The sequence below is a fragment of the Bubalus kerabau genome, chromosome 6, assembly GCF_029407905.1.
Source record: "Bubalus kerabau isolate K-KA32 ecotype Philippines breed swamp buffalo chromosome 6, PCC_UOA_SB_1v2, whole genome shotgun sequence".
In the NCBI taxonomy this organism is placed as follows: Eukaryota; Metazoa; Chordata; class Mammalia; order Artiodactyla; family Bovidae; genus Bubalus; species Bubalus kerabau.
The window spans coordinates 26,198,531-26,342,709 of record NC_073629.1 but is presented as its reverse complement, the minus strand read 5'-3'; the positions used below and the strand labels follow the sequence as shown (position 1 = coordinate 26,342,709).

Sequence of the window (144,179 nt, the reverse complement as noted above, 5' to 3'; positions counted from 1 at the left end):
TGTTCCCCTGTCCATAGCAATGCTTCAACCCAGATTCAGTCAATCCAAAGGAGCTTCACCCTTCACTATCAGCTCCCTGTTTTGTATTTTATTCACATCACTCCTAGGTATTATAAGGGATTGGCTCACATGATTATGGAGGCTGGTCAGTCCAAAATCTACAGTTGTGGGCCAGCAGACTGGAGACCCAGAAGAGCCGCTGGTGTGGATAAAGTCTTAAGGCAATCTGCTGGAGGAGTCCCTCTTGGTGGGGGAGGCTGATCTCCTTGTTCTAGTCTGGCCTTCAACTGATTGGATGAGACCCACCCGGATTATGGTGGGCAATCTGCTTCCTCAAAGTTCACCGTTTGAAAAGGTAATTTCATCCCCAAACATTCTCCAAGGTGACACAGTAAATTAAGCATCACAGTGAGTATTTTATAGGTGTTTGTTAATTGAATGATCTAATCTGGCACTTGGAAATTCTGTGGTGTAGGGATTACTAGCCCCACTTCATAGGTGTCCCTGGAGCAAGGAGCTTAAAGGATTCATTGAAGAACATAGAGTTGGAAAGTGGCAAAGGCAAGTCAAGTCCCCTCTTCCACCACTGAATCTAGAGCTTGAACAATTTAACAATGTTCAGTGCACTCTCTATGCCTACTGTCTCATGTGTATTCCTGTTAGGAGTGCATCCAAAGAGGTAAGAATCCTCTCAACTCTTCTCTCTGGAAGTTGCTCTGTAAACAGTTACAAAAATCATCCTGCTAGGAAAGCAGGCAAGAAGAGAAGAATCTGAAGAACAAGTGTGGTGCTTTTCCCTAGGATTCAACACACTTTGGTTTCTTGGGCCCTTTGCCCGTGAATCATTTTGCTTTAAGTCAATCACTAATGCTTCCAAGGGAAAAACTGATCCACATTTCTACTCTAGCCCTGTACTAGCTAAAGTAGCTACCATTTATCAGATGCTTACTATATGACAGGAAGCCTTAAAGAGTAGATATTATTTAACTTTCATTTTTCAGTTGAGAACATGAAGGTTTGGAGGATAAGTAACTTGCCAAGGTCACAGCTTGTAAATAGCAAGACAGATTCAAATCTTGTCTGATTCCAAAATTAGTCTTCTCACTATACCATGGGACCTCTTAAAAGTATTCAGATCTGTGACTCATTCCCCCTGAAGCCCCTCCTCACTCCCTTCTCTTCCTCTGCCAAACTGAAGCGGTCTGGTATAGTGGACTGTTCATAGGTCCTGGAGAGAGAAGCATTGGGCCCTTTCAGGCTGTCTGAACAAGTTGTTTGGTGTCTCAATCATTCTACAGTTTACTCATGTATAAAGTGAAAGATAAAAGTCCCACTGTTCAGTTGAAAAGAGATGCTGTCTGTGATGCTGAGTATTAGAAACTGCTGTGTATATTAATTAGGATTGTTGTCATCTAAATATGTCACTTTCTTTCTAGATCTGAAGGAAAAACTTAACTTGCAGGAGTCTTTTTCCACTTGACACAAACCCATTTAATCATTTGCTTGATTTATACACCTTGAGCATTAACAAGTAATTATGAGCTCATTTTCAAATAAATTGGGTGTTTGCTTTGTCTCTTCAAAGGGACTATTAACCAAGGCAGGGATTGAATTTTCTATTTCTGTTTTATCTTCTTATCTTGCCCAATGCAGGGATCTTCATTTACCAGGAGCTCAATAAATTCAGGATGAAGAACTGAGTCAAGAATAAGAATCTGTGGGAAAAGTCAAGATGTCATTATGCTTATGGAGAGTAACACATTTGATGAAGACAAGTCTGGGGAATCCAGAAAGTGCAAGTTAAGTTGGGGAGATATGTCCCTAAATGGATTAGTGAGAAGTAATGGGGTCATGCTGCTGCTACTGCTGCTAAGTCGCTTCAGTCATGTCTGACTCTGTGCGACCCCATAGATGGCAGCCCACCAGGCCCCGCCGTCCCTGGGATTCTCCAGGCAAGAACACTGGAGTGGGTTGCCATTTCTTCCTCCAATGCATGAAAGTGAAAAGTGAAAGTGAAGTCGCTCAGTTGTGTCATAGAGAAGGGCAAAGTCCCTAAATCCCAATCTCACATTCTGTGAGGATGGACATTGGCTATTTCTGGCTTAGGATGGTATGGTGAAGTGTAAAAATGACTAAACTAGGACTCAACATCCCTGGCTGAAGATCTGATTTAACATCTTTAAATCAGTTCAAAAATCTGTAGCATGATGAAAGTGAAAGTGGAAGTTGCTCAGTCGAGTTCAAATCTTTTGACCCCATGGACTGCAGCCCACCAGGGTCCTCTGTCCATTGGATTCTCCAGGCAAGAATACTGGAGTGGGGTAGCCATTCCCTTCTCCAGGGGATCTTCCCAGCCCTGGGATTGAACTTGGGTCTCCTGCATTGCAAGCAGATTCTTTACCATCTGAGCCACCAGGGAAGCCCTTGTAATACCATAGGCTGAACTAGATTTACTGTCAGATTATTACTTCTGCTTCAAAAATGTTACAGAATCACAAACAAGAGACTGACTTCTAAGTCTTAACGTATAAAAACCTTCTACAAATCAAATTTAAAAACCCAGTAACCCAACAGAGAGGGTGAAAGATGTAAGTAGAGAGTTCACAGAAAAGAAATCACAGCAACTTTTAAACCAAAAGAGCAATGCAAGTTAAAACTACAAAGAAATTCAATGTTTTCAACTATCAGGAAATAATGAGTTCCACAACACGCTGTGTTCACTGTGCTGCTGAGCGCGAGGAAGCCAGCACTCTCAAAAAGTAGTGGAGGTGTACATTGGAATATCCTCTAGGGAGGACAGTTTGGTCATGACCAAATTACTTATTAAAATTAAGGGCTTCCCAGGTGGCACAGAGGTAAAGAATCTGCCTGCAATTCAGGAGATGCAAGAGACACAGATTTGATCCCTGGGTTGGGAAGATCCCTTGGAGTAGGGAATGGAAACCAGCTCCAGTTTTCTTGCCTAGAAAATTCCAGGGACAAAGAAGCCTGGCAGGCTACAATCCATGGGGTTGCAAAGAGTCAGATGCGACTGAGCACACCCGCGCGCACGCACACACACACACACATTAAAAGTTCATATACCCTTTGATGTGCCTATTTTACTCCTACGTGTTTATCCTATAGATATACTCACACATTTGAGAAACAACGCATGTAAAAGGACATTCACTGCAGCATTTTTGTACTACCAGTGGATTTAAAACAAACTAAATGTCCACCTATGGACTGCTATTTAAATAAACTATGATATACTGTGTTTCCATACAATGCAATCATGACAACTTTTAAAAAGAATGAGGCATCTCTAAATGTACTAGCATAAAAAAATCTTCAAGCTATATGTTTAATAAAAAAAGATAGGAACAAGATAGTGTGTATAGTATAGTACCATTTGAGTTATTAAACAGAAAACATTTATTATATAATATGCATATTCCTTTTTACTTAGAAATACTTTAAAACTTACAAAGTTGTAAAAATAAAGATATAATCTTTATTTTTTATTTTTATGGGAAAATAAAGATAAATGACATTCACATACCCTTTACCCATTCACTTACTATCAACATTTTATCCCATTTGTTTTATCATATGAATATATATAGTTTTAATGTCTCTGGAAGCTGTCATAAGAAAGTTGTAACAATGGCTGCTTTGAAGGATGGAACTGAATGACTAGAAGACTTACTTTTTACTCTATGCCCTCTGGGACCTTTTGAATTTTGTATGACATTTTAAAAATTAAATTTAAATTTATATGAGCATCTCTGCCAAAATTCTGAGGTCTGTAACTTCAGAGTAAAGATCACTATTCCACTGAAGGAAGACAGATATCTGAAAATGAAAGTCAAAAGGTAGCTAAGACTGACTACACAGTGATGAGGGGTAGTTTCTCTTTATAGAAGTCTTCCAGCTGATAAAGAAAGAAGCATGATTATTTTATCAGCATTTGTAACCCCTGTTGTGTCAGTGGGTCAATAGCTGTTAACATCAAAAGGACATTTATTAATACATTTGGGTGTCCCCTGAGGGAAGTACACATGACTGCCTGTGAAGGATTCATACCCAAACAACTGATCTTGAATTAGATCAGCTTCCACTGCATGTGCTCAGTCGCATCTGACTCTTTGCGGTCCCATGGACTGTAGCTCATCAGTATCCTCTGTCCATGGCATTTTCCAGACAAGAACACTGGAGTGGGTTACCATTTCCTTCTCCAAGGGATTTTCCCAACCCAGGGATCAAAACTGAGTCTCTTGTTTTCCTGCATTGGCAGGTGTTTTGTTTGTTTGTTTGTTTGTTTTTTTAACTGCTGTTACCACCTGGGACTATAAAGAAAGCTGAGCGCCGAACAATTGATGTTTTTGAACTTTGGTGTTGGAGAAGACTCTTGAGAGTCCCTTGGACTGCAAGGAGATCCAACCAGTCCATCCTAAAGGAGATCAGTCCTGGGTGTTCATTGGAAGGACTGATGTTGAAGCTGAAACTCCAATACTTTGGCCACCTGATGCGAAGAGCTGACTCATTTGAAAAGACCCTAATGGTGGGAAAGATTGAGGGCAGGAGGAGGAGGGGACAACAGAGGATGAGATGGTTGGATGGCATCACCAACTCGATAGATGTGGGTTTGGGTGGACTCCAGGAGTTGGTGATGGACAGGGAGGCCTGGCGTGCTGTGATTCATGGGGTCACAAAGAGTTGGACACGACTGAGTGACTGAACTGAACTGAACCACCTGGGAAGCCCTCAACTTCTGGACTTTATGCATCAGTTATAGGATACAAAGGGATCAGAAGAATGCATCATCCTTGGTAGGTGCATTCCTGCGGGCTGTGCTCACCAGCTCCTGTGTTGGCAGGCTTCTGGTATATTCAGGCCATGGGAGGTTCTGGGCGGTACATAGGAGGCTGAAGTTGGAGAGAAGCCAGGGTCTTGTCTATCCTGTTGTGCCCTTGATGGAGGCCCCCCACACTGGATACTTCTTTTCTGTAGCTCAAGCTCCCGTTAGTTACACCAACATGATTCCTATCTCTACCTCCTGACTTTGTCCCTTAGACTCCAGTAAAACCTTCTCTTCCCTTTGTTCCTTATGGGTTAGGAGTAACAGTTGTTTCCTCCTATTGTAACTTCACTTGTTTGGCTTTTTGGCTCCTCCCATCACCTGTGTAATTAATTCACCTCTTTTTAAATACTCTGAGTGGCTTCTGTTTTCCTGATTGGACACTAACTGATATACTAACTGATATACATGGCTTTAATGATTATTTCAAACATATGTGCCTTGGAACAAATAATTTCCAAAGTAAGTATTTTTCAGGGCATAGAAAAGAGATCCTCTGGTCTCTATTTTATGAGATTAGCACAATCTTGAGACAAAACCTGTAAAGATGACAGAATAAAACTATAAGCAAGTCATAAGAACTGGTTTTCATATGGCTTCCTGATTTGTGACAAAGATGCCATTACACTGCAGTGCAGGAAAGTCTTTTCAAAAACGATGTTGGGTCAATTAGAACTCATTAAAATAAAAAAGAAACATCGATCCTCTAATTCACACCATACCCCACCAAAAAAGATTGTGATGACCTATTGGCCACCTCACGCGAAGAGTTGACTCACTGGAAAAGACTGATGCTGGGAGGGATTGGGGGCAGGAGGAGAAGGGGACGACAGAGGATGAGACGGCTGGATGGCATCACTGACTCGATGGACGTGAGTCTGAGTGAACTCTGGGAGTTGGTGATGGACAGGGAGGCCTGGTGTGCTGCGATTCATGGGGTCGCAGAGAGTTGGACACGACTGAGTGAATGAACTGAACCAAACTGATAGACCTATACAGGCTTCCCTGGTAGTGCAGTAGTAAAGAATCTGCCTGCAATATAGGAGACGGGGGTTCAATCCATGGGTCCAAAAGATCCTCTGGAGTAGGAAATGAAAACGTGTTCCAGTATTTTTGCCTGGGAAATCCAATGGACAGAGGAGCCTGCTGGGCTACAGTTCATGGGATGTCAAAGATTCAGGAACAACTAAACATGCACACATAGACCTATACATAAACCCTAAGGCTATAAGTTCCTAAAAAAGCCATGGGGGAATATCTATGATTTAAGGTAGACAAAAAATTTAAAAATAGTACTTAAAAATCACTAAACAAGAGAAAAGCTTAATATGTTGGTTCATTAAAATTAAGAACTGTTCATCAAAAGACAACATTACGAGACTGAAAAGGCAAGTGATAGACTGGGAAAAGAAACCCTCTCTCTGTGTGCCTCTTTTTCTCTGCCTCCCTACCCATGCCCACTCTGCCCTCCCCTCCATGATAAGGGACTTATCTAGAACATGTAAAGAAGCACAAGTCAAAGGAAAAAGACTTCCGATCAAATGGAAAAATGGGAAAACCTGAAATAGGCACTTAACAAAAAAACACATTCATGTGACCAATAAGTATATGAAAAGGTGCTCAAAGTCATCTGATCAGAAAAACATAAGTTAAAACCATAATGTGATATCACCACAATACTGCTAAAATTAAAAGGACTGGATAAAACCAAATGTTGGCAAAGATGTGGTAGACAACTAGAATTCTTATACATTGCTGATGGAATATAAGATAGTTTAACCACATTGGAAAATTATTCGGTAGGCTTTTAGTCTTTAATTGCTCTGAGTTATAATTCATGTATAATAAATTATACATTTTTAGTGCATATAAAATGCAGTACTTGGATGCAATCGCAAAAAAGACAAAATGACCTCTGTTTGTTTCCAAGGCAAACTATTCAATATCAGAGTAATCCAAGTCTATGCCCCAACCAGTAACGCTGAAGAAGCTGAAGTTGAACAGTTCTATGAAGACCTACAAGACCTTTTAGAACTAACACCCAAAAGAGATGTCCTTTTCATTATAGGGGACTGGAATGCAAAAGTAGGAAGTCAAGAAACACCTGGAATAACAGGCAAATTTGGCCTTGGAATATGGAATGAAGAGGGCAAAGGCTAATAGAGTTTTTTTTTTTTTTTAGTGTTTTTTAATTTTTTTATTTATTTATTTTTATTTTTTATTTTTTTAATTTTATTTTATTTAACTTTACAATATTGTATTGGCTTTGCCATATTATCAAAATGAATCTGCCACAGGTATACATATGTTCCCCATCCTGAACCCTCCTCCCTCCTCCCTCCCCAGCTAATAGAGTTTTGCCAAGAGAACGCACTGGTCACAGAAAACACCCTCTTCCAACAACACAAGAGAAGACTCTACACATGGATATCACCAGATGGTCAACACCGAAATCAGATTGACTATATTCTTTGCAGCCAAAGATGGAGAAGCTCTATACAGTCAGCAAAAACAAGACCAGGAGCTGACTGTGGCTCAGATCATGAGCTCCTTATTGCTAGATTCAGATTTAAATTGAAGACAGTAGGGAAAACCACTAGACCATTCAGGTATGACCTAAATCAAATCCCTTATGATTATACAGTGGAAGTGAGAAATAGATTTAAGGGACTAGATCTGATAGAGTGCCTGATGAACTATGGACTGAGGTTCGTGACATTGTACAGGAGACAGGGATCAAGACCATTCCCATGGAAAAAAAATGAAAAAAGCACAATGGCTGTCTGGGGAGGTCTTACAAATAACTGTGCAAAGAAGAGAAGTAAAAAGAAAAGGAGAAAAGGAAAGATATAAGCATCTGAATGCAGAGTTCCAAAGAATAGCAAGAAGAGATAAGAAAGCTTTCCTCAGAGATCAATGCAAAGAAATAGAGGAAAACAATAGAATGGGAAAGACTAGAGATCTCTTCAAGAAAATTAGGGATACCAAGGGAACATTTCATGCAAAGATGGGCTCGATAAAGGACAGAAATGGTATGGACCTAACAGAAGCAGAAGATATTAAGAAGGGGTGGCAAGAATACACAGAAGAACTATACAAAAAAGATCTTCATGACCAAGATAATCACGATTGTGTGATCACTGACCTAGAGCCAGACATCCTGGAATGTGAAGTCAAGTGGGCTTTAGAAAGCATCATTATGAACGAAGCTAGTGGAGGTGATGGAATTCCAGTGGAGTTATTTCAAATCCTTAAAGATGATGCTGTGAAAGTGCTGCACTCAATATGCCAGCAAATTTGGAATACTCAGCAGTGGCCTCAAGACTGGAAAAGGTCAGTTTTCATTCCAATCCCAAAGAAAGGCAATGCCAAAGAATGCTCAAACTACCGCACAATTGCACTCATCTCACACGCTAGTCAAGTAATGCTCAAAATTCTCCAAGCCAGGCTTCAGCAATATGTAAACCATGAACTTCCGGACGTTCAAGCTGGTTTTAGAAAAGGCAGAGGAACCAGAGATCAAATTGCCAAGATCCGCTGGATCATCAAAAAAGCAAGAGAGTTCCAGAAAAACATCTATTTCTGCTTTATTGACTATGCCAAAGCCTTTGACTGTGTGGATCACAATAAACTGTGGAAAATTCTGAAAGAGATGGGAATACCAGACCACCTGACCTGCCTCTTGAGAAACCTATATGCAGGTCAGGAAGCAACAGTTAGAACTGGACATGGAACAACAGACCGGTTCCAAATAGGAAAAGGAGTACATCAAGGCTGTTTATTGTCACCCTGCTTATTTAACTTCTATGCAGAGTACATCATGAGAAACGCTGGGCTGGAAGAAGCACAAGCTGGCATCAAGATTGCTGGGAGAAATATCAATAACCTCAGATATGCAGATGACACCACCCTTATGGCAGAAAGTGAAGAGGAACTCAAAAGCCTCTTGATGAAAGTGAAAGTGGACAGTGAAAAAGTTGGCTTAAAGCTCAACGTTCAGAAAACTAAGATCATGGCATCTGGTCCCATCACTTCATGGGAAATAGATGGGGAAACAGTGGAAACAGTGTCAGACTTTAATTTTTGGGTTCCAAAATCACTGCAGATGGTGACTGCAGCCATGAAATTAAAAGACACTTACTACCTTGGAAGGAAAGTTATGATCAACCTAGATAGCATATTCAAAAGCAGAGACATTACTTTGTCAACAAAGGTCTGTCTAGTCAAGGCTATGGTTTTTCCAGTGGTCATGTATGGATGTGAGAGTTGGACTGTGAAGAAAGTTGAGCGCTGAAGAATTGATGCTTATGAACTGTGGTGTTAGAGAAGACTTCTGAGAGTCCCTTGGACTGCAAGGAGATCCAACTAGTCTATTCTGAAGGAGATCAGCCCTGGGTGTTCTTTGGAGGGAATGATACTAAAGCTGAAACTCCAGTACTTTGGCCACCTCATGCGAAGAGTTGACTCATTGGAAAAGACTCTGATGCGGGGAGGGATTGGGGGCAAGAAGAAAAGGGGACGACAGAGGATGAGATGGCTGGATGGCATCACCGACTTGATGGACGTGAGTTTGAGTGAACTCCGGGATTTGGTGATGGACAGGGAGGCCTAGCGTGCTGCGATTCATGGGGTCGCAAAGATTGGACACAACTGAGTGACTGAACTGAACTGAATGCATATAATTTGATGGCTGAGTTTTGACCTATGTGTGCAATCATGAAATGACTACCACAGTCAAGAAAATGATCGTGTTCATCATCCCCAGAAGTTTCCTCATGCCTTGTGGCATCTATCCCTTCCTCTCTACGCCCCTAAGCCCATCCCTAGGCAATTACTGATCTATTTTCTATCACTAGGAATTAGTTTGCCTTTTCTAGAATTTTATATACATGGAATCATATAGTATTTTGTATCTAGCTTCTTTCACTCAGTTATTTTGAGATTTATCTATGTTGCTGTGTCTTTCAATAATACATTTTTTATTGCTGAGTAGTATTCCATTATATGGCTATACCTCAATTTGTTGATGTGGTCATCTGCTGGTGAATGTTTGGGTTGTTTCTGGTGTTTTGCTGTTACAAATAAAGCTATGAACATTAATGTACAAGTCTTTGTGTGGATAGATGCCTATTTCTCTTGGGTAAATACTTGGAACAGAATGGCTGAGTCATAGGTCAATGTATGTGCAACTTTTAAAGAAATGAGCAGAAGTTTTTAATTGAACTAAATATTCAATGGATATTGAATGGATCACATATTGAATGGATAACATATTCTCTGTGATCCATCAAATCCACCTTGGATATATTCCTAAAAGAAATGAATACATATGTCTGCCCAAAAATACATATAAGAGTATTCATTGTACTTTATTCACAATAGCCAGAAATCAATCAGATGTCCAAATGTGTACAAACAGTGGCCAAGGATCCTCCACCACTATGGTGTTATACAATTTCCCTGGGCCAACAAGCATACTTTGTTGTTCAGTAAATCTGACTGTCATGACCAGTCCATGACATACACTCTCAGTTCCCCTGTCTCTCTCTTCCATCAGTGTTCTTATCTGTCAAACGTAACACTTATCAACCCAGATTTCTGCCTGTTTCCTGCCAGTACCCGAGTTGCTGAAGAAAAGCATACCCTAATCTTGTGACTGGTCCCCAGTGTTTCTCAATTGGGAATGGATTCGCTCCCTAGAGGGTACTTGGAAATTTTGTGGGGAACATTTTTGATCATCACAATCAATGATATAGGTATTACTTAGGGCCAGGGATGCCAGATGCTGAAAAGCATGCATTCCCAAAAGGCTAATTGCATCTCCACTGAAAAACACTGCTTGATCACAAATCTCAAGTGTTCAGTTAAGTTCAGTCGCTCAGTCTTGTCTGACTCTTTGCAACCCCATGGACTGCAGCATGCAAGGCCTTCGTGTCCATCACCAACATCTCACCTTCTTCTCCCTTCTCCCCATGTCCATAAGTCTATTCTTTATGTCTGTTTCTCCATTGCTGCCCTGTAAATAAATTCTTCAGTACCATTTTTCTAGATTCCATACATGTACATTAGAATAGGATATTTATCTTTCTCTTATGACTCACTTCACTCTGTATAATAGGTTCTAGGTTCATCCACCTCATCAGAACTGACTCAAATGTGTTCCTTTTTATGACTGAGCAATATGCCATTGTGTATATGTACCACAACTTCTTTATCCATTCATCTGTTGATGGACATCTAGGTTGCTTCCATGTTCTAGCTATTGTAAATAGTGCTGCAATGAACAATGTGATACATGTATCTTTTTCAATTTTGGTTTCCTCAGAGTATATGCCTAGAAATGGGATTGCTGGGTCATCTGGTAGTTTTATTGCTAGTTTTTTAAGGAATCCCCATCCTGTCTTCCATAGTGGCTGTATCAGTTTACATTCCCACCAACAGTGCTAGAGCATTCCCTTTTCTCCACACCCTCTCCAGCATTTATTGTTTGTAGACTTTTTAATGATGGCCATTCTGACTGGTGTGAGGTGATATTTCATTGTGGTTTTGATTTGCATTTCTCTAATAATGAGTGATGTTGAGCATCTTTTCATGTGTTTGTTAGCTATCTGTATGTCTTCTTTGGAAAAATGTCTGTTTAAGTCTTTTTCTCACTTTTTGATTGGGTTATTTGTTTTTCTGGCATAGAGTTGTATGAGCTGCTTGTATATTTTGGAAATTAATCCTTTGTCAGTTGCTTCATTTGCTATTATTTTTATCCCATTCTAAGGGTTGTCTTTTCACCTTGCTTATAGTTTCCTTTGCTGTGCAAAACTTTTAAGTTTAATCAGGTCCCACTTGTTTATTTTTGTTTTTATTTCTGTTACTCTAAAAGGTTGGTCATAGAGGATCTTGCTTTGATTTATGTCACTTGAGTGTTCTGCCTATGTTTTCCTCTGAGAGTTTTATAGTTTCTGGTCTTACATTTAGGTCTTGAATCCATTTTGAGTTTATCTTTGTGTATGGTGTTAGGAAGTGTTCTAATTTCATTCTTTTACATGTAGCTGTCCAGTTTTCCCAACACCATTTAGTGAAGAGGCTGTCTTTGCCCCATTGTATATTCTTGCCTCCTTTGTCAAAAATAGGGTACCCATAGGTGCATGGGTTTATTTCTGGGCTTTCTATCTTGTTCCATTGGTCTATATTTCTGTGTTTGTGCCAGTACCATCCTGTCTTGATGACTAGCTTTGTAGTATAATCTGAAGTCAGGAAGGTTGACTCCTCAGCTCCATTCTTCTTTCTCAAGATTGCTTTGGCTATTCGGGGTCTTTTTTGTTTCCATATGAATTGTGAAAATTTTTGTCCTAGTTCTGTGAAAAATGCTATTGTTAATTTGATAAGGAGCACATTGAGTCTGTCCATTGTGTTTGGTAGTATAGACATTTTCACAATACTAATTCTTCCTACCCATAAACATCTGTTTATGTCATCTTTGATTGCTTTCATTAGTGTCTTATAATTTTCTGTGTACAGTTCTTTTGTCTCCTTAGGTAAATTTATCCTTAGATATTTAATTCCTTTTTGTTGCAATGGTGAATGGGATTGATTCCTTAATTTCTCTTTCTGATTTTTCATTTTTATTATATAGAAATGCAAGTGATTTCTGTGTATTGATTTTGTATCCTGCAACTTTGCTAAATTCACTGATTCAGTTCAGTTCAGTTCAGTGGCTCAGTCGTGTCCGACTCTTTGTGACCCCATGAATCGCAGCACACCAGGCCTCCCTGTCCATCACCAACTCCCAAAGTTCACTCAAACTCATGTCCATCGAGTTGGTGATGCCATCCAGCCATCTCATCCTCTGTCGTCCCCTTTTCCTCCTGCCCCCAATCCCTCCCAGCATCAGAGTCTTTTCCAATGAGTCAACTCTTCGCATGAGGTGGCCAAAGTACTGGAGCTTCAGCTTTAGCATCATTCCCTCCAAAGAACACCCAGGGCTGATCTCCTTCAGAATGGACTGGTTGGATCTCCTTGCAGTCCAAGGGACTCTCAGGAGTCTTCTCCAACACCACAGTTCAAAAGCATCAATTCTTCAGCACTCAGCTTTGGAAAAACCATAATCCACTGATTAGCTGTAGTAATTTTCTGATACTATCTTTAGCGTTTTCTATGTACAGTATCATGTCATTTGCAAACATTGAGAGCTTTACTTCTTTTCTGATCTGGATTCCTTTTATTTCTTTTTCTTCTCTGATTGCTCTAGCTAGGACTTCCAGAACTATGTTGAATAATAGTGGTGAAAGTGGACACACTTGTCTTGTTCCTGATCTTAGGGGGAATGCTTTCAGTTTTTCACCATTGAGAATAATGTTTGCTGTAGGCTTATCATATATGGCCTCTACTATGTTGAAGTAGATTCCTTCTATGCCCATTTTTTGAAGAGTTTTAATCATAAATGGGTGCTGAATTTTGTCAAAGGCTTTTTCTGCATCTATTGAGATTATCATATGTTTTTAATCTTTCAATTTTTTAATATGGTATATCACATTGATTTGTGTATATTGAAGAATCCTTGCATTCCTGGAATAAACCCAACTTGATCATGGTGTATGAGCTTTTTGATGTGTTGCTGAATTCTGTTTGCTAAAATTTTGTTGAGGATTTTGGATCTATGTTCATCAGTGATATTGGCCTGTAGTTTTCTTTTTCTTTGTTGTCTTTGTCTGGTTTTGGTATCAGGGTGATGGTGGCCTCATAGAATGAGTTTGGAAGTGTTCCTTCCTCTGCAATTTTTTGAAAGAGTTTTAGAAGGATAGGCATTAGCTTTTCTCTAAATGTTTGATAGAATTCTCCTGTGAAGCCATCTGGTCCTGGGCTTTTGTTTTTTGGGAAATTTTTTATCACAGCTTCAATTTCAGTACTTGTAATTGAGTTGTTCATAATTTCTATTTCTTTCTGGTTCAGTCTTGAAAGATTGAACTTTTCTAAAGATCTGTCCATTTCTTCCAGGTTATCCATTTTATTGTCATATAGTTGTTCGTAATAGTCTCTTCTAATCCTTTGTATTTCTGCATTGTCTGATATAACCTCTCCTTTTTCATTTCTAATTTTGTTGATTTGATTCTTTTTTTTCTTGATGAGTCTGGCTAAAGTTTTGTCAATTTTGTTTATTTTCTCAAAGAACCAATGTTTAGTTTTATTAATCTTTACTACTGTTTCTTTCATTTCTTTTTCATTTATTTCTGCTTAGATCTTTATGATTTCTTTCCTTCTACTAATTTTGGTTTTTTTTTTTTGTTGTTATTCTTTTTCCAGTTGTTTTAGGTGAAAAGTTAGGTTTTCTATTTGATGTTTTTCTTGTTTCTTGATGTAGGATTGTATTACTATAAGCTTCCCTCTTAGGACTGCTTTTGCTGCACTCCATAGGTTTTGAGTTGTCATGTTTTCATTGTCATTTGTTTCCAGAAATTTTTTTTTTATTTCCCTTTGGATTTCTTCAGTAACCTGTTGGTTATTTAGAAACATGTTGTTTAATATCCATGTGTTTGTGTTTCTTACACTTTTTTTCTTGTAATTGAAATCTAGTCTCATAGTGTTGTGGTCAGAGAAGATGCTTGATATGATTTCAATTCTCTTAAATTTACTGAGGTTTGATTTGTGACCCAAGATGTGATCTTTCCTGGAGAATATTCCATGTGCACTTGAGAAGAAGGTGTATTCTTCTGCATTTGGATGGAATGTCCTGAAGACATCAATGAGATCCATCTCATCTAATGTATCATTTAAGACTTGTTTCCTTCTTAATTTTCTGTTTTGATGATCTGTCCATTGGTGTGAGTGTGGTGTTAAAGTCTCCTACTAATATTGTGTTACTGTCAATTTTTCCTTTTATGTCTGTTAGTGATTGTCTTATGTATTGAGGTGCTCCTTTGTTGGGTGCATAGATATTTACAATTGTTATATCTTCCTCCTGGATTGATCCCTTGATCATTATGTAGTGTCCTTCCTTATCTCTTGTAATCTTCTTTATTTTAAGGTCTATTTGGTCTGATATGAGGATTGCTATTCCAGCTTTCTTTTGCCTCCCATTTGCATGGAATATATTTTTCCATCCTCTCACTTTAGTCTGTATGTTAGGTCTGAAGTGGGTTTCTTGTAGACAGCATATATATGAGTCTTGTTTTTGTATCCATTCAGCCAGTCTGTGTCTTTAGGTTGGAACATTTAATCCATTTATATTTAAAGTAATTATTGATATATATGTTCCTATTGAATTTTCTTAATATTTTGGGGTTGATTTTGTAGATCTTTTTTCTTTTCTTGTATTTCTTGACTATATAAGTCCCTTTAAGATTTGTTGTAAAGCTGGTTTGGTGGTACTGAATTCTCTTAACTTTTGCTTGTCTGAGAAGATTTTTATTTCTCCATTAATTTTGAATGAGATTCTTGCCAGGCACAGTAATCTTGGTTGTAGATTTTTTCCATTCAGTACTTTAAATATATCCTGCCATTCCCTTCTGGCCTGCAGAGTTTCTGTTGAAAGATCAGCCGTTAAGTGTATGGGGTTTCCCTTGTATGTTACTTGTTGTTTCTCCCTTGCTGCTTTTAATATTCTTTCTTTGTGTTTAGTCTTTGTTCATTTGATTAGTATGTGTCTTGGTGTGTTTCTCCTTGGGCTTATCCTGTATGGGACTCTTTGTGCCTCTTGGACTTCATTGACTATTTCCCTTTCCATGTTGGGGAAATTTTCAACTATAATCTCTTCAAAAATTTTCTCATACCCTTTCTTTTTCTCTTCTTCTGGGATCCCCATAATTTGAATGTTGGTGCATCTGATATTGTCCCAGATGTTTCTGAGGCTATCCTTAGTTCTTTTCATTCTTTTCACTTTATTCTGCTCTTCAGAAGTTATTCCTACCATTTTATCTTCCAGCTCACTGATTCATTCTTCTGCTTCAGATATTCTGCTATTGATTCCTTCTAGAGTATTTTTGATTTCAGTAATTGTGTTGTCTCTGCATGTTTATTCATTAATTCTTCTAGGTCTTTGTTAATTCATTTCTGCATTTTCTCTATTTTGTTTTCAAGGTTTTTTATCATCTTTACTATCATTATTCGGAATTCTTTTTCAGGTAGTTTACCTATTTTCTCATTTATTTGGACTTCTGTGTTTCTAGTCTGTTCCTTCATTTGTGTAGTATTTCTCTGCCTTTTCATTACTTTTTTTTTTAACTTACCGTGTTTGAGGTCTCCTTTTCCCAGGCTTCAGGGTTGAATTCTTTCTTCCTTTTGGTTTCTGCTCTCCTAAGTTTGGTCCAGTGGTTTGTGTAAGCTTGATATAGGGTGAGATTTGTGCTGAGTTTTTTGTTTGCTTGTTTGTTTTTCCTCTTATGGGCAAGGCTGAGTGAGGTGGTAATCCTGTCTGCTGGTGATTGGGTTTGTATTTTTGTTTTGTTTGTTGTTTAGATGAGGCATCCTGCACAGGGTGCTACTGGTGGTTGGGTGATGCTGGGTCTTATATTCAAGTGGTTTCCTTTGTGTGAGCTCTCACTATTTGATACCCCCTAGGGTTAGTTCTCTGGTAGTCTAGGGTCTTGGAGTCAGTGCTCCTACTCCAAAGGCTCAGGGCTTGATCTCTGGTCAGGAATGAAGATTCCATAAGGGGTTTGTTATGGCATTAAGTGAAATTAAAACAAATATCCAAAAATGAGAAACCAAAGATGAACCCCAGACAAATGGCAGTTACAAAATCAGGCAAATAATAATTAAAGTAATTGAATATACACATATACATAAAAACCCATGAGCAAAGTCAAAACAGTCCAACAAAAATAAAGTGCAATAGATTGACCTGGTGAACAAAGGAAATAAAAAATTATATTTACCAGTTAAGAACAAAACTAACTAAAGCACAAAATGGAAAACAAAACTAAAGCAAGGTGTCAAGTGGGAAATAAATCAATGAAAACAAACTAACAAATATGTTGAGAGGAAAGGAAAGAAAGCAAAGAAAGAAAGGATAGATATACAAAGTTAAATAGAGTTAGATGAAGAAGATTTATACACATTAAAGATTAATTGCAAAGGGAAAAGAGCAGTAGGAAAGACAAAGGAATAAATCTAGAAAAAATATAATAGGTTTAAAAAATTAAAAGTTAAAATTATAAAAAGAGAAAAGAAAAAAAAAAAAACAGAAGAAATAAAAAAGATAAACTCCACAGAACTGCAAAAGCCCAACCTAGATGCAGAGATTTATAACATCAATAAAAAGTGTGACTGAATATACACATATACATATATACCCATAAGCAAAATCATAACAGTTTAACAAAAATAAAGTACAATAGATTGACCCAGCAAACAAAGGAAACCAAAAACTATATCTACCAGAACAAAACTAACTAAAGCACAAACTGGAAAACAAAACTCAAGTAAGGTGCCAACTGGGGAATAAAGCAATGAAGATAAAACTAACAAATATATTGAGAGGAAAAAAAAAGGAAAGAAAGAATAGACATACAAAGTTAAATAGAGGTAGATGAAGAAGATTTATATACATTAAAGATTAACTGCAAAGGGAAAGGAACAGTAGGAAAGGCAAAAAAGGAATAAATGTAGAAAAAATATAATAGGTTTAAAAAATTAAAAATTAAAATTATAAAAAAAAAGAAAAGAAAAAAATGGAAAAAAAAAGAAAATAGGAAAACTCTACAGAATTGCAAAGGCCCAATGTAGAGGCAGAGGTTTGACTGACTATACACATATACATATACACCCATAAGCAAAATCAAAACAGTCCAACAAAAATAAAGTACCCTAGATTGACCCGACAAACAAAGGGAACCAAAAATCATGTCTACCAGAACAAAACTCACTAAAGCACAAACTGGAAAACGAACTAAATAAACTAACTTTATTCCCAATTGGGGAATAAAGCAATGAAAAGAAAACTAACAAATATGTTGAGAGGAAAGCAAAGAAAGAAAAGAAAGGATAGATACACGAATAGAGGTAGATGAAGATTTATATATATTAAAGATTAACTGCAAGAGGAAAAGAACAGTAGGAAAAGCAAATAAAGGAATAAATGTAGAAAAGAAAATAATAGGTTTAAAAAATTCAAATTAAAAAAAGAGAGAGAGAAAAAAAGGAAAACTCCCCAGACCTGCAAAAGGCCAATGTAGAGGCAGAGATTTATAACAATAAAAAGTATGACTGAGGGGGAGGGGAGCTCAAAAGCTTAGATTTCACAGTGCCAATAAAATCAACAACTACAACAAAGGGAGGATAAAAAGGAAAAAAAATCCAAAAAAATCTACAGAACAAGTCAAAACATAAGAATAATAAATGTTTTTCTTGAGTCACTGCTGTCAGAGTTTTTTCCCTCTCTGGGAGTCACGGTCCCCCTCACCTCCCTAGGATGCCCTCTAACACTGTGCTATCTCTGGACCTGCTGTATGGGGGCAGCTCAGATTCTAATCTGCTCCTACTCCTCTGTGTTCTTGCCTCCAATGTCCACAGCTATCAGAATTAGTGCATTTTCTTTTGTGGGAGCTCTCAATGACCTTTTATATATTCCATAAACACAGAGTCTGCCTAGATGATCATGTGGATTTAATGTGCAGCTTGTACAGCTGGTGGGAGGGTTTTGGGTCTTCTTCCTTAGTCACACTGCCCCTGGATTTCAATTGTGGCTTTATTTCCACCTCTGCATGTGGGTCGTTCACTGGGGTTTAGCTCCTGAGGCTGCCCTGGAGGACTTGGGTCTGCCCCTGTGAGGGCCAGGTGTGGAGGTGGTGCAGCTGCTTGGGTCGCAGAGGTTCTGGCAGCACCATGTACGCAGGGGAGTTGGCAGCTAGGGCAGCAGGAAATATAGTGCTCTATAAGGGTATGGCAACAGTATTGGCCAATCCGCTCTAGTACTCTTGCCTGGAGAAGCCCCCTCCCTGACGGAGAAGCCTGGCAGGCCACAGTCTGAGAGTCGCAGAGTCGGACACTGCTGAAGTGACCCTGCTGCAGAGGCACAAGACTTTTTTTGCCTGTGGCAGCTCTGCTCCAGTGAGAGTTGAGCCTGACGGTGGCACAGCTGCTTGGCTTGTGGGGACCCTGGTGGTGCCAAGTGTGCCGGGACACGGACTGTCTCCACAGCAGGAGTTACGGCCCTATCAGTCTTTTTTTCTAGCCTCTTGTAGCTAGTGATCAGAAGGCCTCTTTGGCCGGTCTTTCTCCGTAGCTCCACCTGTTCAGGCACTTAGAGGGCTTCCTTGCCTGGGGTCCTTCTCTGTGGTTCAGCGCAACAGGCACATAGAGGGGGCCCCCCGACTGGGGTCCTACTCTGTAGATAGGCATGTCAGGCACTTAAAGAAGCACCATGGGGTGCATCAGGCATTTGATGGTCCAGCCTCTCTGTTGTTCAGCTGCCAATGCTGGCGTGCTGAGGGGGAGAGAGGCTATGGTGATGGGTCCACCCGCTTCGTGTGACAGCAGTATCTCCTTGTTTCCATGGCTGCCCAGCTTTCCTCCACAGTCATTTCCCACCACAATCTGCTCCCTCACAGCCCCTTGATCCGTCTTTCCGCAGTCAACAGCAGCCCTCACCCAGGGATTGCTCCACAATCCCTACACTCTAGCTCCCAGCAGCTGCATGGTCTGGGGTGTGTATGGCTGCGGGGAAGGACTGTCTGATTCTCATTCTATTTAGGCTGCCACAGATCAGCTTCACTCTCAGCCTTAGATGTTTCTTCTCTGACTCAAACAATTGCATTGATATGGGGATTGGACCCCTGCTTCAGTTCCCCCACCCGCCAAGGGCAGGTCCACTGAACTAACACTCTTGTTTTTCTCCTTAGTTCCTTTGCCCTACCGAGTTTTGTGTGGGTCTATATATTCTTTTCTGCTGGTCAGGTACTCCTGTCCTCTCTCAGCTGGTGTTCTGCATGCAGTTCTGTGTCTGAAGGTGTATTCCTGTTGTATCCGTGAAGAGATGCACTCCACGTCCACCTACTCCTCCACCATCTCGTCCTAAACCTCCCATATTTCTTATTCAATAGAAAAAAAACAGAAGAGTTCAGGAAAAAACTTCCACATGCTCTTGATATCTGCCGATATATCTACATGTACACCCACACATTCAATGTCCCCTATTATCACTATGGGTAAACTGTTCAGGCCGTTTTCTAAGTCCTTTATTCAAATACTGGATTCCATCCCCCCTCACTCAACAACTTCCCTCCTGCAATCATTATATCATCGATTTTCCTCTCTCCGCTCTACTTAGTTCCATCAGGACACAAATAATCCATATAATTTCATAACCATCAAATATTCTCCCCTGACACCATGTTCCCCTCTACATTTTAGAAGGTAGTAAATTGCAGGGAGTCAGGGGACCTGGCTCTGTCACCATCTCATCTTGGGTGGTTGAACTCTGGCACACCTTTGTTTTCCCATCTATACAATGAAAGGGTGATACTAGTTCATCTCCAAGGTCCCTTCCCTGGTTAACATTTGACATCTACGACATGTCACCTTACAATGTATATATGCGGCAAGGCACCGAGGAAAGTCAAGTTGTTTAAGAAAGCTGTTGGGTTCAAGAAGCACCACAAGAAGGGCAGGGTTGGGTAAGAAACACACTTTTCCACCTGAGAAAATGTTGGGGGACCGAGAACACAATGATCCTGATTCCATCACACAAGAGATGGAGAAGGTCCGGGTGAGATTCAGCTTGAACATTTGAAGATAAAGGAAATACTGGTAAGAAGATGAGGCTGCAAAAATAGGCTGGAGTCACATTGTTGGGATCTTGAGGTTTGGATGAAAAGCTTGTATCCTTTCGGAGAAGGCAATGGCAACCCACTCTGGTACTCTTGCCTGGAAAATCCCATGGATGGAGGAACCTGGTAGGCTGCAGTCCATGGGGTCACCAAGTCGGACACGACTGAGCAACTTCACTTTCACTTTTCACTTTCATGCATTGGAGAAGGAAATGGCAACCCGCTCCAGTGTTCTTGCCTGGAGAATCCCAGAGACAGGGGAGCCTGGTGGGCTGCCATCTATGGGGTCACACAGAGTCGGACACGACTGAAGTGACTTAGCAATTTGGTCAAAAGACATTTGGAAATTATAAACAGAGAATAAATAAGTAGCCCCCAAATATTATTAAAGAATTTTTCTTTCTGATTACTACTATACACTGAAATCTGGCATCCAGTCTCTCCAAATCAAAAACATTCAAGTCACCATAGGAGAACACCCATTTCTTGTTTCATACTGGGACGTGCTGTTATTTGTGGGGTGGCCAAGACAAGTTTTGTTATAGGAAGGGCAGTTGTTTAATGATATGACATACTCAGTTCTAAGGTCAAATATACATTCCCATTCAATTGCTAACATATTCTTCTTTGTTTTGTATAAAGCTCAACATTAAACACTTCAATGCCTAAGAACCTTTAACACTGATACCAGTTGCAAGGTTCATAAAGCTGTCTGAGGAGCCTGAGAGCCTGAATTCCCATCGACCCCACCATCATTCACAGGGTGTCCTTAGGGAAGGACCTGACTCTCACTATTAGTTGGAAAATTGGAATCCTGGGGACTTCAGTACTAGGTTCAAATCCTGGCCCTCCTACTGATGTGACTCAGAGCCCTAACTCTCATTGTGCCTCAATGTCCTCATCTGTAGAGTGGGGATAACAACTAGCTTCACAGGATTCTTGGGAGAATTAAATGTGTTCATAGATAGAATAACCCCTGGCACATAAGGGATTATACACAGACTGTTATAGTCCTCATTCACCATGATATTTCAGCCTCTCTGAGGATATCACTGCTTACTGAAGATTTTCAATACAAAAGGCAAGAACATAGTTTCAGTAAACTCAAATGACTGAGAAACAGAATTCAGGAGGCTCAGAAATGTGACTTTATACTTCCACTTCTTCTAGACTCACTGGTGTGTATCCTATGATCAGAGACCTCTGGGAAGAAAGAAAGAAGTTCTGTGAGAATTTTTCCTTTGAGGTGGTCACAGTCATCCCCCAAAATAGCATGTTCTTCAGGAAAACTCTTCCCCTCACCCACCATGTAACCCATTTCCATCTGCCTTTTTCAATGTCTTGTTAGTTCCTTTCCCTTTTTTTTCCTTTGATTGGTTTGCTGATGCCAGTTTCTCTTTCCTTCCTTTCACAGCCCATTTTTTTATGTGTTTATGCACATATGGCGGGGAGAGGGGGGGAGCTTTCCCAATGGCTCAGTGGTAAAGAGTCTGCCTGCAATTGCAGGTGACACAGGAGATGTGGGTTCAATCCCTGGGAACCTGGAAATGGCAACCCATTCCAATATACTTGCCTGAAAAATCCCATGGACAAAGGAGCCTGGTAGGCTACAGTCCAAAGTGTTGCAAAGAATAGAACAACAGAGCAAATGTGCCAGAGGTCCAAGCCTGATAACTTGGGTCAGAATATCTGTGTCTCTCATAAGAGGGTGATAAGAGAGTGTAGAGCTTCTTGGTTTACACAATGAAAGAGTTTTGGGAACCATGTAGAAGACTTTCAACAGCAAAAATTTCCTCTGGAAAATATAGAGAGCATGCATTTTTTATTCCTGTGTGCTTTCCTCACACTTGGAGGAAAAAAAGTTAAAATTTCAACTCATGAGTGCCCGTGCGGATGCTCTTAAGACAAGGTAAAAATGCAGTTGAGTTCAACATACTCTCAGACCTGATCCTCTGGAAAATCTCTGCACGGTCACAGCTCATCAGTACCGTGACAAAACAAGGACACCCTATATAGTGTGATTACTATGGAGTACTTCCGGAACAGCCTCGAATGCAAATAAAGTTCTAGTCTCCAAAAATGCTCACTTGCAACTGTCATATCCTATAGTCCCAAATATTTATAAGAAGGAACTAAAACTTTAAGACATGCAAGTACAATATACTATTCTTGTCCATAGGTGAACCCTTGTTCACCCAGAGCAAAGGTCAGGACTGACAGTTCTCTGCTGGAATGTGTTTATTTTCAAGTCTTCACAGCAAAGTGGGATTCTTTAAGATAGCAATAATTTGATGAGGAGATGGCCAGTTCTCTTGGCCTTTATCACTGAATGCAACATCCTTGTCTGCCCCCACTCATTCCATGACATATCTGCTTGAGGAATCTTGACATTTTCATCACTTCTTTTGTCTGTCTTCAGGTTTGTTGCCAGCCCTTGCTAACACAGCAGCAGGATGTAATCATCAATCAAAACTTAGAGAACTTTGTGAACTGCTTCTGTTGCACTGTGTTCTTTTCAGGAATTTGCTTTGGCAAAGTCCTTGCATTTATTATGTTAGACTTAAGTGGCCAGAGGTCATTGCTGAAAAATATAATTCTAGTAGATCCTTACAGTATCCAGAGTTGAAGGGTTGGTACTGAATTTATAAAGGATGTGATGAGGATTCTTTACTAGTTGGATATTGTGCTTCCCAGTTCACAGTTCATCTTCAGCTACATTTTGAGGTGAAGAAGTATAATTATAAGAAGACAATAAGCTTAGAGACAAAGGCCAGATAGATTAAAAAAAAAACAAAACTGAGAGGTTGGGGTTCAAACTCAGGTCTTCTAATTTCGGAGCCCATGTTCTTTCTGCAACATTCTACAAAGTGCTATAAACAAGGAAGACAAGAAGAAAAGGAATCTTCAGCTCTTAAAACAGAGGATACTATTAAGCCTTTATAAATAGGGGCAGGCTCTGTTTCACCAAAGAATGTACTGTTGGTGAAAATATATCCAGCCTCTATGTCTTTACAAATAACTCATGCAAGACCAAAAGTCATTTAGATATTTAAGCAGAGCAAGACATTGATTTTCCTGCCTCCTCTTCTTCCTACCTTCTCCACCCCCCAGTTAAAATGCATGGCTTTGTAGATACATGCCTAATTGTTTTTCACGATAATATTACAGTATAAAGCAAAAACACACACACACACACACACACACATAAAAATGGGTGTGAAACTGTTAAATACTGCCCATATCCCTGGCAAGAAGTAGGATATTTTAAAAATGTGTTGTATGGGGCTTCCTGGCCAGTTCCGTGGTTAAGACTCTATGTTTCCACTTAAGGGGGAATGGCTTCAATCCCTGGTTGAGGAACTAAGATCTCATATACAAAGGAGCCAAATAAATAAATAGGACATGAGTTGGAGCAAACTCTGGGAGATGGTGAAGGACAGGGAAGCCTGGCATGCTAGAGTTCATGGGGTCACAAAGAGTCGGACATGACTTAGTGACTGAACAAAAGAAACTCTCTGTATTAAAAAAATAAAATGTGGTGTAGTCAAGGAGTGCATATTTATATTGTCATAGCCAGAAGTAACTATAAAGGGCAGGGCTTCTGATTAATGTGAGAATCCAAAGGGGCACTTAGCTCAGTGTCAGTGAAAAAAAATACTTCGTGCAGGTGTTGCGCTCAGCGCTGTAGATACTGGGGTTTTTAAAACAGGTCCTGCATGGTTTCCCCTGCTGGAGGGTATAGTCTAGGTGGGACGCTGTTGTCTTTTGTCAAAACCTACATGGAAGGTTAACACAGTTCCTTTCGTTACTGCAGCAATAGGAAGAACATATTTCGTGGCAGGCAGCATCCAGAGGTCCATTTGCAGAATTGATGAAGCTTGGCAAATCTGAATGCCACAAAGGTTTCCCAAGTTGCCAATAGGTAGAGAGATGACTGCAGTGACAGAAATACAGCTGCTAAAGATCTTACCTTTACAGCTTGAACCTAGAGAAACCACTCAGAGTGACAAGTAACTCTCTGAAATTTGTTGCTATGTGAAAGGAAGGTCACCAGTCTCTAACAGACCCCCTGGATACCACAAGCATATGCATGATGCAGACCAGCAGAATCTAAATAAAGACAGGACTCTCATGAATCAGGTATTGGCCTCCTAATGGTGACACTCTGCTGGAAGAAGAAAGTGTTATCAGGGACTGAGTCATCATAAATGGGGAGTTGGTGGTTCCCCTTCTGAGGATGGGCATGTGGTCCCCAAACACATTCAAAGGATAGATGCTAATATTTAAAGAAAGATGGGGGGCGGGGGGCTTGTGGTCCAGTGGTTGAGAATCCACCTTGTGGTACAGGAGATACCAGTTCATGGAGCAACTAAGCCTGTGTGCCACAACTACTGAGCCCTCGCTCTAGAGCCTGTGAACTGCAACTACTGAGCCCACGAGCCACAACTCCTGAAGCCTGTGCTGTGCAACAAGAGAAGCCACTGAAATAAGTCAGTGCCCCGTGACTAGAGAAAACCCACATGCAGCGACAAAGACACAGTGCAGCCAAATGTAAAGAAAGATCTCAGAGTGTGACACGGGAAGTTCTAGACAGGGACAATTCTCAGAAGGATGTATAAGCAGTGAAATGCACAGCGAGAAAGGCTAGAATGATGGTCTGGCCCTGATTAAGTAGAAAGCATATATATCACCTTGCAGTAAGTGGGTCAATGAGTCTATGTGCTTCCAGACATTCAAATACCAGATACATGGCAGTCATGGAAAACTGGGCAACTACATGGTACACCAACTATTACTATTAGATTTCAGCATTTTCTCCTGCTCAGCCCGGGAGGACAGCATGGTCATTCTTACCACAGTGACGCAAGTAACTAATCAGAGTTAGTATCCAAAACATAAGCTTTTTGTAACACTTGGATTAAGGTTTTTCCAGACCTCTCTTCTGAGTGGGGAGGGACATACTAACTTGTTGCGTATCAAGATTCTCATTGGATGCAGGACTGTGAAGGGGAGCTTTCAGGTAGCTGATCACATTTTAATGCAGAAAGGAGAAGGACTCAGAATATACACTTCTTTAGTCCCTCTGGCTAAGGATTTTGTCCATCCCCTGTTGTAAGAAAACTGGTCATTAATACCAGATTCACATTTGTCCTGCATGTTTACAAAAAAATTTTAAAATTTAACATCTCTACCAGGCTATGAGATGCATGAAGTTTAGAACTATGACCCTCTTGTACAAGATTATATTCCAGGAGCTCAGGGCATAGCTGCTGTTTGACCATTATATTTATGAGTACGTAGTAAACTTGTAACTCCAGTAGGACACAGTAGCTTGGGTTCAGTTGCTCACAACTACAGCTGATTCTATTATTTGTGATCCTTATGTTCTATAAAGTTGCTGCAAACACTAAACACTGCTTCTAAGAGAAATACAAAGATGAAGTTCCTTTGAGCCTCTGGCTACATTTTCATCAACCAATCAATCCATCACTTTGTTTTATGTGTGTTTCTGTTTAAAGATTCTTTGTATGATAGAGGCTGTTGATTCATTAACATTGAATTCATGGCCAACAGTACCATAACTGATTCCTGAATGAAGCTTATTCAACACTTCATGGAGTTATTTTCTTCATAAAGCACACCATAGCCTTCTTGCATTTAGCAATATGAGACGGCACTTCAGCACTCTTCTGGGAGCCACTTTAAACAGAGAAATCAATAGGAGCAAAATTGCCAAATAGATGGCACCAAATAAACACAGAAAGGAAATGTGCTTATAGTATGAGACCTGAAATGCGTAGGCAGCAGCAGCACCTTGTTCCGCATCAATTATTTTGCTGTCCTGAGGGGGAAAACACAGAACCTCTTTGGTATGATTAAGAAGAGTCATGGACCCAGACGGCAGTCTGTGGTTATCACTGGGTGCCCTGCAGTTCCCCAAGAACATGGGGCCTGATCAAGAGCTATTTCCATCTGGGGATGGTGACACAAGACAAGAGACATTAGGAAGATGAATGTGGCACAATTTGATTTACAATTTAAACCAAACTGTAAAAAGCTTTGTTTAGCTGGTATTTCTCAAACCTTAAAAAAGGCATTTTTAGAAAATAAAATAGAAGATTCTATATCACAAAGTAAAAATAGAAAGTAAGAGTACAGGCAAAGAATCTGCTTGCAATGTGGGAGACCCATGTTCAATCTCTGGGTCCAGAAGATCCCCTGGAGAAGGAAATGGCAACCCACTCCAGTATTATTCTTGCCTGGGAAACCCCATGGACAGAGGAGCCTGGTGGGCTACCGTCCATGGGGTCACAGAGTGGGAAACAACTGAGCCACTAACACGTATGGTAATACACTAGTGTGATGTTTAAATGGGCGTGGCATTGGAACTGACCAGTCAGAAGAGACACTAGTCATAGTCTTGGAGTGGGGTTCTAGAAGGGCAAGTGGCATTAACCCTTTAGTTGCTGGATTATAAAGAGAGAGGAAACTGGGGGAGGAACGGGGTAGCAAAGGATACTTGGAGGGCTCAGGAGAGCAGCTATATACCAATGCACACAGAATATTCCAGTATTTTTCCCAGTTGATGTGGCTGGATATGAATCCTGGTAATAAGCGCAATGGGGAGAAACTAAATGTTATGACACGACCAAAGTATGAATAGAGAGACTTGTCCCAAAAACGCTGAAAGGAAACACTCATATTTCAGAATGGGACTTCTTTGGGAGAATGCAATGAAAGAAAGTAGAAAGGGAGTAGTACGTGATTGTAGTTCCTTAATGTTTTTAAGTTCCCATAATCAACAGATTTTATTTTTATAACATTCTGTGAAAACAATTTATTCTTAATCTTACTATTTTCCTGGAGTGAGTCATGATCATAACGTCCTGATGTAAATGATAAGTGTATATAAAGAATAGCTGTCTTATAGAAGAAAACAAAATTCAGTTAACATCTGAATTTAATAATGTTGGAGTGTCAATAACCCCTTCTCACTGACTTCACAGAAGGCCGTGGGGTAGAGTAAAGCTGTAAGTAACTGACAAGAAGCAACAGCAGAAGGCCTCTTCTGAGTGACTTACTGGATTCAGATCCGGTTGGCTGTGGGCAGTGAGGAACAGAAACTGCTCTCACGGCTGTATTTTTGAAGGCAAAAAATTGCATGTTCATCTTAATAGGGCTTGGTTTCTCCCTTTTCATGTTGAAGCAACTTGGACTGAATAAAAGTCACTTTTAAGTAACATTTTGAAAATGTGATTTTTAAGAGAATCCAGAGTTTTAAAAAGTATGCCTGGGAGCTATGAGCAACTGTAGAGAAGAAAATGTTTTAGGCCTTAACACTTTTAATATCATGATTTAAAGTTATCTTGACAAGAAGAAACAAGACACCTCCAAATCCTGTTTCCATACTTAGGGTAAGAATTATAATCAGTATTATTCAGAGTATGTGAACAGTATCTTCTTTCAGCAGCTAGCCAAATATTTAAGGCAAGGTTTCTCAGTCTGAAATTTATCTGAAGAGATGGTTCAGAACTTTAAATTATTTCCCAAATGTATCCCTGATCTTAAAAAAGATTAAGGACCACTGGCATAATGGATGAATTCCTTCATTCATGAATTCAGTTAAGTATTTGTGCAATGTTTATTATATGCCAGGTACTAGTCTAGGCACTGGGGGATTTAGCACAGAGTGAGTCCAATGAGGTGCCTGCTGTCATAGAGTGTTTTCTATAGAGAAGCTTAGAGGGTTGATAGGAGTCAGACACCTGGGCTTAGACACTGGTACTGTAATCTGGTGGAGAAGGCGATGGCACCCCACTCCAGTACTCTTGCCTGGAAAATCCCACGGACGGAGGAGCCTGGTAGGCTGCAGTCCATGAGGTCGCGAAGAGTCAGACACGACAAAGCGACTTCCTTTTCACTTTTCACTTTCATGCATTGGAGAAGGAAATGGCAACCTACTCCAGTGTTCTTGCCTGGAGAATCCCAGGGACGGGGGAGCCTGGTGGGCTGCCATCTATGGGGTCACACAGAGTCGGACATGACTGAAGTGACTTAGCAATAGCAACAACTGTAATCTGGAGCAGATTATTTGCCTCCGAGTCTCCATTTGTTCATCTGTAAATGAAGATAAGATTCATCCATCTTTAAATGTGGATAATAAGATTGGAACTAAAATGATTCAAGTATAAGCACAAAAGCATAAATTCAATAAATGAATAAATGATAAATATTATTAAACTCCCTTCCCCAGGAAGGAGTAGGTGTGGGTCAGAGTTATTACTTCATTTTTATAGATTAAGCTCTTTTAAAGGTTAAGCTCAAAGTGGTTGCATGACTGTGTTAGAGCAGGGAGTGATTAATATAGTTATGACCTGGGCTAGCTAGTTGATAGATCCACTAGATCTTAATGTTCTTCCTTTGCATTGCTTTTCCCTAGTGAGAACTTTGCTGGATTCATTAACTTTAAAGAATTATTGAATTATTTAAAAAGAGGTTGGCAAAACTAAGGCCCACTGCCTGTCTTTATAGGGCCTTCAAGTTAAGTGTGACTTTGACATGTTTAAACTGCTGAAAATAAAGAGAATTTTAATATACTTGAAAATTTAAATTCCAGCCCCTGTAAATAAAGTCTTACTGGCACACAGGCACACTCACCTGCTTGAGCATGGTCATGGCTGCTCCCACATTACAGCAGCACAGATGAATAGTCGTGACAAGACAACATATGGCCTGAAAAGCCTAAACTATCTACTATCTAGTCCTTTCCCCAAAATGTTTGCCAACCCCTGATTTAAAATGTCACTTCCTCTGGAAGGAGATACATACCAAATATAGCATACACCTTCTGAACTGGTAATATGACACAACTTAAAATTAAGGGGTCAAAGGCATCAGTGTGCAAAGGTGAGACATTTTGATCATAGCACTTAGAATATTTAAATAAGACAACAGCTATTATATTTGAGAATTTTAGAGCTATTAAGTCATTGGATACTCACAACTCTAAGAGGTAAGTACTTTTTACATATGAAAGAACTGAAATTCAAAGAGATAGGGACATGAGTCCAAGGTCATAGAGCTAGTGAATGGTTGAGATACAGATTTGAATAGAAGCCTCTCAAAGAGTGGGACACGACTGAGCACACCTGTACACACACACTGTGCTTCTATATACCAGACCGATGTCACTAATGGACAGCCCAAGAGTTTAAGAAAGATGCTTTGTATTGGTAGCTACCCAATCTTCTCTGCCCTTCCAAAACCTATTTCCTATGGCCAGTTTCTTCACCTTAAGAATCCCACTCCCCGCCCTCCCCTCACAAAATGGGGGAAATACCTGCTTGCAAGCTTTATCCTAAAGATGAGAGAGAATATATTTACAATGCTTGGCATTTTGTAGTTGACAATGACTAGGATTTCATTACTGTTGTGTAGAAAAGGCTTTTGCAACATGCATGCACAGCAAATCTGCTGAGGTAACTCCGGGGGCAGAGGGGAGGTGGCAGCTCTAAGAGAGAAAAAGTTAAATATGGGCCATAGTCCCTGAAAAGCCTATCTATCAGCCTGAGGTTGCCAATTGCCCAAATTAGGCAGCTTATCCTCCTAGAGAGGGTTTCTGCACCCCTGGTGATGGAAAGGAGCAATAAATATTGCTGAAGTTGGGGTGAGGGTATGGTAATCCACCTTGGAAGGTCAGTCTGTCTTTACAGCTGACGGACAGTGCTTGATTCTGTGCTCAGTATGGGCCCTCCGTGAGACTCAGCATCAGCAGCAGTGGAGAGGAATAGCCGGCAATGCAGAAATGGGAGAGGCCGCAGTTGTGAGGTGAGGAAAGTAATCATAAGTTGCATTCCAGAATTCCCTCTTCTTTGAGGAAAGAAACTGGGGGACTGAGGTCAGGAAAGTGCACTGCCACTACTTTGAAGCCCTAGGGTTTGACTTTCATTAGGCTTCAGAGCAATCTGGTGGCGGGTATTTCCCCTGGTCATCACCCTAGGGGTTTCTCTTTCCTGGATGAACAAATTCATAATTGCCTTCATAGTGTGGGTCGGGTTCTATGTCCAGTGCTTAACTGTATTTTCTCCAGTGATTCTCACAACCATCTACATGTCATGGATGTAAAAACTGCAGGTGAGAAGGGCTTGTTATTCACTCACTTGGTCGTGTCCAACTCTTTGTGACCCAATGGACTGCAGCATGCCAGGTTTCCCTGTCCTTTACTATCTATCGCCTGGAGTTTGCTCAAATTCAAGTCCATTGAGTCGATGATGCCATCCAACCATCTTATCCTGTCGTCCCTTCCTCCTCCTGCCCTCAATCTTTCTCAGGTTCATGGTCTTTTCCGATGAGTTGGTTCTTCACATCAGGTGGCCAAAGTATTGGAGCTTCAACTTCAGCATCAGTCCTTCCAATGAATAATCACATTTAATTTCCTTTAGGATTGACTGGTTTGATCTTCTTGTTGTCCAAGGGACTCACAACAGTCTTCACCACACAGAAAAGGGCAAGTGGCTCTAAACCCAGAACAGCACTGCCAGTGAGTATCAGTCAGGATTTAAATCCAATCTTTTGACATGGATTCCACTGCCCTTTCGATTACTCCTAAGTTGCCACCCCCTAGCTGGTGGCTTTGTAGGTCTTAACTTATTCAACGAATATTTATTGAGACTTTCTTCCAATGAGCACAACACAAAGTATCTTAGAGGCAGGATGCACGGCAGTAAGATCCAGATGCAGGAGGGAGGCTGAAGAAGAGTGGGAATTGGGAATGACAGTACATGGGTACGGGGTTTCCCTTCAGGACGCTGATGACACTGTGTGTGTGCTAAGTCGCTTCAGTCGTGACTGACTCTTTACGACCTTATGACTATAGCCCGCCAGGCTCAATGTAGACAGTGGTGATGCCTGTGCAACTTTGAATTTCCTAAAAGCCACTGAACTGTACACTTTAAATGACTGAATTTTATGAGACGTGAACTATATCTTATTAGTGGCTCAGACGGTAAAGAATCTGCCTGCAGTGCAGGAGACCCAGGTTTGATCCCTAGATCTGGAAGATCCCCTGGAGAAGGGAATGGCTACCCACTCCATTATTCTTGCCTGGGAAGTCCCATGGACAGAGGCCTGGAGGGCTACACTACAGTCCATGGGGTCCCAGTCAGTCAGTCATGACTGAGCATCTAACACTTTCACTTTCAAAGCTGCTTAAAAAAGGAAAGAGAAAATAAACATACCAAAAAAGGATATACTCCATAAGATTAGAATAGAAATAGAAGTCTTTATATTCAAAAAGAATATAACAGAATTATAATTTGATTTTGGTACATGTTACAATAAATTATAAACATAAAGATAAAACAAACAAAAGAAAACACTAGATGCAGAGTGGCTTTACACTGTGCCATTTCACTATTGTGACTAAAACATGGGATTTTTGCCTTTTTTCCACTTCTTGTGTAAGTCCTGTGGGGGTTAGATGAGGTTCAAAACTGAATTTGTTTGTACAACATACCAACAAGATGGATTCAACAGGAAAGTGTTAGTGCCTCTTAGTTCTGGTCTTGCACTAAGTGTTGTATAAAGGAAACAACCTGTAACATTTTGGACCTCACTTGTCAGATGGGAAGGATGATTCCTCTATGACTTGGGAGGCCAGGTCTAAATGCATAGGGGCATATACAAACTTAGACTGAGATGCTCCCATCTGAACTAAAATGCCAGTGGTTCCTGTCTTGTTCCTTTCCTTGAGTGAAAGCCATAATAGTTAGTCTTTCCATTTATTTCCTAGTTTTAAATAATCTGATGAACTACAGTAAGCCACCCATAACATCAATAAATGTAATTTAATTAAACTGAAATTTTAAAATTGTAACTTAGGAGCAAGAGGAAAAAAATCAAATAAGCTGATATTAGGATCTGACTTTAAAGATGCTTTTAAGTCTCAGATTGTATTCTTAAAGCAGTACCTATTCAGCCTTAACTCTGATAAATTTCTAACCACATAACCACTAAACACATAGGATTAAGAGAAACAGTTTTAAAAAGATAAACCCAAGGTGCTGAAAGATCTAGATATGCTTTTTAAATCATTACATAAAGCAAAAATTAACTTTAATATGCATATATTACACTTACTAAATGAGGCACAAAGATTATACAAAAAAAACACATTTCCAAAGGCTGAAAACCAAGTTATTTTCTGGTTGAAGCAAATTAGTTAATTTATAAATAAATGGTTTTTCCTGTTTCAATTAATCTAAGGTTACTATATATAACTAAAGTTCCTTAAGAATTTACTGTCTCTCAAGGTTTGGTATGTAAGTAGATCATGTCCGTGTATACTTTAAAGTTTACCAAATTCATTGATTGAGATCATGGCTGCTGTCTATATTAGGGCTTACTATGACAGCTGCCGTCTTTGGGGTTGCACAGAGTCAGACACGACTGAAGCGACTTAGCTTTTTTTTTAATATTTTTTCTAGCATGTAGCAGACTGCTTGGATTATTGCCAAAAGCTGGGCACCAAGTTCTTACGCCTCTCTTGCTGGGCCCATAGTTAGTCTATATTCCCCACCTCCTGACCTTGCTGTTAGGTGTAGCCAATGATTAAGTTCTAAATAGTGGAATATGAATGGAAGTGCTTTGTGTCACCTCCAGGTTCTTTCTCTTCTGCCAGCTTGAAATGGAAAAGTGTGTATCCTTTGAAAGCCATGGGGCTTCCCTGATGGCTCAGAAGGTAAAGAATCTGGCTGCAATGCAGCAGACAGGGGTTTGATCCCTGAGTCAAGAAGATCTCCTGGAGAAGGGAATGGCTACTCAATCCCTATTCTTGCCTGGAAAACTCCATGGATGGAGGAGCCTGGCTGGATGTATAGTCCATGGAATCACAAAGAGTCAGACATGACTGAGCAACTAACAATTTGAAAGCCACATGTTGAAGATGATGGAGCCACAAAATGGAAGGAGTTTAGGTCTCTGAATGAGGACTAGGAGTGCTTGCTCACCAGTAATATCTATTCAGGCTTTATGTGAGAAATACATTTTCTAATGTGTGTAAGCCATTAAGCACGTTCATTGTTATTTGTTACAGCAGCCAGCATTATTTTAATGTATAGATCCTTAGGAACTATTTACTGAACGAGTGGAAGAAGTATAGCGTTTCTCTGCACTGTGACCTTGCTCACTGACTCAGGAAGAAGTAGAGAATTTCTATGCTATAAAACTGCATGACAGAAAAATGGGCTCATAGATAAGAGTTTAGTTTCTCCTGCAAGAGCCTCCACAATGTTAATGCAGAGCCTATTTTGGTGTGCTTTGGCACTTGATAGGGTAGCACTGCCAAAGTCTGTGCAGTTCTCTAGGTGGTAGAAGTTTATCATTTTCAGATTGGCATTTTCTCAGTGTCTCCAAAATAAAATGCGTTAAAAGCTGCTTTCTTGTTCAGTTTTGTCGGAAGGAGGAATTTTTACTTAAGAGGTGGGCAGTGAATGCGAGTGAACAGATAGTTGGGTAAAAAACTAAAATCTCACATCTATAACTTCAAGTGAACAATTATCTCCCATCCCCAAATATTTTTACAGTCCCTGAATGACTGATAACCTCTGCCATTAATTCCCGAACTTGGTCCTTCCCTGGAACATGGCTAAGTCAAGTGCAATATAAATAAAAAATGATAAAAATAAAATCTGCTTTGGAGGACATAAGAAGGAATGTGAAAATCAAGCAGCTGGGCAAACACAGTTAAACCAAAGAGCTCCAGCTATAGATGTCAAGGTCACCTTCAAACAATCTGAAATCCGCACAATCTGGTGAGGAGTCCAGGCTGCCTTAACCTGCCTGGGCCTCTACTTCTTCATCAGTAAGATGGGAGAGTTCAGTGGTTCTCTACTATTTGAGAACCACTACCCACTTTCACATAAAATTTTAAAAACCTACTTTTAGTACAAGAAATAAAATTCACAGAAAACATAACCCATCTATGTTTAAAAAGTCAATGATGTTATAATTCATAAGTAGTATTTCAGAGTGAAAATGCCAGACACATCTGAACTAGAAGACATAATGAAACAGCCAAATGCTTCATGTATCTACTTACAGAGAATAAATCTGGATTTTAAAGAGGCAAAAAACCAGAAGGCATTATATTCAAATAATAAGAGAAAAGGTAGAATGAACCAGTCTTAAAATTAATACAAGAAAGAGGAGAATAACATAAACTGAGGAAGGACTCATATCCCAAATCAATTAACAGACTGCTAAGATAGAGAAAATCAGGTAGAGCTCGGCCGTATCTGTAACATGAAGCCACAGAAAGATTTGTATGCTGTGATATGGGGTGAGGCAGTGAAGTAACACAGAGAACACATCTTTTATCTTGATAACTCACACAGACAGAGAGGCTCACATTCATTGAGCTTAGAGATCTTGCTGATGGGGTGGGGCAAAGAGGCCGGACTGGAAAAAGAATTAGTAATTTCCACAACAGAGATTATCCTGCTTCTATGTATGATGGCATAAAGGGAAGTATTTTTACAATAGATTTTTAATAAAATTCAATGACAGCCTCACATTTCATGTGTCTCCAACTAATTCTAATCATTTATGCAAATGTTTACTATCTTTGTTAATAAATAAGTTCCTCTTACAACTCCCTCCTAGTATATTCTCCCAATACCTAATTAGAGAAAAAAAGCAAAACAAAACAAAAAAAGAAATAAACATCTGGCCAACAGATGTTTGTTTTTTAAAACTCTAGTTTTTTTTTTTTTTTTTTAACAGAAAACTAGGAAATGATAGATGTACCAGTAGTAACTATTTTAAAGAACAGTTAGGACAATTTTTAAAAATGTGTTGCACAGGTGAAAATTAAGATGTTTGTGTATTATTTCTCAGACTATCAAGGAATACCAGGATAGTACCATGGGAAGGGGAAATTATTTTCTGCAAAAAAAGCTACATTGAGAGATTCAGTAAGAATCTCATGTTATATAATACCATTAGTTACAGGTCTTAAATATGCAAGAGGACAATAATGCACAAGTGAAGCCTACTGGACCTAGTATCTTCACTGGACCACAACCTAGCAAGAGAGCCTTTAAAAGAAAATTAAATTTATTATGCATCAATTTGATTAGCACATCATACAATCATTAAAAGGAACCTCAGCCATTTCCCCTTCAGGGAAACATCATTAATTTTATAACAAAAATTTTGAGAAAATACAATTTAACATTAAATAACTTTTAAATAAGCAACTTAGTGTTGATGTTCTATATTAATTATTTTTTATAAGAGCATGAGCTTTGCAGTCAGACTTGGATTTGAACCCCAATCCTACAACTGAAGCCCCAATACTTTGGCCACCTGATGCAAAGAGCTGATTCATCTGGAAAAGACCCTGATGCTGAGAAAGACTGAAGGCAAAAGGAGAAGAAAGCAGCAGAGGATGAGACAGTCAGACAGCATCACTGACTCAATGGACATGAATTTGAGCAAACTCTGGGAGACAGTGAAGGACAGGGGAGCCTGGTGTGCTGGAGTATGTGGACACAAAGAGTAGAACACAACTTAGTGACTGAATAACAACAATCTACAACTCAGTATGTAAGATAACATATGCAAAGAGTTTAGCAACATTAGAGGCACAAAATAAATCACCAAATGTTACTTATTATTACTTCTAATCAAAGCTATGGTAGCTACCACTTATAAACACTTACTATGCATGTTTTATGAATATGATTACATTTATTTCTCTTAATTATTGAATCAGTATTATTATCCCTGTTTAATACATGAAAACAGTGAAACTCAGAAAATGCTGAGAAACATGCCTAGTTCTAAATCCAGGTATGTCAGAAGCCAAAGGACCAATGCTGTTAACCACCATGAAAAATTCTTGTTGGGAGAGAGGGGAAAGGGGAATTAAGAGTCTCTGTGTATGTTTGTGGGATGAGAGACTCAGGAGTTTACTATGAGAATTAGACAGTTTTCATGTTGATGGAACTTCTAAAAAATAATCAGTATTCATGTTCTGAATTATCTGGATAACTGCCTTAAAGCCAAATATGTTTCACAGCCCTGGTTTGCATCATTTATCTTGGTGTGTTAAAGCCAGGCTCTGCTTTAGTTGTGGAAGCTTATGGAGAACAGAGACTAACTTAATAGGGGAATGATGTACTGAAGCTACATAAAGACCAAACACCACCGCTATGTGTTATACAAAGAAACGTTACAGTTTGAACAAAGAGCAGGAGCACTGAGTCACCACACACGTGGTAGCAGGGGCATGCTGAATACGTAACCTGCGGCACAGGACTCAGTACCATAATCATTCCACAGCTTCACCTTGGCAAAACACCATCATCCTCCACACCCAGTCAACGCTATTTTAAATTGCATCAGTTTCATAGTTTGTGTCTGATCTGTAAACTTTCGCTTTTATATTTGTGCAAGCGCTATAAGCATAAGGCATTTATATGTAACTTTAAATATACATAGATAACACTATAATAAATAACGTAAAAAACTGAGGAGCTAAGAGAATTTTTCTGTATTAAAAGGGGATGTGTGTTATTCAGGTTTGAGAAACAGGGCTCTATACTGCACTGCTTGCGTGTTTGGGCTTTAGCAGCACTTAACCTCTATCACCACATACTTCAGAGGATTTGTTAAGAGGATTAAATGAGATAAGGAATGTGGGAATGCCTGGCCTGCAGAAGGTATTATTACAATGATAAGTTCTATCCCTTTTACCAGAAACAGGGACAATATGGAAGCTAAATATAGTCTAGGCTCTTGAAGTGTGGTCTTTCAACCAGGAGCATTGATATCACCTAAGAGCTTGTTAGAAATTGAGAATTGGGAACTTCTTCAGTGGCCCAGTGATTAAGATTCTGGGCTTCCAAGGCAGGAGGCATACGTTCAATCCTTGGTCAGGGAACTAAGATTCCACATGCCATGTGGCATGGCCAAAAAAACAAACAAACAAACTGAAAATCCCAGGCTCCACCCTGACCTACTATATCAGAATCTGCATTTTAATGTATTCCTGGCTGATTTAATATATGCACATTAAAATTTGAGAAGCACCAGCCTAGGTCTCCATAGAGAAGGTTGACAATAAAATTTACTGCATTTTATACTGCTCTGTAGGCTAATTTAGGTGATTAGAAAAATGCCAGGTATAGTGGCCATAAAAGACAGTCCTAACCCTGGGGTTCGATATAAACATTACCATTTTACTAACCAGCTCTTAACGGCTGTATTTGTATAGAGGGGGACTCTCTTTAAAAGGGATCTAACTTCTAATTCAAAAAGAACAAAATATATTTTTAAATGAAAAATATTCAAAACTTTTGAGTTTTGAATAAACAAATCTCCAGATCACATCAATCAAAACTTTGTTAGGTCTCCTTTGCCCAAAAGCAATTAAAATCATTTACATATGTTCAGCTCGTGTTTAAATGTTTCGGTCCACACATCTGGTTTGACAAAGTCTTGGCTCAGTTTATGATGACTGGGATCACACTAACAAAACACACCATCAGAAAAAAAAAAAAGATATGATTGTATATGCAACATGTGTTGGTTTTAACTTTTCAACAAAAATATTAGCTTACATTCAGCAGTTATGATTTTGTCAGTGTAATTTACCTAGAGAATATTTATACTTTTAATCTTGAACTCAGACTTTGTTCATGTTAGTTGCTCAGTCATGTCGGACTCTTGACATCCCATGGACTGTAGCCTGCTAGGCTCCTTTGTCCATGGAATTCTCAAGAATACCGGAGTGGGTAGCCATTCCTTTTTCCAGGGGATCTTCTCAACCCAGGGACTGAACCTGGGTTTCCTGCACAGCAGGTAGCTTCTCTATCATCTAAGCCACGAAGGAAGACCTGAACTCAGAGGCCCTATACATTTAAATCACGTTTTACTTAAGATTCAGAGATGCTGTTCTTAGAAACACAGAAAACAAAGTTAGTAACTAATATCCAAGGGAGTCACTAATATTTAAAAAGACCTCAATACCATCTTTTCAAGGGCTATTTTGGTAAAATCAAAGCTTAAACTAGGCTATTTATTGCTTTATGTTCTCTACATATGGGCCATTTAAACCACATTCAAAGAATGCAAAACAAACCAGATTACTGTGTGTAAATATAAATATGTATGTAGATATATAGATATACATGTATAAATGGTTAGACCCTCTAGGCAATCCTTATAATCTATGTTTATGATGCGACCTTCAGTTCAGTTTAGTCTCTGTCATGTCCGACTCTTTGGGACCCCATGAATCGCAGCACGCCAGGCCTCCTTGTCCATCACCAACTCCCGGAGTTCACTCAGACTCATGTCCATCGAGTCAGTGATGCCATCCAGCCATCTCATCCTCCGTTATACCCTTCTCCTCCTGCCCCCAATCCCTCCCAGCATCAGAGTCTTTTCCAATGAGTCAACTCTTCGCATGAGGTGGCCAAAGTACTGGAGTTTCAGCTTTAGCATCATTCCTTCCAAAGAAATCCCAGGGCTGATCTCCTTCAGAATGGACTGGTTGGATCTCCTTGCAGTCCAAGGAACTCTCAGGAGTCTTCTCCAACACCACAGTTCAAAAGCATTAAAACTCTCCTTTATCCTTCTCCTTCTTTGGCAACTGCAAACCAAGAGTCCATCCCATACTGTGAGGTATACTAGCACCTACCCAGGTGAAACACTCTAGTGCTTGTTGATTATGATGACTATAACCTAAGAGAACCACAATCTGAAAGTCACTGGCTAACTCTAATCTTAAGAGGCTTACATGCTATCTTGTAGTAACTTTTGGTCCTTAATACAATCAACCCGTTACTAGAACCATAAAAATTTTCTCTTTCCAGGGCAAATTCCAATAATTTCTGTTCATATATTAAGCAATTTAAACTATATACATACATACATAGACAATGTACCAGGGGAAACACCAGGAGTGATTTTTTAGCTCCTACTGAACCTACATTTTCTGGCTTTCCTATTAACTGCAGCAAAGGAAAGACTAAATCATTATCTATAGTTTGAATTCATTAAATAATATCCGAGCAAAGACAGGTAGAAACAGGCAAGCCATGTTTTGCTACTACAGTGATTATACCCACCTCTCTCTAGAAATGAGATTAAATCATTTTGAATTTCAGATATTTGATAAAAAAATCTATATCCATTTACCCTAAAAAGTAATCTAAAAATCCTCTATTAATCTCAACTATTATAGAGGGTTTACTTTAGAAAAAATAAATATAATGGAGCATCAGCCAATGAAATAAGATATATATTAAATAAAGAAAAAAAATCTTTAAGATATGAACCACCTGGTCTCTTAAACCTTGAGTCTAATAAATACTGAGCTTTTCTCAGAAGGTCTTTTTGCCATCAAGAAATAGCAAAATAGATGAGTTAAGAATGAATACAGATGAGTTAGGAACCCAAATATATACTGAAGCAAGAAACATACTTATTTAAAAATCATATTATGTCTTCCATGAACTAATTTAAATTAACTTAACAGTCTATAAGTAGTTTCTACTTCAATTCAACTAACATTTGTCATGACAGAAATTTAATTAAATTAAGGACTTGATGCTTTGAATTAATATCAGATGCTAGGGGTCATCTCCACCCATTTATTCTCTAATGTGTATATCCTTGAAAGTGGTATGTGTCACCTAGGCAGATGTACCCTGAACGTTACTCTATCATTTCAACATCAAGATCACTATGTTCCCCTCTTAGGATTTAGTACGTTCAAAGAACTTCATTACATAACATTTCAGACAGCTATATAAAAGCATGAATCTGGTCCAATACCAAATTCAGTTTCACCGAGAAGAGCAACCTTATCTTTAGGCATCATTAAATTATTAAATGCAGTTGATATGTATATAGCCCCATACCACCTTTACACTCTAGGACATCATTTGAACATTCTGGCTTCTTATTAATCATTAATATATTGCTGTGAATATTGCAAAGGGATATCTTTTATAAATTATTGCCTATAAGAAATTGTAAAATTTGGTTCCAAACAGCAAAGTAGCTTGAACCCTCTAAGGAAACGATTCAGGCCAGATGCCAACGTGAGGTAGCCAAGTCCAGCTATAACAGAGAAAAGTTGGCGTATTTTTACAACTGGTCCTAGTGAAACGCCACCTCAAATACAATCTAAGAATTGACCGGAGAAGATTAAGCTAATTTTTCAGAGTTTTAAAAGTCAAGGCTCAAAGGATTGAAGTAATACTGTTTGAGATGAAGGTTAATACCAGACATCTGACTGGCTGTCTAGACCCGATGACCTAGGGAACATAACAGGAAGTCCTTAACAAATAAGCATATGCGAGGAACAAGTGGTTTTGATTACTGGCAGAAAGCAGATGTGTCCATTACATGCAGAAGATAAGACTGGTTTTCTGAGAAATGTAAAGGCCCTTCTTGTTTATGCAAGAAAATAGAGGATGGGGTTAACACAACTACAGGGGCATTTCTCTATCATAAATGAAAAACAATGTTTCTTTTATCTCCACTGAAGAACTAATTTGGACCTAAGGGAGTGGGACCCTTGGAAGCATCAATTCTGAGCACATTAGAAGAATTCTAATTTGTCTTCTCCGAACTGCCAGTGTACATGATGGGGTGAGGGAGATTGGGGGGTAGGGGTGGGGCGGGGAATGCAGGAATTAAAAGGAGTATGAAGAAACCCAGATGGAAATGATGTCAGTGTGACCTTCATTCAAGAAGTAACATTTAAAATGGCTACACATGCCTCTGGCTAAAGTGTAGCGCTGGAGAAGGAGTAGGCCAGAAGACAACTGGACAAAATAGGAGGGGATCCTAAGGGTTGGGATTCTGCACTAACAATTCTTGTTCCAAGAAAAGGGAAGTCACTCAACATGTGCCAAGGACAAGTGGAGTGTCCTGTAGCACTCCCTCGAGGATATTTATTCTCATTGAAAAACTAACTGAAGACACCCCAACGCACAGCATTTTTCATCCAAAGCTATCAAAAGCCCTTTCTGAATGCTATCCTCATGATACCTCTGTGAGGTAGCTAGCATAATTCTAATTTTTAGTCAAGCTAAGGCACAAATAGAGCCTGAGTTGCAAAAGTGGTCTGGCGTTTTGTTCATGTCAACACACTTCCTTCATATTGACGTAGGCAACTCAAAGACACACTGCTAGGAAATGTCCGCAGAGGAAGTAGACCTAAGAGCCAAATAGAATCATTCACTCTCTGGGAAGGCAGCACTCTCTGTAAAGTTCCCTGATGGCATCTCAGGAGATACCCTCTACTAATATGTGCTGTCCTGTTGAATATGGAGACCAAACCACCTCTGATGGTAGGAAAAGGCTGAAGGAACAGTCTTCTTGTTTTTCCTCCACTGTTGAGACCATAACAGGGACAATCTTAAATCATACAAGCTCAGGAACTTCAGTCCTTAAGTCTTTGTCTTAACTGGTGCAGTAAAATTCTAAGACCTGTATCTTGCTAATGATTTCTGACATTTTTGATCAGATACTTTTTTTTCTACATCCTTGATCCCAGATGATTCTCTTTTATCCTCACCAAATTATCTTTAATAAAACATAATGCCAGGATTTGAAGCAAACAATGCATCCGGTCAGCATACATTGGTTCTATATATTTTGAGAAACACTTGCATATACACAGAAGGCGTGCAACGTGAGAGGGATGATGTGAATGATATTGCGGCTTGTCTAATGGAGAATCCAGTGTCCTTCCAGGAAACTGAAGATACTCAGAAGTTGCTCCCCAATTGCTACTAACAACCCTCAAAAAGTGAACATTTTCATTTTGATACAAATATACAAATTTAAAATAAGTGTACAGTTCAGAACGGCCTATCATTTTTAGATTGCCTATGTGCCCGAAAATATACAGTCAATAAAAAAATACCAGAGAGGTGGGGGACAAAAGGCTCTCTGGAGCTGTACAGCAAAAATGAGCATCGCTTCAACAGGTAGTGGATCTGCGGAGAAAGTGGAGTCTTTAGAAACCAGGATCGCTGAATGACAGCAGGTCACAAATCTGGTGATGGAAGATAAGATGTATAGTAAGGCCCATTTTCCTGCAGAAAGGAAAAATGACAAGAACATTAAATACTAAGACCAATGTAACTGGGAATATAAAAGAGAAGGATTTAGAGTCAATGATATTATGTATGTGAAATGTCCAGCACATGCCTGGCCCTGAGCAGGCTTCAGCCAACACTGCAATTTCACTGGGGTCAGTCAGAATTGCTATAATGTAGGCAGAAGTAATCAGGATAATGATACTTAAAAACATTACCATTTATTAACATTCAATATGCCAGACACTTAATCAGCACTTTTCTTTCATTATCCTTTTATATCCTCACATAATGCCATGAGGCACGTAACACCCTCATTTTACAGAACAGAAAACTGAGGGTCACACAAATTAAATCACCGAGCTGGCAACCAAAACAGCCTGAATTTAAATACATGTCTATTCAAATCTAAAGCCCAGATTCTTTCGTATTAGACTGTGTTGTCCTGCTGTGTGCTGAATCTTTGAGATAAACAAAAATTCTCCTTGAGGAATTTAATAACCAGATCGGCAGAAATGTGCTTCTTCATGACATGCCCGAGTGGCAAGGCTTTTAACAAGGATGGTTTTTAGGGCACTCAGGATCAAGATGGAGAATCAAATGCCAGAATTTTACTGTCAAATGCAGAAAGCAACAAATCAGCGTAAGGGGAAAGTTTTTGACTTTATCTTGGCTAACTTTATCTTAAAAATCAAGACAGTTTTAGTTGGACTCTAAATTAGATTTATGAGACTTAAGATTCATTTCCTGTTATTAAAGTATTTCTTTGATGAGTAACTTTTTTAGTAAGCTATAAACAAAAAATGCTCAAAGTAAGATAACAATTAGATATGAAGAATGAAGTAGGGTGAAAAACAGCATTGCTTGAGGGTATATTTCCATTATAGTTCTGGAGCATTGAATCTATTCAGTCTTAAACACAGTAGGAAGGTAAATATTATTTGAGAGACTAAGTCGATCAAAAGCTCTGTATTCTTCAGAGCAGACGCTTTGGAGCAGAAATTGATCTGGGACCTAAACCAGGAAAACAAAGAGAATATCTAGGAAAACTTTCTTTTTTTAAAACTTTCTGATTATAAACCTGAGAAGATAGCAAAAAGATTAAAAAAAATTTTTTTGGTAGAACCAAATCTGAAGACTGGCTACATTTTGGGATACTTGGGGAAAAAAAAAATAATGGAATTTTTTTTCTTTTTGTATTTTAGAATTTCCTACCAAGATCTGTTATACTAACCCCACCAGTATCCTCAATATGCACAGATGCTATGCTTAAGATACATGCCTGAAGAGAGAAATCCTGAAATTCAACTAAAAAGAAACGGTTTACTATCCATCTTTAAGATTTCTCCATTTTATTCCACTATGGTATTTTTCTAAGCTTCCTATATTAACATTAAATTGTGATAAAGTAAGAACGGAAAATCTAATTCTTAATGCCATGAAACAGATCTTTTATATTAGTCTCATACTGTGGAAGAGCCTGCTGAGAAATCAAATATTTTCTCTATTTCTGGAAACAACTGTAAAACTCTGAAGAATTGTGACCAGGTAAATCTCTACACTCTCTTCTCTGACTATATGAATGCTGACCATCTCCCTTTCTGAAACGGTCTCAGTACCATTTTGATCTAGATAGATAAAAATTACCTTCTAATTAACATCAAAAGTGCCTCTTAATCCTATAAAATTTCTGTTGCTATTCTAAGTCACATAAGATCCAGAAAAATAGAAGCTGACTGCCAATAATGAACACTATATCATATATTCACCAAATAAATAATCTACTATGGGCAAAGCATTCTTGAACATGATAATCAAATTGACCAACAATACACTCATTTCCTTTTCTCTAAGAATATTTTTAATTCTTTCTAGGAAAGGAAAAACTTTTCTTTACAAGGAAATACCTATCCAATTTCTAGACCTTCACTTCAGTGTCTCATTTGTTGTTCAGTCACTCAGTTTGTAACCCCGTAGACTGCAGCATGCCAGGCTTCCCCATCCTTCACTACCTCCCAGAGCGTGCTCAAACTCATGTCCATTGATTGAGCTGATGATGCCATCTGATCATCTCATCCTGTGTTGCCCCCTTCTCCTCCCATGCAGCACCTCCAACCTAATGTGTCACAAACTTAAGAGACCACCTGTCTCCTCTGAGCTTCCCAGTGCTATTTCTCCAAACTGCTTCTCTGGTATGGTGGCAATAACATTCTCCAAGTCTTCCAAAGCAGAAATGTTGGCAGTTACCTCAGGCTTCTTTCCTCCTTTATTCCTCCCAGTGGCTGGCTGCTTGGTCACCATAATGCTGGGGATTTTATTCCCTAAAATATCTAATTTTAACTACCCCTTAAGATCTTCAAACCTTACCATTATCACTACCACTGCCTAGCTCTAGTCTCAAGTCTCCCCTGACTTTCTCGAATAGCCTCTTACTTGTCTCCTTGCCTAGGGTCTTACTCTGTCTAATCCTTCTCTACATGGTTTCTTTAGCCATCTTTCTAAACAGGAACACAAAAGTTCTCCATGTACAACACTCTCCACTGACCACAAAGGCACCAAAGGACCACAGTATAATGTGAAGAGCTCCAGGATCTAGGGATGTGCTCTCTACCTGCTCTGTCCACATCATCTCCTGACACCTTCTGCTGTTTCTTCTCTCTTCTTATTCCTCTCCTTGGCTTTAGGTATAGAGCATCTATATTTCAGTTTTAGAAAGCTCTAGTAGGCAATGGCACCTCACTCCAGTACTCTTTCCTGGAAAATCCCAAGGACGGAGGAGCCTGGTAGGCTTCAGTCCATGGGGTTGCGAAGAGTCGGACACAACTGAGGGACTTCACTTTCACTTTTCACTTTCATGCATTGGAGAAGGAAATGGCAACCCACTCCAGTGTTCTTGCCTGGAGAATCCCAGGGATGGTGGAGCCTGGTGGGCTGCCGTCTATGGGGTTGCACAGAGTCAGACAGGACTGAAACGACTTAGCAGCAGCAGCAGTACAGATACAGAGAGATAATCCAGAGATGATGTTATATTGCAGTTTATTTAATTTTGATTAATAAAATTATTAATTAGGCCTGTATTTGATAGATTAAATCTTAAAAAAAAAAACCAAAAAAACCTAAAAGCACATACATATAAGACAGAAAAACAAAACCAAGCTTGAGGATGGTGTTGATATTTAATGAAAGCCTTCTTTGTAGGCCCTTAAGAATATAGAAAGGGCTCCCCTAGTGGTTCGGTGGTAAAGTATCTGCCTGCCAGCGCAGGAGATGTGGATTCGATCCCTGTGTCAGGAAGAACCCACTCCAGTATTCTTGCCTGGAAAATCCGATGGACAGAGAAGCCTGACGGCCTACAGTCCATAAGGTCACAACAGTCAGACATGATTGAACACACCACCTATCACATAATGGGAAACAGAAATCGCAACTGAAGATGGAGAAATTTTAGAGAAAAAAATGTCTTGTAGAAAATTTACTTTACTATATATATGTTGTACAATAGTTAAGGAAGAATAATTCACTTTAAGCTTAAGAAAACCTACAAATATATGCTCTGCTTCATCCCCCAAAATATGCAATCAGTATTAATTAAATAAGGCAACTGATAATTGCCTTACCATCCCTTGCCTTATTTGGCAAGCATGTTACACTTTTTTGTTTTTAACTACTCGAGTGATAGTGCCAATAACCACAAAGGACTAGAGCTCAGATGAAATTCTAGAGTAGCCATTTCTTAGTGTTTAATAGATTGATGTAAGTAACAATGTTAATATTATTGGTTGACACTCTTACAAACATTATACAAATGGAACTTTTAGTAGGGTAAAGACTAAAATAGGCTACTTGGCTTACAGTGAATGCTGAAAAATGCTGGATATCAACAGATTCTTTTGGTTCTATTTATGTAGATGAAAAGTCATTTAGTCTTAATAAAATTAGGCAGAGGTATGTCTCAGAGGTGGTGGAAAACTGACAATACAAGCAAGGACTGGATTTATACTTACAGTGAAAATGTTTATCATTGAAAAGAGGGGGAAGGCCCTGGGGGGGAAGGCCTCTCTTAGAATCAAACATTTTCCTAAAAGTCACCTTAGGAGAAGAATGTCAAATGATATATCCAGTTTACTAAAACACATTAATTGTATTAACAGCATCTTATAATGAAAAGATTATGTGCTTGACGCACTGCATTATAAAACAGTTACAATAATACCCTAGGTGAGGAAGAATTCCTGGTACTTCTTACCCTGGCATCATATTCAAGGACGAAAGGAGGAAAGTCAATCTGTTCTGGAGAGATGGCAGAAAACAGCTGGTGGAGGCTGTCCACATGGTGGATTTTGTCCTTCAGTCCTGAGACAGAAAAGGTGGTAAAAAACCATGTTGATACCTGATTAATAGAAGAAAAAAAAAATGATTTAAGCCAGTGACAAGAATCAGAAATACACACATGATCTTGAAAATTTATGTTAGATAAAAACGATTTCAGAATTGAAATTGGTTTCAAAAAAGTCTTGTAATGAGCAGTGTTTTTTGAAATGCAGGTCGCGGTACATCACTGAATTATGCAATCAGTTTAGTGGCCTGTGAACAGTATTAAGAACAACAAAAAGAAACATGCTAGAGCAACAGTTCCTAAGGACTGTAGTAAGAATGAGCTTTGTCTCCTGAGGCTCAGCTTCTGTCATGTGCCTCTGTGCTCCTGTGCCTGTCGTGTCCTGTGATGTGATGCAGTGTGCTTTTTGTTGTGGGTAGTGGTCAAAACCACTGCACTTTGATGGAATACTGCCTCACTGGTACTGTGAAAACGTTTAACACCTCCAAATCTCAGAAACACTTTTCACTTTTTTTAAAATGAGATTGAAACTTTTTGCCAATTTTTGAGACATTTATTTTTCAGTGGACACTTGGCATGCGATCTATCAAAGTGCATTTTCTGTGGATGAGCCATTCTTGGTCATTTTACTTCACAACATGCAATTTTTCTATAAAGATAACCTGTAAAATTTGCTCAATGCAAAAAACAAACAAACAAACAAACAGAATTCTTGACAGCAAACAATAATGGCATGAACTAGGTAACAGCTAGAACTTACAAATTATTATTCATCTATTCAAACTGACCAACAAAAATAGTCTTGTTTACCACAGGCTTGTACAACAGTTCTGTGAGGTAGGTATCCCCATTTATAGAAGAAAGTAATCTATGTATATGAATTCTCAGTGTACTGGCACAGCACATTCCAAGACATAACTAGGTACATTATAAATATACTACATGACACTTTGGGCAATTGCCAATCATTTTGTTAGTTTCTCTTTGACACCCTATCATGTTTTTCAGGGCTTGTTCCAAACTTTTCACATATTCCCAGTCCCTAATGCAAAATATGTTCTTCATGCTTACTTATGAGAAAAAGCACGGACTAACAGAGCCAACACTGAACTTATCTTTATCAGAATCTTGCCCAAACTTCCAGACTTGGCAGAGACCCGTCTCCATTTTTCCCTGACAGCTCCAGATTATCCCATCTATTGAATTCTCACAACCTTATGTTTAAATCTCATGTACAGCACTCATTTCTATTTCACAGGAATATAAACAGTTTCTTATAATTTCCCTAGCACTTGGCAAGCAATCATAGAATGGTCTAAAGTTTTAAAAGCTACAGACAGAACCATGCATTCATTGAAAAAGAATGAATGAATGATGATAAGATCTATTTCATAATGAGTTTTATGACCTGGGTCACTATTCTATTTTGGCTGTACTATGAATGACTGGTATAAGGCCTCAATATTAACTTTACCCTCCGCACCCTCTCACCTTAACAAGTTTATTTGGAGGGTGGTGGAGGGGAGGGGGACACACTCAGCCTTTCTAGAACAAAGTGAGTTAATATAAATCAAATTAGGCAGTCATTTAATTACACACCAATCCCCAGTTTTTTTTACATCATTTTTTTTTTTTAAATACAGGCTGTTATATACCTAACTGACACAAACTTCTGCAAACTAGATGAGTGAAAATTCTAGACTAGGATACAACCAGCCAAGAGTTAGCTGATCAATTAGTAAGAGCTTCAGAGAGGCCATGGAGATTTTAGAGATCCTAGGAAGAGTTCAAGAGAATAAGACTGCAGAGTCAGAACAGAGAAGTATCTCAAGGATGTATTACGAGATGCATTTGCACAAGGAGTTACATATTTCCTGGGATCTACTAGGTTCTAAGCATTGTGCACACCTGTCAGTAATACAGGCTAATAGTGACATGGCCATTCCTCTAATGAGGAATTAGATTTTAGTAAAGGAGCCAGCTCATAAGCAGAATAACAATCTTCTAAGGCAAAAAAAAAAAAAAAAAAAAGCTAAATACAATGAATGGTTCAAGGACATACACAACTACCTGTCCTAGGCAAGGCACCATGCTACTTGGATAAAAGTATAAAATTATGGAGCCAGAAGAAACTACACAGGGAATTTGTGTTCCACGGTCTCTTATCTCAGGACATTTTTACATGCTGTTTTGTTTACTCCTAACCCCCTTTTCTTCAATTCTTTGCCTGGTGAAAAATTGTCCTTCAGAGCTCAGATCAGAATTCACCTCCGTGAGAAAGCTTTCACTGACCACCCTCCACCCATAGTGCGAGACGCAGCTTTCCTCTAAGAGTTCCAACAATACCGTGTTACTCATATTACTGTGTAACTGACATTCTCTGTGGTAGTAGCTGATTCTTTCAACCAATTCCCCCTGTGGGGATTGTCTCCTTCAACACTATATTTGTAGGGTCTAACCAAAGCCCAACATGAAAAGTAAGGAATTCAATATATGATGAAAGAATTAACAAATAGTTTCTGGACTTACTACTTTACTATGTAGGGATGGTCTAATATTCTTCCATTCTACAATAAAAACAAATGTACTCCAATCTGGGCCCAGTCTCTTCATCTACAAAGTGAGGAAGTTATACCTGAATGATTTTTAAAGTCCCTCTTAGTTATACAGTTCTGTGAAAGGACTCGACTACGCTGCACATTCTGACATGGTGAGGGGTGGTGGTAAATTCAAAGAGAAGGCTGGGTTTAGGAAGAATGGGCAGTGATCATATACACTCAGGATCTGAAGGACAAACACATTTCTCCATTGCATTTTTTCCCCATTACCTCCCTTACATTCTTCCGGCATTAACAAGAGAATGTTACTCAAAGCAGAAGGAAGTTGAAACTTAGTTAAAAGTTTTCTGTCAGGGAGACCCAAGAGCATTGTCTTCAGTTTTTGTTTTGTTTTATTTTTATAAAGCTCAGCTTTTAATTTTTAATTCATTTCAGTTTAGTAGCTCAGTCGTGTCCAACTCTTTGCGACTCCATGGACTGCAGCATGCAAGGCCTCCCTGTCCATCCCAACTCCCAGAGCTTACTCAAACTCATGTCCATTGAGTCAGTGATGCCATCCAACCATCTCATCCTCTGTCGTCCCCTTCTCCTCCCGCCTTCAATCTTTCCCAGTATCAAGGTCTTTTCAAATGAGTCAGTTCTTTGCATCAGGTGGCCAAAGTATTGGAGTTTCAGCTTCAGCATCAGTCCTTCCAATGAATATTCAGGACTGATTTCCTTTAGGAGGACTGGTTGGATCTCTGTGCTGTCCAAGGGACTCTCAAGAAGCAGAGGCGTGGGTTGGCGGTGGCCTGCTGCAGGGTCAGGGGCACCGAGTATAGCAGTGCTGCATGGCACCTTCTGAAGGAGGTCACCATTATCTTCATTACCTCCACCATAGTTTGGCCTCAGGTCAATTAACAGGGAGGGAACACAGCCCTGCCCTTCAACAGAAAATTGGATTAAAGATTTACAAGCATGGGCCCATCAGAACAAGACCCAGTTTCCCTCTCAGTCAGTCTCTCCCATCAGGAAGCTTCCATTAGCCTCTTATCCTTCTCCATAAGAGGTCAAATAGACTGAAAACCACAATCACAGAAAACTAACCAATCTGATCACAAGAACCACAGCCTTGTCTCACTCAGTGAAACTATAAGCCATGCCATGTAGGGTCACCCAAGACAGACGGGTCATGGTGGAGAGCTCTGACAAAACGTGGTCCACTGGAGAAGGGAATGGCAAACCATTTCAGTATTCTTGCCTTGAGAACCCCATGAACAGTAATTTTCAATTACTTACAACATAAGCCATACATATACATTTATTTAGGTAAACTTGCATTACTCAGTATCTACTATTTTAAAAAACTGAAGAAAACTTTCCAGGTAAGGATACTGGAGCGGGTAGCCATTCCCTTCTCAAAGGGTTCTTCCCGACCCAGGGATTGAACCCAGGTCTTCCAAACATGGAGGCAGATTCTTTACCATCTGAGCCACCTGGGAAGCCCGAAGAAAACTAAACATTTGGAAAAAAGACTGCTAGAATATTCTGTGAATTCCAGAAATTCTTTCACCCAATTATTCAAAAGTGCAGAGCCAAGAACATGGGATCACAAAACAACATAAACTAGGAAAAGATTGTTCACATAGTGATCTAATAGAGCCAGAGTCAACAGTGGGTTTAAAAATTATTAGCTTGTGTTCTATTAGGAAATATCAAAAAAAGAAAGAAAGTAGTGATTTATATGAGCAGTCAATTTATTATCACTTTGGGTGGAGTGCACTGGAAAAGATCTGAGAAGTATGGAAATCAGAAGAGTGTGATTCAATTGTTTTATTATCCCTTGATTTCTTTTCATCTCATTCTTTGATAATTACAACCACTCCATTTACAGTTTTTGACTTAGTATAAAATAATGGCGGATTTCTTTACATATGAGCTTTATTCTCAGTCCTCCAATGGTTTCTCCATGCCAAAATGCTATGGAAAGGTAATGTAATGATTCTCGCTTCATGCATTTCCCCTTCAACCTCTGCCCAACCTATCATTCGCACGGACTCCTACATGAAGCAGTTCTAGTGACAGCCAAAGCGAGTGGCTCTAACACTGAAACTTCTGGTAACGTTTATCCACTGATGTCACAGTGAGGGAAGGAAAGCTGGTCACTGACTCTCTCTTGTGTGGGGGAGGAGAGGTTAAGTCAGATCTTAGCACACAGTGGCTATATATTTTCATAAGTCTGGTAAATTCACAAAGGAATACTCTTTAGATAAGTTTGAATTTGTGATAAGTAAAAAACAGTTTTGACCATTAAAAAAATTATGAAAGTGTTCCAACATTTACCAAAGTTGAAAGAATTTTACAAGGAACATAGGTACAGAAACCACTCAGACAATCATTAACATTTTCCTTAAGTTTTCTTTTTTTAAATTGTTTTGTTTTTTATTAGTTCTGTCATTCATAATAAATGAATAGGATTCAACTTTTTCTAGCTTTATGAATAGATACTGAGGACCACAAAAACATCTTTTAAATTTTAGCCATTCTAGTAGGAATGTAATATCTCACGTTGCTTTCATTTGTAGTTTTCTAATAACTAATTGTGCTTGATATCTTTTCATCTGCTTACTTGCCATCTGTGTATCTTCTGGTTAAGCCAGATTTTTGTACAAATCTTTCGTCTATTTCTAAACTGTTTCCTTATTACTTAGAGATTTCTTTATATATTCAAAAGACAAGACCTTTATTAGATAAATGTTTAATTTACCAAGATTTTCTCTTAGGCTGCAGTTGATCTTTTCATTCTCTTCAGTTCAGTCCAGTCACTCAGTTGTGTCCGACTCTTTGCGACCCCATGAATTGCAGCACGCCAGGCCTCCCTGTCCATCATCAACTCCCGGAGTCTACCCAAACCCATGTCCATCGAGTTGGTGATGCTATCAAGCCATGTCATCCTCTGTCATCCCCTTCTCCTCCTGCCCCCAATCCTTCTCAGCATTAGGGTCTTTTCCAATGAGTCAACTCTTCGCATCAGGTGGCCAAAGTATTGGAATTTCAGCTTCAGCATCAGTCCTTCCAATGAACACCCAGGACTGATCTCCTTTGGGATGGACTGGCTGGATCTCCTTGCAGTCCAAGGGACTCTCAAGAGTCTTCTCCAACACCACAGTTCAAAAGCATCAATTCTTCAGTGCTCAGCTTTCTTTATAGTCCAACTCTCACATCCATACATAACTACTGGAAAAACTACAGGTTTGATTAGATGGACCTTTGTTGGCAAAGTAATGTCTCTGCTTTTTAATATGCTCTCTAGGTTGGTCATAACTTTCCTTCCAAGGAGTAAGCATCTTTTAATTTCATGGCTGCAATCACCATCTGCGGTGATTTTGGAGCCCCCCAAAAATAAAGTCTGACACTGTATCCATTGTTTCCGCATCTATTTCCCATAAAGTGATGGGACCAGATGCCATGATCTTAGTTTTCTGAATGCTGAGCTTTAAGCCAACCTTTTCACTCTCCTCCTTCACTTTCATCAAGAGGCTTTTTCGTTCCTCTTCACTTTCTTCTCTTAACTATCTTCAAAAGAGCAGAAGTTTTTAATTTTAATAAAGTTTAATTTCTTTTATAGATTATGCTTTTGGTGTTAATTTAAGAAATAACTTGCTTTACTCAAGGTCACACAGAACTTTTTCTCGTCTAGTTTCTTCTAGAAGTTTAAAAAGTTTTATGTTTTACGTTTAGGTCCTTGATTCATTCTCAGTTAAATTTGTACATGATGCAAGTCACAGATCAAAGTTCATTTTTTTTACATATTGATATCCAATTGTTCCAATATCATTTGTTGAATAGACTATCCTTTTTCCACTGACCCAACTTTGCACTTTTGAAAAAGATCAGTTATCCATATATATGTGGATCTATTTCTGGATTCTTAATTCTGCTCTGTTGATCAATTTGTCTACCTTCATGCGCATACCTCACTGTCTTGAGTACTGCAGCTTTAGAGTTAGCCCTGAAAGCAGATAGTGCTGGTCCTCCAACTGTGTTCTCTTCCTGAGTTGTTTTGTCTATTTTAGATTCTTTGCATTTTAATTGGTCAATTTCTACCAAAAAAAAAAAAGCTTGTTGAAATTTTGGTTAGGACTGAACTGAATCTATAGCTTCAGCAAGAAATGACAATTTAATAAAATTAAACTTTCTAATCCATACATACAGGATATGTCTTCATTTATTTAGGTCTGTTTTGATGCATGTCATCAATGTTTTACAGCATACAGTGGGCTACGGTCCATGGGGTCACAAAGAGGCAGACACCACCAAGCAACTACTACTACTACTACTATTATTATTACTAACTTGTACAATGTATACGTCTTTCACATTTTTTTGTCATAATTATCATTAAGTACTTAATATTTTTGATGCTAGTGTAAATTATAATGCTTTTTAAATTTCAAATTATTTCTTTCTAATATGGACAATAGATTTTTGAATATTGATCTTAAACCCTGAAATTTTGCTAAAAAGTTACTCATTAATTCTAGTATTAATAGCTCTTCTGAGGATACTACAAGGTTTTCTACATAGATAATCATGTCATCTGTCAATCAAAACAGTTTTATTTACTCCTTTCTAAATTTAGATGCTTTTTGTTCCTTTTTCTTGCCATATTACACTGGCTAGAACCTCTAGTACAATTCTGAGTACAAGTGGGAAATAGCAGGCATTCTTGCAAAGACATACTAAAAATCAAGCCAATCCTTCTGTGTGTCTACATTTAAGAAAAAATTTCAGTAGCTACTGGATGAATAAAAAAGAAAATGGATGATGAAATTTTGGGAAATAGTCAAGCATTACTTCTGTAAGTGCTATAGAAAAAAAAAAAATTAGCCACCTGCTGAGCATAACAAAATTAACTTTCCCAAGAGTGGGAAAGTTAATAGTATACTATCTGGTAAGACTATGTAGTCAGAAGTCAATTGAAAGAAGAGCAGGAAAGACAATTATAAGTGATTTAATTGACTGCTCACATATTTTATGTTTTTAAAACAGTCTGACCAAGCAGTGTTCCCATAAGCATAGCACTTAATACTGTGATGTTGTAACACTGAGGGACCAAAAGGAAATTTGCAGCTTTTAAAAGGATTATTTAAAAGACTTCATGCAAAATTTAAAGATGGTATTTCAATGAGAAACAATTTTGTAAACAGTGACCAATTTCCCAAAGTGGAAAACATTCTCACCGAAGTCTTCACTCATCTTAGTTATGAAATATAATGAGGACTTTTCACTACTTATCTTACTTCTCTACAGCACTTTAAAATAATAACTATTTCTACCATCTCTGATGCTTTGCCCATCCACTGGCTTCCACAGCATTAGTCAACCTTGGTTTTCCTGCTGCCTTTTTGATTACTTCTTGGTTTCCTTCCCTGATCCCAGTGCTCTGTCTTCAGCTGTTGTCTTTGGTCTAAATCTGTGATTTTATTCATTAACACTTTTAAAGAGTTAAAGCTGTATTTACTTCACGATGACTCAAAATTTATATCTCAATCCATGACTGCTATATCTGAAAACTTGTAGGAGTACCTACTAGTGGCAGGATTGGTCAGAGAGGTTTCTTTTTTCCTTTTTACATAAAGTAATTGTTGAGCTGAGATCTGAAGGGTAAAATAGGAATTAGCTAGGAACAGGGGCAGGAAAAAAGCCCAGATTAACTAAGAGCCGTGCTTAGTCGCTCAGTCATGTCCGACCTCTCTGCGACCCCATGGACTGTAGCCCACTAGGTTCCTCTGTCCATGGGGATTCTCCAGGCAAAAATACTAAACTGGGCTGTCATGTCATCCCTCAGGGGATCCTTCCAACCCAGGAATCGAACCCGGGTCTCGCGCACTGTAGGCAAATTCTTTATCATCTGAGCCATCGGGTAAGCCCAAACAAAGAGCACAGAGAGGCAAGGACAGAGGGGCTAATGGCTTGTAAAGGTCACTGACAGAGATATCCGAGTTACATGGGACCAAAACATTAGGACCACAACTCGAGATCACTTAAAAATGAAGGGTAAACAAGGAAATTAGCAGTCACAACGGTAACAGCCAGAATTAGGATGATGAAATATTTCTTAATATGCAGGTATATAGCGCACTTAACATCAAGATTTAGCAGAAAGAAAAATACCTACCTTTGAACGAAATGTTGGATGAACAAAATAAACAGCTTTCAAATTCCTCTTGTACCTGATTCAAAACAAACAAACAAAAAAGGGTCAGTATAAGCCATGCCTAAAACCAATCAACATTATGAACAATTAACTCTTTCTCCAGGAGTTTAGAAGCAGGAAAAAGTTTACATATGAATTTACTCTGATACAAAATAAACTGGAATTAAGGGGAGGCTCCTATTATTAAAATACCCAATCTATATATTATAAAAATCTGTTATATGAACTGTCCTTTCACAGAATATACCACAATGATTGCTACTGCTTAATACTAGGAAAGGAAAAAGCTATTGTCCCCCTTCAAAATTTGAGAAACTAACTTGACATCAACGACATCATAGAGTTTCTTCAGGAAGTCTGAGTCCAGGTGATTGTATTCGCTGGTCAGTGTGTGAAAATACACTAATACATATTCCTTCACAGCAATGTGGTCCATTACATGGATAAAATATAAGAGAGCCTAGAAGAAAAAGGAATAAAAGTAATGATCATTTTGTATAGTAGTCTATTTCACAGTGTGTGTGTGTGTGTGTGTGTGTGTGTGTATGTGCGCGCGCATGCGCGCTCAGTTGTGTCTAACTCTCTGTGACCCCATGGACTATAACCTGCCAGGCTCCTCTGTCCATGGGATTTTCTAGGCAAGAATATTGGAGTGGGTTGCCATTTCTTACTCCAGGGGATCTGCCTGACCCAGGGATCGAACCTACATCTCTTGTATCTCCTCCATTGGCAGGTGGATTCTTTACCAATGTGCCACCTGAGGCCAAGAGAGAGAAAAAACCCAGGAGCTTAATCTAATCTATGCTCCAGACACTGCAGACATCAGGAACAAGTATCTCTTCAAAAAGATCTTCCCATATAGTTCCCATAATGCTATGGTACATTCCCTTTCTGTTCTAAGTGATGGAGGAGAATATGTCCATCCTCCCAAATGAGCTCTTTGTATATACAAAAGAGCTCTTCAGTCAACAACCAGGTCTTTTCTCTCTGGGATAATGATTTCAAAACCGTTAGAGAATTTCTAGATTTTTAATCATTCTTGAAGGTTCTACTTGAGCTCAGTGACAAATCTTTGCAGTCTCCACTGAGATACGGACTCATGCCTCACATGGCTCACTTTGAGGGCTAATCTGTTCAGCATCTTTAACATTGAACTGAATGAGGAAAATGAGAACAGGTTTAGTGAGCAGAAGGCAGTGGGCTGGGCAGCACTTCTGCTCTGACTCAAACTTAATGTGACCTGGATCAGTTAGGAAAGTATGCCATTACAAGAAGGATGAAATTTAAGAGAAACATTAAGTACAAAGCAGAGATACAACATGGGCAGGGCCAGCATGACCCACTGGTGTAGCTATAAACAATGACACACATGATGCTGCGAGGCAGCCCCTGAAGGATTACTATCAAACAGGCTATTTCCCCATTTTTGCCTCAGGGGAGTCCTTGGCATTCACATGAATGGACTACTGAGGATTAGTTACCATGGGTCCAACTGCTACCAGAGCAGACAGAGGAGGCTCTAAGGAAACACATTTTATTTCCAGTCGTTAGCTGGTTTGGGCCTCACGATATAAATGAAATGATACATCACAAACATTCAGAACACCATGCAAATACACATCAGAATCAAAGGGGTTTACGCTTTTATTGGTATGAATCACATTATTAATGCTGTGAATAAATGTTATACTAATTATTGTAAATAGTTGAGCGTTTAAGGGTGTGTGTGTGTGTGTGTGTGTGTGTGTGTGTTTATTTCTGCTCTTACCAGGCTGCTTCTGGTCCTCTTTCTGTCCACTTACCACCTCCTGCCCAGGGCAATTAAGGTACTCATTTTCAGCTTCAAATTCACTTAAATTTTTTCATTTATAAAGAAGTATAGCCACATGACAGAAAAATATAGAAAACAAATTCTCCCTAAAACTATGAAATCCAGTTTAAGATACTGACTTCTAGTTTTTACCTTTATGTTTAAACTCCTGTCCTGCTTCCCTTGCCCCAAAAAAGGGCAATGTATACATACTATGTATCACTTTTTCTTCTATTGATACCATATCATAAACACTTCTCTATAGTACTTAACTTCATAACCATAATTTTTTCAGGGTCACAGAACATTCCATTTATGGATGCAAAATAATTAACTTAACAGAATTTGTTATTTTGTATCACAAATGAGCCTTTGAGTAACATGCCAGATCCAAGGCTTTCCCAATTTTTTCTTTTATCTAAACACCAGGGACTAGGACTCAAAGGGCTTAGCCAGGTGTAATCATCTGCTTTTGCACAATGGTGTTTTATCTTAAAATTGTATGCATCTTTTACACTTTTGAGAACTTTTTTTTTTTACTATAGTTAAAAATTATTTATTAAAGTGAGTCTCTTCCTTTGCAGTCAGTTTCTATTACGACTGATGTTCTAGGATGATCTATGTATTTATCCTTTGGATTCGACTGTCCCTTGCCCAAGTATTCCACAATTTGGGCAGTTTCTTGGCCAATAGCTATTTTCATTCCTAGGATTACTTCCTTAGTAGTTAGTACAAATTCTCAGAAATTACTAGGTCACTTTGATAGTTTTAATTAATTTTTGATGACAATGATTATTATTTAAAAGTAATGGCTAAAAAATAAAAATAAAAAATAAAAGTAATGGCTAATTTTGAAGGTGAAAAAAGATACCTCATTTTAATTCACTTTTTTTTTTTCACTACTAATCAGGTTGAACATTTTCTTATTTACTAGTAATACCGTTTCTTCTGCTATGAATCATCTGTTTCTGTCCTTTAACTTCAAAAGAAGGGATTAGGAAATGATGACATCTTGGGTTAACTACATCTCTGGTTTCTTCTCTTCAGATAGATTCTCAAAAGTTTATGTTACTTTTTTCAAGAAAGGCAAATACAGAATGAGTCCGACCAAAAACTTGCCATTTATGTCATGTCCAAAACACAGTACGTGAGTTTTTGGAAATCACCTTGTGGCATTTCAGTATTCTGTTTCTCCTCGAACACAAGGCCGGACCCCTAACTGATAGAAATGGTGTGTGCCAACTTGTAGAACCAGGGCTGCTACTCAGTTACGGACATGCAATTCTGTCTCATCTCATATTCTAAGCCCTGATTCCAAATTCATACCCTACTTATTTTTTTAAAATCAATGTTATTTACAAAACAAAGCCTTTTTATGGCTTACCTTGTCCATATCTATTAATGTTACAGGAATGTTTCTTCCCACTACCACCATCACCGTGCGACCACAGTTATCCACACCTACAAACAGGAAACGTAATCAGCACCCAGAAACTTTATTCCAGGAGTATTATTTGTCCTGGGCTCTGACCTTATTAAAACATTCTAAACAAATGTAAAAGACGAAAAACTAGGAACATAAGCTTTTCAAATTTCATCTTCGGATTTCTGTCACTATGTGGAAAACTACTTTTTCATTTTTTTTCAGCTTCATGAAGTTTTGATGACTGCCCTTGTTTTAAGGTAAGCCCTCTTATAGGTTTTAAATCTGGGCAAACCAAAGGTAAGATCACAGGGTAAAGATCATTTTATAAATAGCTTTCTATTTAAGTTGATTAATAAATAACATTAGTGATCTAAGAAAAACTAAATGGAACTCAAATCTGAAAATTAACAAGTACTGTCTGAAAAAGAAATATAAAGGGGGAATCTGATAACTTTCACTGTCTCTGTTATATATTTATATAATGTTTGATTCTGTATAAAGAGATTATAGTACTTTAAAACTAGGAAAAAATTTATAAGACACAAAAAAGGAAGAAAAAGGACTTCATTTCTGAGAAGAAATGAAGTTGGTCAATATAGAATAACTAGCTGAAAATCTTGCAGGTTAATATGATATTTTTAACATATTGATGATGAGCAAAACCTATCTTCATTGTACCAAAAAAAAAAAATCTATATATAGACAAAATGGGCAAAATCAGAGAAGAATGAAGTCCATAACAGAATACCAAATAATGTCTTTTAATCAGTAAAAGAATAAGTTGCCATGTCTTTAAGCTCACCTGTTTGGTATAAGGCTTTTAGAGAAGCAATATCAGATAGATCCTCAGATCTTGCTTGACACAACCAGCGATTATAACTAGAGAAATAAAGGATATGATAATTATAATAAACAGTTGTAAATCTATAAATGAGACCTGTTTTTAGTTTAAAGAATGCTTTATTATAATGAGGAAGCAGTTAAAGAGGCTGTTACACTATGCTGAATCTCTACTTTTATTAAAAAACAAAACAAATGAGTTACTGAGAAAGGAAGATGTTCACACCAGACGACTTTTACAATTATTTTTTGAGCAAATGAAGACTACTCATATAATTGGCTAAGATACCTAGTACTCAAACTAACATTGTTTTTAAAATACTATTATTTTCCTCTACTTGAAAGAAAATACAAACAAAGCTTAAAGCAATAGTAGTTTTCCACAAGAGATGTTCACTCATTCAACAAAGACTTACTGACTGCTTACTTCATGAGAGGTATTGAGAATACTCTAGTGAATAGACATGGTCAGACACTCAAGGAATTTACTTTTCAGAAGAAAAACAGCTAAGTGTTATACATGTTTTGCCAGATCACAAAGAAACTAGGTACATTTTTTCTGAAGTCCAGGCTTATTTAATGACTGACTAATCACAGTAGCTCTACTGATACTCCATATACCAGATCATAGACATTGCATTTTGGTTTTGGCTAAGAGAATGTTAAAATTGGAAAAAACATTAAAAATCTCAAAGAGCTTTTAGGTCTCATCTGGCAACATCCTACAACATTAAAAACAACAACAACAAAACTAAACCAGGAGAGAGGATATTTGGGTTCTCATCTTATCACTTTCTGTGCAACCTTAATAAAGACACTTCAGCTCTATGGACCTTAGTTTCCTGATCTGCAAAACAGTGTTTCTGCAGAACACCTTTCAGCTATAAAACCACATAACTAAGGATATTTAATAGGAAGTCTATTACATAGGGATTGTAATCAACAAGTGATATGCCTGCTAGGTTCATGGAAATTGTTGCTTGTGAAAAATAAGCTTAGTATTGGGAATTCCCTGGCAGTCCAGTGTTTAGGACTCTGCTAGATTCCTGGTCTGGGAATGTAGATTCCACAAGCCATGCAGCATGGCCAAACATTTATTAAAAACTGAAAAAAAACCCAAAAAAACAAAAAAAAACAAAAACCACTTAGTATTACACAGCTCTATAGTCTGCCTTTTTAAATTTAGAAACATACCCACCTGTGCTAACTGAATTTAAAGTCAACAGCTTTTAATGTTAGTTTAAGATACAATGTGCAAGTCAAGAAAGGATCTATGTTTATTTTAGTTCTCCCTATTCATAAGTTCAATTCCATATTTTCACACGGAGCTATTTCCAGGTTATTGACATTAATCCCCCAACTGTACTGCTTTCTAACTGTTTTATGATTAAACCATCTCCATATCAAGACTAAAGAGAATAGTATATCTTAAGTGTCTTATGAGCACCACAGGTTATACCACAAACATGCAACAGGAATTCAGTAAATATCTGTTCATTTCTATACTCTGTGTATTCATTACCTCATTTTTAAAAGACTTATTGCAAAAATGCAATGCCTGCATGATAGCAGGGATTCAAATCTTTGTTGAATGAAATAATAAGCATAAGTATTATTCAGGGTATTTTGGAGTCCTGAGAAGAGTAAAAGGCCCTTGGATTCAGAGTTTAAGGCTGAACATATGAGATAGACATATTACAAAGACAACTAACACTGTAATAATTCAGTATGAGACAAGCAACCTAGCAGACATCTAAATGCTCTATCAATCAAGTATGTCTCTAAGAGGGGGACTGTGCGAGTAGGGGTCCGGGGTAGAGTGAGGACCGGGTGGAAGCAAGTTCCAGAACCGTGGTAGAACTGCTTCCCGCTTCGTATCACAAAGATCACCACAAGGCTTCTTTCCCCACTCACTGCAGTATTTGTGTCCATTCTGCTAGACCTCGAGATAGGGATTATGTCTTCATTGTCTCTATATTTCTAGGAAGTGTCTAGGGTTGTTCCTGACACTCAGTCACTACATATTCAATGAACTCTAAAGAAAAAAAAAATTTTTAACTGGAACTCAGATGCACAGAATAGAACTAATCACCTTGCTTCAAAACACTCTCATGACTGGTACATGCATGGTTCTCTTTTAAAAAGTAGTTATCTAGTTAGTTATTTTTAATGATGTAATAAGCACTCCAAAATCTACCCAAAACAAAAGTTAGCACCATCACAAACCTCCATCTAATCACCATGGTCACTTCGCTCCAATTCTAGCTTCTGCCTCTCCTCACTCGTCATCTGGAATCTCAGGTTCCTCATTTTCTCGTTTTCCTTTTTATATCATTTTAATTCATCTACACATATTCCTAAAAAGCTTTTTGGCTGTTTTTAACTATTCAAAAAAGACAAAAGCTTATCACAAAATTTTTGGGGTCTAGTTTTTGGACTTATTGCTAAATTCATCTCTATTGTTGGGTATCAATGTTGTTCATTCTCTTTGACTATTACCCATAATGCACTCGCACTATATGAACACTGTAGTTTCATCCACTCTCCTACTGACAGGCACTTGGGCTATTCCCAGGTTTTTGCCACTGTGAACGTGTTACAATCAACTTACTTTACATATCTCCTGGTATATGTGTGTTTGATTTCTCTTGGGGACACTCCTAGGAATGGAAGTGGAACATACAGGGTATGTTTGGTTTCAAGGTCTAAACTGTTTTCCACATTTTGTACTGGTTTATACTTCTGCAAGCAATGAACAGGAGGTTCTAAGAATCCATGTCCTTTTCAACACTTGATCTGAGCAAATATTTTAATTGTCAATCAACTGGGTTTGAAATCGTATTTCATTTCCCTGGTTGTTAATGATGCTGAGATCCTGTTTATATTTCCTGGCTTTTTCTTTTTCTGTGAGATGCCTGTTCATACTGTTTGTCTATTTATCTATTGGGTTGTTTGTTCTTTTCTCACTTATTTGTAGGAGTTCTTTATATATTTTTGATTTAAACATTTGCATTAGATCAAAAATGCAAAGGTTCGTGACACTGTACAGGAGACAGGGATTAAGACCATTCCCATGGAAAAGAAATGCAAAAAAGCAAAATCACTGTTTGAGGAGGCCTTACAAATAGCTGTGAAAAGAAGAGAAGTGAAAAACAAAGGAGAAAAGGAAAGATATAAGCATCTGAATGCAGAGTTCCAAAGAATAGCAAGAAGGGATAAGAAAGCCTTCCTCAGAGATCAATGCAAAGAAATAGAGGAAAACAACAGAATGGGAAAGACTAGGGATCTCTTCAAGAAAATCAGAGATACCAAGGGAACATTTCATGCAAAGATGGGCTCAATAAAGGACAAATGGTATGGACCTAACAGAAGCAGAAGATATTAAGAAGAGGTGGCAAGAATACACAGAACTGTACAAAAAAGGATCTTCACAACCCAGATAATCACGATGGTGTGATCACTGACCTAGAGCCAGACATCCTGGAATGTGAAGTCAAGTGGGCCTTAGAAAGCATCACTACGATCAAGCTAGTGGAGGTGACGGAATTCCATTGAGCTATTTCAAATCCTGAAAGATGATGCTGTGAAAGTGCTGCACTCAATATGCCAGCAAATTTGGAAAACTCAGCAGTGGCCACAGGACTGGAAGAGGTCAGTTTTCATTCCAATCCCAAAGAAAGGCAATGCCAAAGAATGCTCAAACTACCTCACAATTGCACTCATCTCACACGCTAGTAAAGGAATGCTCAAAATTCTTCAAGCCAGGCTTCAGCAATATGTGAACCATGAACTTCCCGATGTTCAAGCTGGTTTTAGAAAAGGCAGAGAAACCAGAGATCAAATTGCCAACATCCGCTGGATCATCGAAAAAGCAAGAGAGTTCCAGAAAAACATCTATTTCTGCTTTATTGACTATGCCAAAGCCTTTGACTGTGTGGATCACAATAAACTGTGGAACATTCTGAAAGAGATGGGAATACCAGACCACCTGACCTGCCTCTTGAGAAACCTATATGCAGGTCAGGAAGCAACAGCTAGAACTGGACATGGAACAACAGACTGGTTCCAAATAGGAAAAGGAGTATGTCAAGGCTGTTTATTGTCACCCTGCTTATTTAACTTCTATGCAGAGTACATCATGAGAAACGCTGGGCTGGAAGAAGCACAAGCTGGAATCAAGATTGCCGGGAGAAATATCAATAACCACAGATATGCAGATGACACCACCCTTATGGCAGAAAGTGAAGAGGAACTCAAAAGCCTCTTGATGAAAGTGAAAGAGGAGAGTGAAAAAGTTGGCTTAAAGCTCAACATTCAGAAAATGAAGATCATGGCATCTGGCCCCATCACTTCATGGGAAATAGATGGGGAAACAGTATCAGACTTTAATTTTTGGCCTCTAAAATCACTGCAGATGGTGACTGCAGCCATGAAATTAAAAGACGCTTTCTCCTTGGAAGGAAAGTTATGACCAACCTAGAAAGCATATTCAAAAGCAGAGACATTACTTTGCCAACAAAGGTCCGTCTAGTCAAGGCTATGGTTTTTCCAGTGGTCATGTATGGATGTGAGAGTTGGACTGTGAAGAAAGCTGAATGCTGAAGAATTAATGCTTTTGAACTGTGGTGTTGGAGAAGACTCTTGAGAGTTCCTTGGACTTCAAGGAGATCCAACCAGTCCGTCCTGAAGGAGATCAGGCCTGGGTGTTCATTGGAAGGGCTGATGTTGAAGCTGAAACTCCAATACTTTGGCCACCTCACGCGAAGAGCTGACTCACTGGAAAAGACCCTGATGCTTGCAGGGATTGGGGGCAGGAGGAGAAGGGGACGACAGAGGATGAGATGGCTGGATGGCACCATTGACTCGATGGACATGAGTTTGAGTAAACTCCAGGAGTTGGTGATGGACAGGGAGGCCTGGCGTGTTGTGATTCATGGGGTCGCAGAGTCGGACACCACTGAGCGACTGAACTGAACTGACTTAGCTGAATCATTTGCCAGTTGTGTGCATTGTGAATACTCATATTCTGCAATTTGCCTTTCACTTACTTTAAGCTTAATTGCCCCACTTTCTGTAGTTCTTATCTTTAATATAGTCAAGACTAATTTTTCTTTTGTAGTCAGTGCTTTTTATATTTTAAGAAATCTGTTTTTTCTTATTGGTATGAGGAATACTAACCTATGACTCCTTCCATGAATTTTAATTTTTTAGAAATTTAAGTTTAACCCATCTAAAATTAATTTTAGCCCATAACATGAAATGAAATAGTGTAAACTCAAAAATGTTTTCAACCTCATCTGCAATAAACAACTTGAGACCCTAGGATATGCAAATCTTTATGAACATGATTATGGAAGAAGGTTATAGCTTACATCAGATTCTTAAAGGCTTTACAACTTAAAAAAGGTTCAGAATCACTGCTGAGACACTGGCAACTGCTATAGTTTCTAAGAACCTTGAGATGAATTCCAATGCAACAACTTACAACTGCCATCTTCATCTGGTTTCTTCTTTATTCTAATTGTCCCCTCCATTCTACAGATTGTGTAAATTTGCTTTGATTATCCCTGCTTCCCCCACCTATTCAATATTTTAAACTTTCCATTATATTTTTGAAAACTGCACCTCACTTTTTGCTAGTTTCCTTTTTATTTCAATGAAGACATGGAGCCTTTCATCCTAATCCAACAATCAAAACAAAAGCTAAAAATCAAACAAGAAAAAACACCCCAACCTCAAAAGCTTTTTATTTTGATACGTAAAATATAATCACTGGTTAACAGTCACACAAAATACATCACAATGGCAACAAAAGTACCCACTACTGTGCTCTCCAGGCAGATACACTGAGTAGATGGTTTCTCAATAGATTGCAGTCAGCTAAGGTTGGATGTTGCCCTCACAAAGCAAACACAAGACTGTTTCTTCTAGTTAATAAATTACCATCCAACTGCACAACCAAGAGTTGAATAATGAAGAAAATTCAAGCTTAATTACTCTTAAAAGTCCACTAACTAACGTACTTTTTGGTATACCACCAACAGCCCAGGGAAAATTTTCACTCTGAAATTAACAGAAGGTTTTCCTGACCTCATGCAGCTGTCCCACATTGGACTTAGTTAAAACTCTTATTATATATACTCTTAATGCATCCTGTAAGTTAAATACATTTTCATATATTAATGGGCTTTCTTGGTAGCTCAGCTGATAAAGAATCCTCCTGCAATGCAGGAGGCCCCAGTTTGACTCCTGGGTTGGGAAGATCCCCTAGGGACGGTAATAGGGTACCCACTCCAGTACTCTTGAGCTTCCCTGGTGGCTCAGACAATAAAGAATCCACCTGCAATGTGGGAGACCTGGGTTCGGTCCCTGGGTTGGGAAGATCCCCTGAATAACAGCTACCCACTCCAGTATTCTTGTCTGGAGAATTCCACGGACAAGGGAGCCTGGCAGGCTACAGTCCATGGAGTTGCAAAGAGTCGGACATGATTCATGCAGCTGTCCTACACTGGACTTAGTTAAAATCTTTGTTACATATACTCTTACTGCATCCTACAACTTAAATACATCTTTATACAGTAATTAGTTTAACATTTTTTTTCTCTGCAAGACCTTAAGCTCAATGCTGCCTGGGGCTAGATCTGCCTTGCATGTCACTTTGTTGTGTTTCTAGCTTGGCACAACAGTAAGGGTTCAATAAATATTTAATAATGAATGAGATAACGTTTTTACTGTGAGAAATGACATAAGAGTTACAGGCAACTGGATCTTAAGCCAATCAAGGAAAAAAGAAAAAGAAAAAAGTACTTGAAAAACAATTTAAGAGTTTTAAAAGCTGGATCTTTGTAAAAGAATATCTAGATTGCTTGCTAATTTTTGTAAGGAAGCCAACTCCTATCTTATGATACACCCTGATCAGTGTCACAATTGGGTGGAAGTCCTGGAAATAATAATCAAGAATTAGACAACTTATCTAATTGTTTTAGATGTTAAAGTGAATTATTACACAGAGAAAAGCCAATGCTACAAAAGGAATGAACTAACCCTATAACCTATCCATGTGACCATTAATTTTGTTTCTGAAGCAAGAACTGAAGGCTTTCAAAAAGATATTCCTAACTAAAGACTACCCTTTGTTTCTTGGTTCAGGCTTTAAGAACCAGAGGTGGTACTCTTCATCAAGCCTGTAGGTTGATGTGTTATTATGTGTTAACTAGATGTCCACAACAACCAGAGCACCACACATAACACACCCTGACGTGTTACGGTAGTGTGGCTCACTCATGGATTTCTAAAGGGATTACCTTCTTTACCTGTCTATTTCAGTTCTAGACTAGTACCCTGAATAGAGTAAATATCCAATGCTTCCTGAACTGAACAGAAACTGTCAACTCTGAGACTGATTTGAATCTCAAGATCATCACTTTCTACCAACAAGGGCAATGCTTTACATGCTGCATTCATAGTCCTTTCTAACCTACCCCTTTGCTGAGGACCCCTTTCCAGAAAGCATGGGCTCAGTGAATACAGATTTATTTTAATAATACTGGCTTGAACAAGTCATTATTAAGTGAAACAAATCTCCCCACTAAAAAGAGAGGCAAAAGACAGGCAAGTATCTAGTCCAGACACAAACAAATGCCAGTTTATCTGTATTAGCCACAGAGAAATGAAAAAGGTGTGTGTGTGTGTGTGTATGTGAGAGAGAGAGACAGGGAGATAGGAAGAGAGACTAGGGTAATTGATTTGAGAAAGGTGGTAACAATGTAATTCTCTGCACATGCATACAGAACATGTCTGGTCCTTTCCCAGCTTCTCTGAATCTGGTCTTTGTAGGTGGCTGGAGATGGCAGCAGAGAAGGGAGATAAGCTTCAGTGTAGCTCATCCTCAATTAGTTGTGACTATGGTCAAGTCACTCTTGGTGGTCAATTTACCCTTCTATAAGTTAAAGGGGCCAGACCAGATCAGGCACAAAATAGTCTAAGAAATCATTTAAGAAACCTTAGAAGGATGGACCCTGAGCCCTCCCCACAGAGGTTCTGATTCAAGACGTTTGGTGTGGGGCCTGTGAAATTTTAGAAAGTACCCTTAGTGATTCTAATGCCATACTACATTTCAGAAAACCACATCAGGTAATTACCAAAACTCCTTTCAACTATAAAGTACTGCTAGGAGACCCAGACCAGTGGTTCTCAAAGTGTGGGCCAAAGTCTGAAGACATTTTCAGGGGCTCTCAAGGTCAAACTATCTTCATGATAAAAGCAAAACATCATTTTTTTTTTTTTTTACTGTGTTGACATCTGCGCTGATGGCACAAAAGAAACTGCTCGCCAGCATGAATGCAGGTGGAAGCACCAGGTCACACTAGTAGTCACTGTGTTCTTAACTGTCAAAAGACTCGGGGGGGAAAAGCCAGTTTCATTTAAGAATGTCTTTTATGAGGAAGAAAAAATTATTAATTTTATTACATCAACCCTTGGGAATACATCTTTTTAATATTAAATGCGTCACAAAATGGGCAGAACACACAAAGCACTTCTGCAGACTGAAGCCTAAGGCTGTCCTGAAGTAAAGAACTAAGTGTCTGACCTGCTCACTGAACTAGCTGCTTTTCTTCATGAAACACCATTTTTCTTCAACTAATGACGGGCAAACTGTGATTATTCAATATGAGTTTTTGGCAGATATTTTCTCAAAAGTGAATAAAGTGACCCTGTCATATCGAGAAAAACAACCAACAGTATTTGTTACCAGTGATAAAACTTGAGCTTTTATATATATATATATATAAAATGTTGGCAAATTTGTACCCGTCACCAGAAGGTAACCATTCCTAACACGTGAGGACTTCTCTGATGACAGCAGCGGCGACACTAACAAATACAGCCTTGTGATTGTGATTGTGCGCCGTCACGTGTCAGTATTTGGAACAACTGATTAATTCAGTGAGCCAAAGCACCGTGCTATAAATTCATACTATAAACTCCTATTACAAAATCTACTCAAAGTGCAGGGTAAAACAACACATTCTAATATAACAATACAAAATTCATATAGTCAGAGATTTCATATTACAACTAAACATTATCAAAGTACCATTGATTGAGTTATGGTATAATATCAAAGAATATCCCTATTTTAAAAGGCCAGTAAAATACTCCCTTTTCCAATTATGTGTCTAGTGAGGTCAGATTTTCTTCATATACTTCACACAAAACAACATATTCCAACAGTCTGAATGCTGATATTAGAATCCAGCTGTTTTCTATTAAATCAAACATTAAAATATTTGCAAAAATGTAAAATGATGCATTTCTTACTAACTTAAAAAAGTTTTTTTTTTTGTAAAAACATAATGGGTTATTTTTCAAATGAATTAACAAATAATTCTATTGTTATCGTTTAGTTGCTAAGTTCTGCCTGACTCTTTGAGACCCCATGCACTACAGCCCGCTAGGTTCCTCTCTGTCTATGGGATTTCCGAGGCAAGAATACTGGAGTGGGTTGCCATTTCCTTCTCCAAAGGATCTTCTTGACCTAGTGATTGAACCCACATCTCCTGCACTGGGAGGTGGATTCTTTATCACTGAGCAACTAGGGAAGCCCGAACAAGTAACTTATCATATAATAAATATCAGTGGGTACAAGCTGTAAAGATAAAAGCTCTTTGGGGTCCTCAATAATTTTTAAGCATGCAAAGAGGACCTGAGACCAAACAGTTTGAGAACTACAGCTCTAGTCCAAACAAAGGTATCCAAATCTAGCAGTGCATGAATCATAATATCAAAGTTTCAAAATATATATAAAGGCCAAAGTCCCAGACATGTGAGGCAGAGCCCAGTCACTGTATTTAAAGAAAAATGTTTGCCAGATGATTCTCACGCATGGTCAAGTTCAGAAACCACTGAAGCTATCATTTGATGGTGTATGCCTTTGGAAAAGCTGTATATTGATGCCCCCTAGTGGCTAATTTGCTTTTCTTTATGAAAATAATAAAGGGAAGAGCAGGAACTCAGGAAAAACAAAATTCTAATTCTATAAGGGACCTGGAGATTATCTAGCACAACTTCCACTTTATATATGGAGATTGACAACTGCACATCATTACAGTATAGTGTAATAAATGCTAGGCTATGCTTTTGTTGGTTAAGTATAGGTGTAAAAAAAAAAAATATGGGGGAGACAGACTTCTGTTCCATCTACTCCAACTTATCTCCAGGGAGCTAAGTTTCTGGAGGCAATCAAGTCTGAGCTGAAACCTGGAGAACGAATTGAAGGACAAGAGTAATCCGGTCAAAAGGGGTGGCAAGTACCCAAGCTCAAAGGTATATAATAGGTCAAAATTTGCTCAGTATTAAAGACAACAGCAGTGGCCAATTTTAAGAGCTTGCTAGAATTACCAGGTACTGTGCTAAGTCCATTACACTATCTTATTTAACACTCACAACAACCCTAAGAGATGTTACCCTCTCAATCAACCCTAAAAGATACTGAATGTTAACCAATTATGGTTTATGATTTTTTCCTTTCCTTTAAAATTTTTTGAAAAGCAGCTAGTTTTCCAAGGGTAATCTGTTAGTACTTGGACAAACTTATCCAGAAATAACAAAGCTGCTTTTCTTTATGTTTCAAAAAGGGTTTATTCAGAATTGTTTTAGAAAACACATAAAAGAAATGGAATGACTTCACAAAGTCCTTGGGATAAATCAGAGGGAAATAAAGCTCTTTAGCCATTAATATGACAACCATAGACTATGCTTTAATTACAAATATAGTAATGTTAAACAAAAACTTTGTAATTCGGCTTCCCCTTTTCCCTACTTTCTGCTTAGAATATAATCTAATTTTATAGAGGTACTATAACTGCAACAGAAAGTGCAGAAGCTCTGAAATCAGAGGTGCATCTGAATGCTGACTTCATCACATATTAACTGTGACAAATTAACTTTGAATTTCTGTATCTACTAAGTGGGGACAGTATCTTCCTTACTGGATTGTCAGGAAGAATAAAGGAGACCCCATTATATGTAGACCATTTAGTAGAGGTAGCCCCTATCTTGTTTCTTTAGTCCTTATGTGTCTGTCCAAAGGGTTTGTCTTACTTTCTCTGATGCTGCTTCTGTAGAGCTGCCTCTGATAATTGCCCTTGAAGGATCAGTCTTCTTTGCTTGTCAATATCTCCTTCCATTCGGGCAAAAGCATGAGAGCCAATGAAAGAGAGATCAACTCCCAAGCCTTCGTCCTCTTCTTCCTGGTTATCTGTAACAAAAAAGCTATCAATAGCTTATGGCTATTTATCCATATGATCATTTTATGTTTTGCTAGCAGCCAATCCTTTGGGAATGGATCACCTCTTAATGTGTTCCCCCACTGCCTCACCAGATCTTTTTAAGGGGGGAAAAAAACCCCAAGACAAAACAGTTTTTTTTTCAAGAAAGAAAAGCAAACAAACAGAATCCTTGGACCATGGTGGGCTTCCCAAGGCAATGCCACCATCTGAGCCGTTCAGTTGGGACTTCTTCACATTTGTACCACTGTTCCTCAAAGTGTGATAGGCAAGATTTTCAGAGTTTGCTTTTATTAAAAAATACCACTAAATGAATCTTCTTTCAAGCTGATTTTACATCTCCTTTAACAGATTCAATGTTCTACCTGAAAATATTTATGAAAACTACAGCCTATCAGGTGATGATATTTTTTGAAATACAGGTGAAAGTCAAGCAGTGTTCAAGGATGGTGGACAGAAGGGAACCTTGTGGCTAATGACCACCCAGCACTGCCACCTCAACTGGTTTTGCTCTTCACTGCCCGTTGTCATACAAAATGCATTTTGTGCATTTAAGAAAAATGATATTCTATCATGGCAGTGACAATTCTGAGGATTTCTGAATGACGCTGGGCATACTTCAAGCCTGTACTCTACTGGAGTCTCTCTAAAGTACTCCTCCAGCAAAGCTTGGTTATCAGACATTTTCTGATGCTAAATCATTTATTATTCCTTCCATTTGATTTAAATCTGTGTAGTGGTAACAAAAAAGAGATGAGGAGCCTTCAATCGATTTTAACTTTATGCTCATTTAAAAGTGTTCACAGTAGAAATCTCACAGTAATTCTTAAATTGTTTAATTTTGAGATCGGGCCCCAGCAATGACGCTTGTGAGGCATGTCTCCAACTATGATCTTGGACATACATGCATGAAGATCAGTGCAAGCTGTCACACAGAATGGCTCAGAGAGGCTTCCATCCTGCCCTGCTCTGCTAGCACTTCACTCTCCATTGGTATGTAACCTAAAGAAGCAAAACACGTGGTACAGCATTCCTGTTTTAGGTATGGCTTTCAGAGGACACAGTTGAATCTGCTGAAAATTTTAATGATAATATACTGTTTCCCCAACAGTGTCCTGTGTGATACCTTAAATTTCACAAGGGCACAAATGTTGTCATACCCACTTCTGAATCTCTACTGCCTAACACAGACTTCACATCATATATATCATATATATAATTTAAAGAGTAAATCTTAATGAGAATAAGACTCTAAAAGCACTGATGTCGGTCTTGATCTTAGTGTCACACTAAAAGCTTCCTAGAGAACAGGCTGAACTTGCTACGTCTTGGTGGCTGATGCTTACCAGAGCGCTGCTTCCTGAAAAGGGAAGTTAAGAAAAGGAGAGAACTCACCCTCTGGGGCGCCAGGTTTTTCACTTATTCTAATCTGCCGTTCAGGTACCACAGGCTCCCCTTCCGCATTGCCAATATCTGCAGGTAGGTATGGCAACGAGCGGCTCTCCTCCTTCAGTGACCTTGGGAAGTACAGAGGTAGCAGCTTTTGGTAAGTAGCCTGTGTAAGAAAAGCCAAATGTTCTGTGAAAAATACCGGAGTGATGAAACAGGCATCAGCAGCACTCACGCCACTCCACAGACTATGAAGAGCCTCCATCATGAACTAAGGCCGAGCCACGCCTAAGCTCAGACTGGATGCTGCCTGGGCCCCTCAGTCAGTTTCTGTGTCAAAGACCAGGATTCGTTAGTCACTCAAGAAGACCCATGAGTCCTGATCCTGACAGCTCCAGGTCACTGAAGCTGGAATGGATATGTCCTGTGACCCCCATCCCCAGCCCCTTCTTCACCTCACTAATGATATCTGTCTTTCAAAATTCAGCTCAGACACAGACGCTACTTCCTTAATCCTCATTGTGCCATCAGGCCATGTGACCTAGATTTAATATCTGACAGTTTTGTTTTTAAACAGTTCTCTCTGAAAAGATTGCCATTTCCTGACTTTTATTCTTTCTTAGAGGTTTCCCAAACAACAAAGAGATATCTTACTTTAAAAAAATTAGAATAAAATTCACTGTATCTTATAATTTCCACACAGGTTGGTCCACTGGACTCATTCTAAATCCATGATATATTATGGATCCTTAGTGCTCTTATTTTTCCTCAGTCTTGAAGCATTTTGCTCTTTTTCATCATCCTAGAGTCATTTTATTGTTACTCATCAATTATCACCAACTATAACAAACTAAAACAGAATACTAAGAAACCAAAAGAATGATGGAACTGCCTAGAAGGACAGTGAAATCACTGAAGAAATCATTATCCGTCAGTCTCCTTACTGTGTCACCCACAACACTGCATCATCTTTCATGCATATAAATATATATATGAGGCATATAGGCTCAGCTGGTAAAGAATCTGCCTGCAATGTGGGAGACCTGGGTTCAATACCTGGGTTGGGAAGATCCCCTGGAGAAGGGAAAGGCTACCCACTCTAGTATTCTGGCCTGGAGAATTCCATGGACTGTGTAGTCTATAGGGTCGCAAAGAGTCGGACATGACTGAGTGCCTTTCACTTTCATTTCATGAGGGATATAAGAAGACTGGATTGTAAGTCAATTTAAAAAAACTGTACCTCAATTAAAAAAAAAGAATTAAAAAAAAAAGAAGACTGGAGACACCATATTTGTAGCCTTTAAAAAAAATCAAAATACAATTCACATATCATAAAATTCACATTTTAAAGTATACGATTCACTGGGCTTTAGTATATTCATGAAGTTGTGGAATCATCACAATTAATTCCAGAACATTTCATCAGCTCAAAGAGGAAATCTAAATTCATTAGCTAGGTCATTCTCCATCCCTCCCTCCCCCAGCCCCTGCTAACCACTCACCTTTCTGTTGCATGGATTTGCCTATTTCAGAATATGCATTCCATTAAAATGGAATATGGTATATGGTTTTTTGTGTCCAGTTTCTTGCATGCGGCATATGTTTCTAAGGTTCACCCATGCTGTAGGATATGCCATCACTCCATACTTTTTAATAGGCTAGTGACATTCCACTGTTTGTGTATACCGCATCCACCTATCCATTAATGACATATAGGTTGTTTCCACTTTTTGGTTACTATGAATATTGCTGATGTGAATATTTGTGTGCAAGTTTTTGTGTAGACATGTTTCCAATGGGCTTCCCTGGTGGCTCAGACAGTAAAGACTTTGCCTGCAATGCAGGAGACCCAGGTTTGATCCCTAGGTGGGGAAGATCCCCTGGAGAAGGAAATGCAACCCACTCCAGTATTCTTGCTTGTGAATTCCCATGGACAGGGAGCCTGCCGGGTGAAAGTCCATGGGGTCGCAAAGATTTGGACATGGCTGAGCAACTAATACTTACTTGTGTTTTCAATTTTATTCTGCATATACCTAAGAGTGGAATCTCTGTTTAACTTTCTGAGGAACAGCCAGATTGTCATTTTGCCACTCCTAGCCTCACATTTCGGAGAAAGCAATGGCACCCCACTCCAGTACTCTTGCTTGGAAAATCCCATGGACGGAGGAGCCTGGTAGGCTGCAGTCCATGGGGTCGCTAGGAGTCAGACACGACTGAGCGACTTCACTTTCACTTTTCACTTTCATGCATTGGCGAAGGAAATGGCAACCCACTCCAGTGTTCTTGCCTGGAGAATCCCAGGGACGGGGGAGCCTGCTGTGCTGCCGTCTCTGGGGTCGCATGGAGTTGGACACAACTGAAGCGACTTAGCAGCAGCAGCCACCTCACATTTTGGAGAAGGCAATGGCAACCTACTCCAGTACTCTTGCCTGGAAAATCCCATGGACGGAGGAGCCTGATAGGCTACAGTGCATGGGGTTGTGAAGAGTCTGACATGACTGAACAACTTCACTTTCACTTTTCACTTTCGTGCATTGGAGAAGGAAATGGCAACCCACTCGTGTTCTTGCCTGGAGAATCCCAGGGACGGGGGAGCCTAGTGGGCTGCCGTCTATAGGGTCACACAGAGTCGGACACGACTGAAGCATCTTAGCAGCAGCAGCAGCCTCACATTTTATGCAATACACTACACTCTTTCTGCTATTTCTTACATGTGTGCTTGTACTTATGCTTGTATGACTACTATGATTTGCCCTTCCTCTGGAAAATCGTAGTTATTTTTTACAATGATTTCAACTCACATATCACTTCCTACAGGAAGTTATTTCCTAACCCCACGCCAGACTGGAGCTGTGTGCCCCCATCCTTCCCATGCTTCCACTAGTGCACTTATCACAATGATTGTAACTTATCTGACTTTTCTGTCCCCACCAACAGACAGTGGGTTCCTTGAGGATAAAGACTGTGACTCATTCACTGGTGTAGTCCCAGAACCCAGTGGAGTAAACCTGATATATGCCAGACATTCAATAAAAGGTCACTGAGAGAATGAATGAATAGGCAAACCAGGTAAAACAAGAAGAGACACAGCAAACATAGTAAATGTGTCTGTCTTCAGCAAATTCAAGATGGTTTATATCTCATATACGTACCTATATATACTCTGGATATTTCACACGTACTAATTCATTAATTACAAAACTCCTGTGATATAAGTACTGTCAGTATTCATATTTTATCCAAGCACAGAGAGGTTAAATAACTTGCCCAAGGACACAAAATTCAGAAATAATACAAGCTGAATGGGACAGAGAACACTACAGCTGAACAAAGCTTAATAAGATTTTAAAAAGAGCTCATTTCCTAAAACGGCTCTAAATTAAGTTGAAATATAATAAACCTCATCACATACAATGAAACATAAACCTCATAACTTACTCAATACTCGCCACTAGGCTAGGCTGTCACCTGTTTCCAGGTCAGGTAGACACCACGGTTTTTCCAGCAGAGGCTGTTTTCCAGCTCTGTTGCCCAAGGGCCCAGTGCTTAGGCATAAGGTAATGCCTTGAGATGTCTTGAGAGCTATGTCAGAGCAGCTACGCCTTGTAAGGTTTCACTATGTGATAACAATTTACCAGTGAAAAATATGAACAAAATGCTTCTTCTTGACTTGCTTTTAGTCTCTAATATAGTCTTTCATGGCAATGATGGTAAGCCCCACTGCCATATATACGTACGGATAATGAGGATTTGCCTGCTGGCAATTCAGTTAACAGATAATGAAGACACAAAGGCAAACACAAGTAAAAATAAGACTCAAAACAATGCAAGATAATTAGCAAAATACCTCTTCTAGTTCAGAGACAGCAAATACTACTTTTTCAAGAGTCTCTCCATGAATTTCGAGGAATCTCCTTACAGTGCCTAAAGAAAATAACAGAAAGATTATTAATAAATAATAATAAATGAGAAATTACTTATGTGTGAAGAAAAATCAGTCTAAGTTTTATTTTTGTAATGGATCACTCCTCCATTCGTTCAGGCCTGTACTCAATGACACCTTATCAGTAAGGCCTTCCCAGGTCACCCTATCTAACAACTCTTCCTTGATTTTGCTTTCCTCCGCAGCAACTATTTTAGACATTTTGTGATGCTTCCTGTTTATTGTATATCCTCCCTCTCTGTCCCTGCCCCATCCATTAGAATGAAAGCTCCACACAACAGCAAGAGTTTTATTTACTGCTTTATTGCCAGTAAACAGTGGCTGGCCATAGAAGATGCTGACTCCAGACAATTCTCCCTTATCCAGTATATTCTTTCTGTTCTCTGAGGCCTCTCTCTCTGACCAGAATGGTCTAGCAAAAATACCTTCCCATTCATCTGTTACAGTATTAGATGCCCTACTCAGCCCTTTTATTGTTGCTGTTCAGTTGCTCAAACGTGTCTGACTCTTTTGAGACCCCATGGACTGCAGCACGCTAGGCCTCCCTGTCCATCACCATCTCCTAGAGTTTGCTCAAACTCATGTCCATTGAGTCAGTGATGCTATCTAATCATCTCATCCTCTGCTGCCCCCTTCTCCTTTGCCTTCAGTCTTTCCCTGCATCAGGGTCTTTTCTAAAGAGCCGGCTCTTCGCATCAGGTGGTCCTGTCAATATTCTATCAAACCAAAACTGAATCATTTTTTCTTCATTTCTATCTTATTCTTTCTCTAAACTTGTTAATAATGAGACCGAGTCGTCTTTTCTCAGTCCTTAACTTACCAGCGATTTCTTTCTAGATGCTCACGCCCTAACTTTTAAAAATGTGGTCCTTTCCAGGTTCTGTCTTCCACATTTTCTGTTTTCTTTATATATACACACACACACACACACACACACACACACACACACACATATATTCTCTTGAGATCACTAATTTTATGGTTAGACAATACTCCAAATGCTGATGGCTCCCAAATTTTTATATTGTTTTCTCTTTTAAATTGGAGCAAAGTTGCTTTACACTGCTATGTCAGTTCCTGCTGTATAGTAAAGTGAATCTGCTATATGTATATATAAATCCCTTCTTTTTTTGGTTTCTCATTTAGGTCACCACAGAGCACTGAATACAGTGTTATACAGTAGGTTCTCGTTAGTTATCTATTTCATACATCAGTTCAGTTCACTCAGTCGTGTTCGACTCTTTGTGACCCCATGAAGCGCAGCACACGAGGCCTCCCTGTCCATCGCCAACTGCCAGAGTCCACCCAAACCCATGTCCATTGAGTTGATGATGCCATCCAACCATCTCATCCTCTGTCGACCCCTTCTCCTGCCCTCAACCTTTCCCAGCATCAGGGTCTTTTCAAATGAGTCAGCTCTTTGCATCAGGTGGCCAAAGTATTGGAGTTTCAGCCTCAACATCAGTCCTTCCAATGAACACCCAGGACTGATCTCCTTTAGGATGGACTGGTTGGATCTCCCTGCAGTCCAAGGGACTCTCAAGAGTCTTCTCCAACACCACAGTTCAAAAGCATCAATTCTTTGGCGCTCAGCTTTCTTCACAGTCCAACTCTCACATCCATACGTAACCACTGGAAAAACCATAGCCTTGACTAGACGGACCTTTGTTGACAAAGTACCGTCTCTGCTTTTTAATATGCTGTGTAGGTTGGTCATAACTTTCCTTCCAAGGAGTAAGCGTCTTTTAATTTAATGGCTGCAATCACCATCTGCAGTGATTTTGGAGCCCAGGAAAATAAAGTCAGCCACTGTTTCCGTTTCCCCATCTATCTACCATGCAGTGATGAAACCAGATGCCATGATCTTAGTTTTTTGAATGTTGAGCTTTAAGCCAACTTTTTCACTCTTCTCTTTCACTTTCATCAAGTGGCTCATTAGTTCTTCACTTTCTACCATAAGGGTGGTATCATCCGCATATCTGAGGTTATTGATATTTCTCCTGGCAATCCTGATTCCAGCTTGTGCTTCTTCCAGCCCAGTGTTTCTCATGATGTACTCTGCATATAAGTTAAATAAGCAGGGTGACAATATACAGCCTTGATGTACTCCTTTTCCTATTTGGAACCAGTTTGTTGTTCCATGTCCAGTTCTAACTGTTGCTTCCTGACCTGCATACAGGTTTCTCAAGAGGCAGGTCAGGTGGTCTGGTATTCCCATCTCTTTCAGAATTTTCCACAGTTTATTGTGGTACACACAGTCAAAGGCTTTGGCATAGCCAATAAAGCAGAAATAGATGTTTTTCTGGAACTTGCTTGCTTTTTCGATGATCCAGCGGATGTTGGCAATTTGATCCCTGGTTCCTCTGCTTTATCTAAAGCCAGCTTGAACATCTGAAGTTCACGGTTCATGTATTGCTGAAGCCTGGCTTGAGAATTTTGAGCATTACTTTACTAGCGTGTGAGATAGCGCAATTGTGCGGTAGTTTGAGCATTCTTTGGCATTGCCTTTCTTTGGGATTGGAATGAAAACTGACCTTTTCCAGTCCTGTGGCCACTGCTGAGTTTTTCATATTTGCTGGCATACTGAGTACATCACTTTCACAGCATCATCTTTCAGGATTTGAAATAGCTCAACTGGAATTCCATCACCTCCACTAGCTTTGTTCGTACTGATGCTTCCTAAGGTCCACTTGACTTCACATTCCAGGATGTCTGGCTCTAGGTGAGTGATCACACCATCGTGATTATCTGGGTCGTGAACATCTTTTTTGTACAGTTCTGTGTATTCTTGCCACCTCTTCTTAATATCTTCTGCTTCTGTTAGGTCCATACTATTTCTGTCCTTTACTGTGCCCATCTTTGAATGAAATGCTACCTTGGTATCTCTAATTTTCTTGAAGAGATCTCTAGTCTTTCCCATTCTGTTGTTTTCCTCTATTTCTTTGCATTGATCACTGAGAAAGGCTTTCTTACCTCTCCTTGCTACTCTTTGGAACTCTGCATTCAAATGGGAATATCTTTCCTTTTCTCCTTTGCTTTTCGCTTCCTGTCTTTTCAGAGCTATTTGTAAGGCCTCCTCAGACAGCCATTTTGCTTTTTTGCATTTCTTTTTCTTGGGGATGGTCTTGATCCCTGTCTCCTGTACAATATCATGAACCCTCCATCCATAGTTCATCAGGCACTCTGTCTATCAGATCTAGTCCCTTAAATCTATTTCTCACTTCCACTGTATAATCATTAAGGATTTGATTTAGGTCATACCTGAATGATCTAGTGGTTTTCCCTACTTTCTTCAATTTCAGTCTGAATTTGGCAATAAGGAGTTCATGATCCGAGCCAGCTCCTGGTCTTATTTTTGCTGACTGTATAGAGCTTCTCCATCTTTGGCTGCAAAGAATATAATCTGATTTTGGTGTTGACCATCTGGTGATGTCCATGTGTAGAGTCTTCTCTTGTGTTGTTGGAAGACGGTGTTTGCTATGACCAGTGCATTCTTTTGGCAGAACTCTATTAGCCTTTGCCCTGCTTCATACATTGTGGTGTATGTATATATGTCAATACCAATTTCCCAATTCATCCCTTTCCATCCCCCCGCCAACACTATTTCCTCCTGGATATACATGTTTGTTCTCTATACTCTGTTTAATGAACAAAAAAACCCTGAAATCCCTACTCCCCACCGAGACCTCAAATTCAACATGTCCAAACCTAATCCCAACAGGTCCAGACCTGACTTCCACTTCTCCCCACACTGCTGCTCCTTTACTGCACTCCTTATTTCAGTTATACAGCAACATCCAACCCCTCACCTAAGCTAGAATCCTGAATTTCCTTGACTCTTCTTTCACTTCTTCCTTCATCCTGTACTTTCAATGGGTTATCATGTACTTTATATTCTATTGCTAATATTTCTAACAGTCATTCCTGCTCTCTTCCAGCTGCTCTCAGGCTCTCAATGCTTACAAAAACTTTGGCAATAAGCTCTCAACCGCTCTCTCGTTTCTCTTCCAAGCCTACATATTCACTGTTGCCCCTATGTTATCTTATGCTATCCACCTTGCTAAACATTTTTGATGGCTCCACACTGCTTACAGGTTAAGATCCAAAGGCCCCAGCATGGCTCTCCACACTGACCACTAACTACCCTTCCACCTCCACCCCTTAGTTCTATTTCCAACTATAGTATATGCTTCAGCCACTGGCTTCTTTGCTGGACTCAGAATACACCACTTGCTGTGATGTTCCCCTACTTCTGTTTTCATGGTCACCTTTGACTAGAATACCCTTTATCCACCATGACCCTCTCTTAGTGAACGCCTGCTCATTTCTCACTACCCAGTCAAAGACCATCTCCTTTGTAGATAACTCCATCCTTCCTTATGTTACCCCTGTAATTGTCTGAATAGCCCTCCTTGTGTGAACTTCTCACAGCAGTTTATAGCTAGACTGTGAGCTTTCTGAATGTCAAGTAAACTTAACATTAATATTACTAAGGCCTACCACACCTTAGGAATATGGCAAGCAATCATTCAAAATTAACTAATAACTGAATGAACATTTTATGGCTCAGGTTATTGATGTAGTACAGCCTGCCTTGTTCACTACTGTACCTCGAGAACCTAACAGACCAATTTGTTGAAGGACTGAACAAAACGTCCTAATTCTCTCTCCATCAGGTGACAAATTTCTCATCTCTTCCTCTGTTCTGCTTTAATAGTTAAAAAAAAATTAAAAAAGGAATTTCTTCCATCCTATATTCACTTTGACACTAAGTTTTAAAGTTTATACACAATAGTTTCCCAGCATAAAACTGTGGGATTTCCTTTGGAAGACAAAATACAATACTCACTAGTAACCAAATTGAATTCTGTCAACAGCAGAGTTCATTCAGAAAAGTAATTCTGTAAAAAGGAGGGGAAAAAAAAGAGTGCTATCATGGCTCCGTGGTTTTAGTGGTCTACACCCAATCAGAATGCCATGTGCCTAACTTTTAGTAAAAACTCTTCAACGGGAGACCCCGGTTCAATTCCTGGGTCGGGAAGATCCGCTAGAGAAGGGACAGGCTACCTACTCCAGCAGTCTTGGGATTCCCTTGTAGCTCAGCCCGTAAAGAATCTGCCTGCAATGTGGGTAGACCTGGGTTTGATCCCTGGGTCGGGAAGATCCCCTGGAGAAGGGAAAGGCTACCCACTCAAGCATTCTGGCTGGAGAATTCCATGGACTGTATAGTCTATAGGATTGCAAAGAGTTGGACACGACTGAGCGACTTGCACTTTGACCATTCCCAACAGGTGAGAATCACATGTAGGACATTAAAATTTCCAACCTGGGAACACAGTAAAGACAACATCATTGCCTTTTTTTCTCACCATTGTATTCTCTACCACACAGCACAGCTTAGAACACAGTAGTCACTCAGACTTCTGTTGAATGAGTAAATAACCTGATAAATTTATCTAAATGAAGATGGTTCTTTAAGGTTTCTTTTGGAGAAAAACTAAACTGCACATGAACTAAGGAAAAATAAAAAGATAACGAGCCTTGGTACAACTATCAAGAAGATATTACTTAGACTTCAGATGAAATAAATTTCAATGATAGTTTAGTAAGTGAGACAGCTTTTGGAACTAAGGACTTAAGAGTCACATCCTTAGATTTGTTTTTGGCCTGTATATGCTATAAAAGCCTAAAGGCCATTTATTTCCCAGATACTCAGAAAGCATATGGGCAAAGGGCACAATTGGGTTTGTGTGTGTGAATATATTTTTTAATGAAATGGTATAATTTTGCTATTAGATTTAAAGTGTAATAAGTCAAGTAGGTCTTCTAAAATACAAGTTAACCTGCTTATCTGGGAAAGGGTCCACAGCTTTCTTTCATCAGGTGCTCACTGTAGTTTATGATGACTTCCAAAAAGGTTAAGAACTACTGCTCTAAAAATGTCACATAGAGTAAGTCCACATGAGACTCCTTGAGATATCTGGGTACCATGCATGCTAAGAGCATGCTCTTCTCTAGGAGAAATACCACTAATGTTTCAGACTGTTTGCCCTCCAATCTGTCAGTCTCATGAGATATGACATGGAGAACTATATACAAAACTCGAGATGTGGTCTGAACCTGTATAAGACAGTAAGATCAGGGACTCCCTAGAGTATCATATTTTCACATAACATATATGACATTCTGACTCACAATGATTGAGTCTAGTCTTTTAAAAACCTAAATGCAGGGTTTTATATTTAAACAGCACATGTGAAAGCTACTGTTTAAACTGCAAAGTGCTATATCAATCTGATATTATAAAATCTGTTTTGACATCATTGTTCCAATCTGCTAAGATTATTCTGAATTATGATTTGAATACCAAATGTGTCTCTGCTTGGTATCATTTTTCAAACATAATAGGTAACTTTTCTAAGCCTTTATTCAAATGGTTTAAAATGTCAAACCTAGAAAGTAAACTGAGAGCTCTGCAACCTGTCAATACAAACTTCCCTCCAGGGTGCCACGATCAGTTAATCAACAAACCTTCTTTAGCTATAACTATTTAACTAGTGATAAAAAGCTTTTCTTTTTAAATTCAATTTATGTACAGCATCCCCAATCCTACTTAGGAAATGTTATGCTAATTTATAGTTTCTCCAACATTACTTACGAAGTGCTATGTGTGTTGCGTCCTCTAAAGGGTAACCCCGTTTTGCAGAGTTGATGACACAGAATCCAACAGAAGACATGGACTGCTCTCTGCAATCAAACAGAAAACACAAAAATTATACTACACAGCTTCAGAATAACTACATAGAAAATGCAGCTTCATTTCTTCTTCCCTGTCCCTTCAACAAATCTGCCATAGTTAACCCAACTGCACTATATAATAATTATATTAATATATAACTTAACCACACCATTTGGAGGAAATACATTCTGAGGAAAATGGGAACTAAGTGAAATGGGAACAGGTTAAATTCTCAAGTCGCCTAAATCCATTCCTTTTATTCTGTCGAGTTTGAGAAGATGATGAATTCTACTTTCAGGGTCCTCCTAAATTGCCTAAATTCCTCAAAATTTGACTTTCAAAGCTAGGTTTCATTTTAAAACAGGGCCTTTAACAATACATGGCATGCTATATCTAGGAATTGAGTTAGCCGTACTTTGCCAGCTGGAGTACATTTCTGTAGCAGCTGTACAGGGAACTCTCAGCGGCCGTGCGATAGCGGCTCTTGTATTTAGGTCCCACCGTATGAATGATGAACCGGGCAGCTAGATTAAATCCTTTGGTTAATTTTGCTTCACCAGTCCGGCAACCTGGGAATAATGGAGAATATGTAAGTCATGGAGTTATTAGGAGAAACAACAACAACAAACCAACAGAACAATGCATGAAACAGAGAAAGTATTAAGAACTTTGAGAAATTTCAGTTAAAAATATGGACTGAACACAAACACTATTCACCAAATGACAGTAAAGCAATACAATAGGTATAAAAACAGAGACAAAGAGGGTGGGAGAAAACATGAAGCAGAAAAAAACACCATCAAAATTTTGGAAGGAATAAAGTCAGTGGACTAGAAGCAACTGATTAAGCAAAGCAGAGAAACCTAACTGCTTGCAGAAATGGGATGACCAGTATGAAGCAAACTGGTGTGCTCGGCAAGGCAGTGTTGGACAGAAGACAGACTGGTCTGATTCAAATCCTGAATCTACCATGTTCCTGCTATGACACTTTGGACAAAGGTTTGGCCTCCAATTTCCTATATAAGAGAGACACTAATAGTACTTACTTCACAGGATTAAATGAGTTATTAATCTATGCAAAGTGAATTCAGAAATTAGCTATTAATATTATTGTTGTTGTTATTACTGAAGAACACTAAAAAGGCTCAGAAATTGGAGGTCCTAAGAACTTCTAAAGACTATAAGGTGAAGTGGGACTAAGAAGAGTCTGAGTTAAAAGTCGGTATAAAAACATTTAATCTGCAACAACCTCTCCCCCAGCCAGCACAGCGAGGTGATAATTTCTTTACCACCACAAAAACAGGAAGGTTTATTCTCAGGAGATACTGAAGTAGAGAGTTTCTGGACTCCAGAACCCCAGGCACGGCTGAAAAGATGGGATTTCATTAAAGTGTTATACTCAAGAGTAATAGCTCCAGATCTCTGCTCCTAACTGGCTTCTAACACAGACATTCATGCTTATACCCCTGGAAGATTCTCTTTCAGGAAACTAAGAGGCTCAAACCAAAGGGCCTACAGATTCTGATAAATTAGGGATGGTTCCTCAATGAAACAGCAGGGTTCCTGCTGAAGCAGATGGTGGATCTCCATCTGCTTCGAGATCCACCAAGCAATTAATGATCCCTGCCTATGCACACCGGAGAAGGCAATGGCACCCTACTCCAGCACTCTTGCCTGGAAAATCCCATGGATGGAGGAGCCTGGTGGGTTGCAGTCCATGGGGTTGCACAGAGTCGGACATGACTGAAGCGACTTAGCAGCAGCAGCAGTCTATGCACACAAAGCTTCCCAGTAGCTTCTCAATTCTTCCCTGCTGAGTAAGCTGACACTTGATCACCAGAAGTGAGGAACTGTTTCTGTTGTTGTTCAGTTATTAAGCCGTGTCCAACTCTTCACGACCCCATGGACTGCAGCGAGCCAGGCTCCTCTGTCTTCCACTATCTCCCAGAGCTTGCTCAAATCCATGTCCATTGCATTGGTGTTGCTATCTAACTATCTCATCCTCTGCTGTCCCCTTCTCCTTTTGCCTTCAACTTTCCCAGCATCAGGGTCTTTTCCAATGAGTTGGCTCTTCGCATCAGGTGGCCAAAGCATTAGAGTTTCAACTTCAGCATCAGTCCTTCCAATGAATATTCAGGACTGATTTCCATTAGGATGGACTGGTCTGATCTTCCTGCAGTCCAAGGAACTCTCAAGAGTCTTCCTTCTCCAGCACCACAATTCAAAAGCATCAATTCTTCTTTGATGTTTCTTTGATCAATTCTCAGCCTTCTTTAGGGTCCAACTCTCACATCTGTACAATGCTACTGGAAAAACCATAGCTCTGAATATAGTGATCTTTGTCGGCAAAGTGATGTCTCTGCTTTTTAACACACTGACCAGGTCTGCATAGCTTTTCTTCCAAGGAGCAAATGTTTTTTAATTTCATGGCTGCAGTCATCATCCACAGAGATTTTGGAGGCCAAGAAAATAAAATCTGTCATTGTTTCCACTTTTCCTCTTCTATTTGCCATGAAGTGATGGAACCAGATGCCATGATCTTAGTTTTTTTAATGCTGAGATTCAAGACAGCTTTTTCATTCTCCTCTTTCACCCTCATCAAGAAGCTTTTTAGTTTCTCTTCCCTTTTTGTCATTAGAGTACCATGTGCCTATCTGAGGTTGTTGATATTTCTCCCAGCAATCTTGATTCCAGCTTGTGATTCATCCAGCTTGGTATTTCGCATGACATACTAAGCCCCTCACAAATGGAGTAGAGAAAGGCAGAGGACAAATGCTAAAAAAAAAAAAAAAAAAAATAGACAGTGTTGGGACTTCCTTGGTGGTTCAGTAGTTAAGAATCTGCTTTCCAATGCAGGGGAGAGTGATCTGATCCCTGGTCAGGGAACTAAGATCCCACATGCCATGGAGCAACTATGCCCACTTGCCACAACTACTGAGCCCTTGCACCACAACTAGAGAAAGCCCGTGCACCATGACAAAGACTCAGCACAGCCAGGAAAAAAAAAGACAATATTGGAAAGGAAAATTAAAAAGAGAGCAAAAAAACTCCCAACACCGTAATTACTGCTCTCGGAGAGATAAAGAAAACACAGTACATCTGAAAACAAAAGTACAAGGTTATATTTAAAAAAAGAAATATTCAGAGAACAGGAAAAGGCATTTATCTAATTGTTATAGCTAAGTGAAAAATATGACAGCAGGCATAAAAAGTTCAATAGACAAGTTAAACCTAAAGTTGAGGAAATCTACCAGAAAATAAACAGATGGAAGACAAGAGGTAACAGATATAAAACCTGGAGGATGAAATGGGAGGTACAGATTCAATCAGGTTTCTTCAAAGACAGAACAGAGAATACAGCGGGAAGAAAATTATTAAACAAACAAAACAAGAAATTTCCCCTAATGGAAAGATGTAAGTTTCTAGACTCAAAGAGCATATGGAATAACCAAACTAGACCACACCACATCACTTAAATTACAATAAAAGAACATCAGAAATAAAGATGAGATCATAAAAGTTTCCAGAGAAGAAACCAGTAACATACAAAGAATCTGGAATAATAACATCACATTTTTCAAGAGCAATAATGAAAACAGAGAACAAAGGAGCAATGCCTTCAAAGTCTGGAAAATAATTTCTAACCTAGAATTTTCCACCCAAACTACCAATTAAGTTTGAAGGCAGAAGTAAGATCTAAATAGTTTTGCCTCTTTTCCCTTTCCCACAAATCTTATGGTGGATTTACTCACAAAAATGAAGGACTACATCAGAGAAAGGCAAGTGATGTTACTGGTTTTATTATTACAGCTTTGTAGTATAGTTTGAAATCAGGAAGTATGTTGCCTTAACCTCTGCTCTTCTTTCTTAAGATTTCTTTGCTATTTGGAGTCATTTGTAGTCCCGTAAGATTTTAGAATTGTTTTATATATTTTTGTGAAAAATACCATAGGAGTTTGGATAGGGATTGTACTGAACCTATAGATGGCTTTGAGTGGACATTAAAAATATTACAGTAACAATTTTACTTCTTTTGGATTTGGATGCCTTTTGTTTCATTTTCTTGTCTAACTGTTCTGGCTATGTTGAGGTATGTTTCCTCTACATCAAATATTTTGAGAATTTTTATCATGAAAGAAGTGTTGAATTTTGTCAAATGCTTTTTCTTCATCTGTTCAAAGGATGATATAATTAAATTTCTGCTGTGTTTGGTTTGCAACTATCTTGTTGAGAGTTTTTGTATCTATACTTATCAGGGATATAGGCCTGTATTTTTTTTTTTTTTTTTATTGTAGTTCCCTTGTCTGGCTTTGTTTTCAAGCCTTGTAAAACAAGTTTGAAAAGAATTGAATTAATTCTTCCTCTCTCTCTCTATATATATATATATGGTATAATTCACCAGGGAAGCCACCAGGTCATGGGTAATCTTTGTTGGGAGGTTTTGATTCCTGATTTAAACTCCTTACTCTTTTCATCTATTCAGATTTTCTATTGCATCATGGTTTAGTCTTGGTAGATTGCATGTTCACTAGGAAGTTGTTTTTTCTAGTTTATCCAATATGTTGGCAAATAACTGCTCATAGTAGTCTCTTATAATCATTTGTCTTTCTATAGTATTAGCTGTAATATCTCCACTTTCATTTAGAATTTTGTTTGAGTCCTTTTTCCCTCTTTGGTTAGTCTGGATAAACATTTCTCCTTTTTTAATTTTTATTTTTTTAAGTTTAAGTCAACTCTTTATTGCTTTTTTTCAACTGTTTATTTTCTAACTCTTATTTCTGCTCTAATATTTATTTCCTTCCCCCTTTGATAATTATAGGTTTAGACTGATCTTTCTTTTTTTTTTTAATTCCTTGAGGCATAAAATTAGGCTGTTTGAGATTATTCTCTTCTCTTCATTTCAGTTCAGTTGCTCAGTCATGTCCGAATCTTTGCGACCCCATGAACTGCAGCACACCAGGCCTCCCTGTCCATTACCAACTCCCAGAGTTTACCCAAACTCATGTCCATTGAGTTGGTGATGCTATCCAGCCATCTCATCCTCTGTCGTCCCCTTCTCCTCCTGCCCTCAATCTTTCCCAGCACCAGGGTCTTTTCCAATGAGTCAGCTCTTTGCATCAGGTGGCTAAAGTACTGGAGTTTCAGCTTCAACATCAGTCCTTCCAACGAACACCCAGGACTTATCTCCTTTATGATGGACTGGTTGGATCTCTTTGCAGTTCAAGGGACTGAATTTGGCAATAAGGAGTTCATGATCTGAGCCACAGTCAGCTCCCAGTCTTGTTTTTGCTGACTGTATAGAGCTTCTCCATCTTCGGCTGCAAAGAATATCTGATTTTGGTGTTGACCATCTCGTGATGTCCATGTGTAGTCTCCTCTTGTGTTGCTGGAAGAGGGTGTTTGCTATGACCAGTGCGTTCTCTTGGCAAAACTCTATTAGCCTTTGCCCTGCTTCATTCTGTACTCCAAGGCCAAATTTGCCTGTTGACCTCCTACTTCTGCATTCCAGTCCTCTATAATGAAAAGGACATCTTTTGGGGGTGTTAGTTCTAAAAGGTCTTATAGGTCTTCATAGAACCATTCAGCTTCTTCTCTTCTCTTAATGTAGGCATTTATTGCTATAAATTTCTCTTATAATTGGGTTTAAAAATTTTTTTGACATCCCATAAGTTTGGCATGTTTTATTTTCCTTGTCTCAAGATAGCTTTCTGATTTCCCTTTTGAGCCGATGGTTTTTCAGAAGTATGGTGCTTAATTTCCACATACCTCGGATTCTTTTTCATTTTCCTTTTGTTATTGATTTCTAGTTTCATACCACTGTCGTCAGGAAAGATTCTTTGCATGATTTCAGTCCTCTTAAATTTGGTAAGATTTGCTTTGTGGCCCAATATGACTGACCTGAGAGGACGTCCCATGTATGCTTGAGAAGAATGTGTGTTCTGGTATTTTCTGTACATGTCTGTTAGGTTCATTTGGACCACAGTGTTATTCAGGCCTGCTGCCTCCTTACTAGTCTTCTGTGTGGATGATCTATCCAGTGTTAAAAGTAGGGTACTGATGTCCTCAATTATTACTGTATTGCTGTCTTATTTCTCCATTCAGTTCTATTAATATTTCTCTTCGATACATAGGAGCTTCAATGCTGGGTGCATACATATTTACAACTGTTATATCTTCTTGATGAACTGATCCCTTTACCACCATATAGTGACCTCTGTCTCTTCTGACCAATTCTGATAGAAAGTCTATTTTATACACTATAAGTACAGCCACTCCTACTCTCTCTTGGTTTCCATTTGCAAGGATTATCTTTTTTTAGTCTCTTCACTTTCAGCCTGTATGTGTCATTAAAGCTAAAGTGAATCTCTGGTAAACAGCATATTGTTGGAATTTTAGTCCTTCAGCTACTCTGTGTCTTTTAGTTGGAGAATTAGTCCTTCTGCATTTAAAATTATTATTAATAGGTAATTACTGTCATTCTGTTAACTGTTTCATGGTTTTTTCAGTCCTTTATCCTTTAGTCCTCTCTTACTGTATTGCTTATTTTTTTTTAACTAGTATGCTTTGATTTTGTTCTCTTTATCTTTTGTGTATCTATCGTTACCTTTTGTGTATCTATCATAGGTTTTTTCTTTGTAGTTATCATGAGGATTACATCAAACATCTTATAGATTTGTCTATTTTAAGCTGATAACAAACCTTCACTTGTGATGTTACAAAAAGATGCATCTGATACTGTTGGTGTTTTCAGTAGAAATGATGCATTATCACCTCTGAGTCTTGTAAGTTAAAATCCCAAGGAATGTCTTTTCATTTATTTATTAGCTACTGAAAGGATGCCTTTACTGTTCTTGGTATTGGGAACACAGAGGACAGTAAGACATGCAGTTCCTGTACTCATGGAGTTCAAAGTTTGATGGGGACATAATCATTACATAAACAGTTCATAAAATTACAATTAAGAGCTCCAAGACAAGTACTGCAGGCTGGAAGCATATACCATGGGGAGAATGGTCAATTCTGAAGAAAAGAAAATAGTGCTTTCAGGAAGAGATGTAAGCAAAGACTTAAGAATTAAGAGAGAACACTAGTACATGCAAAATTGAAAAGGAGCTGGATGACAAGGCAACAGGAGATCAGTTTAGTTCCAGCACACTGAGGAAGGTAAAAGGGGACCTGGAAGCGAGTGAGTGAGATCTTGCAAGCCCCTGGAGACCAGTATAAGGAGTCAGGATTTTATTTTAAGTGCAATGAGAGGCCACTAAATGGGTTTGAAGCAGGGGAGCAATAAGAAGGGATTTACAATTTAAAAAGAAAATACTTCCTGTATGTGGAAAACAGATTTAAGAAAAGAATGGATGCAGGGAGACCAGTTGGGAGGAAGGCGATGACTATAATCCAGACAGGGATGGTGGCAGCACAGGCTAGGATGAAGGCAGTGGTAACAGAGGGATTCAAGGTTGACTTAGGGCTTAACGACAGACATATGGGGAAAAAGAAAGCGCAAAGTGTTCACCCTAAAGATTTTTGCATGAAAAATGTGGTGGTTGATGATAGTGCCATTTTACTATTAGGTGAGATAGCAAATTCTCACCTAAGAAAAGCTGTTAGATTGAGCTTTCCCATTCTGAACTTGGGTGATTAATGTTTTAAACTTACTGCAATACTTTTATATTCATCCCTGTCAATTTTTTCCATTTTTTGGCTCATACTTCAAGGCAATGGCACCCACCCCAGTACTCTTGCCTGGAAAATCCCACGGACAGAGGAGCCTCGTGGGCCGCGGTCCATGAGGTCGCTAAGAGTCGGACACGACTGAGCGACTTCACTTTCACTTTTCACTTTCATGCACTGGAGAAGGAAATGGCAACCCACTCCAGTGTTCTTGCCTGGAGAATCCCAGGGATGGGAAGCCTGGTGGGCTGCCGTCTATGGGGTCACACAGAGTCGGACACGACTGAAGCGACTTAGCAGCAGCAGCAGCAGGAGTCTAGAACCTAATGTCTCTCCTCTGTTACTCCTCTCACCATTTTTTATCATCTACAGATTTGGTTAAGTCATACTTTGTAATCATTTACTAAGTTGTTATTAAAAATGTTAAAAAGAGGACAGACTTAAGTATTTAGCCCTTTAGTGCATCACTGATAATCTTTCTCCAGGTTGGCACTGATTAATTAAGCAATACAACTGAGGGGTGTAGCTAGCACCATATACAATACTGAATGCTTAGGATGTGCCAAGCACTTAATACAGAAAAGGCAATGGCACCCCACTCCAGTACTCTTGCCTGGAAAATTGCATGGGCGGAGGAGCCTGGTACGCTGCAGTCCATGGGGTCGCTAAGAGTCGGACATGACTGAGCGACTTAACTTTCACTTTCATGCACTGGAGAAGGAAATGGCAACCCTCTCCAGTGTTCTTGCCTGGAGAATCCCAGGGACGGGGGAGCCTGGTGGGCTGCCGTCTATGGGGTTGCACAGAGTCGGACACGACTGAAGCGACTTAGCAGCAGCAGCACTTAATATCCATTACATAATTTATTCTTCATGATAATTTTTTTCCATTTTCAAATATTCACTGAGCTCTCGTTATGTGTCAGGAACTGAGGTAGGGATTGTTATCAGGGACTACTATCATCATCCCCCTTTTAGAGATAAGGAAACAGGCTCAGAGGCAAAGTAACTGGTCTTAAGTCACATAGTTCGTCAAGGATAGTTATAATATGAACCCCAGCTTGAAGACTCTCCAAAGATATGCTGCTAAAAATTGAGTTTTTATTTTGTAAACTTAAATTTCGTTATTTTATTTTTTTAAAAGTCGTAAGTCCAGATTTAAGGTGTAAGTGAGAATATGCGCGTGCACACACACACACACACACACACAGGCCATCAGGAATTTTTCCAGACCAGTTTCTGATACTCTTTTCAAAGAACTTCTCAGTTTTATCCCTAATACATTTTGTAATTTCTACATGTTTTTCATGGCATCACGCTCTTAGTTAAATTGAGGGCTTTTTCCCCCCACTTCTCCCCTCACGGTCAAAGTTTAGTGTCTTGATCAGATAGATTATCTAACTCTTCTCTCTCTATCCCTTCTTTCATGGTCAACATTATAAATGTTCTTGTTCAAATTCTAATATCTATTAGGTTAGAAACCAATAGTCAGTGTTAAATGGCAGAGGTCTAAGAAATGAAGACTTTTATAGAGAAGGGATTTGTTGTTTACATTTTAAGAAAAATTGCTTTATTTCATAAATATTTTTTATAAAATGGGATGACTAAATTTCACAATATTCTCTTTGCACTCAAATAACAATAACAAAAAGTTGCTAGGTTGGCAAGTTAAGAAAATAAATGCAAATAAAGTAAACAAGATTCCTCCTATTTCCAATTCCAAAGAAATATTCCAAGAATAACATTCTGGTTAAAACAAACAAACAAATACAGCAAGTACAGAACTAACCCAGAATGTATTTGCTCTTAAAATGCACTTTGGTTTTTTGCCAGTAATTCAATTTCATTACAGTGTGTGTGTGTGTGTGTGTGTGTGTGTGCAACACTCTTTATGTCCAGGAGGTATATAAAAATTTCTGTCAGTATCAAAACTCAATAAAAAAAGCTTCAGTTTAGACAGAGCATAGTTGTTTTATAAGGCTTATCAGTGCAAGACAATATACAGTCAAGAAAATGTTACCAAAGATCTAACCGGCTATGACAACTGTCATTTTAAAATTCAGGAACACGACCGAGTTTTACTGAGTAAAAGTCTCAGCATTCAGTTTCTAACACATTGTGGGTTTATCAGAGGCTGTAATTGAACAACACCAATAGAGCTAAATCTACTTAGAATGAAAACTATTCTTCAAACATCAAAATATATGCTTCCTAAGCACCAACAGACCTAAGAAAGTTCACTTACCTCTAAGTTTCTGGAGGTCCTCCTTCAAATCAGGCCCTGCAAGCATGAAGATACTTTCTGACACAGGATTCTTATCCGTGAGACTTTCATTGCTGGTATTCACAATAGCTGTACAGTTCAGTAATGCCACATCTCCTTTCCTGAGGAAACAATAATTAAGAGCAAGTGTAGGGAAGAGGAGGCAGATGAGAATGTTAGTTTCTGATTCTTTCAAAACATTCTGTCTTCAATGCCTTCACAACATTGGTTTTACTAATTCACAAACTTAAGCAATAGTAAAAAGTTGTTCCTAATTCAGAAAGGCTACTAAGGCATCTCAGATAGATCCTGAATGAAAAGTGCTACAAATGTGAAACCCATAAAGCTATCATGTCATTCCTTGGCTTCTTCCATATGCCTGTTACATTGCAACAGAAGTCTTACAGAGCTGAAAGTAGGTGGTTTTTAGAGTTTAAACATAGCAACATTATTCATAATAGCCAAAAAGTGGAAACAACCCAAGTGTCCATCAACTATTGAACTGATAAACTAAATGTGGTATACCCATGCAATGGAATATTACTTGGCCATAAAAAGGAATAAATTACTGATTCATACTACAACATAGATGAATCTTAAGAACATTATGCTACATCACAATTGATTCCATTTATGTTAAATGTCCAGAATAGGCAAATCTAGAGATAAAAAGTAGATTAGTGGTTGACTGGAGCAGAGAGTTGGGGGTGGGTACATTTATTTACTAGCTCACAAAATTGAGCAATAGTAAAAAAGTTGTTCCTGACTCAGAAAGGCTAATTCTTGAATACAAGTGCTAAAACCTCGAAACTCACAAAACCATTATGCCATTCTTTTGCTTCTTTCTTAAGAGATGTGTATAAGACAGGGAGTGACAGCTAGTGGGTACAGGACTTTGGGTTGATGAAAACTGTCCATGGTGATGGCTGTACAACTTTGTGAATGTACTGAAAACCACTGACTTGTACAATCTAAATCAGTGAATTGTATAATATATGAATTGGGGGTTCCCAGCTGGCTCAGTGGGTAAAGAATGTACCTGTGATGCAGGAGATGTGAGTTCAATCCCTGGATTGGGAAGATCCCCTGGAGGAGGGCATGGCAACCCACTCCAGTATTCTTGCCTGGAAAATCCCATGAACAGAAGAGCATGGTGGACTACAGTCCATAGGACTGCAAAGAGTCAGACATGACTGAAGTGACTGAGCATGCATGCATGATATATGAATTCCATCTCAATGAAGGTCTTTTAAAAACAGCTTTTAAAAACAGTTTTTTATAAACAGAAGTGTACTACTACTACCAATACATGCAACAATATAGCTCAATTCTCAAATAATTATTCTGAATGAAAGAGGCCAGACTAAAAAAAAAGGATGTGATTCCATTTCTAGAAAATGCAAACTAATCTATAGTGACAGAAAGATGAATGGTTGCTTGGGGATGTAGAAGCAGGGAGGAGCAGGAGAAAGGGATTACCAAGAGAAACACAAAAAACTTTTGGGGGTGATAAATATATTCACTATCTTGATTCTGATGCCTGGTTCACAGGTGTATGCATGTCAAAATTTACCAAGCTGTACACTTTAAGTGAAGTTTATTGTATATCACTTATGTCTCTATAAAGCTGTAAATGTATATGAAAAGTAATATTTTAATAATGAGAGGTTTTACAAAAAGAGTTTAGAGAAAAACTATGAAAAAAAGAATTTAGAAGAAATTATGAGAGTATTATATCACGATATGATTTAAACAAGGAATTACCAAAGAACCACTTTTCCATTGATATCCTTATTATAAAGAAAAGGTGATCTAATAGTCTCTTCCTGGTATGTTTCAGCTGCAATCTCAGAAGCATTTAACTGATCTTCGCAAGAGTTGCCCCAGCTTGGCAGTGTATCCACATCCACAAACTGGGAAGGTGCACCCAAGGGATCCATGGAATGGAAACTTCAGCTTGTCTTTTCCCAAATTTCTCAGCATTCAATATTCACTGGGGACTTTAGCTTAAGAGAAAAGAAAGAATCATATTAATAGAGCAGCACAGATACTACTTCACTTCTATTAGAGCAAAAAACAAAACTCTACTGTGAAATGCTCCAATAGGACATTGTGTGATTACAGTCACTTACATAGTCCCTTAAAAAATCAAATGTACAACAATGAATTACTACAGTTTTTTTTAAAACAGAAAGAAAGAGAGATTATTTAAACATAAATTATTTTCCAAGAATTAGTCATTTAAATAATCACATGGCCCACCAGTTCTACTTTCCAGAAACACAGGACTATTCACTCAACATTCTTTGAGTGTCTGCTACTGGCAGGGTGAGGGGAGTGTTAGATGTTGCAAGAGATACAGAGACAAATATGTACAACTTAAAAAGAGTTCAGTCTAATGTGGAGAGTGAGAAGCAGGGAGGTTACTGCAATCAGGTGGTAAGAGATAACAAAGGTCTCAACTATGTAGAGAAGGAGGAGGGGAGGAAAGCATAGATTTGTGAGGCAACATATGAAGGAAGGCTTAACAGGATCCGATGATTTAGAGAATACAGGGTATGAGACACTGATGAGGTAGGAGGTTGGTTGTACAGAAATGTAGAAATTAAAAAAGAAGAGTCATAGGAAGACACACAGCGTCAAATACCACAGAGAGCTCATGGGAAATTTAACATGAGAAAAGGATACTTCATTTGCCAATAAGTCAAACAGCTGTTTCAGTAAAACGGTAGATTCACTCATTCAATCCATCTTTGGAAGCATCTGTTAGGTGTCAAGCATTGTTTTAGTCACTGGGGACATAAGGGTGAATAAGATAGAGCAGTCCCTGCTAAGCAGTCCCTTAGAGAGCTCAGGCTTCCCTGAAAGGACACGAAAAACAAACAAGCAAGCAAGCAGGGATCTAACAGAATGGCTGGAGGCAATAAGTATTATGAGGAAAAGGTGATATTTGAGCAGAGCGCTAAGTAAAGTGAGAGAGCAAGCCATGTAAAGCTCTAGGGGGGTGTGCCAGACCAAGGCAATAGCAAGTACAAAGGCCAAAAGGGCAGGAGGGAAGGTACTCTGTTCCAGGAAGTGTGTGGAGGCTGGTCTGGGTTAGAGTAGAATGAGCTAGATAGTGAGTAGCAGGTGATGAAACTTGGTGAGCAAGGAAAGGTCAGATGAATCAGTCTGTAAGTCATGATAAGAGGTTCAGATCTTAACACAAATAAGGGCAAGCTATTAGAAGATCCCTATAAAGATAACGATTAATATAAATACTATTTGAAAAGATTACTCTAGCTACAGTGAAACTGAGTGGGGGCAAGAGTAAATGCAGAGACTGGGAGAAAACAAGTGGAGTAATCCAGGTGAGACGGTGATGAAGGTGGTGAGGAATGGTTAGAATTGGATGAATTTTCAAGACGGAGTCAACAAGACCTTCTAAATGCACCTGAGGGGTGAGGGAAAAGAACAAAGATTACTCTTAGATATCTTGCTTGAGCAGTCAAATAGATGGTAATGCTATTTACAGAGAAAGAGAAGACTGGAGTAGGTTGCAGGTGCAGTAATAATCAAGGTCTTTTTTTCCTTATGTTTCTGCATGTGTTAGGTTTGAAATGCCCATTATATACTCAAATATTTGTATCAGACATGCAGTTGGTTACCTGAGGCTAGAGCTCAAAGAAGAAATCAGGTTAAATTTGTAAAATTGGAGGTCTCAGCATATAGATGCTATTTAAACCTATGGGAACTGGGCAAGACCACAGAGACAGAGAATGTAAGTAAAGAAAAGACCCAAGGACTCAGTCCTAACGCAAAATTTGGAGGTTGGAAAAAAAGAAAAGTGAAAGAGAGAGAGAGAAAAGGATTGATAAGAATGGAAGAAAGATCTGGAAAAGTGTGGTAACATAAAAGCTAAGTGAAGAAAACAACTTTAGATGGGATGCTCAAGAAGGATCATCCAGGGTTAAATGCTACTGAAAGATGGAGGAATAGGACTAAAAATTAGTGCATTTGGTAAGTGAAAGATTGCTGGTAACACTGTACATACAGGAGAGCAGACAGATGACGAGAGAATGACAGCTGGTGTGTGAAATTCCTGAGAAGTTTTTCTGTATGATCCTAATGTTCATTAAGAGTTAAGGAAAATAAGCATGCCCTTCTACACCTAATTTTTTGGTATTTCTTGCTGAGAGACACGGGATACTAATTGGGATGAACTACAGATCTGATACAATATTCTAACTCCTGTACCAACACTGTGTGGGAGGAAATGTGCTCCTTTATATAACAAACCTCAGAAAGGTCTTGCAGATTATGAAAGTAGTGAAAGTGTTTGTCACTCAGCTGTGTGTGACTCTGCAACCCCATGGACTGTAGCCCGCCATAGGGTTCTCTGTCCTTGGGGATTCTCCAGGGATCCCCTGGAGAATACTGGAGTGGGTAGCCACTCCCTTCTCTAGTACATCTTCCTGACTCAGGGACTGACCCCAGGTCTCTCGCATTGCAGGCAGATTCTTTACATCTGAGCCACCAGAGAAGCCCAATTTTGCATCAGAGGATTATTCTCATTTAAGTACTGCTTTGATGTTATTTTGCAATAAAGAAACAAATTCTATCTAGAAGTTGATGTTCAGTCCTGTCCAATCAGCCTTTGAAACTAGAACGTGTGTTTTTGTATGTGTGTGTTCAGTCATGTCCAGCTCTTTGCAGCCCCATGGACTGTAGCCTGCCAGGCTCCTCTGTACATGGAATTTTCCAGGAAGGAATACTGGAGTAGGTTGCCATTTCCTACTCCAGAGGAAACTAGAGGCAACCACAAGTCCTGTTGATCTGTTCACAAGTATTCAGCCTGGAACTGGACAACTGAATAGAGGAAATGTGAAGGCTACATTCACTGTCTTTGGCTGAACTGCTTTCAGTTCAATGCAAACACACTCTGTAGAAATTCATACTTTCCCAAAATTATCCAGATTTTTGGTGACTGACTCATGCTGAAACTTAACCAAAATATTAAAGAATCCATTAAAAATTTACTTTCATTTTGCAAACTTGAATGTCAAATTACAGGACAAAACCACTTACTTTAAAATAACTTTTTTCTCCAATTCTAAATAATAATCACTCATCAGTTCAGTTCAGTTCAGTTGCTCAGTCGTGTCCAACTCTGTGCGACCCCATAGATGGCAGCCCACCAGGCTCCCCCGTCCCTGGGATTCTCCAGGCAAGAACGCTGGAGTGGGTTGCCATTTCCTTCTCCAATGCATGAAAGTGAAAAGTGAAAGTGAAGTCACTGAGTCGTATCACTCATAGAACACTTGAAAAATACCAAAAAGGGGAGAAAAAACTTTCCAAATCTGATGTAGTTCCTACCTTTTTTCTATGATAGGTACATATAATACAATTTTGTCCAGTTTATTTAGTATTTTAAGGTAAAAATTTCCAGATGAAATTGCACTTTGAGGTAGAAGTAGGCTGGTAAAAGCTTGGACTCTGGGCTTCCCTGGTAGCTCAGCTGGTAAAGAATCTGCCCGCAATGCGGGAGACCTGGGTTTGATCCCTGGCTGGGAAGATCCCTTGGAGAAGGGAATGGCTACCCACACCAGTATTCTTGTCTAGAGAATTTCATGGATAGAGGAGCCTGGTGGGCTACAGTCCATGGGGTCACAAAGAGTTGGACATGATTGACTAACACTTCAGACTTCTGTTATCAGAAGGCCTGAGTTTGGGTCTAAGACCTACCACCTAATAATTACATTATCCTTGACCCTGAACCAGAGTTTTCTTATTTCTAAGAATCAGAATGACAGTTCTTTTTAAGGATTAAATGATTATCATCTGTAAAATTGCACAGCAGACCACCTGGCACAAAGCAAGGCACAATAAACGCTGTGTGTTATAACCTTCTCAGTCAATATGAAAATCACCTGCACCATTGTTGAGATACAGATGCTTTCACATGTAGCAAAGACCAAGACGCTGTCAAAGATTCCCTAACGAGCACCAGATAAACCAGACACAAACTGCTGAACTAAGATACACTCTTATTTGTCTGCCCTTGTAATGATTTGTTAATCCCTAAAACACCTAGATCAACCCAACATCTGTTTTCTCTGATTCTGCTCCTGTGCCACTAGGGAAAGAAAAATCAGAAATTATTCTCTCTGCTGTCAAAACAAATGCATGTTTTCTTGTGTCAGCTGGGCCTTCCATCAACACTGAGAGAAAATTGTTTGAGTCATTCTTGGATGACTATGCTACTCCATACAGCATCCGTGGTAGACAACCTTCAAGATGTCTTTCAATGATACCTGCTTTCTGATATGAATGCCCCTGTGTAGACCTCTTCCTTATGAATAAGGCTGGCCAATGTACCCAACTGGATACTGCAGAAACGACAGCGTGTGACTTTCAAGGATGGATCATAAAAGATATTGTGGCTTCCGCCATGCTCATTTGGACTGCCTGTTCTGGGGAAGTGTGCTCTCGTGATCTGGGGACACACTCATGCAGCTCATGAAAAGGCCCCTGTGTGGAGAAACTGAGTTCCTGCCAACCACCACCACCAACTGCCAGACACAGGAATGAATCACCTTGCATCCTCCAGCCCCAGCTGACATCTTGACCACAACCTCATGAGAAACGCTGAGCCAGAGCCACACGACTAAGCAACTTTTGAATTCCTGACCCATAAAAACTGTGAGGTAATAAATGCTTATTTGCCTATTATGTCCCAGGCATTCATTCATTCAAGCACTGCTAAGTGCTGAGTCTCTAGTGGAAAAGAGCCCCACAAAAATCGCACGAACTTATAATCATAGCAATAAATACATACTGCTACAACAAAGAAGGGGAGGCTCTTTAGGCTGAAGCAGCAGAGAATGTCTCTTCCAGAAAGTGAGAGTTGAGACCAAACGTAGCAGAAGAGTTCTAGAGACAGCAGAAAGCGGACATCTGGGAGCCTTAAGGTACCAAAAAGCCTAAGATGCTAAATAAAAGAAGGCCACTATGAAAGGTAATGGTGAGCCACGAGGTATCAGATCTGTTAGAAATATGCTTTCTTATCTTTACAATAATCCCACAAAGTAGGTATTCAGTTCAGTTTTGCGACCCCATGAATCACAGCATGCCAGGCCTCCCTGTCCATCACCAACTCCCGATGGAGTCTACCCAAACCCATGTCCATCGAGTCGGTGATGCCATCCAGCCATCTCATCCTCTGTCATCTCCTTCTCCTGCCCTCAATCTTTCCCAGCACCAGGGTCTTTTCCAATGAGTCAGCTCTTTGCATCAGGTGGCCAAAGTATTGGAGCTTCAGCTTCAGCATCAGTCCTTCCAATGAACATCCAGGACTGATCTCCTTTAGGATGGACTGGTTGGATCTTCTTGCAGTCCAAGGGACTCTCAAGAGTCTTCTCCAACACCACAGTTCAAAAGAACTCTTATTCTACAATGAGGGCCTCAAGAACCAGAGATTCAATTACCAGCTCAAGGTAACAGAACTAGCAAGTAGTACCTTGAGATCCAGATCGAAGACCAGCTGACAATAAAACCCATGCCATTTCCATTACATCATATCACATTGCCTCCCTTCTTTTCCTGATGCTCTGAGAAAAGAGAAGTCATTGTTCAAATTACCTTCTCTACAAATCAAAATGTCTCTATCTTCATTCACTCTTTTCAACTTGCAAGGGATTTTCAGTGTATTTCACACTTTTAAGTTGCCAAATTGCCTTCATTTAAGCCTTTTACTGCACCTGACTATGCTATGCTATGCTATGCTAAGTCACTTCAGTAGTGTCCGACTCTGTGCGACCCCATAGACTGCAGCCCACCAGGCTCCCCCCGTCCCTGGGATTCTCCAGGCAAGAACACTGGAGTGGGTTGCCATTTCCTTCTCCAGTGCATGAAAGTGAAAAGTGAAAGTGAAGTCGCTCAGTCGTGTCCAACTCTTAGCAACCCCATGGACTGCAGCCTTCCAGGTTCCTCCATCCATGGGATTTTCCAGGCAAGAGTACTGGAGTGGGGTGCCATTGCCTTCTCCGCTGCACCTGACTAGATCTCCTCTAAGGGAAGGTAATAACATCGAGTTTCCCTTCACACATCTGATTCTCCTTCCCCTGAGTCTCCTACTCCAATTTTTTTTTTTTCAACTCCATTTCTTTAGAATACCAAAAACTCCACATTTCCCCATTTAACTTTTTCAGAGTAGTCTATTTCACAGCTCTACTTTCTTTTCCTCCATGTACTTAACCCACTGCAGTTCTGCTTCCATCTTTGTAACAACACTAAACCTGCTTCTTCAAGGTCAACAATAATTCTCCAAATGTCAAGTTCAAGAGCTAACTTAATTAAATTTTAGCTGCATCTACTATTTATTATTCCCTTCTTGAAACTCTATTATCTTCTTTGATAGTACACTTTGGTGGTTCTCCTATATCTCCAACCACATCTTGTCAGTATAATATAAATAAGTAGTAAGAAATATTCAGAGCTCTTACTGTAGGGCAAAATTTAATGGCATTATATGAAAGTATCATGGTATGTTTAACAAAGGGTGAATTCTTTTTCAGTTCCATCTCTAAACAGAAACATATTTTTCTCATTAAAAAGAGATTTAAATCCCCCCCTTCCCTCACCACACACACCTTGGCAATAAAGCAAATGGAGCAGCAAAGCCAAGCTAGTCAGGACAAACTGATCCCTGATCCTTCAGGAACAGGGGTTCTTAACATTCTTGGGATCATAGACTCCTTTGAGAAAGATAAACACCCTTTTACCAAACTGTGAGTACATGAGCTCATACAAGCACTGATCTGGAAATAAATCTGAGAGGTTTTCCAGACTCAATTAGTAATCCCACTGATAAAAGAATACAGAGTGCTCAGATGATGGAAAGAGGAGAGAAAGGCTAAAACAATCTACAGCTGTATACAGAATTTCAGAGGCCTTCCCAGCTGGCGCAGTGGTAAAGAATCCATCTGCCAGTGCAGGAGACACAGGTTTGATCCCTGGGTCAGGAAGATCCCCTGGAGTAGGAAATGGCAACCTACTCTAGTATTCTTGCCTGGGAAATTCCATGGACAGAGGAGCCTGGTGGGCTACAGTCCATAGTGTCTCAAAGAGTCAGACATGACTGAGCACACACACACATACAGAATTTTGGAAAGCATTAAAGAAGAGGGGGACTTTCTACTGAAAATCAATTGATCATTTCTGTATTTTAAACAGGTTCATAAGCAAACACAAAACCTTAGTAAAAAGGCTCCTGAAGCAAGACTTTTATGTCCCAGAATCTGAAAGCTTACCTAGAACAAACAGAAGATTCCAGAATCAGACCTACTTCCTTAGCCATACTATCTTAAGGGTTGTCTTCAGTACCTGCCTAGACAGTATAAAGAGAACTCACAATGTATCTTTTATAATTCAAATTTGTAATGAGTATAAATAGTTCTTATTACAGTGTAGCTTGTCTTTTTTCTCAAAATCTTGTCATCTTCTAGTTTAAGAAGTCCTCTAAATAGTGCTTTTTAAGAATAACCGCATTGTCTAGAGAGATCAGATTTTTAATGTTCAAGACAGGGCAGAATCAGGCAGAACATCTTAGATCACTGTCTCAAAAAACCCCGATATTTTGCCTGAATAAGGAGAAAACTATATCATTTAAAAGACAAAAGAACTCCAAATCTGTTTTTTTGTTCTTCAAAATGCTTACATTGATTAGACAGGCCTGTATAAAAGTACAGAGTTGCTGGTCCGTGCTTTTGATCTCCATTAATTACCAGCTCGATTTCACTGTTTTTGCATAAATTATAAGTTTACCATTCTTTATGTCTTTGTATTTCAATATTTAAAATTTCAGGATACATTAGATACTTCTGCACAATACCCCTACCCCAACACTAAATCTATTATATTTAAGAATCATTCTGTGCAAATAGAAAGAATGACTTTTTTAGACAAAAGAACAAATGGAAGCAGTCAAATTATGTCAACAATAAATACAGTATAACAAAAATATTTCTAAGCTGTGTCAGTGACCCAGGTCAAATCTAACACCATCATTCAAAACCAGCCAAAGCACAAGCTCCAATGGTGAGTTAGTACTACCAACTTTATATTAAAAGAACTTTACTATGTTTCAATTACAATATTAATACATTGAGCAATTCTGAAACTTTGAAAACTAAGTTTATGCTCTTGAAGTGGTGTATTGGGAATTTATAAGATGCATTATCTTAGCACTCATTCATAGTTGATCTTAAAACAACTTTTATTAAAATTATTTTTTCTATTTGTGGTTGTCCCTCCCCATAATATTTAATAACATTAATTTTTAAGAGAGAAAATCATGATTCATTCAAATACAAAAATGAACATGGTTTAATATTTTAACTCACAAAGGAACCTGCCACATGGCTGATAAAGGGAGGCCCATAAATCAGGTACATTAATAGATCAAGAATACTGAACCCAAAGTATATGAGGCAAAATCGAACATTTAAGAGACATTTCCATGTCTATAGACAAAATTATTTAGTATTTACAACTGTAAAATAGATTTCTTAGAATCAGATAATCCAAAGGGTATCATCAAGACTGAATCTAGACTAATGAAGCACACTTATTTCTCATGTATATAAATACACACATTTTCATGTATGTAATATAATGCACATCACCTTAAGACATATTAACCATACCTCCATCCGTCCTAGGTCGCTTCAGTCGTGTCCGCCTCTTTGTGACCCCATGGACTGGAGCCCACCAGGCTTCTCTGACCATGGGGATTCTCCAGGCAAGAACACTGGAGTGGGTTGCCGTTTCCTTCTCCAGGGGATCTTCACCACCCAGGGATCCAGCCCACTTCTCTTGAGTCTCCTGCACTGGCAGGCGGGTTCTTTACCACTAGCGCCACCTGGGAAGCCCAGGTTCCCATATACGTTCACCTAAAGGCTCCATTCCTCATCAAACTTACTGAAATAATAGTCTATTGCTACAATTACTTTCCTTCTCATTCATCCAACCCACACAGTAAGCTTCTTTCAAACACCTACACTTTTATATCTATTTACAGCCTGATCATATCCATTCTTTACTATGGCAATTATCTTGAATACAGCAGACTAGGTGATCATGTCTTAAAAATTCAAGAGACGCCTGAAGAAAATCAGATAATTTAGGTAAAAGTCTAATTTCGAGGCTGGCTGAAGCTATCCTGTACAGTAAGTGAAGGACAGTCTTATTTTATATAGCTCTATGTTAACTCTAATTTTCCACAGCTACAAACATCAGAACTCATTCCTGTGCAGAACACTTCTAGGCAGCCCAAGAATAAATCGGAGGGAACTACAAGAGAGAAAAGCTAATTCCCACTTGGTAACAGAGCACCTAAAGCCTCAATTATCAAGCAAGGAGGAGTCAGCGCTGGTCACTTCCCCCTCCTGCGGCCAGGGAGCGGAAACCGAAAGCCAGACCAATGTCACTCCAGGGACTGCGGAGATCCAGACAACTCAGCATCCTGGGCTCGGTGCCTACTCAGCCCTGATTCGAGCCGCTTTCGATTCGTGGAACGCCCAGTCCACACGGGCGACCACACAGACTCGACTCTGGGGCTACAGCCAGCAGGGCACCCGGCCGCCCAGTTTCATCTGCACCCCAGGGCGCGCGTCTCCCCGAGGGCAACAGCAGCACTGTTCCTCGTGCCCGGCTCTGCCTACCCTCTATCTTCTGGTGGGTAACTTGTCCCTGACAGCGCCTCGGGCGAGAGGAACCCGAGCAACAGCAGCAAGAGAAGCACCAGGCTCTTTTTTGCAGAGAACGGACAGAACCAGCCTTCTCCCGCTCCCACAGCCGGGGCCAAGTTCCGCGCGCCGCCCGCCGCCCGCCGCGACCCCGGCCCGCTCCGCCCCGCCTTTCCTCCCGGCCTCCGTCCCGCCTCTCACAGCATTCCGGTGGTTCCATCCGGGCGGCAGGCGTGACGGGCTAAGTTCCTCGTGGAGAGTGGCCGAGCTGCATCGCCGGACAGCCCTTGCCAGGCGTTAAGCAGGTAAAACGAGCCAAAGTCCCAAGAGGCTGGAATGACCAGCTGCAGGAGCTGTGAGCTGAGAAACACCGCCTTCCGCTCCCGGCTGGTGCTCACCAATCGGAGCCCGGCTTTTACGTCATTTCCCCCAGAAGGCAAAGGGAACGTTGGGCGGAAGAGGGTCCATGAGCGGACCCGGAAGGGGTGCGTTCGGTGGGCGGGTTTAATCTGCTCCGAGCCGCGTGGAGGCCCAGGTAGGTACCGTAGGTGCGCTGCGGTCGAACGCCTTTGCTCGGCTCCTTGGATTTGTTTGGTCCCGGCAGAGGCCTTCGTGGTCCTAGCAGCAGACGAAGCAGGGGGATTTGGGGCCGGTCTTGAGGGTGGAGGAGCACCTGAATTTCTATGAGTGCCCCACCGCCGTCCTGGGAGGGCGCGGACGAACGCCCGAGGTTCACCGATGAGATGTGGAGCGAGTTGACCGGCGCCTGCGGGGCTCGCTTAAAGATGCTGTGGCAGCGTGGTGGGTGTCCGGAACCCCCACCTCAGCCTCTCCTGTCTAAAGACTTGGTTTAGGGACGTCTGACAGGTCTTTTACCGCGGTCCAGCTTTGCAGCGCATCATAGAAGCATGTTTTATGGTACTGTGGGTTAGGAAGCAGGGAGAAAGAAGCATAGAGAAAGGTTAAGTTGTGAACTCTCCCCAAAAAGAGAATACTAAGTTGTATGAAAGATCGTGGAAGTATTGATACAATACAAAGACTTGAGCCTCGAAGGAAGTGGGTCTCAGAGGAAAACACTTAGGTAGACGGGAGAATGCACGTTATTCGAAGTACAGTGTGAAGGAAAGCAAGGTAACAGGACAAGGAGGGACACCAACTAGCCTGACAGACAAGGTTATGCGAGATGTAAAGAGGAATAGGTTGGATGAATTCTTGGGAACTGTGGTTTGGCCCTTAAAGGGCTTCGGGGTAGAACAGCATGTTTGAGAAGATTAGTCAGGTAGTATTAATGACTTTTAAAAAGGAAAGAATGAAAAGCATGGAGGTGGAAGTGCTACATAGAAAATTAGTGCAGGAACCCAGTGATAAAGAGCTGAAACAGAAAGAAGTGGAAAGAGAGAAAGGATCCTACTTAAGAGAAACAAGTTTCTGAAGAGAGAGGACAGAGGCAAAGAGAAGTAGTTTAGTGGTTAAAAGAAGAAATTTGTTGGAGTTTAGATTCTAACCTGGCTTTGGCATTTAAAACCAACTGAATGATGTTGGGCTAGCTATTTCACATCTCTCTGCCTAGATTCCTTGTCAGTAAAATGGGGTAAGAATAGTACTGTGCAAGGTAATTGTGAAGGACTTTTAAAAGTGCTTTACATGTATTAGGGCTTCGCTGATAGCCTTTACTCAGTTGGTAAAGAATCTGCCTGCAGTGCAGGAGACCCTGGTTTGATTCCTGGGTTGGGAAAATCCCCTGGAGAAGGCATAGGCTACCCACTCTGGTTTTCTCCGGCTTCTCTTGTGGCTCAGCTGGTAAAGAATCCGCCAGCAATGAGGGAGACCTGGGTTCGATCCCTGGTTTGGGAAGATCCCCTGGAGACGGAAAAGTCAACCCACTCCAGTATTCTGGCAGAGAATTCCATGGACTGTATCATCCATGGGGTCACAACTAAGTGACTTTCACTTTACATGCATTAACCCACTTAATTAACTCAACAACTATATGAAATTATCTGCATGCTTACTCAGTTATATACATTTTATGTATTAGTTACCAGATAGTAAGCACTCTTAAAGTATTGGTTGCTTAAATAATATTATTAATGAGCCACAGGTTACTACAAAGTTCTGCACCTGAATGGCTTGGAGAGTTGAGTGTCACAGAGTCAGAAAAAAAATGAATAGGGTTCAGGAAGCAAGTTAGGTTCGTTTTTATACATACTAAATGTGACACTGGAAGGTATTTGGATGGAGATGTCTGATAAGTTCTCAGAGCTCTGTAGCTAATAGTACGTCTGTGGGCAGGACTGGAAATAGAGATGCGGGAGTCCCTGGGCCTAGGCATGCTATATGAAGTCTCCACGGAAAGTACTGTGGTAGATGGCCAGAGACTACCAAGAAACAATTGCAGTTAAGGGGCTGGGGCCAGGAGAATAAGACGAATTGGGAAAGAATTGATCAAATGGCCTAGGTTAAGAGCATTATTGCCATGTTAATATTATCTTTCCTTCATTTTTAACTGCCTTTATGTTGGTTCCTAGAAGAAAAATGAAGCCAGTGGGTGGTCATTAAAATATCAGCGAAGAGGAATATTAGCAAAAGCATCGAATATGTCCCTGTTAAAGTAGACTAAAACAAGAGGTTGTTCTCTGAGACATCCTGTAGCATTAAACCAAACTGAACCACCACCACCAACAAAAAAACAGCTCTGAAAAACTGTTTAGTATTGTGGTTTTTAGTTGCACAGGTGTTTCAGGGAATACTTTTCATATAGACGAGCTTGTTATCTCCTTCACCTGTTATCTCTTTCCTCCATAATCCAGTGTTTCCAGTGAATTTGATTTAGTGCAGTTGTTACCAAACCAAACTTGGATCCACTCACCTGTGAGCACTCGGGCTAATCTCCTGACATGGGGTTGTGGTGAGGGAGAGTGCAACATTTATATTGCGAGCCCAAACAAAGAGAATGTGTGTGCACGCACACACACACAGTTGGATTTCAGGGAAAGGTTTTTAAAGACAAAATGAGGGAGAGGAGGTGGGATGTGTAATCAGCTGGTGGACATGGTAATTGGGAGTCAACACCATTAACCTGGTTCAGCCAGTTTGGGGTGTAAGTGCTGGTGGTCAGCATGCAGTTAACTTCTTCCTTCTGGTGGGGATATCAATATCTGAAAAATAGCTCAAGGATATGACTCAGTATCATCTGTATAGCCCTTGAGAAGAAACTAAAGGCCCATGATTTTGTTTAATGGCTAAATTATTAACATTTTGTCTTGATTAATTTTTTTGTTTCTGCATTTTCTCACTTTTGATTAAATTTGCTCTTTGGAACTCAGGAAACTTTAGGAGACTAAAGTTTTTCTATAAACAGTAGGCAGATGGAGGGGAGTATTGTCTGACTTAGTAATTTCGAGTTTCCCTGGTGGCTCAGTCCATAAAGAATCCGTATGCATTGTGGGAGACCTGGGTTTGATCGTTGGGTTGGGAAGATCCCCTGGAGGGGGACATGGCAATCCACTTCAGTATTCTTGCCTGGAGAATCCCCATGGACAGAGAAGCCTGGCGGGCTACAGTCCGTGGGGTTGCAAAGAGTTGGACATGACTGAGCAGCTAGCACGTGGCACACACATAGTGTCCTGCTCAGTCACACAGGAACGATGGCATCTGTCAAAAATAGTGTGCAATTTGTATTATTTTTTTGTTCCAAGGGAAGGTGGCTGCCCTGATTTGGAAATCAAGGATCAACCTACACATTATATAGTACTTCTGAAAATGAGGAACTGCAGCAGCGTCACCCGGGAACTTGTCAGACTTGAAAAATCTTGGGCTCCACCCCAGACCTACTGAATCAGAAATAGACACTAGGGAGGTGAGGGAGGTGGTTCCTACTATCTGTTTTCATAACCGCTTGGGTGATTTAGATACATTCTGGAGTTTGAGAGCTGCTGCGCTCAAAGATAAGTGACACGAGATGAGGCATTTTTGTTTCGCTCAACACCATATCGCTAGCATCTAGATCAGTGCCTGTCTAATTATTAGTAGGTTTACAATAAATGCTCATTAATAATTATTTTCAGTCTGAGACTGTCAATCTCAGTGTGAAATCTTTGGTAGTTGAACTTGGGGGGCAGAAGCAAATTGTTCAGGTGCATCGAAGCCTAAACAGCTGTCAGATATTTGTGAGGTGGGCATGCAGTGTGACCAGTTTGAAACTTGAGGAATGAGAGATGACAGGTTGAGTCACCCCGTGAATAAAAAATTGAAGCCGTTCAGGTATTTTAAGTCAATGGTATATTCAGAGTAAATGAAGGTTTAGCAGCCACGGGGTCAAAGGCTTTGAAGCACATGATGAATAGCTGGTGTTCACCAACTCAGCAGAACCGAGGTGCCTGAAGTACTGAGTCTTCTCTGTTTGTAGGTGCAGCTGCCTCACTTGCGGGATCAGATGTTAAAACATGGGACTCACCAAGCAGTACCTGCGCTATGTTGCCAGTGCAGTCTTTGGCCTTATTGGCAGCCAAAAAGGTAACATTGTCTTCGTGACACTTCGTGGTGAAAAAGGACGCTATGTGGCAGTACCAGCCTGTGAACATGTTTTCATCTGGGACTTAAGGAAAGGAGAGAAGGTAAGCCAGCAATCCAGGTTCATACTATTTATGGGTATTTGAGGGTGGAGGCAGAAGTGGGAGAGGTCTGTCTTATTATGCACAGATTTTTTTCTTAAATGTGTGTGCCTCTAGAAATTGTTTTTTTTTTTAATCTTTGGATCTGGATAGCCAAGTATTGTATTGTGAAATAGAACACAATAGAAAAGATTCTTTTGTGTTTTCACATAGTGGAAAAGATTCTATTGTGTTCTTCTACACTGAACTCTGAAAAGCATAACCAAATAGGAGCTTATCTTTTAGGTATTTCTTTGTAGTGATGTTTACAGGTAATTATTTGTAATCGTTATTCCCAGCATTGTTTTCCATTTTTATTCATTGTTTTTCCACTGCCAGTTCTCCACTTTTCAACTTCAACTTGCCCTCAGAACTAATTGTAGAGTTGTTACAGTTGTTTTAGTCGCTAAGTCGTGTCTGACTCTCTTGCAACTCCATAGACTGTAGCTTGCCAGGTTCCTCTGTCCATGGGATTTTCCAGGGAAGAATACTGGAATGGGTTGCCACTTACTTCTCTAGGGGATCTTCCCAACCCAGGAATTGAACTTGCATCTCCTTCATTGCAGGCGGATTCTTTACCCCTGAGCCATCAGTGAAGCTCAGTTACAGAATAATAGGCATTTAAAAGGAATATGTTGACTGAATCTTATGCAGATGAGGCCAAAGGGTTGTTAAACTAGCCTTTGATGTTTTGTATAACTCTGAATTCCTCAGCCTACCACTTCTGCCAAACCAAATACAGGCATTTTGATCTTGTCCACTCTCTTTGTGACTCCCAAGAGATTAATACTTTGATACTTATTGTCCCTCAAAGTCCCTTGGGGATAAACCACTGTAGCACTCTAGTGCCATGCACATTGGTTTCTGAGATGGGGCTCAGTTAAAGCAAGGATGTGTTCATAAGCCTTTATAGAAAGTCATTTGGTGTTCACATAGAACAAGGACTTAGGAATTTATTCCTTTGCCTGGGAAATTTTGGCATGTATTATGGTAATGTAGAGCTTTGGAGAAATAGTGTAGTATAGCTTTACCTTTTCTTGAATGTTTCATTACCCAGTGCAAATAGTAGTTTCTATATTAAAGAACTTGAGACAGAATGCAGAGTTCCATTATTATTCAGAAGAGCGATTTGGAATTATTGATGCTTTTAATTTTACTGTGCCTGACAGTCCCACACTTTTTCCTTGATGACATGCTTAACTCCTCTACATTATTTTCAATTTTTATTATTTCAGATCCTCATCCTTCAGGGGCTTAAACATGAAGTCACTTGCTTGTGCCCCTCCCCAGATGGGCTGCACTTAGCTGTTGGTTATGAGGATGGATCTATCCGAATCTTCAGTCTCCTGAGTGGAGAAGGAAATGTGACCTTCAATGGACATAAAGCAGCCATCACATCTTTGAAGTATGATCAGCTAGGAGGCAGGCTGGTTTCTGGATCCAAGGTGAGACCTTGATTTAGGTGTCCTGACTTTGATCTGGCAAAGGAGCATAAGACTGAACAAGCTGAAGCAGGTTGTTCACAAAAATTGTTGGCTAAAACAGTGGGCACTCTGTGTACAAAATAGTATCAGTGGTAGTATAGAGTGAGAAGGATGGATTTGAATTGGGTGGTCCGTTTTGTTTCCTGTCAGATTCTCTGAGTAAAGCCTGTAAAATATGGGAACAAGATGAGGCTGTCCATGATAATTACCATGTGACATCGTTGTACATTTGCCTACCCAAAACAGTACACAAATGGGTGGATGAAGCATTGGAAAGGCAGAGGCAAAATGCTGCTTCTTGGCCATTCATTTGGTAAAATACCTCACTTTCCTATACCTCAGTCATCAGTTAGAAAATAGAATGTAAATGATTCCATTTACAATTGTGTGTTAAGTAATGGACTCAAAAATACTGTGAAACTTTACTGAAGGACGTAACAAAGACTTGAATGAGTAGAGACACAAGCCATGTTCTTGAATGGCAAGACGAAGTGTTGAGATGATACTCCTGTGTTCTAATTAGTTTATATAGATAAAACGGATTAAATATACCAAAGATTTTTTTTTTTTAACATGACCAAATGATTTAAAAGCACACGTGTAAAAACAAATGAATATAAACATCAGAGTTTTGGGAAAATTTAATAAAAGGGTTTCCGACTCTTTTTCAGGGCTGGATTTTTTTAAGAGGTTTCAGATACTAGAATGCATTATGAAGTCATAATTTATAATATGTTATATCAAGCTTGCATTAATACAAAATAGTCAGATTATTGCAACCAAATGGGAATACAAGAAACATATCCACTTGATATACCTAGTTAGTGTGTGTGTGTGTGTGTATATGTATATATATTTCCTAATTAGTTTAAAGGTGACATTTTTGAGTAGAACAATGATGGATTACTTCTGAAGTAGTACTTAAACAATTGGCTCACCGTGTGGGGGTGAATTTTAAGTTAAAACTTTACCTCATGCCATGTACCAAAAAAATTCTCAAAGACTTAAATCATGGTGTTTTAAGTAAACTAGAAGATACATAAATAAATATCTGATATCAAGGTGATAAAATATCTGATATCAATCTGATAAAGACTTCAAGCCTATTGGTAAGGAAATAAATTAGAAAGGAAATTTTGAATGCTTAATATTTGAGTATTTACAATGTATTTTAAAACATTAAAACAATATAAGAAAGTTGTTAAGAGTAAATCCTAAGAGTTTTCATCACATTGAGAAATTTTTTCTCTTTTTAATGGATCTAAATGAGAAGATGGGTGTTACCTGAACCTATCATGGTAATCATTTCACAATATATGTAAACGAAACCATCATGCTGTATGCCTTAAACTTACACAGTCATATATGTCAATCATTTTTAAGTAGAACTGGAAAAAATAAAGGACAATGAAAAAGGGAAAGTATTTAATAGTTCTAGAATAAAAGGCAAATATTAATATCATGTCTTAATAACAACAAGTAAATAAGACCCAAAGGAAGATGAAAGACATGACTTGACAGTTCACAGGAGGTACAGAAAGGCCAATAATCACCATAGAGGATGTGCAGAATTTCTCATTGGTATTCGGAAATGCAAATATTGAGGTAGCCTTTCAACTTGTGAAATTGGCAATGGTTTTTGAGCAACTGATAATACCCAGTACTGAAGGGATGAGAAAACTGGTCTTGTCACACACAGCTCCTGTGGACCTTTAGACTGGTGCAACTTTTCTGGAGATCACCCTGAATTTCAGATTAAATTCCATTAAAATTATTATTCTATTTAAAGGTATTAAGATAGGAAAAATACCTTTTAACCCAAGAATGTCCCTTTTTAGTCTTTATTCTGATCAGAGGTATGTAAAAGATTGATGTACAAGAATGGTCGTTTCCACGTATTTATAATAGCAGAAATTGGTAACTACCTAAACGGCTGAAATAGAAAAAAAATTAAAATAATGGTATATCCTTAAGGTTGGTTACCACATGACTGTTAAAAATGAGAAGAGTCTGTAATGACGTGGAAATAGAGAAATATATTAAAGGAGAAAAAGAAGGTTCTAAAATGATAGTAATAGCATGATCTCAGTTAACAGCAGGTATGTACACATAAAGACTGGAGCAGTGTACACAAAATATCTATGTTGATCACGTCTGGGTGGTGACGTCAGCTGGTGTTTGTTTCTTTATTGTTCTGTATGCTTTCCAAGTTTTCTATAAGAACTACATATCAACTTTCTAATAAGAATATTACACCCTGTTGTTTGTCAAGTTAGGCCTTATGTGATAAAGCTCTTCTATATGATTTGATTTCTTTAGGACACGGATGTTATCGTGTGGGATGTGATCAATGAAAGTGGCCTCTACCGTCTAAAGGGACACAAGGATGCCATCACACAAGCATTGTTTCTACGAGAAAAGAACCTGCTGGTTACGAGGTAAAGTAGTGGAAACGGTTTTCATGTCCAGTTCTTTTTCTAGGTGAATTGACAGTGAGGCTTTCACAGAAGGAATTTGCTTGATTCCTTACTCGTTTCTTCATGCTACACTCAAGCTCATGTGCTAGTTTCCTCTTCTCTCTGCTTTCCTCTGCCCCTGCCTGCACTCCCCAGCAGTATCATGGGTGCTATGCAGAGTTCTTTATGGCATTCTTTAATTCCCTTTTCTGATTTGTCATTATTTCCCCTGATAACTCTTTGACAGATGCATGAACTGTCTACGTTCTGGATCCCTAGAAAGTCAGGAAAACCGAACATGGAACAGTGGGCAGATGTGACTACTAAATGTTTGTTTTAGCCTCCCTCCTTAAAAGAGACTTATTTACTCCATACTTAGGGCTCCTGAACATCTAATAGGTTGGACCATTTGTATGGGTTAAAAGTGATATGTCAGATACCAGAAGTTTCATATAGCTCAGCCTAAATGTAGTAGTTACCATTCCTAAGGAATGGCTACCCAGGAAAGTTTGAAATTCAAAATGTTGCCAGGCAGTACTTAGAAGGACCACAGTAATTAGTAAGAACCACAGAAGAACCAGAAGTGGTGTAGAGGAGCAGCACAAAATGCTGTCCAAATGGTGAATTTGTCCCTGTGGGGTAGGATACAGGGGTGGTAGTGTGTCTTGTTCAGATAACACGAGGCAGTGACTCTACAGTTCCTAGAATATACATTCACCTGATAGCTTAGGGGATGTAAGGAAAAGGAAATGACACCGGGAGGTAGGATTGTATAGGCAAGGTTTTGTAAATCGGGTTTTAGGGTATTTCCAGTTTTAATCCTGGTACCAGCATTATGGTAGATTTCTACTGGTGAAGAAGCAGAGAACAGGCATTTTAGGCAGGAAGAGTAGAGCCTGTTGACAGGGAGATTAAGAGCCAGTGAATGGGAGGTTTGGGGAATGGTGCCGAAGAGCTTGATTTTGATTTCATAGAGAATCTTGAGTTGGTGCAAAGTTAGGAAATTGAGATTATCTGCCAGTGGTGTATTGGATGTGATGAGGTAACAGGAATAGACAGAGACCACATAAGTTATTAAAATATAAAGTAATTCAGGCAATAGGACTTAGATTCAGGTTTGTGTACAGAAATGGATTGGAAGGAATCAAGGCTTAGAGACTTCCCAGAGGAAGGCATTTTCAGGACCCTGGAGACTAGCTGAACATTGGAAGACAAGGGAGCAAGAGAGGCTATGCTCTTTCTTAGTTAGACAGATGAAGGAATGTTGATGCTGTGGCTATGGAAATGATGTGTAACAGCCCAAGTTTTATGTTCCGTAGCACTCTGAATTCAAGGTTATTTTTGGAACATTTTATTTTTCTACCTGAGAATGGCCATATAGAGAATTAGGATTCTTTTTTTCTTTCCCCCCAGCAAAAATGGATTTATTTAGGATCAGCAGAGAATTGCCATTTCATTTCCATTCAGCAAGGGAAAAAGAGCACTTTTATAGAGGGGAAAGGAAGTTGGGTGGTTATACTCAGCGAAGAGTCCATGGCTTTTCATTGACTCAGTTCTTGCCAGGAAAGAAGAGGAGTGTTTTGAGAGTTAGGATTCTTTTTTTAAAAGAAAGGTAAATATTAACATTAGACATCATTGCTGTGTATTATGTCTTTTTAAGGCAAAAAATGAGTCCTTGATCTTCATGTTCATTTGATTCCTCCTAATAAGATTTTTTCTCCTATTTCTTCTTTTAGTGGGAAAGATACCATGGTGAAATGGTGGGACCTTGATACCCAGCACTGTTTTAAAACAATGGTTGGCCACCGGACTGAGGTACGTGTAGGGTTATGGGGCCAGGGCAAGAATGGCAAGGCAGAAAGGAAGAGAGCATTTCTTTACTGCTAACAATAATTGGTATGTCCTGTCTTAAGAGAAGTTGGTATGGTGGACAAAGTGCCAACCATCAGAGCAGATAGAGCTGCTCTGCTGCTGCTGCTGCTGCTCTGGCATTTAGTAAATATTCTTCTTACATTAGTTTTTAACCTGTGAATATGGGTTTCATCACTTTAAATTATAAGCGTCCACCTTTATGATTGTAGGGAAGTATGGTGATACTGCATGTATAGTGCCTGGCCTGGTGACATGTAAATAGCAAATTATAGCCATTATAATAGTCACCTGAACATAGATGTGTTCCATAGAGATCAGGGAATATTTTATATCTTTGCATCCTCTGTGCTTTGTTCATATTAGGCAGAGGCGAAGGTGAATTAGGGGTAAAAACTTCCAGTTGTGGGATGTAATGCATATACAGGGTACATAGTAATATTACAACAATTTTGTATGTCAGTGGAATGGTAACTTGTCTTACTGTGGTGATCATTTCAGAATATATAAAAATTGAATCACTGTGTTGTATGCCTTTAGCTAATAATGTATGTTAATTATAAGTCAGTTATATAGATTTATATGTGTATATGTATATGTATGTGCATGTGTATATACACCCTAGAATGTATGAGGAATATACACATCCTAGAATTAATGAGGAAAAGCAAATTAGACTTTTTTGTGGATTTGCAACAATACTGTTATTTTCACTGTTTATTCATGCATGTTTGAGTCTAAAAATGATACTCTGATAGACATTAATGGAGCACCTTTTATTTGTAAGCACTGCTAAAAGCAAAGAAGTGCCAGACTTAAAATTATCACTTGAGTGGCTTCTAATTAGGATTTATTCTGAACAGCCATTATCTAAATTTAAGGATAGGAAATTACAGAGAAACTGCTAGTTACCACATAAAAAACAATTCTACCCTAGGTCATTTTCTTTCTAAAAGTGGGCTTTCTTTTAGTGTCTTTTGAAAAAGTTGCCCTTAATATTAGACTTTACAGTGCCAAAGTGATTTGACTACAGCGTACTTAGATTTTTGGGATGTCATGTCCTACATCCTGGATTCCCTTAAATCGTATTATTTGAGTCTGTTTATGCTCTGTAGGTGTGGGGGTTGGTTCTGGTGTCTGAAGAAAAGCGACTCATCACTGGGGCTTCTGACAGTGAACTGAGGGCTTGGGACATATCTTATCTACAAGAGGTAATTGCTTATTTTCTGATCACGGGCAGGGTCATGTTTCAGCAGTTTCATAGTTTTGTTGAATTTAGAATCAGATGTAATTACTGAGTACTTACACATTGTATTGGAATTTTCTCTTACTGATAACCTGTGACTTCCACACAATTTTTTTTCCTTCATTCTGTGTTTTATTTCTATGCTCATTTGCATTTGGAAGAAGGAAAACTTTAGGGTTACAGCTCTTGGTAATGTTAATGTTTTAGTTTATAGGGCTCTTAGCTTGATATTCCTTGATCTTCTGGTGTCCACAGATGAACTTCAGTATATCTGTGACCCTCTTCTCTCAAACAAATATCTTTGTAGAATTTCTGTATGTTTATATAAATATGTATATTTTGAGAAGATCTATAACTTTTTCTCGGATCCTCAAAGATTTTGTGTGGATAAAAGGTCGTGTACTTTTTATCCAGGGTTTAACTGGGGTGAGATACGTGGTGGTGTATCCAGTAGCCATTCTGATGGGTTCTACATTAGTAGGCTCAAGTTTTTCTTTTCTTTATATAAGAAGAAAATGTAATCTCTCATACAGTGCGTTTGCAATTTGTAATGCCAATTTGAATCCTTCCTTCTAGAATATGGTGGATCTTTCACCTAAGGTTTTAAAATTAATGAGGTCATCATTTTTTCACTTTGTTATGGAACAATGGTCCTTATACTATGGGAAGTTATTAAAACTAGTATGATGAATAATGTTTTGTTTGTGTTTGATGTAGTCTGTTTTTAATATATTCTGATAAGTGTGCTGCCATTGAAGAGGCTTGATCAGAGAGGTCACTAAATGGAAGTTATCAGTAGCCATGAAGACAGGTTTCTAAGTCATTAAGGGTTAAGAGTCACCTCCTAGAACTAATTATTTCACTTTTTATTTTCCCATTTTTATAAAAACAGATTGAAGATCCAGAAGAACCAGAACCCAAGAAAATCAAAGAATCTTCTCCTGGTATACAGGACTCACATGAAGCAGAGGATGGTACCCTTGAGATGGATGAAGCTCCTGAGGATGTAATTCATTTTTGTTTCTTACTTTCAGTTGAGTTGAATGCTGGGAAGGTATTCGTTTTAGGGATGATCTTTGTCGCCTGCATTTGGAATCCTGTCTTTTCCGGGGTTAACAGAAGTAACTGTTAAGCTTCACCTTTTCTCTTGCTTCTTCTGCAGCGCATCCTTACATGCAGAAAAGCTGGGTCCATAATGCGGGAAGGAAGGGACCGAGTTGTGAACCTTGCAGTCGACAGGACAGGCAGGATTCTTGCTTGCCATGTGAGTATCAGGCTCAGGAGAAAATAACAAGGACTTCGCTGTTCCTTTCAGAGACTCATTTAGTATTTGGTGTGGACGTGACTTTTTCTTTGGTGCTTTTAAGATTTCATTATATGGTACCTTGTGGATCTATACTCCCTAGCTTCTGTTAGTATAACAGTAATAGCTGTTATCACTGTTGTTATTAGCAAACACTGATTAAATCCCTGCTTTTCTAAACAATTTAAAAGCATTAACTTCTTATTTAGTCTTCAGAGGAACACTGTAGAAAGTGGTATATTTCCGCTTTACAGATGAGACAACAATTACAGAGAGATTAAATTGTCCATGGTAATACCAATAGGGAAGAAAAAAAAATGTTCTTACAGAGAAAAAGCTGAATTAACAAGTTGCCTCTCCTGGACTCACATCAGCCTTTTCCTTTTCTAGGGAACCGATTCTGTGCTAGAAGTGTTTTGCATCCTTTCCAAAGAGGAAATTCAGAAGAAAATGGACAAGAAGATGAAGAAAGCTAAAAAGAAAGCAAAGTGTGTTTTCTTAATATTTACTACTAATAAAGTACCCTGAATGGGCCACATTGTACTGATAGAAAAATCAGGGCTTCCTTAAAGGAATATTTACTCTGTTTCCAATTTACTATTAAATGCTAGGGAAGGTCTTAAGGTGTGCTGGTAGTCCAAGTTTTAATTTCTACTTACCATATTCCTAGATCTTGCATTGAGAACCACACAGGACTAGAAATACAGCACAGATATTTAAACATAGCTTCTGAATGATTTGGCTTCCCTGATAGCTCAGTTGGTAAAGAGTCTGCCTGCAATTCAGGAGACCCTGGTTCGATTCCTGGGTCGGGAAGATCTGCTGGAGAAGGGATAGGCTACCCACTCCAGTATTCTTGGACTTCCCTTGTGGCTCAGCTAGTAAAGAATCTGCCTGCAATGTGGGAGACCTGGGTTCGATCCCTGGGTTGGGAAGATCTCCTGGAGAAGGGAAAGGCTACCCACTCCAGTAATCTGGCTTAGAGAATTCCATGGACTGTATAGTCAATGGGGGTCACGAAGAGTCGAACACAACTGAGTGACTTTCAGTTTTCTAAAGGATTTAATTCTGAGAGGCTAGCAGTGTATCTTCAGTGACAGCAACCTATACAGAAGGGGACTGGATTGCTTGCTGCTGACCTGTGGGACTGTGAGAAGGAAGACTGGTTGGACAGTTACATAATTGAAGTTTAGGACAGTATCACCTTAAATAGGTCATTATAGCTATAGAAATCAGTTTCTCAGTGGTTGAAATTTATCAAGTCTCAAAAAGTCATCCTTTCTTAAATTTTTTATTTGCTAGAGCAGATCTTGTGAGACCTCTGGTTTATTTGACATGGTTGAGTTGCTAAGTGTAGGCTAATGGATTTTCTAAAAAATCCCAAAGATAGAGAAGTTTATCAGAAACACTTCAGTGGAATAGTTTGAACTATGAACTCATCTGCAGCAATTTTATGGACTACTGCATTTGGAATCCATTTATTAAGGGTACCTGTTGGATGGAATAATACTTTATATTAATTGCATTGTGGTACACAATGCATTTCTACATACACTTCATTGTTTAATTTTCATGGTAATTTCATGTGGTTAAATGACTTTCCCACACGGTTTGTTGGTCTTGGACCAAAACTTGACTCAAGTAATAGCAAAACTTCTAAAAAAGTGATAGGATGATACTCTTTTTTTTTTCTTTTCTCCTTTAGATTAAATTCTTGCAATGAGGAGGAGGAAGACCTTGAAGTCAATGTCAAAATGACTCTGCAAGATGAAATCCAACGGGTAGCTAATATCAAAACTTCTGCCAAAATCAAGTGAGTGAAAATGTAGTAGCTGAAGTATCTGAAGTGTTGTAGAAATAGTAACCTGCTAAGTTGTATCAGCTTTTCATGCTATTTGTAAGCAGTCGCTACAAATTATATCTGGACACAATGGTTGTGGGACTCAGTTTCTCCTGCTCACCATGGCCTCACTTATTCATCATCTTCTATGCTTCATTATGATAGCCTTTTATCTTTTCATTTATAGTTCTTTACTGCTGCTAATTACAAAGAAAAATGGATAGCCCGTGTTCCAAAAGGATTTTAGGTCACTTAGAAAATATACACAGAAACAAATCAGATCCAGTATCTGAGCTCAGGTTTCTTGGACTTGGTCTGTACTTGACTACTGTCCAATACTCAGAGCACTCTTATAAGTAAAATCCTTTACACTTGTTAACTTACAAGTGGAGGGCATTGCAAAGCCTTTCTCCTGAAAAAAAGTTAATGCTGAAATGAAGATGGCTGCTGGAACATTTGAACATCTGTGAATATTTTCTCATGCAGATCCTTTGACTTGATTCATACTCCTCAAGGAGAGTTAAAGGCGGTTTTCCTGCTGCAGAACAACTTGGTGGAATTATATTCACTGAATGCTTCCACGCCGGGTCCTCAGCCTGTCCGGACAAACAGAATTACCATTGGAGGTCATCGCAGTGACGTGCGGACTTTGTCATTCAGCTCAGACAATATTGCTATCCTTTCAGCAGCAGCTGATTCCATTAAGATATGGAACAGGTTTGTGAAGTGATGTCCTTCTGTAGCTCTACTCAGTAAAGTTTTCTTCCCTTTGAGTTAGTTTTTAGTACTCTTGATGATTAGTTTTTCTTAGGGTCCTAAATACAGTCCCTTGAAAATGTATTTCTAGTGCATTTTGACTGTAGCCCTGTGGAGTTTAGAGTAGGAAAAATTGCCTTTTTAGATTTGGTGCAAAAAATGCAGGTTTATTCCATGTCTAAAGCTTATTGCTGTCCTTGGTTAGACACAAACATATCACCTAATCTAAATTCAAGTAGGCTTAGTGCTTTCCAGTAACTTTATCTTGATTTCTAATTCCTCACTTTCCTAGATGACTCTCACACCTCCTTACTTCTCACACCTCACACCTCTTGCCCTTTTAAGCTGATGACCTTGTTTCGTAGTTCACTGAAGAAATCAGTTCGGTTCAGTTGCTCAGTTGTGTCCGACTCTTTTGCGACCCCATGGACTGCAGCATGCTAGCCTTCCCTGTCTATCACCAACTCCCAGAGCTTGCTCAAACTCATGTTCATTGAGTCGGTGATGCCATCCAACCATCTTAGCCTCTGTCGTCCCCTTCTCCTCCTGCCTTCAATCTTTGCCAGCATCAGGGTCTTTTCCAATGAGTCATTTATTTGCATCAGGTGGCTAAAATAATGGAATCATCCAAAAACATTCATATGCTCCCATTACAACTGGCAAGTTAGCTGCATCTGTATCACATAATCTTTCTTCCTATGACTGATGGTGCTCCTAACCAAAAGTTAATCACAACCTATATATCTACTTCTGGCAGTTTCCCTCCCTCTCTTGCATCATTAATTTTCCTTCTCTGTTGGTCATTCCTATCAGTATAAAGATATCTGAGGTGGTCCTAGTGGTCCAGAACCCCGCCTGCCAATGCAGGAGACATTAAAGAGACTCGGGTTCAATCCTTGGGTTGGGAAGACCCCCTGGAGGAGGGTGTGGCAACCCACTTCAGATTTCTTGCCTGAATAATCCAGTGGACAGAGGAGCCTGGTGGGCTGCAGTCCAAAGGGTTGCAAAGAGTCGGACATGACTGAAGTGATTTAGCACGCATACGTGCATGCTATAATATCTCCCATCTTAAAAGAATATGCTGTCTCATCCTTACCTCTCTCTCCAGTTATCTCTCCCATCTGCTGATCCGTTTCTTCATCAGGCCTTTATCCCCACCATTTCATCAAAGCAGCTCTTGTCATCTCATCAGTAGTCTTCATGGTTTTAAATCTAGTGACCGATAAGCTTTGTCTGACATCCTCCTTGAATTGGTAACTTTTCTCCTCTTTGAAACACTGAATTTCATTACTTCCTCTTCTTCTGCTGGCTGGTTCTCCTCAGTCTTGGCTGAATCCTTTGTACTTTACTGACCTGTAAATGTTGAAATGCTTCAGAGCAAAGTTTTTGAACTTTTTCTCTGTCTTCACTTCACTTTCTGTGCTCAGATGGCTGTCTGTGCTGATGACGCATAAATGTGTGTCTGTAGCCTCAGCCTCTCCCTGAACTTCAGACTCTCATATCCAAATCCTTTTTGTATCACCCCTTGGATGTCTAATTAGGCATCTCAAACTTTTATGTCCAAACCACATTTGTGATCTTCATTTCTTCAATAGCCTTCTCACCCTCTGTTCTTACAGACTTCCCCATCTTAGTAAATAACTACTTCCTGCAGTTAAAAGCACAAATCCTTGTAGCCATTCTTGATTTTCTCTTTCATGTCCCATGTCCAGTTCATTAACAAAACCTGTCAGCTCCACCTTCAAAATGTACCTGAAATTTCAACCACATCTCGTCACCTTCACTGCCATGATTGGGTTCAGACCACCACCATCTCTCATCTGGATGGTAATAGCTTCCTGACTGGCGTCCATGCTTCCTTACTTGCTTCCTGTGGTCTGTTCTCAGCGCGGCAGCCAATGTAATCTTTTTATCATGGAAGTTCCATCACTTCCCGGAGCTCCATCTAACGCTAACTGGAAGTCACAGTCCTTACAGCCGCTGTCTCACCACTCTCGCCTTCTCCACTGCAGCCCCTGGCCTTTTCATTACCCACTCCAGGCAACAAGAACGTGCCCGTGCTGTGGCCCTCGTGCTCCCTCTTCTTTCTTCCTGGAGCCAGCTTCTCGTTCGGCTGCAGGCCGCCCTCCCTCTGCTGTCATCGCACGGCCACCCTGCTGTCCCTGCCTCCTCTCGCACTGTGAGCCCCCTTCCCCCAGCTCTGTGTTTCTCCACAACACCTGCTAGCCCCTGAGACACCCATACACGTCTCACTTCTGGAGGATGTTAAGCTTTATGGAATTCGGGGCCTCTTGTGTTTAACTCACTGTCTCATCTGCAGCACCTGGAACAGGACCTGGCATTCAGTACATATTGGAGGGAGTGGGTATTTGCTGAATGGGTGAATGTTAATGGTCCACTAAAATGAACTTGACTTGTAGGGATATTATATGCTAATTTGACTTAGTCCTCTGGGCTCACACACTTCTTTGTAGCAGCAGATCGGGTTCTCTTGAACCTAGCAGATGGCTTTTTTAAACTCTGTTTTTGTAGAATCTGTTCCTTAGGATTGGGAACCTCCTATAAAGAAAACAAAGTTAGGGGCCGTTTACTGTTTTCTCTCTGACCATAATTAAGTCAAGAATCTATCTGCCAATGCAGGGGACATAAGAGACAGGTTTGATCCCTGGGTCGGGAAGATCCCCTGGAGGAGGGCATTGCAACCCACTCCAGTATTCTTGCCTGCAGAATCCCATGGACAGAGGAGCCTGGTGGGTACAGTGCATGGGGTCACATGAGTTGAACACGACTGAAGTGACTTAGCACACATGCATTCAGACTTTGTCCTCTCTTGTCGACCATTCTGTGTGGCTAAGTAGGTATTAATATTAAATGTACATGCTGACTTCGCAGGTGGAGAAGCAGGTTCTCTTTAACATGTGAGTTCTTTATTCCTTCTTCCTCTCAGATCTACGCTGCAGTGTATTCGCACAATGACCTGTGAATATGCGCTCTGCTCATTCTTTGTGCCTGGTGATCGGCAGGTGGTCATAGGAACAAAGGTAAACAGACTTTTCCATGGATTTAGGGGACTTTTCTGCTCAATATTCTTCGAGTTGTTTAAGCAACCTGCTTCCTTTGTTAGCATATGGGAAATGTATTAGAGCTGGATAATATGAGAGTGTGATAGTTCATTGACCTTTTTTTTGAGGTTTTTATTTTTTTTAAGTTTTGGGTTTTTTTTGGTAAACCAAACCATATGTTAAATTATGAAGAAAATTAAAATCATGACCCAAGATAACTATCATTAACAATTTGGCAATCAGCCTTTCGTGCATATTTTTATAAGTACACATGTAATTATGTTTTGAGAAGATTAATAAAATACATTAAGTACCAGCATCAGGTGTGACAGATAGAAGCATTCAGTAAAGAGAGACCAAGTGACCAAATCTTCAGCTGTAATCACATGGGGAGAGAACCTGAGGGAATGCACAAACGTGGATTTGGATTCAGATTCTTCCCCCTAAAAAATGGGTAACTTGGAGCAAGTTGCATAAACTTCTCCTAGTGTGTTTCCTTATCTGTATTAGGAGATGATGGCACTTGCTTTTTTACAGAGCCTTTTGCGCCAAATTGCCTGGGTTTGAATCCCAGCTCTTCTACTCAACTAGCTATGAGTTGGGCAAGTTACTCCACCCCGTAAGCCTTGATATCTAAAAGTAAAATATGTAAATAAGCTGCCTCACAGTCTGTAAAGCACTTGGCACAGAGACTGGCCCCCAGAAAATAACTAGTAAGAGCTGGCAGTAGAAGTAGCATGAATGGTGATAGTCGGGGTTGTAGTGGGAATAAAGTGTAATAGGTCTATGGAATATTTGGAAAAGTGCTTTGCAAGTATTTGTCATTATCTCCTTAAACCAATGCCATATGTGCATTTTATTAGAAAACCTGTTATCACAATGGATTTTTTTTTTGCCCACCAAAAAGTATAAAATAAGTTGGAGTTCAAGAGTCATTGTCACGGAACATTAAATTTTAGTTAAAAGTACCCTCATTTTTCATTCATTCACCTAATGTTCATCCACTGTTAATCGTTTCAAAAACTGTTTGTATGACTCAGAATCCCTAGCCTCGTCTCTGTGCTAGGCCGTTAACATACATTATCTCATTTAATCCCCACAACTGGTTAGAGTGTTTGTTAATATAAACTCCATTTTTCAGATGGAAAAATGGGCTTATGGAGATGAATTTACCCATAGTCAGAGTTAGAGAGAGGCAGCCCTGGGAGTTAAGTCTTCTGCTTACATTCTTCCCACCACATGTTTACAGACTCAGCATACAGCAGGCTTGGCCGCTGTGTGTGTTCTGTTCTGTGCTGGCCCCAAGACCACAGCATATACAGGGTCTAAAGAGGAAGCGTGGCTGATAGTTTTCTAAACTACCACGATTTTATTTTTTCCAAGTTCATTGTCCTCCTTAGCATTGTAGGTGGTATTTATTACTGTCAATGTATTCTAGAGGGGAAGCCAAAACTAGATGGAGAGGACTTGTTAGTCCACCTATAGGACTGATTACATTTTTAAAGGTTTTTAAATCCTCCATTTGCTATTATGTTTACTCTGATACACCTCTGGCCGTAGTATTTCCCATTTGAAGTTGGGGGACCAGTGGAAGTGACAGGAGTCCTGTACTACAAGGTTGTAGCATTCCATAGTTGCAGAGTATAGTGACCCTGCCAAGATTAGACCGGTATGTCCGTAGGAGATTTAACAGTGCTTCTTCACAAAGGAAGTACAGTGGGTAGACCATGGAAGCCGTTTCCTGAGCAGTTGGCCACATCGTTGCTGCTTGGTTATGACACTGTAGATGAGCGTCGTGGAGGTTGCGGGTGCGTTCATTTTGTGTCTTCCATAGACAGGGAAGCTGCAGCTTTATGACTTGGCCTCAGGAAATCTGCTGGAGACGATAGATGCACACGATGGAGCCTTATGGTCCTTGTCTCTCTCTCCAGATCAGGTAACTGAACCAGATGTGACGATCTGGACTTGAGTACTTTGGCTGCACTTCCCATCTCTTGATATATCAAGTTCTGCTGCTGCCTAACAGGAATTTAAAGAAAGTCCACTCTTTGTGTAGTCTCTATATATGGTGCCATGTTTTGTGCCTGATAATACGAAGAGCTGTCACTGTGATCTGAATTCTTGTTCAGCTGCTCTTGATCATGAGCTATATGACATCACAATACTTATCCTCCTACATTACCAATGACTTGTGATACTTCTTAAGAGGAAACATTTCCTTGGGCAATGCAGTGCAGAGGTTAGAGCAGTCTTTTCTGCTCCCCCTTCAGTCTATATATCTATGACTATACAAGTCTAGTGGTTTTTAGTCAGTTTGTGAGCCTTTTCCAGTCAACAGCAGTGTGTTTCCTTTCAGAGGAGTCACTCTGGAGACCTCAAGTGGTGCTATTTGTTGCTCAGAACATTTTGAGATTTTTTTTTTGACAATACCTGAAGGGATTGTGGCCCATTTATTTGAATGTCCTCAGTAGTGGCAAATCTGTATTCCCTGAAAGTAGATATTTTGGGGAAAAAATGGAACCTGGAATTTAGATTGAGTAATGCCATTGGGGGCAGAAATAAAGCAGCATTTAAAATGTAAATAGTAGTTAGCATCTTGGGTTTGTGGAGTGTTCTATTTTCCAAAGTGTTTTCATATCCATCATGTCATTTACTATTATTTTCACAACACTTTTATAAACTAGGTAGTCTTTATCTCTTTAGCAACACTAAGGATCATTGTAAGGTTTTTCTTTCTATGTTACAGGTCTCTGAAACGGCAGAATAGACATTTGAGATCTAGTTTTCTTACTCCGTGTTCCTTATACTTTACACTAACCCTAAAATGTGATGAGACCAGTTTAATACTTCACAGCAAATTCTTTTGACTGTTGCATTACCCTGTAGTATTTGTTGAGTCTTTCTTCCTGACACCGAATGAAAGTGTAACTAGAACTTTACATCAGTTATCATCTGATTACACGAGGCACTGCTAGGAGTTCTCAAATAAGACCTGTGGAGGAAGCCCTAAAAGAACAAGAAAGGGGGTTAAGGAAAAACCACACATCTTAATTCTTGCCCCATGCCTTAAATAAAAATGGTCTTTTGTATTATTTTGAGGTATCTTACCAGTTTCTGCATATCAGTAGCCTCAGATATGCAGATGACACCACCCTATGACACCACCCTTATGGCAGAAAGTGAAGAGGAACTAAAAAGCCTCTTGACGAAAGTGAAAGTGGACAGTGAAAAAGTTGGCTTAAAGCTCAACATTCAGAAAACAAAGATCATGGCATCCTGTCCCATCACTTCATGGGAAATAGATGGGGAAACAGTGGAAACAGTGTCAGACTTTATTTTGGGGGGCTCCAAAATCACTGCAGATAGTGACTGCAGCCATGAAATTAAAAGACGCTTACTCCTTGGAAGGAAAGTTATGACCAACTTAGATAGCATATTCAAAAGCAGAGACATTACTTTGCCAACAAAGGTCTGTCTAGTCAAGGCTATGGTTTTTCCTGTGGTCATGTATGGATGTGAGAGTTGGACTGTGAAGAAGGCTGAGCGCCGAAGAATTGATGCTTTTGAACTGTGGTGTTGGAGAAGACTCTTGAGAGTCCCTTGGACTGCAAGGAGATCCAACCAGTCCATTCTGAAGGAGATCAGCCCTGGGATTTCTTTGGAAGGAATGATGCTAAAGCTGAAACTCCAGTACTTTGGCCACCTCATGCGAAGAGTTGACTCATTGGAAAAGACTCTGATGCTGGGAGGGATTGGGGGCAGGAGGAGAAGGGGACGACAGAGGATGACATGGCTGGATGGCATCACTGACTCGACGGACGTGAGTCTGGGTGAACTCCGAGAGTTGGTGATGGACAGGGAGGCCTGGCATGCTGCGATTCATGGGGTCACAAAGACTCGGACACAACTGAGCAACTGAACTGAACCAGTTTCTGTACTAAGATACTTTTCTAACAGAAATGTCCTTTGATTTTCAGCGTGGCTTTGTGACAGGTGGTGCAGATAAATCTGTGAAGTTCTGGGATTTTGAGTTGGTGAAAGATGAAAACAGTACCCAGAAAAGGTGAGTAGACATTTTTTTTTTTTTTTTAATTTGTGTCCATTTGTTGGAGTGAAAATGAGGCACCACTGAATGGGTTTTTGACGCATGTATTTCTGTTGAGCTCTAGAGGGTCTTGGGAGACTTTGTCTGCCTCTGTAGAGTACTCATTTTTCTCGATGCTTTCCATGATGCTAGACTTTCTGTGAAGCAAACCCGAACCTTGCAACTAGATGAAGAAGTTCTGTGTGTCAGTTACTCTCCCAATCAAAAGCTGTTGGCCGTGTCTTTGCTGGACTGTACTGTGAAAATTTTCTATGTTGACACTTTAAAGGTACGATGGTTATGCCTATGGGTATTGTCTTTCTGACTGAACTTGGGTTGAGACTATAGAGTAGTGGCCTTGACTATTTCCAGCAGTAGTATCTTTTTGAAAGCTTGTTTGTGAATCAAAACATTGCAAGTGCACTAGGAAGGCTGGATTTCTGAAAGACTCCTTTGGTTCATAAATTTCGTTTAAAGCAAGTTATATTTCACATGTTCAGAGAAATCTGTGGACAAGAAATCCTGTTGTAGCCAGTAGTTTTAAGAGCACTGCTAGCTGTCCTAGGCAGTGATCCCACACTTGGCAGTACATCAGGATCATTTGGGTTGCTTTTAAAAATATGGATTACTGGGCTGTACACCTAGAGTCTCGGTAGAACTGTATTAGGCCTGGAGGTACTGTTGTGAACCAAGTGCTCCCCAGACTCTCCAGCTAAGAGGTCCAGAGAACATCCCTGTGCTGTGTTCTGACTGAGGGAGTAGGCCTCAGCAGCAGCACGGCTCCACTCTACTGCAGTGTTCTTGGCAAGAGCAGGCAGGGCTTTATGCTAAGTTGTAAGGGTACAACCTTCAGTGGTTTGTCGTCGTCTTTGAAACACAGACATAAAAGCAATTCAGGACACTGTTTAGCACTGTATTTAAGGTTATAGTTTAGATCTACATATAATAAATTATGCCTGCATTTTATAGACGGACATAAGTTGTTTATATTCTTTTTTTTTTTTTTAATATTTAGTTTTTTCTCTCACTATATGGACACAAACTGCCTGTCATATGTATGGACATATCTTATGTAAGTAAAATTTAAATAGTGTCTCAGTGACAAGTTATCTTTTCTAAAGTGCTTTGTTCGTTCTTGGCTTGATAGCTTCACTTCAGTGTTTTTCAGTCTGGTATATAACTGACTATCCTAAAAAAATTACAAAAGTGTTTATTATAATCATACCTTAAGTATATATCTCTTTAATCATTTTAGAATGTTTTCACACATACCTGAATTAATCCTCATAACCAACTACCTGGTTTGGATTCCCCAAATAGTATTTTCTTGTCTAAAGGACTATAATTGGTAGAATGCCCTAAATTGTGAAGGACTTTAAAAAGGCATCCCTGCTTTGTTCTGAAGTATAATAACGTTCATAAGGAAAATGGAACTTTGCAATATTTATGGTATTTTTCACTGTGAATACTTTTAGTCTCTTAACCAAAGTCATATGTTTTGCAGTGTCTAGTTATGAGTGGCAGTATGGAGGGGTGGGATCGGGTGGGAGGTGGGAGGGAGGTTCAAGAGGGAGGGAACATTCATGTTGATGTATGGCAGAAACCAACACAATATTGTAAAGCAATTATCTTCCAATTAAAAAAAAATCTAGTCTGTGTAAAAGGAATTGGCCCCCACCCTACCTATCTGCACTCAGTGCATGAACAGAATAAATTGGTGTCAGAAAATATTTTTCTTCTTACGTGGATAGCCATTTGAATTAGGTGCTAAAATAGAAGAGAAACAGTGATAGGAGACATGGCATAAAAATGTCTAGGTCGTAAGCATTCTAGTAGCTTCTTTCCCAGGCTCATTCTTCTCTTTTCTTCTTTTCTCCACCCCCAACTCTGTCAAACTCTGTGACAGAGATTAGAGAGTCTTTATTCTATCAATTTTAACAAAGTAAACAGATAACCTACATCAAAGCACAACACTGCCCTGTAGCAGGACCAAAAACACATAAGCCACACAGTTCTTGCTCACTTAACAAGCTTTTTAAGTAGATTTGTAGGTAAAAGCAAGGATGTGGGTACTCTTGATAAAGAGATGAAATTAATTTTTTGGCACTGACATTGACATTTTTGAAAGAAACGGGATAAATGTTCTGGTTAACTTTTCTCTGTCTAATCAGGGTTTCAGATGACCTAGTAACATTTCACTTCTCTTCCTTCTAGGATGGAGCACTGATAGCAACTGGCTCTGCAGACAGGAACGTGAAAATCTGGGGTCTGGACTTCGGGGACTGCCATAAGTCTCTGTTTGCACATGATGACAGGTAGATGTTGTCTTTTCAAAGACCTCCTGTTGAGTCACCTATCAGTGTCATTTCCTGGGAGTGTTCTCAGATAGTCAGAAATTTAAAATTCTATTAATAAAACTCTAGAACTAACTGTCCAAAAGCAATTTATGTGTGTTTAAGACTTTAATAATGAGGAAATTGATGACATTTGAGTATTTCTCTCACTTTTCAGTGTGATGTACCTAAGGTTTGTGCCCAAGTCTCACCTCTTCTTCACTGCTGGGAAAGACCGTAAGATTAAACAATGGGATGCAGACAAATTTGAACACATACAGACTCTAGAGGTAACCTCTTGCCTACTTTTGATGTGCTCAGTACTTAACTTCTTTTAAGGTTGAGCATTGATTTCCCACCAGTGTAGCAGTCTATGAATAAGGTATTCTCACTCAGGATTTTTGGTTTTGTCTTTACTCTCTGCAGGGGCACCACCAGGAAATATGGTGCTTGGCCGTAAGCCCCAGTGGGGACTACGTTGTATCATCATCCCATGACAAATCTCTGAGACTTTGGGAGAGAACCAGGGAGCCTCTTATTCTTGAGGAAGAAAAGGAGATGGTAAGGACTTCAGGCTTGGTGGGTATCAGTCTCTGACACGCTGACTTGGCTGAAGGTTCCTGTCTAGTTCTGCCACACCTCACACTCAGTGCTAGTCCACGGGCCTCCAGAAGATGTTTCCAAGACTGCTGACACCACTTGGGCAGCCAAGTGGAGACAAAGATCCCAGGAGGGGGTTAGATTGTGAAAGAAGCAGCTTCTCACTGTCTCACTTCACATAGTGATCATGTTTTATCTTTGAAATTAATTCATATCCATCTCTTGACAGCAAAGGGAAGCAGAATATGAAGACAGTGTGGCCAAAGAAGACCAACCAGCAGTAAGTAGATCTTCCGGGATCCTCATACTGTGCCCTGTCATCATCTTACTGGCATTTACTGTAATTTCAAGGATTTCTAATGGAATTAGAACTGGGGCTAGATGCCAAAGTCATCTGCAGCTGATATGGGAAGGAATCTGTGTAGTCCTTCTTAATTTAGCTGTATATCCTGATTTTATGGGACAAATGATTTGGTATTAAATGATTGTCATTCTTGCTTTTTTTTTTTTTTTTGAGGGAGGCTTTAGGGAACTGTTTCACTGTAAATCAAAAATCAGAAATGAGAAATTAAGCAATCTCTTTACTCATGTGCTGTAGAGCAGAGTATTCTTATGATAATGCATGTAACACATTTAACATAGTGTCTGGCACTTACTCCTGGAGAAGAGAATGGCAACCCGCTCCAGTATTCTTTTCTGGAGAATTCCATGGATAGAGGAGCCTGGTGGGCTACAGTTCAAGAGATCGCAGAGTCGGACATGACTTAACACTTTTCACTTTCTTTCACTGGCACTTACTAATTTCTCATTTAATGGTAGCTGATAACACAATGTAACAACAGTCATCATAACATAGTATGTCTGTTCTTGTCCGGATATAAGATTAATTTGTTGGTTCTTTAACACCCATCAGTGTTATGTTAAAAGGATCTCTTTGTTTCTGGCAGGTTCCAGGAGAGACTCAAGGTGACAATTACTTCACTGGAAAGAAAACTATTGAAACGGTCAAAGCAGTAAGTTGATACAGAATGTTGTGTCTCATTTTAATTTTTTATTTCCAAAAAGTATTTTATTAAAATCCAAAGAAAAACAAAGGAAATAATTACAAGAAATAAAATAGCATGAAATTGCCCTGTTCCCATATTTGACCCTAAAATCACCAACTAAGCTTTAAGAGCCCCTAGTCCAATCTCATTACTTGATGGCAGTAGTTCTCAGAGTGGAGCCCCAGGCCTACTGAATCTGAACCACGGAGGGGGGGTTAGCAGTAAGCGGGGGTGTTGTGGTTGCTTTTTTTATCATAGACATTTTAAAGATCGAAGTATAGTTGATTTACAGTGTTGTGCTAACTTCTGCCGTATAGCAAAGAGATTCAGTTATATACATTCAGTTCATATATATGTGTATACACACACATTCTTTTTCATACTCTTTCCCATTATGGTTTATCATGGGATACTGAATGTAGCTCTCTGTGCTATACAGTAGCATTCCATATGCAATAGCTTACATCTGCTAACCCCGGCTTGCCACTCCATCCCTCCCCCAATGCAGCTATGAATCTATCCTCCATATCCATGAGTCTGTTTCATAAATAGCTTCGTTTGTCATGTTTTAGATCCCACATATAAGTAATATTATATGGTATTTATCTTTCTCTTTCTGACTTACCTAGTATGATAATTCCTAATTGCATCCATGTTGCTGCAAATGGCATTATTTCCTCCTTTTTTATGACCAAGTAGTATTCCATTTTATATGCGTACCACATCATCTTTATCCATTCATCTGTCAGTGGACATTTAGGTTGTTCCCATGGCTTGGCTTTTGTGAATAGTCCTGCTATGAACATAGGGTTGTGTGTATCTTTTTAGATTAAAGTTTTGTTTGATTGTATGCCCAGGCGTGGGACTGCTGGATCATATGGTAATTTGATTTTTAGTATTCTGAGGAACCTCCATACTGTTTCTGTAGTGGCTCTACCAATTTACATTTCCACCAACAGTGTAGGAGGTTTCCGTTTTCTCCACATCCTCTCTAATTGTTATGTGTAGAGTTTTTAATGATGACCATTCTGACCAGTGTAAGGTTGTACCTCATTGTAGTTTTGATTTGCAGTGTTCAGCATCTTTTCTTGTGCCTATTGACCATCCGTATTTCTTTGGAGAAATGCCACTTTAGATCTTCTGTCCATTTTTTGATTGGGTTGTTTGTTGTTGAGTTGTAGGAGATGTTTGTGTATTTTGGAAATTAAGCCCTTGTCAGTCACATCATTTGCAGATATTTTCTCCCATTCTGTAGGTTGTGTTTTTGTTTTTGTTTTTTATGGTTTCCTTTGCTATGCAAAAGGCTGTCCTATTTGTTTTTTATTTCTATTGCCTTGGGAGACTGACCTAAGAAAACATTGGTACAATTTATGTCAGAGAATGTTTTGCCTATAATCTTTTCCAGGTGTTCCATGGTGTCATGTCTTATGTTTTAAGTGTTTAAGACATCTTGAGTTTACTTTTGTGTATGGTGAGAGGGTGTGTTCTACCTTCGATTTACATGCAATTGTCCAACTTGCCAACACTTGCTGAAGACTTTCCTCATTATATGTTTTTGCCTCTTTTTTTGAAGATTAGTTGACTGTGTTTGTATGGGTTTATTTCTGAGTCTCTATTCTGTTCCATTGATCCATCTGGAACAGTCTTTGTGCCAGTACCACACTGTTTTGATTCCTGTAGCTTTGTGCAAAAGCATTGTCTGAAGTCTGCCTCCTGCTGTGTTCTTTTTCTTCAGGATGGCTTTAGCAATTCTGGATCTTTATGGTTTCATATAAATTTTAGGATTATTTGTTCTGTGAAAAATGTCATGGGTAACTTGATAAGGATCACTTTAAATCTGTAAATTGCCTTAGGTAGTGTGCCCATTTAAACAATATTAATTCTTCCAATCCAGGAACATGGGATATCTTTCCATTTCTTTGAATCCTCTTCAGTTTTATTAATAGTTTATGGTTGTCAGTGTGCTAGTCTTTAATTTCCTTGGTTGGGTCTCCTGCTGCTGCTGCTGCTGCTAAGTCGCTTCAGTCGTGTCCGACTCTGTGCAACCCCATAGACGGCCTCCTACCAGGCTCCCCCGTCCCTGGGATTCTCCAGGCAAGAATACTGGAGTGGGTTGCCATTTCCTGCTCCAATGCATGAAAGTAAAAAATGAAAGTGAAGTCGCTCAGTCGTGTCCAACTCTTAGCGACCCCATGGACTGCAGCCTACCAGGCTCCTCCATCCATGGGGTTTTCCAGGCAAGAGCACTGGAGTGGGGTGCCATTACCTTCTCCGTTTTCTTTATGGCCTTTGTTTTAAAGTCTATTTTGTCTGATATGAGTATTGCAACCCACACTTTCTTGTCATTTGTGTTTGCATGGGCTATCTTTTTTACATGCCCTCACTTTCAATCTATATGTGTCCTTTGCCCTAAAGTAGGTCTCTGGCAGGCAGCATATTGTAGCTTTTTTTTTAATCCAGTCTTCCACTCTGTCTTTTGATTGGAGCATTTAGTCCAATGTTTGATAATTAAGGTAATTATTGATACATATTTATGGCCATTGTAACCATGTTTTCATATTGATTTTACATTTCTTCTTTGTCTCTTTTTCTTTGTGTTGTTCTTTTGTGGTTTGCTTCCCTTTTGATTATGTTCTCTTTTTGGTTTCTGTGACTGGTGTGTGCTTTGGAGTTGCCCTGTGTTTCAGGTATGTGGACCCCACCCTATACCTACTTGCTTCAGTTGGTAGTCATATAGGTCAAACCCATTCCGGAAGTGGAAAAAAAAACAAAACCCTGCATTTTCTTACTCTCCTGTCCCACAGTTTATGTATTTGATGTCCTCTTTCACATCTTCATCCTTTTGCTGTTCATTGTAGTTACCATCATTTTCACAAAGACGTTTTCTTTTTTTTTGTCTAATCTGTATATTGGCTTATTGAAGTGACTTACTTTCCAGTTGTGATTTTTCTCTTTCCTATCTATTCTTACTAGTTTTCTATTTACGGAAGACCTATGATATTTGCTTTGGGATGGATTTAGTATTGCTGAATTCTTTTAGTTTTTGCTTGTCTGAGAAATTCTGTATATCTCCTTCTAGTCTAAATATAATCTTGCTGGGTAGAGTATCCTAGGATGCAGATTTTTCCCTTTTAGGACTTTGAATATATCTTGCCACTCCCTTCTGGCCTGCAGTGCTTCTGTAGAGTAATCAGCTGATAGCCTTATAGAAGTTCCCTTGTGATGAACTTTTTTTTCTTGCTGCCTTGAGAATCCTCTGTATTTTGCCATTTTTATTATAGTGCATCTTGGTGTAGGTCTATTTGGATTTACTTTATTTGGGCCCTTCTGTGCTTCCTCTACATGAATATTTGTTTCTTTAGGTTTGGGAAGTTTTCAGCCATAATTTCTTCAAATACAGTTTCAATCTCCTTTTCTCTTTCTTCCCCTTCTGGAGCTGTATTATGTGTAAATTGGCACAATTTATTATTATCCCATCAGTTCAGTTCAGTTGCTCAGTCGTGTCCAACTCTTTTCGACCCCATGAATTGCAGCACGCCAGGCCTCCCTGTCCATCACCAACTCCCGGAGTTCACTCAGACTCACATGCATCGAGTCAGTGATGCCATCCAGCCATCTCATCCTCTGTCGTCCCCTTCTTCTCCTGCCCTCAATCCCTCCCAGCATCAGAGTCTTTTCCAATGAGTCAGCTCTTCGCATGAGGTGGCCAAAGTACTGGAGTTTCAGCTTTAGCATCATTCCTTGCAAAGAAATCCCAGGGCTGATCTCCTTCAGAATGGACTGGTTGGATCTCCTTGCAGTCCAAGGGACTCTCAAGAGTCTTCTCCAACACCACAGTTCAAAAGCATCAATTCTTCGGCGCTCAGCCTTCTTCACAGTCCAACTCTCACATCCATACATGACCACTGGAAAAACCATAGCCTTGACTAGACGGATCTTTGTTGGCAAAGTAATGTCTCTGCTTTTGAATATGCTATCTAGGTTGGTCATAACTTTCCTTCCAAGGAGTAAGCATCTTTTAATTTCATGGCTGCAGTCACTATCTGCAGTGATTTTGGAGCCCAAAAAAATAAAGTCTGATACTGCTTCCACTGTTTCCCCATCTGTTTCCCATGTGGTGATGGGACCGGATGCCATGATCTTCGTTATCCCGTAGATCTCTTATATTGCTTTCATTTCTTTTATTTGGCTGTCTGTTGTCTTGGTTGTGTGATTTCCATCTTCTTTTTTCCAGGTCACTTATTCTGCATTATTTATTCTGCTCTTATTGTGTTTAGTTCAGTTTTTGTCTCAAAAAATGAGTTTTCTTATTTTTCTTGTATAATTGGTAGTTCCTTTAAGTTGGTGTCTGTTAGACTGAAGAGGTCTATTACTGTGGTCTTGCAGGGCAATTTATATGTGAGACCATCCCTGTGTAGCTTGTGTGGGTTTGATATTTTTGGTGCAAGGACTGTTTTTAGTGTGGATGCCTGTTGCCTCTTTCCTCAGTGTGCTGGCCATTATCCCCTCGATAGGGGGTGTGCAGATGCAGCACTGGGTTCCCAGCGGCAGTGGCGGCTCATGCGCACCCCTGGAGCACACAGTGGGAGCAGAGGTGGCTGGCAGCCACTCCTGAAGCCTGGGGCATTGTGGCGGCTCACTACCACTCCTGGAGCTCATGTAGGCAGTGTCCTACAGCCTGAGCGGTCCCTCGGAGGAAAAGGCTGTAGGGTGGACACCACGCCTCCCATCGCACACTGCCACACAACAGACCTGGCCTCTAAGGTGGCCCAGGCTTCCCCTGCATACACCTTCAGGTGTGGTTGCAGTAGACTCCAGACCCTTTAGACTGTTTTTGCACAGCCCACCCTGAAGCCCGAGCTTCCACACCTAGCCCTCACATGCACCAGTGGACACACGTCTCAGGCTGGGAGTGTAGAGGGGTGGCACTGACTGTCTGCAGGCCTCTCTCTATTCTAGCTGCTGCAAACCAGTTGCTGTATTCTCCTCTGAGGCTCTGAAGCTCTCCCTCTGTCCTGGCTGACTTCCTCCTAGTGAGGGGACTTCCCAGGGTGCAGGAACCTTTCTTCTTTCACAGCTCCCTGCCTGGGGTACAGGTCCCAACCCAGTTCCTTTCTCACTTTTGTCTTTTGTTCTACCCGGTTATGCTCATGTGGAGATTTTCTTGTTCTTTCAGAGGTCTGAAGTCTCCTACCAGTGTTCAGTAGATATTCTGTGAGAATAGTTCAACATGTAGATGTATTTTTGATGTATTTGTGGGAGGAGGTGAGCTTCATGTTCTTCTACTTCACCATCTTGATCACTGCCCCATATCTCATTTTTAAAAAGGTCCCAACCAAATAGCCCTTTTGTGGCAAAAAGATTGATGAAATTTATAGATGGAGATCATAATCTCTGTTTTCCTCCCTTGTCACCAAGGATATGAGTAGTGCTGAATCTGTTTAATCAGTGCGTGGTTTCTAAGAAAGGCAGGGTTGATCTCAAGTGTACCTGTCAGGTGTACCAGTCTCACCTGAATTCACAACACTTAGTCTCCTTGTAAATTAAAAAACAAAAGCCAAAGACATCTTTGAATGCTGTTTGGGATGCTCTTGGCACATCTTTATTAAACTGATTCAAGCAGTTTAAGTTGATAGCTTTCGTCAGGCCTTCCATTTGCAGTGTTGTGGGACGATGAGTGTATCGTGATGACTTCCATTCTTTGTCATCGTCTGTAGGCTGAGAGGATCATGGAGGCTATTGAGCTGTACCGAGAAGAAACTGCAAAATTGAGAGAACACAAAGCCATCTGTAAAGCTGCAGGGAAGGAGGTAAGATGGTTCATTAAGTTACATTCTGAGTGACATTTATTTACAGAGATAATTGCTGAGGGAAAAACCTCATTTGTATAGATGTGATAGAATCTCTTCTAATTCAAACATTAGAAAGAAAGAATTGAGAAGCTCTATCTTAATAAAAAGCCAAAGATAGTTAATTTGAAATTGATGTGATTACTGTTTTGAGTTGGAAACTCAGGTTCCTGCTTTAGTTTGGGAGGCTGGTGAGCCATTTTGGATTTCTACATGAAATGTATTACCCAGACTCATTCATAAGCCCTATTGAAACTAAAAATACATTCTTATATAATAATTCTTTAGAGTCAGTTTTTAGGGTCTCCTTCAGAACTATAAAATACTGTTATGACCCTGCCTGTGATAAGCACTATCAAAGGCTTATTTTTTAATGACTTGGTTTAATCATTTCTTCATAGGTTCCTCTTCCCATCAACCCCATCCTGATGGCTTATGGCAATATCTCTGTAAGTAGAATGTTTAATGGTTTCCCTCTTAAGGTTTAACTGCCATTCTAATGTTAAATTCAGGGAGGCACAAGAGAGGAAGTGAAGAGGCATTTGATTTGAGAATTGACATATTGGGAAATACTTTGTTGTTAAAAATCTCTGTTGAATGTTGGAATCCTTTAGGATATTTTGTATTTCAAAAGGACCATTTTAGTGTAACTTTCAAGTCGTCTTTTCTGGTTGGACTGGACTGGTTTTTGTTTTCTTTTAGTGCTTATTTATGTTTAGTATCCAATGTGCTCTCTGAAGATTCTGTTCATTGAAACTGAAGTTTTTGGACAGCAAGTTGTTACAAATCAGTCAGATAAAAGAGGAGAGAGGGAGAATCACAGGACAATGTATACTTCTGCTGCTGCTGCTGCTGCTAAGTCACTTCAGTCGTGTCCGACTCTGTGCGACCCCATAGACGGCAGCCCAGCAGGCTCCCTCGTCCCTGGGATTCTCTAGGCAAAAACACTGGAGTGGGTTGCCATATCCTTCTCCAATGCATGAAAGTGAAAAGTGAAAGTGAAGTCACTCAGTTGTGTCCGACTATTAGCGACCCCATAGACTGCAGCCTTCCAGGCTCCTCTGTCCATGGGACTTTCCAGGCAAGAGTACTGGAGTGGGGTGCCACCGCCTTCTCCCATGTATACTTCTAGTAATCTTTTATTACTCAAACTTTGCTTTCACGCTTCATCCATCACAATAGTAATACACGTCAGAGTCTTCATTTTATAGACAGGAAACTGTCCTGACTTACAGATTGAAGGGAGCATAGTTGGCAAGTGGCAGAGTCGGATTGTGAACCCAGATCTAAGCCCGTGCACGTATTGGCATTTTTAGAACATGGTTTCTCCTGAGAGAGATCCCTGGTTTGTAGGAGATAGAGAGTAGAGAGCTTCAGTTAAGAAATAGGAGTATCACTAATGCTGTCACACTTCCATTCTAGCCTTCAGCTTATGTGTTGGAGATTTTTAAAGGAATCAAATCCAGGTGAGTGCCAGTGCACGGATTATTGTAAGTTGGCAGCTAACACCATTTACTGAACACGAGATAAGTACATTTTAATTGATGGTTATTTTCCTTAGAGGGTTAACTATGTCAAAACTTGGATGGAAAATAATTCATTATAATGTTCTTTTTGAATTAGAAGGCTCCTCCTAAAATATGAAGGGAGATACTTTTAAGGACAAATGAAGGGCAGTGCTACTTTACATCATAGGTAATGAGATTATTTGCAATTCAGTCAGAGGTACCAACTATTAACGTTTTTTGTTGTCTATTTCCTTTGAATTGTTTTCTGTATATGTATACGTACAGAGTTGAAATCATATGTATACATTTTTATATCCTGTTCTTTTTCACAGGATAGTTCCTGAGCATTTGCTCATGTTAGTAATATTCTTCAGAAACACATCATTGAATTAATTCAAAATATTCCATTGTACGTATAGTTACTATGACGTGTTGCATAAGGGTTTTGCTATTATTAATACTGCTTCAGTGAACACCTTTACATATAAATCTTTGCCATCCTCACTGATTATTTTCTTAACGGTCCTAGCAGTCTGTTAACTAATTAATGGACATGAACTTTTCAAAGGTTTATGTTGCTTACTTTCCAGAGTGCCTGTAATGACTTTCACCAGGCTTTTAAAAATTCTTTGCTGGTTTGAGAGGCAAAAAGTGGTATTGTATCATTTTCATTTTTAATTAACAAAGTTAAAATTTTATTATATTTGTTGGCCATTTGTATTTTTTCCTGTGAATTTTTACTTTCCCATTCTTGTGTTTTACGGATGTTTTTCTTACTGGTTAAGAATTTTTTTTAATATATCTTTCGTCATTTTTGGAATAATGTTTCTTGTTTGTGATTTATCTTTTGGTTTTATTTGAGTTTGACCTACTTAGTTATCGTTTTTATAACAAATCACAATATCTGAGTATGTCCCATATAAGAATTAAATAGAACCTAAGATAATGAAACTTTGCTAGAGAAATGTAAAGTAGAATTTAGATTAATGGAGGGAGGGTGCATTCATAGATGGGAAGACTCTGTGTTTAAAGATTTAGTTTTTCTTAAGCTAATCTATAGGTTTGTGATCCCAATTGAAAGCCTCTTGAGAACTCTAATTGGAATCTAAATGGAATGATAATAGAACTAGCTCAAGAAAAAGTAAACAAACCAACCCAGAACGAGATTAAAGAACGATAAAAACAACAAAATCGAAACAGTACAGGATTGTCAGAATCAATCATCAAAACAGACTCTAAAGCCCTGACGCAGGCTCTGTCATATGGAAGGACTCAATCAGTGGTAAAAGAAGTACCATACAAAGATAGGATATTCAATAAAAAGCTCTGAAGAAATGAGTTATCTGAAAGGAAAAAAGATTCTCCTACACTGCCATGGACCAAAATGCATCAACTAAGTTAAAATACTAAAAATAAGAAAAATAAAACATTGATAAGAGAGAGCCATCCATAATGCAGATGATAACTCTGAATGGGTAAGATCTGTTGAAGTATATAAAAGGAGAAGAAAAAAATTGGAGGGGAAAAGATTTCTAAATTGACCATATAAAGAAACGTGACATTTTTAATGTTTGTTTTTCCCTCTCCAGCGAGCTGGAAGAATCTCTCCTCGTGCTGCCTTTCTCTTACGTCCCAGACATTCTCAGGCTCTTTAATGACTTCATCCAGCAGGGCTCCGATATTGAACTCCTGTGTAGGTGCCTCTTCTTTCTCCTCAGGTAACGTCCTTTCCCAGAAGAACATCATATGTCTCATGAGCATAACTCCTCCAGGAGTGCCTCACCTGAAGCTCTCTCCATGCTTTGCAATTAAGAAATGTGACACTTCAGTTTCAGAGACTGTTAGGAATTTCAGTGCTGGCCAGCACAGATTATTTCTTATCTTTTGGTGGTCAGTCTTGCTCCTAAAGTGCCGATAGTGATGACCCACCTCTTGAAGTACCAGGAGGTACTGCGCTGCTCAGGATGCCCAGGCAGGCGGAGGTCTCCAAGTTACAGTCTAAGGCAGTGGCCCTGGTTCTGGGTAGGGTGCTGAAAGCCCATCCCTGAAAGACCAGCCTCTTTCAGTGGTGTTTCTTTTTTAACTGTAGAGTTTAAACTAAATGGTTTGGTTTTGTTTCCATAACAGAATTTTAAGGAGTAGTCAGCTTATTTCCTAGGCCTCTACAAATGCAAATGGAAGAGCAGTGGCATATTTGGAGGGAACTAAGAAACATAACTGCTTCCCCGGTAGCTTGGATAGTAAAGGATCTGCCTGCAATGCAGGAGACCTGGCTTCAGTCCCTGAGTTGTGAAGATGCCCTGGAGAAGGGAGTGGCTACACATTCCAGTATTCTTACCTGGGAAACCCCACAGACAGAGGGCCCTGGCAGGCTGCAGTCCATGGAATCACAAAGAGTCAGACACAACTGAGCAACTAAGCACTCAAGAAACAAAGAAAATGCTCATTACATTATATCCTTAAATAGGAAGAATTTGTATTAAATATGTAACAGAGGAAAAATGTATTTACAAAGGCTTAGTATAGTCTTGGTAAAGGAAATGGCAGCCCACTCCAGTATTCTTGCCTGGAGAATCCCATGGCCAGGGGAGCCTGGTGGGCTGCACTCCATGGGGTCATGGAAAGTCAGACATGACTGAGTGAATAGCGCACACACACAATACATTCTTATCTCCCACTCTGTCCCCCAGTCTCAAGCTCTTATATAAGAGAACAAGAATATTGGCAAATTTGAACATTCCCTAAAATGCTGTTAGGAAAACAGTAGAAACTGCTCAGCCAATACCTAGAAATTAAAAGAAAATGGTGTACTTGGTAAATTGGCATTTTTTTCATGAACCTTAACCCTTCATTCCTTTTTCTTTCTTTCAGGATAGTAGCAAATGAAGATATACATATCTACAGTGTATTTCTCATTGCTATGGCATATGTTGAATCAGGGTTACTGATTCTAAGAGAAAGACTGAATATTTCTAGCATATTGGGGTTGTAGATGGGTGCTACCTCACAGGTAGATATGGCAGGTCACAGCTGTGAATGAGGGTGAGTGTGGAAGTTAAAAAGCATGAAGTCATGCAGGGCATGTTGGTACTCTTGGTCAGAGTTTGATCATCTCTCTCTCTTTTTTTTTTTTTTTTTTTGCTGAAATATAAATCTTTGAGTTAGGGTTTCTTAGAAGGCTCATTTTCCCTCTGAAATCCCCATAGGATACTGTTGTTAAACATCTGTGGCCACTTGATAGATTGCTGGGAAAAGTCAGCATTTTAGATGTTAGGTTACTAGGTTTTAAAATTATTAGAACTGAATAGTAGGGAAGAAACTTCTTTAGCTTTTTTTTGCTAGAAGCATTTCTATATTCCCATGATGGGTGAAATGATTTTTTTTTTTTTTTTTGCTTTGATATTTGTTTTGTTGCTGGTTCTAGGAGGTATAGCCAAAACCACTCTTCTTTGTGACAATGCTTGGTGTTATTTTTCTATTAGGATTCACTTTGGCCAGATCACTAGTAACCAAATGCTTGTACCAGTGATTGAAAAATTAAAGGAAACAACCATTTCAAAAGTCAGCCAAGTCCGGGTAAGTATCTTTGTAGAGGTAGCCATAGAAGAAGAAGGGGAAATCCTAGTGTATATGTGACTTACAAGTAGCGTGGTGTGCTGTGCCCAGTCTTGGGTGATACTGACCTGACGTACATACATATTTAAGATGAGGTTTTTGTTGGAGCTGGTAGACATAAGGAAAAAAGACAAGAAGAGACCTTAGGGAGGGATGGGTAACAACGCATGACGCTTGGGTTCCTCTGGCTCGCATAGCTGTGACAGTGAACTGAAGTGAGGGGATGTTCGTTTAATCTCTCTTCTGTTCTTCCTCAGGATGCGATCGGCTTTAACATGGCAGGTCTCGATTATCTCAAGAGGGAATGTGAAGCGAAAAGTGAAGTTATGTTTTTTGCGGATGCTACCAGCCACTTGGAAGAAAAGAAGAGGAAGAGGAAAAAGAGGGAGAAGCTAATTTTAACAGTGACTTAGAACTAAAATGTGCCTTTTCCAACTTTTGCTTGAGAAGGACTTCCAAACTAAGCAACGGTAGCGTTGGTGTAATCTTCAAGAGATTATCATGTTGTAGAGGTGATGTCACATGACGTATTTCCCAGCTCTGCCTGAAGGAATTTCGGCATAGGAGTGTCTTGGATTGAAACAGACTAGTTTAAAATCTGTGCTCTGAATGGGGAGCCCTCTAAGAGGCGTGCCCTTTATAGTCTATCAGGAAGCAGAGAACTTTTTAAATTAGGTATTGTTTCACTAAAGTTAAAACTTTAACATTTCAAAATGTTTCCTTATTTACGTCAAAAGATTTGATGAGTAATTTGTTACCTCTTCAGATTAGGTTTTATAGCCCACTGAGACAGTCAGGTATGATATTGATCACCTTTTGCCCATAAATGTAAGTCTTGAACTTTCAGAGCTGAAAGGGACCATAAAAAGTTACCTGGAACAGCCTCCTTAAACTTAACCTCTTGCAGGTTGTTTTGTCTCTATATAAGATGATCCTAATTGCTATTTCTATTCCTCTAAGTACTTGTTTGTAATTAAAGAGCAGTCAACCTGAGATACCTGGCTGTGCTTTTTGGGTGACTAGTATGTTGTATATATATCTTTGTGGTGGGGAGGTGGCAGTGTTTTAGGAAAGGAAATTGACACATACCTTTGGGGCTGGGCTTTTCTTTGTGGGAAGTTTTAAAATCACTAACTGGATCTCCTCGTTACAGATCAGTGCAGATTTTCACTATCTTTTTGAGTCTGTTTAAGTAGTTGTATGTTTCTATGAATTTGTCCATTTCATCTAAATTACTATGTTGTTGTACTACCATTTTCTTGCCAGTCTCAGACGCAGTTCCTATCTCTCCTAAACCACACGCCTGTTATTGTTCCTAAGCGTTAACACAGTCACTGAACTGAAGTAAGGAATTGAATAGTACTATTTTTTTTTTAACAATGAGAATAAAAAGAATTTAGGCATAGAGTTCCTGATACTTCACCATGAAAAGGCAGGAGGATAGACAGTGTGATAGATTCTAGGTGCATTCCACTCTGAAGAATCAACCTTTTAGGCAGTTATTCCTACCACCAGAAAGAGGAATTACTTAAAGTGTTTCTCAGTGACAAGTATCATAAATCAC

The 144,179-nt window shown here is 39.5% G+C and overlaps 2 protein-coding genes across 4 annotated transcripts; one reads left to right on the top strand and one right to left on the bottom strand.

Moving 5' to 3' along the window:
• Positions 1-42,254: 42,254 nt before the first annotated feature.
• Positions 42,255-105,254, bottom strand: GDAP2 (ganglioside induced differentiation associated protein 2). The gene is made up of 14 exons (XM_055584605.1): positions 105,114-105,254; positions 94,951-95,192; positions 93,169-93,308; positions 83,666-83,819; positions 83,170-83,258; positions 76,416-76,492; positions 72,575-72,734; positions 70,995-71,151; positions 59,854-59,930; positions 59,010-59,086; positions 56,136-56,275; positions 55,777-55,831; positions 46,969-47,112; positions 42,255-42,719 (listed from the first exon to the last, which is right to left on the bottom strand). Exons 2-14 carry the CDS (start codon positions 95,124-95,126, stop codon positions 42,672-42,674), a joined length of 1,494 nt encoding a protein of 497 aa, XP_055440580.1. The 5' UTR covers positions 95,127-95,192; positions 105,114-105,254; the 3' UTR covers positions 42,255-42,671.
• A 58-nt stretch (positions 105,255-105,312) lies between these two features.
• WDR3 (WD repeat domain 3) lies at positions 105,313-143,608 on the top strand. 3 transcript variants are annotated; one of them, XM_055584601.1, is made up of 27 exons: positions 105,313-105,447; positions 109,321-109,528; positions 110,800-111,009; positions 113,368-113,486; positions 115,241-115,319; positions 116,489-116,584; positions 117,512-117,625; positions 117,782-117,883; positions 118,313-118,410; positions 119,628-119,735; positions 120,249-120,479; positions 123,466-123,559; positions 125,415-125,516; positions 127,558-127,643; positions 127,818-127,953; positions 128,680-128,736; positions 129,879-129,979; positions 130,176-130,287; positions 130,424-130,558; positions 130,827-130,877; positions 131,545-131,610; positions 137,361-137,453; positions 137,894-137,941; positions 138,915-138,958; positions 140,590-140,718; positions 142,483-142,576; positions 142,873-143,608. In XM_055584601.1, the coding sequence occupies exons 2-27, from the start codon at positions 109,358-109,360 to the stop codon at positions 143,026-143,028; spliced, it is 2,832 nt and encodes a 943-aa protein (XP_055440576.1). In that variant the 5' UTR covers positions 105,313-105,447; positions 109,321-109,357; the 3' UTR covers positions 143,029-143,608. The 3 variants fall into 3 exon arrangements, with proteins under 3 accessions (XP_055440576.1, XP_055440577.1, XP_055440579.1); XM_055584602.1 differs by lacking the exon at positions 105,313-105,447 and adding an exon at positions 105,491-105,779; XM_055584604.1 differs by lacking the exon at positions 105,313-105,447 and adding an exon at positions 108,632-108,771.
• The last annotated feature ends 571 nt before the right edge of the window (positions 143,609-144,179 follow it).

Coding starts and splice junctions, on each gene's coding strand:
- GDAP2 (XM_055584605.1), bottom strand. CDS start 95,126: ATGGATCCCTTGGGTGCACCTTCCCAGTTTGTGGATGTGGATACACTG. Junction 83,259..83,665: donor AATGTACTCCAGCTGGCAAA/GTACGGCTAACT, acceptor GTTTGATTGCAG/AGAGCAGTCCATGTCTTCTG. Junction 76,493..83,169: donor CGCAACACACATAGCACTTC/GTAAGTAATGTT, acceptor TATTTTCTTTAG/GCACTGTAAGGAGATTCCTC.
- WDR3 (XM_055584601.1), top strand. CDS start 109,358: ATGGGACTCACCAAGCAGTACCTGCGCTATGTTGCCAGTGCAGTCTTT. Junction 130,288..130,423: donor AACACATACAGACTCTAGAG/GTAACCTCTTGC, acceptor TACTCTCTGCAG/GGGCACCACCAGGAAATATG. Junction 137,942..138,914: donor TGGCTTATGGCAATATCTCT/GTAAGTAGAATG, acceptor CTTCCATTCTAG/CCTTCAGCTTATGTGTTGGA.